General features: G+C 43.5%; 3 protein-coding genes, 1 long non-coding RNA gene and 4 other non-coding genes across 9 annotated transcripts; 2 read left to right on the top strand and 6 right to left on the bottom strand.

Moving 5' to 3' along the window:
• Positions 1 to 91,611: 91,611 nt before the first annotated feature.
• On the bottom strand, positions 91,612 to 92,937 carry LOC123440874. Its single transcript, XR_006630363.1, has 2 exons — positions 92,627 to 92,937; positions 91,612 to 91,884 (listed from the first exon to the last, which is right to left on the bottom strand). It is a non-coding gene; the product is annotated as an uncharacterized LOC123440874 (long non-coding RNA).
• Positions 92,938 to 95,509: 2,572 nt separating this feature from the next.
• Positions 95,510 to 97,480, bottom strand: LOC123440873 (protein LTO1 homolog). The gene is made up of 3 exons (XM_045117418.1): positions 97,313 to 97,480; positions 96,998 to 97,068; positions 95,510 to 96,216 (listed from the first exon to the last, which is right to left on the bottom strand). The coding sequence occupies exon 3, from the start codon at positions 96,163 to 96,165 to the stop codon at positions 95,755 to 95,757; it is 411 nt and encodes a 136-aa protein (XP_044973353.1). The 5' UTR covers positions 96,166 to 96,216; positions 96,998 to 97,068; positions 97,313 to 97,480; the 3' UTR covers positions 95,510 to 95,754.
• A 15,795-nt stretch (positions 97,481 to 113,275) lies between these two features.
• On the bottom strand, positions 113,276 to 113,357 carry TRNAS-GCU. The gene has a single exon. It is a non-coding gene; the product is annotated as a tRNA-Ser (tRNA).
• A 105-nt stretch (positions 113,358 to 113,462) lies between these two features.
• On the top strand, positions 113,463 to 119,698 carry LOC123445413 (transcription initiation factor TFIID subunit 9-like). The gene is made up of 2 exons (XM_045122399.1): positions 113,463 to 113,836; positions 118,995 to 119,698. Exons 1-2 carry the CDS (start codon positions 113,510 to 113,512, stop codon positions 119,343 to 119,345), a joined length of 678 nt encoding a protein of 225 aa, XP_044978334.1. The 5' UTR covers positions 113,463 to 113,509; the 3' UTR covers positions 119,346 to 119,698.
• On the bottom strand, positions 114,575 to 114,656 carry TRNAS-GCU. The gene has a single exon. It is a non-coding gene; the product is annotated as a tRNA-Ser (tRNA).
• Positions 117,536 to 117,617, bottom strand: TRNAS-GCU. Its single transcript has one exon. It is a non-coding gene; the product is annotated as a tRNA-Ser (tRNA).
• A 12,970-nt stretch (positions 119,699 to 132,668) lies between the features above and the next one.
• Positions 132,669 to 132,741, top strand: TRNAK-CUU. The gene has a single exon. It is a non-coding gene; the product is annotated as a tRNA-Lys (tRNA).
• On the bottom strand, positions 132,674 to 134,901 carry LOC123440872 (transcription factor MYB1-like). 2 transcript variants are annotated; one of them, XM_045117417.1, is made up of 3 exons: positions 134,599 to 134,901; positions 134,213 to 134,327; positions 132,674 to 133,404 (listed from the first exon to the last, which is right to left on the bottom strand). In XM_045117417.1, exons 1-3 carry the CDS (start codon positions 134,729 to 134,731, stop codon positions 132,900 to 132,902), a joined length of 753 nt encoding a protein of 250 aa, XP_044973352.1. In that variant the 5' UTR covers positions 134,732 to 134,901; the 3' UTR covers positions 132,674 to 132,899. The 2 variants fall into 2 exon arrangements, with proteins under 2 accessions (XP_044973352.1, XP_044973351.1); XM_045117416.1 differs by having other exon boundaries at positions 134,198 to 134,327; positions 134,599 to 134,897.
• Between the last annotated feature and the right edge of the window lie 9,278 nt (positions 134,902 to 144,179).

The raw sequence follows: 144,179 nt of genomic DNA, 5'->3' as shown, positions 1-144,179 counted from the left end.
TTAGGGCTGAGCCGAATGTTTCCTCCTCAGATGAGGACGAACCTATTATAACTGAGGTAAATGTGGATTTAGTTGCACTATTTGAGTATTTGGTAATTATTTAGCATGGGTTGATCATTACATATTTATTTTCTATGTGTAGGAACAAAACCAGCAAACTGAACGAATAGTGACGCATGAGCAGCAACATTATGAGCCTGAGATCATTACTACATTAACCCAGGAGGTATGGAATTCTATCCATATAGAGTTTGTATATTATGTTTTTTCCAAGTAGAGTAGTTTATATGTTTATATCCTCTTATTGTACAGAGAGTTTCTAGCCAGAGGGAACCAGTTGCACATGGGCCATTACCGGAAAATTCTTTCATCCAGATGCATGCAATGTCTCAACAACCAGTTGTTCCAACTACTGCAACAAATGTGGAGAATGTCCATAGGAAGAGAGAGGTTATTGCACTTGCAAAGCTCAAAGCTGCAGCAGAGAGAAGGGAGGTAGCTGATCAAGCCAAATTTGATGCAGCAATGGCAAAGCTGAAAGAAGAAGAAGAAAAATTGTCACAAGCAGCTGAGAAGAGAAAAGCTGAATTACTAGCTAAAAAAATAGTTGCCGAGGAGAGGAAGAAAGCAACACTAGAAGAAAAGAGAATTGCCGCAGAGGAAAAAAAGAAAAGCTAGTGAGGAGAAAAAGAAAAAGGCCCAAGAAGAGAAACTTGCAATGGCAGAGAAGAGAAGGCAAAGCATGGCTGAAAGAAAAAAGAAATGCGGAAATAGAAAAACAAAGGAAGGCTGAGGAGAAAAAAAGACTTGCTGCTGAGAAGAGAATTATTGCACATACATCATTCCAACTGGAGGAAGCAAATTTTCTTATACATCAAGCAGAGGAGGAGGAGAGGCAGCAGACTTGGCAAAAATATTTGCAAACTAAGGAGGCTGCAAGGCAACAAGCTTGGGAGAATCAGAGTCATTCTCAGGACACACAAAAGATTGCTGATTGGGAGGAGAGAAAGAGAATAGCTGAAAAAGTAAGTCTAGTAAAGCAGCAAACCATGGATGAGAACAATGAGAAAAAGAAGGCTGAAGACGCAGCAAAAGTTAAGGCAATAGATGAGCAGGGCAGCATGAAACATTGGCATATTGAGGCAAAAACATCAAAGAGAGCACCTTCCAATCAGGAAAGGTCAAGTTTTAAAAAACCAAGAAAATTAGCATGTTTGATGAGCTAAGGAGTGTCTGAATGCCATGTGTGAACTTGTGAGGGTTAGATTATTTTGTTAATGAACTAGTAATGTCATCTGCAGAACTTTTAATCAGTGTTTTATGTACTCTTGAGATCATATATCCTCAGTGTTCAGGTCATATATGCTTGGTCTGCTTCTCCTAAATTTAATTGAATCATCTTTATATTTGTTTTCTGTGAGTCATGCCAAATGCAGTTACATCTTGAAGAAAATAAGCTATGGAGATGTTTCATTTGTGTTCTGTGAGTTCTGCAAAATGCGCCTACATCTTGTGATAGATAATGTAGCCCTTGTGGTATGCAAGCTCAGTTGTCTTGAAATTGATGTTATTTTACTTGTAGTAATCAACACTAGCCAGTTTACTCTAAATAGGAGTATAGAGTTCTGTGCGTAGTAAAGAAAATGGTATTCATTCACTCAGTTTGTCTACCTTCATCCACAACATTCAGAGCATAGCTCATTTGCTTCTACCAACTGCGAATAACATTGAACTGAAGCACATGAATGTTGAGGCTTGAGTTTTTTTAATATATTTGTAAACCGATAAATAATTTGATCTTAATGTGTGATGGATGGATAGTTAATGCACCCAGGAGACTCTACCTTGTTCAAGCACATTGCCTCCGACCTTAGCTCAATATATTGGCTCTGTTTAACCACATTGCCTCCGACCTTAACTCAATATGTTGGCCCTGTGCATGTAGCCCGCTTTTCACACATCCTACTTGCTTTAGCACTTGTTACACTATTTCAATCCATATACTAGACTCAAGATAAACATATAGAGAAATCCTAGTTTCAAGGACTTGGTATGGGAGTTGTTGGAATGGGAGTCACCGGGAAATTGTTGAGATTGCTGCGAAGGTGATGTGTGGAAAAAAACAGCCATTGTGGTCGTAGCCTTGTGCGTGGCGGAACACAATTTTTTTTCATGGACGTCGTGTAGTGCGGTCGATTTACATGGAGGTTCGACAAGACTCGCGACATGATTAGAAGAAGTGAAACACTCTCGAGGTGATAGGAATCAATAAATTTGGCTCGTGCAACATGGTTAAGTCATGGCGCGGACATGCACATGGGGCATGTTGAAGCGTTGGAGGCTTCAACATACATGTTTCCCATTAGGTGAACGGAGAGCTACCAGTGTATCTTGTGGCGAAGCATTGGGCATGTGCCAATGCATCGTTTTTTATCATGTTATCATATGAGCATTAATGATTTAAGATAAAACCATGGCAATGCATTGTTTCTTACTCCCTCCGTTAAAGTTTAGAAGACACAGTTAAATTTACGTGCATCTCCACAGTAGACAAGGTTTAAGGCGCATTTCATTTACTCCTAGCAGCAAATTAGTACTTCATTATACTACTTCTATTTGCATGCGTAGTGTGAATGCTATTTTTCATCCAATCTCAGAGTCAACCAATAACTACCTAGGTTCCAGAGAATTTCCAAACACGCCTTCTAAGGCCCTGTTTGGAACCACAATAAATTATGATAATCTCGATTATGAAGATAGATTATATAATCTGGTTTATAAAAATAATCTAGGTGGACATGTTTGGAGGCCAGATTATATAAACTGCAATCCAGGTTTTACATTGCATAATGACCTGTCTGCCCTCTGTTTTTTTAAAGAGGAGGATGGTGGTGGTAGGAATGTAATTATCACCAACTTTACAAGGATAATGGGTCATTAGCAATTCATAATCTGATTTTAGCTGGGGTAGAGTAGATTATGAGTTTTTAATAATCTGTTCATCTAGTTTTTATAATCTACACCATAATCTGTCCTGTTTGGAAACAGAATAGATTATAAAAACTGGATTATATAATCTGAGTGGTTTCCAAACAGGGCCTAAACCGGGACGGAGGGAGTATGAGTTGTATTTTCATTTAATAATTTAGGTTAATGCATGCATATGATTGGGATAGAACCATTTTTTGCATATGGCCACGTGCAACCATTGTATGTTAGCTAAGATATAATCTCACTCTCTTTCTTTATTAACTAGTATGCCACGCGAGCAAAATGCCTAAGAAACACTGCTAAGAAATTAGCATTGGCACAGGCCTTACAGTACACTACACATAGTTGATCCGGTAAGAAGCGTAATTTACTCAACAGGGACCTTAGAAAAATAAATTATGTGAGCTCCCACTTTATTTTTCTGTGTGAGCTATGTTTTTTATTGAATGCACTTATGTAGTTGTTATAGTTGTTTTAGGTTTAGCTAGGGGTTGAGATGTCTCAACTATGTCTACACATCACAACTTTTGTCTCATATCTTCTGTCTGACAATCAAGGTAATATATTAATAGAACAAAAGTCACACTCATTTTCTCTTTTTGCATCAACTTTCTCCAAATGCTTACTCTAAACAGTATATCTTCAAAGCAAAATTCTTTATCATTAACTTAATTATAATATGTTGCATAAACTATCTGATGCTTTTCAACATAAAATTATTTCTTAAATAATTCCTTCAGCAAGGTGTGCGCTGTCATCTAGGATCTACTATATCTAAAAAGGAGCCCAACACTAGAAGAGCTCTCCATCTCTTCCTTCGTCCCTCCCTTGCACCACATGGGCCATGACTGTAGGCGACGAAGCTCTGTGATATAGTCTTTCCCTTGAGATGAAGCACCAGGTGGCCTCCCTTGCCGCCGCCTGGTAGAGACGCCATGCCAAGCGGGTCGAAGTCGCCTTGATACTAACTCGCCCGAGGTCTGCAACGACAACGATGACGACAACACCACTATGGAGACGGGTTCCAATGACACCGCCCCGGCTTTGGCGTCTCCTGTGTGCTCCAGCTACACCATGGCGCAGGCGCAGACGCACTACGAAGCCACCATGGCGGAGGGGCAGCCTGCGCCGGCACCTACGCCGGTGTTAAAGCAGGCACTGGAACAACATCGGCTCACATTGGGTTAGATCGTCTATGGGCGCGTGAGCCAGGAGGACCTAGCGGCCATGGCCGCTACGAACCGAAACTTCGTTGCGGAGCAGCGTGCCATCTACTATCCCATCTACGCTCACTCCTCGGATCGCCAGGAAGCGGTGGTGGCGGAAGCGTAGTCGTAGCCGATCACGGAGGAGAACAACACAAATTGTCCCTCCTACGTGTCGCCGGTGAAGCATCAAGCGGCCTGGTGGGACGAGGACAGCCAAGATGCCACAATTTCCCTCGTGGACCTCACGTCCACCGGCAACGGACAGGGCGCAGACTCCTCTGAGAATCAGTAGGGCATGGGAGGCGGCAGGGTGTGGTTTCCCATGTGGGTTAGTCTGTTTGCCGTGTTCTACTCTTCATCGCCGGAGACCACACCTTTACTTCATCAGTCTTATCGCTGGTGTTCACTGAGACGGCGGATAGAGGACGACATGGGCTTGAACATCAGGCGCCACCGCCGATAGGTTTAGGGACAGGTTTTATTTGTTCTGGATGTTCGAAATGTAATGACATTCACCATATGTATATGAAATCCATCATAGTTACATGAAATCTGGTCGTGGTTACACGAAATTAGTCTGGTTGGTTTAAGTTGTTGTCAACATGTATACGATCAGTATTCGATAACGTCCTCCTGCATTCATATCCATAAATTGGTCCCGCTATCCGCAGATGGACGTAGGAGGAAATTTGCGGGTTGCGGACCCTTATCCGATTCCGTTCCTAGCACAACTGAACTCCAACTCTGAGTGAAAGCATGCACCTAGAAAAAAGTGTTCATACCATTTGAAAATAGTGTCCTTGTCATTTTAAAAATGTTCACACGTATAGAAATATGTTCATTACTTTTTTAGAAATATTCATGGAATGTAAATTTTTGTTAGCGAAATCGGCCCTCTAAAACAGTTTCCCTGTGATTTTTAAAAAATGTTCTTGAACATATATAGTTTTGTTCGCAGCATTAAAAATATATGTATCATCCCAAAATACGTAATCTAGAAAATCTATAGGACATATAAAACACACTTACCATTTAAAGTATAGTTCTTAACACTTAGAAAATGTTCAGATGTTTAAGAAAATGTTCATGAAAATCTAAAGAATGTATTAGTAGGATGTTCAGCTATATTTGAAAAATGTTTAACTTGTATATGCAAAATAGTTTAGCATGTACTTTCTCAAAATAAACATGTACTTGATGAAATTTTGGCGTGAATATAAAACTGTTCATGGGTTTATAACGTTTTGTATATTAAAACTAGACGGATCAAAAACCTCCATGAATTTCAAAATGATAAAAAGAAATAAAAACAGTAAACTAAAAATAAAACAGAAAATAAAAATTGAAGAAACCGAAAACCGATGGAGAAACACAGAGAAAGCAAATCAAAAAATAGAACTCGTACCTTCTCCCACCATCAAAACTTGAATAGGAGGTTCCTGAAACCGGAGCTAATGTGTTGCCCCACATCTCGCTCTGTATAACCGACTCTACCATGTGTCGTATGCTAATTAAATTAGATACTGCACCGGCGGTCGTTCCTTCCTACCATCCATAGAGCGATTTTTCACGAAGCCCCTGAACAATCTCGGGATGAAATGGAAATGGGCTGATGCCTAGCAGTTAATTTTTCTTTATGGATTTTCTCTTATTTTTATCTTCAAGTTTAATTGTTGAAATCCCAACTTTTCACTTTTTTAATTATTGCACTAATAGAAAACTTATAATTCTGAAGATCTACCAATGTTGTGAAAAGGTCATAGTCATAGTAGCTTTTGCCAAAGTTTACTAATCATCCTCAAACTACATAAGTGTACATAATTATGTATCTCATAAGAAAACTGTATATTTATTTACATATAATCCCAACTTTCAAGATAAAAGAAATATCTTTTGTGGCATTTCCAAAAAATAGGACGGAACTTCCACGTGTATATGTTGCAACCCTATTTTCAATGAAACTGGGTGAAATTATACGTCTTTCCGAAAATACTTTCATGGCCCACCTAACATAAGCCCGAACAGTGACCTATCAGGATAAATTTGGGCCATATATAAGAGTGAATGTTTTGGGCTCCCTTTGCCCTAGCCCGCCCAACGTGTACCTTGTAGCAGTGCCATCGTGGATGGTCTTTGGGTAGATAATGCACTTACTAGTTTGTCCTTATTTAAGCACATTGAGTACTGCCTTAGTTCAATATATTTACTCCACATCCCTCTAGTCCGTTTTCCATACATCTCACTTGTCTTACCATTCATTACATTGCATCCATATACTAGACTCGAGATTAACATATGGAGACAGTCGCAGATCCAACTTATCTGGGGCGGAACATTCAAGGTCTAAATTTTTTGTCATACAAATGCAAGCCCTATCAACCAAAACTCATAAAATTCAAATAGGAAGCAAGACACACTCAAAAATTAATAACATAATGAATTGTTTGAAATTCTCAACGACTAGGTAATGTAACAAACAAAAGCACAAAATATAACATAAGCTTGTAAATACGACGGATTTTATACAAACTAGACGACATTCGTGCAAACACGTGCGGAGCTAGTGAGAGGTCGTGTCCGCTCTAAGCCAGCCTCAATGTGGAGCAGCAGCCTCAAGGTGGACGGCTGACACCGCGGAGGGGGGGGGGATGCGCGTGGGCGAGGGAGGATGGTTTTGGATGGGCCAGGGTGGTCAGAAACAGGAGTGGCTGTTGTGTGGACGCCGGCAAAGTCCACTCATGTTTGTCTTTGGCGTGTTTGAGAAATTGTGTCCGGACTTGCATTTGGATCGTTGTTGTGGAAAATCTGTGCACCTGGATCGGCTAAATAATTTTCCTATTTTCGAACCACTCAAAAACTGAAATATAACCTAAAATGTATTATTCAGTTATTTTGTGTGATTGTAAAATTCTTCTAGGGCCGGGGTAGGCTTGTGTTATCCTTTTTAAGACATTTTGGTATCTTTTTAGACACATGTACGGAGCCTTTTTTTGAGTGTTATATGTACGGGGCCTTTCACTGAGTTGCCATCCCGTTTGCCTCGTTATCTGTCCGGGTCTAGCCACGAATGGAGTGTTTCATCTGATCAATGGGCACCCAATCCGAATGGATAGCAATACTGGTCGACATGAGTTCTACCCATGGATAATCCAATTAGTCTCCAACTTCGCTCATGGTGGCGAACTCCAGGCCGTTGATTCCAGCATCACGTCAGGTGCCATGTCCGTCTAGGACTATTACGATCGTTGTGGGTGAACGTGTGAGATGCATATGCATGTGCATAGTCAAGTGCTAGGCTCAATTAATTGATTCCAGGACGTAGTCTGATGCTAGTCAAATGCTTTTGTTTAGGGGGCCGTCAAACAGTTTTTTTTTTTTTTTTTTTTTGAGGATCTGGCTTTCAAGCAGCTACTTTTTATTTTTAGGGATCTCAAGCAGCTAGCTGAGATGCTAGTCACGAAACAAGGAAGGAACAATGGCCCGCCTATCATAGGAGAGGGTACATTTGGGCCATAAGAGTAAAAGTTTTGGGTACCCACACTAGTGGGGACGGGGTCTTTAGCCCCGGCCCATAAGGGGCTTTAGTCCCGGTTCACCAACCGGGACTAAAGGGGCGGGACTAAAGGCCTAACCTTTAGTCCCGGCCCTATTCCAAGCCGGGACTAAAGGTGCTCCACGTGGGCGCCTCGTAGGGCAGGCCCTTTAGTCCCGGTTACACGGACCGGGACTAAAGAGTTTCAGATTTTGTTTATTTTTGGGTTTTTTTGATTGAAATTATTTTTGGGTTTTAGGGTTTTAGGATTTAGGTGTTCGGGAGATTAACGTGATGCCTCGTTTGGTGTTCGGGAATTAGTTTTCATATAATTTAAATAGAAATAATTATGCATATATATATATAAGATTAACTTATCTTACAAGCGAGCATATATATATAATTATATGGAGATCTGAATTATCGGGACTAGAGGCCGTCTATTCGATTACATGGACGAACATCAGTAATGGCCCCTAGCTACACTAAATCGTCATTTGTCATCTATAGCTTCCGTCCTCAGAAAGGTCGCAAGCTCCTCTTCAACAGCAATCACGCGTTGCTCTGGTAGGACCTTCGTCCTCATGGCCGTGTACTATATAAGAAGAGGAGATGAATATGAATATCAATCATGATAACAAAGAATGACGGGTAAAAATAGAGGTGTGAATGTTCATTGCTTACGTCGAATCTGTGATCCTTGTGCTCAGAGGTAAACGTGCGAATGGTCTCGCAAACATAGTATCCGCATAGATGCGTCCCCCGTGGCTGCTGATCGCACTTCACGAGAATAGAATATATATAATCAAAATAATAATCTAGCATCATAAATGTATTGAAATATAAGTATATCATACTACTACTTACCTGAGCCGCTCCAAAGGACAGCTTCTCATGCTCGATACCGGGAGTCACGCACTTGAACCGCTTCCAAACCCTGCCCGACAAGGATAATGATTTGCTAAGTTTTCATTAATTGATATATAGGAAAACCATCGAAAGAGACCGATAGAGCGCAAGAATGATTGAAATTACCCTTGGACCATGTCCTGCAGGCTTTGGAACTGTTCCAAGGGTCTCGATAATGGGTCGAAGGCATCAACTCTTCCCTTATCAATTTGAATGTCCAACAGAATTCAATGGAAGCTGCACATGTATATATATATATATATATATATATATATATATATATGTGTGTGTGTGTGTGTGTGTGTGTGTGTGTGTGTGTGTGTGTGTGTGTGTGTGTGTGTGTGTGTGTGTGTGTGTCAGTAACTTATCAGTTACACTTATAAGTGAATGGACACAACAGAGTAAAAACCCTCACCTGAAGTTGTATGGAAACAGTATGTGGTCACAGAAATTTTGATTTGTTAGAAACCTTAGAAGGGTTTCCTCCGTCTCCTTGGGTTTATCAGTTAGCATCACTATATGTATTTTATCTAGGTCAATAAACCCAATATTTAGGATGTTCCTACTTTTACAATCCAGAATCTTCATTCTGCATAATAGAGTACAAGTTATATATAGACAATGAATTGAAATAACTAAACAAGTTATATGTAGACAACGAATTGAAAAACTTACACACAATAGCAACTCATAAGCGATTTGTCGAGGGCGTCGCCATTGTACATCTGGAAGAGTTCATCAAAGTCGATATGGATTTCTTCGGGGCGGCCGGAGTACTCCCGTGGGACACTCACCATGATCATCGTTCTCCCATTCTTTGATTCACTTAAGTACCATGTATGCATATAACGCATATTTGTTGGGAGATCATCTTTGCTGACCAAAGGCGCTCCCATGACAAACTGTGGCTTAGGGGCTACCACAACCTTGGGTAACCTGTCGTCTTGGGAAGCCAGAATGTCTTCAACCGGGATACCCCATTCAGCCGCCCACTTCTTTGCTAATTCCAAATCTTGCCCCTGCACCGGAGGGGGGACATTCTCGGTTAACACCCTGAGGGGTGGGATCGACTGTTTGGCCTGTTGTCCAAGCTGAGGAACGTCTGATTTTTTATTGCTTGTAGTTGAACTTGATTTTCTCCCACTTGCACTTGCACATGATCTGCTCTTTTTCACTTCCTTCTGCAATGTGCGTGTATAGTCATACTGTGATGGAAGGGTCGTGAAGTATTTTGCAAATGCTATTTGCTTCTCGGTGTATTCCGGGCGGGGCTTGGGTTCCTTCTTTTTCATCTGTGCATCATGATGTTCCTTTGCTATCCTGGCATTTTCCTCGGGGGTACGATCATAATGTCTGATAGGAAGATTAGCATGAGGTACCTTTGGGAGGGGCGACCGTTTGGCTTTGGGGGGCTCCGTCGCTTAGAAATCATCGGCGGAGCATTCTTGCTGGCACGCTTCCGCTTAGTATCCGGAGCGGGCGGCGGCGGAGACGGACGACCCAAGTCCGGCGGCGGTGATCGAGATGGACTCGTGTTGTGCTGGCCGACGTCATGTGGAGGGCTTGGAGGTAATGGAGGTGTAGGTGACCTGCGATGACTCGGAGGCGGTGTTGTCCTTGGGGCCGAGCCTGGAAGCTTGATGTAGTTCTTGTCCCATAGGATGACTCCACCCAGTACTTCTCCGAGTGTCCTCTCATCTTCGGGTCCAGCTATGTCGAGCTCCGTATCATGAAACCCCGCCATGATTTCATCCACCCTGACTTTAGCAAAGCCAACTGGAATCTCACGGCCATGCCAGCGTGCATCAGGGCCAGAAGGTAAAGCTTGTCCGACGGCCACCTTCATGGATATGTTCTTCAATTTCTGATGGAGTTCACATGATGTTGACTCCTTGATTCCATCCACGGGGTAGCCGGGACCGCCCTCTATCATTCTTCGTGCATCGTCGGGCGGGGCCTCAGATTCAGCCATGCTGCTTTTCCGCTTAGATGGGGCGCCGGTAATATCAAGTGCAGGATCTTCCTCGCGCGGTACTCCTCTAAGCTCATCAATCTGCTTCTGTTGCTCGTTAATCCTGTCAAGCAACTGGTTGAACTTGTCATTCTCCTCATCCTGCTGCCGCTTCTTTGCTCTCTCTCGGCTTCTGTAAGTGTCTTGGTCTCTGGCAAACCCAAGCCACCACGGGTAAGAAGGACCGAAGCCTCGCGTTCGTCCTCCATGTTCGTCATTGCCGAGGACCAGTGTGAGCAAATCTTTCTCTCTATCTAGAGTGAACTTTCTTTTTCCCTCCTTAATTTCTTTCACTATCCTTTTCCAATTCTCCCTGGGTATCCTAAGACTGTCACTTCAGATGAGGTCCCCTGTTTCTTCGTCGTACGAACCACCATGCGCAAGGAACCAATTTCTTGCTCTCAATTCCCACTCATCACGGAGTGGTTCAGGTACGATGCCTTTAGCTAGCAGATCTAGCTCTTTCTTATCCCACTTTGGGATGGCAGTCTCATAACCCCCTGGCCCGAGCTTGTGGTGATATTTCTTCTTGTCGGCATTTATCTTGTTCTTTTCTGATAATGCCTGGGCATCTTCTGACTCCTTGTACTCTTGAAATGCCTTACAGTGATTCGCCTGCTTGGCTAGATACCCCTCGAATACTGGCACTTTCTTTGTCTTCAGATAGTTTTTCCATAGATTCTTCTTCCAGCTAAAGAACAGTTCGGCCATCTTCTTTAGAGTCCACTGCTTGACTTTGGCCCTCAGTTTGTCTGCGGCGTCTTCATTCTCACATTCTGGCAGGTTGAAATGTGACATGAGATCATTCCAAAGATTATCTTTGTACCTTTCGGCGACATAGTCACTATCGGCTGCCCCTTTGCGCTTGTTCCACTCCCGAACGCTGATCGGGACGTGATCCCTAACGAGAACTCCGCATTGCTTCTTGAATGTGTCAGCAGCATTCTTAGGAAGCTTGGGTTCGCCCGTAGGCAATATCACCTCAAATGTGTAATGCGTCTGTGCATCCGACTTTCTAGTCGGGCCTCGTTTCGTAGCTTTGCTCGATGTGGAGGCCTAAGAGGGAGAAACATTCGTCAAATGAATGTATATGTATACAATATAGAGCTATCTCCATTATTTTTCACATATTACAAGTGATTGTCGAACTTCATATGTATACCTCGCCGGTCTTTATTATTTCTTCACCAGCTTCTCCACCGGCTTCTCCATCAGTGGAGCTATCACCTTCTCCGTCATTGGACCTATCTCCTGCCCCATCGGCTTCATCTTCGTGTCGCTCGACCTCCATTCCATATCCGGAGGGGTTTAGATATGACGAGGGAGATTCAGCTGGTTCAACGTCGGGGCCGTCTTTGATTATATCTTCGAGAAGTTCTTCCTCTTCGAGGTTCCTGATATGTGGATCCATAGTTCTGCAAAAAACGGACATTTGATTAACTAATAAACTAACAAACTATATAAGAGGGGTTGGAAACTTCGAAGTGTCGTTTTATATAGGAGGACCTTTAGTCCCGGGTCTTGGCTAGAACCTAAACTCTAAAATATGTCTAACGGATTCTCTTAACCTTTAAGGATTTAACAAAATGGCGACATTCTAGATGTGTAGAAATGTTGGGGAACGTCGCATGGGAAACAAAATTTTCCTACGCGCACGAAGACCTATCATGGTGATGTCCATCTACGAGAGGGGATGAGTGATCTACGTACCCTTGTAGATCGTACAGCAGAAGCGTTAGTGAACGCGGTTGATGTAGTGGAACGTCCTCACGTCCCTCGATCCGCCCCGCGAACAATCCCGCGATCAGTCCCACGATCTAGTACCGAACGGACGGCACCTCCGCGTTCAGCACACGTACAGCTCGACGATGATCTCGGCCTTCTTGATCCAGCAAGAGAGACGGAGAGGTGGAAGAGTTCTCCGGCAGCGTGACGGCGCTCCGGAGGTTGGTGATGACCTTGTCTCAGCAGGGCTCCGCCCGAGCTCCGCAGAAACGCGATCTAGAGGAAAAACCGTGGAGGTATGTGGTCGGGCTGCCGTGGAAAAGTCGTCTCAAATCAGCCCCAATACCTCCGTATATATAGGTGGGAGGGAGGGGACCTTGCCTTGGGGCTCAAGGAGCCCCAAGGGGGTCGGCCGAGTCCAACGGGGGAAGGCTCCCCCCCCCCCCAAACCGAGTTGGACTTGGTTTGGTGGGTGGGAGTCCTTCCCTTCCTTCCCACCTCCCCTTTTTTTTCTTTCTCTTTGATTTTCCTTTGTATGGCGCATAGAGCCCTTTTGGGCTGTCCCACCAGCCCACTAAGGGCTGGTGCGCCACCCTCATGGCCTATGGGCTTCCCCGGGGTGGGTTGCCCCCCCCCCCCCGGTGAACTTCCGGAACCCATTCGTCATTCCCGGTACATTCCCGGTAACTCCGAAAACCTTCCGGTAATCAAATGAGGTCATCCTATATATCAATCTTCGTTTCCGGACCATTTAGGAAACCCTCATGACGTCCGTGATCTCATCCGGGACTCCGAACAACATTCGGTAACCAACCATATAACTCAAATACGCATAAAACAACGTCGAACCTTAAGTGTGCAGACCCTGCGGGTTCGAGAACTATGCAGACATGACCCGAGAGACTTCTCGGTCAATATCCAACAGCGGGACCTGGATGCCCATATTGGATCCTACATATTCTACGAAGATCCTATCGTTTGAACCTCAGTGCCAAGGATTCATATAATCCCGTATGTCATTCCCTTTGTCCTTCGGTATGTTACTTGCCCGAGATTCGATCGTCAGTATCCGTATACCTATTTCAATCTCGTTTACCGGCAAGTCTCTTTACTCGTTCCGTAATACAAGATCCCGCAACTTACACTAAGTTACATTGCTTGCAAGGCTTGTGTGTGATGTTGTATTACCGAGTGGGCCCCGAGATACCTCTCCGTCACACGGAGTGACAAATCCGAGTCTTGATTCATACTAACTCAACTAACACCTTCGGAGATACCTGTAGAGCATCTTTATAGTCACCCAGTTACGTTGCGACGTTTGATACACACAAAGCATTCATCCGGTGTCAGTGAGTTATATGATCTCATGGTCATAGGAATAAATACTTGACACGCAGAAAACAGTAGCAACAAAATGACACGATCAACATGCTACGTCTATTAGTTTGGGTCTAGTCCATCACGTGATTCTCCTAATGACGTGATCCAGTTATCAAGCAACAACACCTTGTTCATAATCAGAAGACACTGACTATCTTTGATCAACTGGCTAGCCAACTAGAGGCTTGCTAGGGATGGTGTTTTGTCTATGTATCCACACATGTAAATGAGTCTTCATTCAATACAATTATAGCATGGATAATAAACGATTATCTTGATACAGGAATTGTAATAATAACTATATTTATTATTGCCTCTAGGGCATAATTCCAACAAGAAAATGATCCAATTTTTCCTGATCTCATCTACCCTTCTATATGTCACATTATTCTATCAGGAACTCCGTTCCAAAACAACTTTAGTCCCGGGTCGTGGCTCCACCCGGGACTCCTAGATTTGTGCATAGTATTCAAAGTAGGAGTACTTTTCCAATTTGAGCATTCAATAAGCAAAACCAAATCGTAAAATAAAGTAGTATTCAAATTAGCATGCATTCAATTATAAGCAAATACATAATCTCTTTTTTCCGTACATCGTCGAATATTATCACTAATACTCCTCGAATACTATCATACATATAGCATCACTGATACATCTAGAACCGTAGCGCCCGACGGGTATCGTCGCGGGCGGTGGACACCCAAAGAGAAGGAACCATCACAGGATCATAGCTCCAGTGAGATCCCCGAAGAACCTGCTAGGTATGCTCGAACCTGCCCTCCAACGCAACCATGTAGCGACGGACGTGCTCATCCTCCTCGCTGACACGGTGACGTACCACCTCCGCGGTGTCCGGAAGCCTCGGCACCGTCACTGGCCCACGCGACCGCCACCAAACAAGTATCGGGTCAACGACGGGCTGGCTCCTCACCAACCTACGCCCCCCGGAAGGTAGCACCTCCCAATACCAGCCGGGCGGAGCCCAGTCCCGGACAGGGCCCTCTGATCAAGCAGGTGTCCTCCGCCGAGTCGACGACGAGGATGCGGGATAGGCATCGTAAAATGAACTAAAAAAATAAACTAGTTCTATTAATTTTCTTGCTAAAAATAAACTATTAACACTTAAGCATATACAATAGCAAAATTAAATTATTAAGACTTAAGCATATACAATAGCAAAATTAAGCAATAATCTAAGAAACACTATTAACACTTCTTCTATTTACACTATACAATAGCAAAATTAAATGACAAAAAAATATATTTCTTCTTCTTGTAACCCTAAACTAATTTTTCCTCTTCTTCTATTTCTCCTATTCTTCTACTTCTACTTCTCCTCTTCTTCTACTACTTCTCCCCTTCTCTTCTTCTACTTCTCCTCTCCTCCTCTTCTAATTTTTTCTCTTCTTCTACTTCTCCTCTTCTTCTATTTTTCCTCTTCTTCTTCTCTCCTCCTCTTCTTATTCTCCTTTTTCTTCTTTTCTTCTCCTCCTCTTCTTATTTTCCTTTTTCCTAATCTTATTTTCTTATTTTTGTTCATATTTCTTCTTCTTGTAACCCTAACCTAATTCTAAATATTACTAACCCTAATAATCTAGCACAAACCTAATAACAATAGGAATTAAATGACAAAAAAATCTTTTTCTTTTTCTTATTTTCTTCCCTTTTTCTTCTTTTCTTCTCCTTTTTGTTCTTTTCTTCTCCTTTTTCTTCCTTTCTTCTCCTTTTTCTTCTTTTCTTCTCCTTCCCTTTTTCTTCTTTTCTTCTCCTTTTTCCTATTTTCTTCTCCTTTTTCTTCCTTTTTTCTCCTTTTTCTTTCCTTTCTTCTCCTTTTCTTCCTTTCTTCTCCTTTTTCTTCCTTTCTTCTCCTTTTTCTTCCTTTCTTCCCTTTTTCTTCTTTTCTTTTCCTTTTCTTCTTTTCTTCTACTGGCCGGAGTGTTGGGGAGGATGGGGCGGGGGCTTACCGGCCGGAGGTGTCGACGGCGACGGCGAGGAGGACGGCAGGCGGCGACGAGGAGGACGGCGGGCAGCCTGACGGCGTCGTCGAGGTCGTCGGTGTGCCGCGCCGGGCAGGAGAACGAGAGGAAGAAGAAGAGAAACGAACGATTTGGGTTGGAATTTTAGTCTCGGTTCGTGGCTCGAACCGGGACTAAAGACCCCCTTTAGTCCCGGGTGGAGCCACGGACCGGGACTAAAGGCCTCTTTTCGAGCAAACCAGAAGGCGGGAAGCGGGGGCCTTTAGTCCCGGTGCGGAGCTCCAACCGGGACTAAAGGGGGTCTTTAGTCCCGGTTGGAGCCACGCACCGGGACTAAAGCCCCTCCTCGGCAGGCGGCATGCGAGGGGCTTTAGTCCCGGGTCGTGGCTCCACCCGGGACTAAAGCCCCTCCTCGGCTGCACGATAAGTTTAGTCCCACCTCGCCCAGCGAGGGGGACTAACACTTTTTTATAAGCCACGTCACAGCTACTCCATCGAGCTCCTCTCTAAAGCAGGCTTACGGGCCTAAACTAAAAAATTGAAACTATATTTGAAATTGTGGAGAAACTTAAACCTGAATTCAAAGTGAGATCACTTTGAATTTAGGTTTAAGTTTCTTTACAAATTCTCATATAGTTTCAATTTTTTCTATTTTCAATTAAAAACTATGTTTTATTAAAATTCTTTTTGCATATTTGAGAATTTGACAAAACTATGATAATGAAAAGTGTTTGAAATTGAATAAATAATTCAAAACTATTTTCTATTTTCAAAAGTAATTATTTTGACTATCCAAACTATTAACTATTTTGTTATTTTCAATTAAAAACTACGTTTATTAAAATTCTTTTTGCATATTTGAGAATTTGACAAAACTATGATAATGAAAAGTGTTTGAAATTGAATAAATAATTCTAAACTATTTTCTATTTTCAAAAGTAATTATTTTGACTATCCAAACTATTAACTATTTTGTTATTTTCAATTAAAAACTATGTTTATTAAAATTCTTTTTGCATATTTGAGAATTTGACAAAACTATGATAATGAAAAGTGTTTGAAATTCAATAAATAATTCAAAACTATTTTCTATTTTCAAAAGTAATTATTTTGACTATCCAAACTATTAACTTATTTTTTTTTGAGCTAGTTGACCCTGAAATTGAAAAGCACTACAAATGAACTCTGAAAATGTTGAAAGTTGGCATGCTATCATCATTTCACCCACATAGCATGTGTTGATAAGTTAAGAGGGCTACGACAGAAACTGGATGCACTTCGTGTACAAAATGGACAATCTCTCTCGAAGTATCAGGGTTTCGAACGAGAACTCATCTCTTACAAAGGGATTTCATTTTTTTGAACTTATTTGAACTCCATACTTTTTGTGTGTTCAAAATGCACCATTCAAAGGCACATCACAAAATTTCAACAATTTCTGACTTCATTTGGTATTCTTCGTGCATTTACTTATTTTTTTTTGAGCTAGTTGACCCTGAAATTGAAAAGCACTACAAATGAACTCTGAAAATGTTGAAAGTTGGCATGCTATCATCATTTCACCCACATAGCATGTGTTAAAAAGTTGAGAGGGCTACGACAAAAACTGGATGCACTTCGTGTACAAAAGGACAATCTCTCTCGAAGTATCAGGGTTTCGAACGAGAACTCATCTCTTACAAAGGGATTTCATTTTTTTGAACTTATTTGAACTCCATACTTTTTGTGTGTTCAAAATGCACCATTCAAAGGCACATCACAAAATTTCAACAATTTCTGACTTCATTTGGTATTCTTCGTGCATTTACTTATTTTTTTTGAGCTAGTTGACCCTGAAATTGAAAAGCACTACAAATGAACTCTGAAAATGTTGAAAGTTGTCATGCTATCATCATTTCACCCACATAGCATGTGTTAAAAAGTTGAGAGGGCTACAACAAAAACTGGATGCACTTCGTGTACAAAACGGACAATCTCTCTCGAAGTATGAGTGTTTCGAACGAGAACTCATCTCTTACAAAGGGATTTCATTTTTTTGAAATTATTTGAACTCCATACTTTTTATATGTTCAAAATGCACCATTCAAAGGCACATCACAAAATTTCAACAATTTCTGACTTCATTTGGTATTTTTCGTGCATTTACTTTTTTTTTGAGCTAGTTGACCCTGAAATTGAAAAGCACTACAAATGAACTCTGAAAATGTTGAAAGTTGGCATGCTATCATAATTTCACCCACATAGCATGTGTTAAAAAGTTGAGAGGGCTGAGACAAAAACTGGATGCACTTCGTGTACAAAACGGACAATCTCTCTCGAAGTATCAGGGTTTCGAACGAGAACTCATCTCTTACAAAGGGATTTCATTTTTTTGAACTCCATACCTTTCGTGTGTTCAAAATGCACCATTCAAAGGCACATCACAAAATTTCAACAATTTCTGACTTCATTTGGTATTCTTCGTGCATTTACTAATTTTTTTTGAGCTAGTTGACCCTGAAATTGAAAAGCACTACAAATGAACTCTGAAAATGTTGAAAGTTGGCATGCTATCATCATTTCACCCACATAGCATGTGTTAAAAAGTTGGGAGGGCTACGACAAAAACTGGATGCACTACGTGTACAAAACGGACAATCTCTCTCGAAGTATGAGCGTTTCGAACGAGAACTCATCTCTTACAAAGGGATTTCATTTTTTTTGAACTTATTTGAACTCCATACTTTTTGTGTGTTCAAAATGCACCATTCAAAGGCACATCACAAAATTTCAACAATTTCTGACTTCATTTGGTATTCTTCTGTGCATTTACTTTTTTTTGAGCTACTTGACCCTGAAATTGAAAAGCACTACAAATGAACTCTGAAAATGTTGAAAGTTGGCATGCTATCATCATTTCACCCACATAGCATGTGTTAAAAAGTTGAGAGGGCTACGACAAAAACTGGATGCACTTCGTGTACAAAACGGACAATCTCTCTCGAAGTATCAGCGTTTCGAACGAGAACTCATCTCTTACAAAGGGATTTCATTTTTTTGAACTTATTTGAACTCCATACTTTTTGTGTGTTCAAAATGCACCATTCAACGGCACATCACAAAATTTCAACAATTTCTGACTTCATTTGGTATTCTTCGTGCATTTACTTATTTTTTTTGAGCTAGTTGACCCTGAAATTGAAAAGCACTACAAATGAACTCTGAAAATGTTGAAAGTTGGCATTGCTGGAATTATGCCCTAGAGGCAATAATAAATATAGTTATTATTATAATTCCTGTATCAAGATAATCGTTTATTATCCATGCTATAATTGTATTGAATGAAGACTCATTTACATGTGTGGATACATAGACAAAACACTGTCCCTAGCAAGCCTCTAGTTGGCTAGCCAGTTGATCAAAGATAGTCAGTGTCTTCTGATTATGAACAAGGTGTTGTTGCTTGATAACTGGATCACGTCATTAGGAGAATCACGTGATGGACTAGACCCAAACTAATAGACGTAGCATGTTGATCGTATCATTTTGTTGCTACTGTTTTTCTGCGTGACAAGTATTTGTTCCTATGACCATGAGATCATATAACTCACTAACACCGGAGGAATACTTTGTGTGTATCAAACGTCGCAACGTAACTGGGTGACTGTAAAGATGCTCTACAGGTATCTCCGAAGGTGTTCGTTGAGTTAGTATGGATCAAGACTGGGATTTGTCACTCCGTGTGACGGAGAGGTATCTCGGGGCCCACTCGATAATACAACATCACACACAAGCCTTGCAGGCAATGTAACTTAGTGTAAGTTGCGGGATCTTGTATTACAGAACGAGTAAAGAGACTTGCCGGTAAACGAGATTGAAATAGGTATGCGGATACTGACGATCGAATCTCCGGCAAGTAACATACCGAAGGACAAAGGGAATGACATACGGGATTATATGAATCCTTGGCACTGAGGTTCAAACGATAAGATCTTCGTAGAATATGTAGGATCCAATATGGGCATCCACGTCCCGCTATTGGATATTGACCGAGGAGTCTCTCGGGTCATGTCTACATAGTTCTCGAACCCGCAGGGTCTGCACACTTAAGGTTCGACGTTGTTTAATGCGTATTTGAGTTATATGGTTGGTTACTGAATGTTGTTCGGAGTCCCGGATAAGATCACGGACGTCACGAGGGTTTCCGGAATGGTCCGGAAACGAAGATTGATATATAGGATGACCTCATTTGATTACCGGAAGGTTTTCGGAGTTACCGGGAATGTACCGGGAATGACGAATTGGTTCCGGGAGTTCACCGGGGGGGCAACCCACCCCCGGGAAGCCCATAGGCCTTGGGGGTGGCACACCAGCCCTTAGTGGGCCGGTGGGACATCCCAAGAAGGCCCTATTTGCCATAGGAAGAAAATCAAAGAGAAAAGAAAAAAAAGGAGGAGGTGGGAAAGGAAAGAAGGACTCCACCCACCAAACCAACTAGGACTCGGTTTGGGGGGGGGGGGAGACCTTCCCCCCTTGGCTCGGCCGACCCCCTTGGGGATCCTTGAGCCCCAAGGCAAGGCTCCCCCTCTCCCACCTATATATACGGAAGTTTTAGGGCTGATTTGGGACGACTTTCCACGGCAGCCCGACCACATACCTCCACGGTTTTTCCTCTAGATCGCGTTTCTGCGGAGCTCGGGCGGAGCCCTGCTGAGACAAGATCATCACCAACCTCCGGAGCGCCGTCACGCTGCCGGAGAACTCTTCTACCTCTCCGTCTCTCTTGCTGGATCAAGAAGGCCGAGATCATCGTCGAGCTGTACGTGTGCTGAACGCGGAGGTGCCGTTCGTTCAGCACTAGATCGTGGGACTGATTGCGGGGCGGATCGAGGGACGTGAGGACGTTCCACTACATCAACCGCGTTCACTAACGCTTCTGTTGTACGGTCTACAAGGGTACGTAGATCACACATCCCCTCTCGTAGATGGACATCACCATGATAGGTCTTCGTGCGCGTAGGAAAATTTTGTTTCCCATGCGACGTTCCCCAATAGTGGCATCATGAGCTAGGTTCATGCGTAGATGTCTTCTCGAGTAGAACACAAAAGTTTTTGTGGGCGGTGATGTGCATTTTTCTGCCCTCCTTAGTCTTTTCTTGATTCCGCGGCATTGTTGGATTGAAGCGGCTTGGACCGACATTACTCGTACGCTTACGAGAGACTGGTTTCGTCGCTACGAGTAACCCGGTTGCTCAAAGATGACTGGCAAGTGTCAGTTTCTCCAACTTTAGTTGAATCGGATTTGACCGAGGAGGTCCTTGGATGAGGTTAAATATCAACTCATATATCTCCATTGTGGTGTTTGCGTAAGTAAGATGCGATCCTACTAGATACCCATGGTCACCACGTAAAACATGCAACAACAAAATTAGAGGACGTCTAACTTGTTTTTGCAGGGTATGCTTGTGATGTGATATGCCCAACGATGTGATGTGATATATTGGATGTATGAGATGATCATGTTGTAATAGATAATATTGACTTGCACGTCGATGGTACGGCAACCGGCAGGAGCCATAGGGTTGTATTTATACTAATGTTTGTGCTTGCAGATGCGTTTACTATTTTGCTAGGATGTAGCTTTAGTAGTAATAGCATGAGTAGCACGACAACCCCGATGGCGACTCGTTGATGGAGATCATGGTGTGGCGCCGGTGACAAGAAGATCGTGCCGGTGCTTTGGTGATGGAGATCAAGGAGCACGTGATGATGGCCATATCATGTCACTTATGAATTGCATGTGATGTTAATCCTTTTATGCACCTTATTTTGCTTAGAACGACAGTAGCATTATGAGGTGATCTCTCACTAAAATTTCAAGACGAAATTGTGTTCTCCCCGACTGTGCACCATTGCTACAGTTCGTCGTTTCGAGACACCACGTGATGATCGGGTGTGATAGACTCAACGTTCACATACAACGGGTGCAAAACAGTTGCGCACGCGGAACATTCGGGTTAAGCTTGACGAGCCTAGCATGTGCAGACATGGCCTCGGAACACATGAGACCGAAAGGTCGATCATGAATCATATAGATGATATGATTAGCATAGGGATGCTTACCACTGAAACTATGCTCAACTCACGTGATGATCGGACTTGAGCTAGTGTAAGTGGATCATGAACCACTCAAATGACTAGAGAGATGTACTTTTTGAGTGAGCGTTTAGCGAATAATTTGATTAAGTTAAACTCTAATTATCTTGAACATAGTCTAAGTCCACTTTGAATATATTTGTGTTGTAGATCATGGCTCACGCGACAGTCACCCTGAATTTTAATACGTTCCTAGAGAAAGCTAAGTTGAAAGATGATGGAAGCAACTTTGTAGACTGGGCTCGTAATCTTAAGCTAATCTTACAAGCTGGGAAGAAGGATTATGTCCTTAATGCTGCGCTAGGAGATGAACCACCCGCTACGGCTGATCAGGATGTTAAGAACGCTTGGTTAGCACGTAAGGAGGACTACTCGGTAGTTCAGTGTGCAGTCTTGTATGGCTTAGAACCGGGACTTCAACGTCGCTTTGAGCGTCATGGAGCATTTGAGATGTTCCAGGAGTTGAAGTTTATCTTTTAGAAGAACGCCCGGATCAAGAGGTATGAGACCTCCGATAAATTCTATGCTTGCAAGATGGAGGAGAACTCGTCTGTGAGTGAACATGTGCTCAAAATGTCTGGGTACTCAAACCGTCTAGCTGAGCTGGGGATTGAACTCCCGCAAGAATCTATCACTGACAGAATCCTTCAATCACTGCCGCCAAGCTATAAAGGCTTTGTGTTGAACTACAACATGCAAGGGATGAACAAGTCTCCCGGCGAGTTGTTTGCAATGCTGAAAGTCGCAGAGTCTAAACTCCGTAAAGAGCATCAAGTGTTGATGCTGAATAAGACCACTAGTTTCAAGAGAAATGGCAAAGGCAAGAAGGGTAATTCAAAGAAGAGCGGCAAGCCTGTTGCCAATCCGACGAAGAAACCCAAAGCTGGACCTAAGCCTGAAACAGAGTGTTACTATTGCAAGGGTATGGGTCACTGGAAGCGCAATTGCCCCAAGTATGTGGCAGATAAGAAGGCGGCCAAAGAAAAATCAGGTATATTTGATATACATGTTATTGATGTGTACTTAACCGGCTCTCGTAGTAGTGCCTGGGTATTCGATACCAGTTCTGTTGCTCATATTTGCAACTCGAAACAGGAACTGCGGAATAGACGAAGGCTGGCGAAAGATGAAGTGACGATGCGCGTAGGAAATGGTTCCAAGGTTGATGCAATCGCCGTCGGCACAGTTTCACTCCAGTTACCATCAGGATTAGTTATGAACTTGAATCATTGTTATTTAGTGCCTGCGTTGAGCATGAACATTATATCTGGATCTTGTTTATTGCGAGATGGTTACTCTTTTAAGTCAGAGAATAATGGTTGTTTTATTTCTATGAGTAACATCTTTTATGGTCATGCACCCAATGTGAGAGGATTGTTCATATTGAATCTTGATAGCGATACACACATACATAACATTGAGACCAAAAGAGTTAGAGTTAACAATGATAGCGCCATATTTTTATGGCACTGCCGCTTAGGTCATATTGGTGTAAAGCGCATGAAGAAACTCCATGCCGATGGACTTTTGGAGTCACTTGACTTTGATTCACTTGACACGTGCGAACCATGCCTCATGGGCAAGATGACTAAAACTCCGTTCTCCGGAACAATGGAGCGTGCAAGTGACTTGTTGGAAATCATACATACCGATGTGTGTGGTCCGATGAGCGTAGAGGTACGCGGCGGATATCGTTATTTTCTCACCTTCACTGACGATTTGAGTAGATATGGTTATGTCTACTTAATGAAGCACAAGTCTGAAACATTTGAAAAGTTTAAGCAATTTCAGAGTGAAGTTGAAAATCATCGTAACAAGAAGATCAAGTTCCTACGGTCTGATCGTGGGGGTGAATATCTGAGTTTCGAGTTTGGTGCTCACTTAAGACAATGTGGAATTGTTTCACAGTTGACACCGCCTGGAACACCACAGCGTAATGGTGTGTCCGAACGTCGTAATCGTACTTTATTAGAGATGGTGCGATCTATGATGACTCTTACCGATTTGCCGTTATCGTTTTGGGGTTATGCATTAGAAACAGCTGCATTCACTTTAATTAGGGCACCATCAAAATCCGTTGAGACGACACCATACGAACTGTGGTATGGCAAAAGGCCAAAGTTGTCGTTTCTTAAAGTTTGGGGATGTGATGCTTATGTCAAAAAGCTTCAGCCTGAAAAGCTGGAACCCAAAGCGGAAAAGTGTGTCTTCATAGGTTACCCAAAAGAGACAGTTGGGTACACCTTCTATCTCAAATCCGAGGGCAAAGTGTTTGTTGCTAAAAACGGAGCTTTTCTCGAGAAGGAGTTTCTCTCGAGAGAATTGAGTGGGAGGAAGATAGAACTTGACGAGGTTGTCGAACCTCTCATCCCTCTGGATGGTGGCGTAGGGCAAGGGGAAACCTCTGTCGTTGCGACGCCGGTTGAGGAGGAAGTTAATGATAATGATCATGAAACTCCGGTTCAAGTTTCTGTCGAACCACGCAGGTCGACGAGACCACGTGCTACTCCAGAGTGGTACGGTAATCCCGTCTTATCAATCATGTTGTTGGACAACAATGTACCTGCAAATTATGAAGAAGCAATGGTGGGCCCAGATTCCAACAAATGGCTAGAAGCCATGAATTCCGAGATAGGATCCATGTATGAGAACAAAGTGTGGACTTTGGAGGTACTACCTGAGGGCCGCAAGGCTATTCAGAACAAATGGATCTTTAAGAGGAAGACGGACGCTGACGGCAATGTGACCGTTTATAAAGCTCGACTTGTGGCAAAGGGTTTTTCACAAGTTCAAGGAGTTGACTACGATGAGACATTCTCACCCGTAGCAATGCTTAAGTCCGTCAGAATCACGTTAGCAATAGCTGCATTTTTCGATTATGAAATCTGGCAGATGGATGTCAAAACGGCGTTCCTTAACGGTTTCCTTAAGGAAGAATTGTATATGATGCAACCCGAAGGTTTTGTCGATCCTAAGAATGCTAACAAGGTGTGCAAGATCCAGCGATCCATTTATGGACTGGTGCAAGCATCTCGGAGTTGGAACAAACGCTTTGATGAGGTGATCAAAGCATTTGGGTTTATACAAGTGGTTGGAGAATCTTGTATTTACAAGAAAGTGAGTGGGAGCTCTATGGCGTTTCTGATATTATATGTGGATGACATATTACTGATTGGAAACAACGTAGAGTTTTTGGAGAGCATAAAGGGTTACTTGAATAAAAGTTTCTCTATGAAGAACCTAGGAGAAGCTGCTTACATTCTAGGCATTAAGATCTATAGGGATAGATCAAAACGCCTGATAGGACTTTCACAAAGCACATACCTTGATAAAGTTTTGAAGAGGTTCAAAATGGAACAGTCCAAGAAAGGGTTCTTGCCAGTTTTACAAGGTAGGAGATTGAGTAAGACTCAGTGCCCAGCAACTGATGAAGATAGAGAGCATATGCGCTCCGTCCCCTATGCTTCAGCCATAGGTTCTATCATGTATGCAATGCTGTGCACTAGACCGGATGTTAGCCTGGCCATAAGTATGGCAGGTAGGTTTCAGAGTAATCCAGGAGTGGATCACTGGACAGCGGTCAAGAATATCCTGAAGTACCTGAAAAGGACTAAGGAGATGTTTCTCGTGTATGGAGGTGACGAAGAGCTCGCCGTAAAGGTTTACGTCGATGCAAGCTTTGACACATATCCGGACGACTCTAAGTCGCAAACCGGATACGTATTTATTCTTAATGGGGGTGCGGTAAGCTGGTGCAGTTCCAAGCAAAGCGTCGTAGCAGATTCTACATGTGAAGCGGAGTACATGGCTGCCTGGGAGGCGGCTAAGGAGGGTGTCTGGATGAAGCAGTTCATGACGGATCTTGGAGTGGTGCCAAGCGCACTGAATCCAATAACCTTGTTCTGTGATAACACGGGTGACATTGCCTTAGCAAAGGAACCACGGTTTCACAAGAAGACCAGACACATCAAACGACGCTTCAACCTCATCCACGACTACGTCGAGGGAGAAGACGTAAATACATGCAAAGTGCACACGGATCTGAATGTAGCAGACCCGCTGACTAAACCTCTTCCACGGCCAAAGCATGATCAACACCAGAACTGTATGGGTGTTAGATTTATTACAATGTAATTCACATGATGATGTGAGGGCTAGATTATTGACTCTAGTGCAAGTGGGAGACTGTTGGAATTATGCCCTAGAGGCAATAATAAATATAGTTATTATTATAATTCATGTATCAAGATAATCGTTTATTATCCATGCTATAATTGTATTGAATGAAGACTCATTTACATGTGTGGATACATAGACAAAACACTGTCCCTAGCAAGCCTCTAGTTGGCTAGCCAGTTGATCAAAGATAGTCAGTGTCTTCTGATTATGAACAAGGTGTTGTTGCTTGATAACTGGATCACGTCATTAGGAGAATCACGTGATGGACTAGACCCAAACTAATAGACGTAGCATGTTGATCGTGTCATTTTGTTGCTACTGTTTTTCTGCGTGTCAAGTATTTGTTCCTATGACCATGAGATCATATAACTCACTAACACCGGAGGAATACTTTGTGTATATCAAACGTCGCAACGTAACTGGGTGACTATAAAGATGCTCTATAGGTATCTCCGAAGGTGTTCGTTGAGTTAGTATGGATCAAGACTGGGATTTGTCACTCCGTGTGACGGAGAGGTATCTCGGGGCCCACTCGGTAATACAACATCACACACAAGCCTTGCAAGCAATGTAACTTAGTGTAAGTCGCGGGATCTTGTATTACAGAACGAGTAAAGAGACTTGCCGGTAAAAGAGATTGAAATAGGTATGCGGATACTGACGATCGAATCTCGGGCAAGTAACATACCGAAGGACAAAGGGAATGACATACGGGATTATATGAATCCTTGGCACTGAGGTTCAAACGATAAGATCTTCGTAGAATATGTAGGATCCAATATGGGCATCCAGGTCCCGCTATTGGATATTGACCGAGGAGTCTCTCGGGTCATGTCTACATAGTTCTCGAACCCGCAGGGTCTGCACACTTAAGGTTCGACGTTGTTTTATGCGTATTTGAGTTATATGGTTGGTTACCGAATGTTTTTCGGAGTCCCGGATGAGATCACGGACGTCACGAGGGTTTCCGTAATGGTCCGGAAACGAAGATTGATATATAGGATGACCTCATTTGATTACCGGAAGGTTTTCGGAGTTACCGGGAATGTACCGGGAATGACGAATGGGTTCCGGGAGTTCACCGGGGGGGCAACCCACCCCGGGGAAGCCCATTGGCCTTGGGGGTGGCACACCAGCCTTTAGTGGGCTGGTGGGACAGCCCAAGAAGGCCCTATGCGCCATAGGAAGAAATTCAAAGAGAACAAAAAAAGGAGGAGGTGGGAAAGGAAAGAAGGACTCCACCCACCAAACCAAGTAGGACTCGGTTTGGGGGGGGGAGACCTTCCCCCCTTGGCTCGGCCGACCCCCTTGGGGCTCCTTGAGCCCCAAGGCAAGGCTCCCCTCTCCCACCTATATATACGGAGGTTTTAGGGCTGATTTGAGACGACTTTCCACAGCAGCCCGACCACATACCTCCACGGTTTTTCCTCTGGATCGCGTTTCTGCGGAGCTCGGGCGGAGCCCTGCTGAGACAAGATCATCACCAACCTCTGGAGCGCCGTCACGCTGCCGGAGAACTCTTCTACCTCTCCGTCTCTCTTGCTGGATCAAGAAGGCCGAGATCATCGTCGAGCTGTACGTGTGCTGAACGCGGAGGTGCCGTCTGTTTGGCACTAGATCGTGGGACTGATCGCGGGACGGTTCGTGGGGCGGATCGAGGGACGTGAGGACGTTCCACTATATCAACCGTGTTCACTAACGCTTCTGCTGTACGGTCTACAAGGGTACGTAGATCACACATCCCCTCTCGTAGATGGACATCACCATGATAGGTCTTCGTGCGCGTAGGAAATTTTTTGTTTCCCATGCGATGTTCCCCAACAGGCATGCTATCATCATTTCACCCAAATAGCATGTGTTAAAAAGTTGAGAGGGCTACAACAAAAACTGGATGCACTTCGTGTACAAAACGGACAATCTCTCTCGAAGTATCAGCGTTTCGAACGAGAACTCATCTCTTACAAAGGGATTTCTTTTTTTTGAACTTATTTGAACTCCATAGTTTTTGTGTGTTCAAAATGCACCATTCAAAGGCACATCACAAAATTTCAACAATTTCTGACTTCATTTGGTATTCTTCGTGCATTTACTTATTTCTTTAAGACTCCCATGAACCTCTCGAAGGGGAACATATAGTGTAGAAACACAGGACCGAGAATTCTAATCTCTTCGACTAGGTGAACTAGGAGGTGTGTATTTATATTGAAGAAGGATGGCGGGAACAACAACTCAAAGCTGAGCAGAAATTGGACCACATCAATCTGTAACCCTGATAGACTTTCTCGATCGATTACCTTCCGAGAAATTGCATTGAGGAATGCACATACCTTCACAATTGCCAGGCGAACATTTTCCGGTAGAATTCCCCTCAATGCAACCGGAAGCAATTGCGTCATAAGCACGTGGCAGCCATGAGACTTTAGGTTTCGGAATTTTTTGTCTTTCATATTTACGATTCCCTTTATATTCGACGAGAACCCAGTCAGGACCTTGATACTGAAAAGGACTTCAAAGAAGATTTCCTTCTCTTCCTTAGTAAGAGCGTAGCTGGCACGCCCTTGAAACTGCCCTAGATGCATGCCATCTCTTCCTTTATGACGTTCCTGGTCCTCCCGTGCTTCCGGTGTATCTTTTGACTTCCCATACAAGCCCAGGAAGCCTAGAATATTCACGCAGAGATTCTTCGTCAGGTGCATCACGTCGATTGCCGAGCGGACCTCATGGACTTCCCAGTAGGGTAGCTCCCAAAATATAGATTTCTTCTTCCACATGGGTACGCGCTTATCAGGGCCGTTAGGAACAGGTTGGCTGCCAGGACCCTTTCCAAAGATTACTTTTAAATATTTGACCATATCAAATACTTCAGCACCAGTACGGATGACAGGCTTCCCCCGGGGTTCTGCCTTGCCATTGAAATGCTTGCCTTTTTTCTTTAAGAGATGCTTGGGCGGAATAAAACGACGATTGTACGGGTACACATTCTTCCTACATTTGTCCAGATATATACTTTCTGTCTGATCCAAACAGTGTGTGCATGCATTGTATCCCTTGTTTGACTGTCCTGAAATGTTACTAAGAGCAGGCCAATAATTGATGGTTACGAAAAGCAACGCTCGAAGGTCAAATTCCTCTTGTTTGTGCTCGTCCCACACACGTACACCTGGTTCGACCCACAGCTGTAAAAGTTCATCAACTAATGGCCTTAGGTACACATCAATATCGTTGCCGAGTTGCTTTGGACCTTGGATAAGCACTGGCATCATAATGAACTTCCGTTTCATGCACAACCAAGGAGGAAGGTTGTAGATACATACAGTAACGGGCCAGGTGCCGTGACTGCAACTCTGCTCCCCAAAAGGATTCATGCCATCTGTACTCAGACCTAACCATAAGTTCCTTGCGTCAGCTGCAAATCTCGGGAACTCTCTCTCGATTTTTCTCCACTGCCGACCATCAGCGGTGTGCCTCAACTTATCGTGTTTCATACGATCTTCCATGTGCCATCGCAACAACTTCGCATGATCTTTATTTCTGAACAGACGTTTCAACCGTGGTATTATAGGAGCATACCACATCACCTTGGCAGGAACCCTCTTCCTAGGTGGCTCGCCCTCAATATCACCAGGGTCATCTTTTCTGATCTTATACCGCAATGCAGTGCATACCGGGCATTTATTCATATTCTCGTACTTCTCACCGCGGTAGAGGATGCAGTCATTAGGGCATGCATGTATCTTCTGCAAATCTAATCCTAGAGGGCAGACAAGCTTCTTTGCTTCGTACGTGCTGGCGGGCAATTCGTTCTTTCTTAGAAGCATCTTCTTCATTAGTACCAGCAACTTTTCGAATGACGAGTCAGTCACACCGGTCTCTGCCTTCCACTTCAGCAATTCCAGTGTGCTACCCAACTTCTTCTGGCCATCTTCACAAGTTGGGTACAACAATTTGTTGTGGTCCTGTAACATCTGCTCGAACTGCAACCTCTCCTTTTCTGTGTCGCAACCTCGCCGTGCATCAGAAATGACCCGGCCAAGATCATCAGCGGGCTCATCTGGTTCCCGTTCTTCATCCTGATCTTCTTCTTCATTGTCTTCCATTGCGGTATCAGCATACTCAGGGAACATAGATCGGTAGTTGTCATCATCGTTGTCTTCTTCTTCATCGTCGTCTTCCATCATAACCCCTCTTTCTCCGTGCTTGGTCCAAACATTATAGCCCGACATAAAACCGGACCGAAGCAGGTGGCTCCGAATGACTCTTGAGGAAGTGTAATCCTTCTCATTCCGACATTCAACACATGGACAAAACATATAGCCACCACCATGCTTGTTCGCATCGGCTGCATCTCGAAAAGAATGCACGCCTTCTCTGTAAGCGGTTGTGCGTCGATCACCGTACATCCATGGATGGCTCATCTGTGTTATACGACAGTATATCAAATACAATCACGATCCTAAAATTAGTACCGCACGGTCCAAACGAGGAAATATAGTTGCTAACCTTTTAGAATAAGTAGAAATAAAGAGGAAGAGGTTTAAGCGTGGCTCAGGCATCTCATATCGTAGTTGTGTTCAATGAACTGAAGCGGCATCGCTCTAACACACATTTCAACAAACACCTCTAGTGCATCAAAAAAGTGGAGAGCTAGCACACACCCACAATCCTTCATCCAAGAAAAATGCAAGGAAGAGGGGAGAGGAGGGCTGTGCTATATATAGGCAGAGGACTTTAGTCCCGGTTTGAGAGACAAACCGGAACTAAAGGTGGCGCACATGCGGGCTGCCCACCGCGTAGCCCTTTAGTCTCGGTTTGAGACACGAACCGGGACTAAAGGCTCCTTACGGGCCGGGACTAAAGCCTCGAGGGAGGCATTGAGAATTGGGGCGACGTGGCCGGGCCTTTAGTCCCGGCCCAGAGACAGGCCGGGACTAAAGGGTCCCGGCCAAAGGCCCGTTTTCCACTAGTGCCATTACCTAGGATCGCCCAACGTATACTGGTAGCTCTTTCACCATGGTAATGTCACTCGGTAGCTAATGCACCCACCATTCTGTCCTGTACATTCGTATTACTACCTTAGTTCAATATATTCACTCCGGATGCGTATAGTCTGTTTTCCACACATCCCACTTGTCTTAGCAATAATTATTTGCACTCTTATACTAAAATCGAGATAAACATAGGGAGCAATTCTGGCTACGACTCGGAGACAGGATAAGTCGTTCGGAATGGGATGCAGTAGGAAACACAATAGATGCTACTTGTGGATTGCTTGCAGCTGGAATGGAAGACTTGGGTGGAGAGGTTCTGATCCTAGAGTCACAAATAGAAATAAGGATACAAAGTATAAGATTTTTTTTACCTCTGGTATTATGAGAATTACGCACTAAGGAGGTGCTTGAGCAGAAATATTTTCATTTTTTAATATTTGTAATGTGGAGATATTTTCCGTATGGTCCTGACAATTGCACTAGAAGGAGTATATACCGATTTCCTAGCCGTGAAAGCTTTCGTACCAGTGTGCATCTAGAACACGGATAAAAGGGGCCACATGATATATCTTATTTCTAGTTAAGTCTCCTATATTTTGTGTTTGATTTATTCATAAAGAATATTATCCTTTATTTTTATTTAACATTTCACGGTTGCAATTTTCTTTGCACTGAATTCGCACATAAAATTTCGAGCAATTCAATTTATCTAAAAAGTACAATCCTAGACATTTTTATTTCCATATTTCAAACATGACTCCCCATTATTGCCTGTATTTTTTGGCGATCTAGTATATTCTTCAAGGTTGCAAATTCTTGATATATTGAAGGTAGATATTATTATTTTGTGTTTTTTAGCATATGTAAAATATATAACTTGTTAGATTATTATTTTTGTACACAATGTGAATATGACTAATATCTAATGTACATTTTTTGGACATCTTCCTTTCTTTCATGATTGCACTTTTGATACACTAAAGTTGCACATAATTAGGTTTGTTCAACTATATGCAACTGAATAATATTTAAAATGTGCAACTTATCTGATTAAATAATATGTTTTGCTAAAAAAGATATATATTTTAACTACTGTAAATCAATATTCATGCTCTTCTTGATGCTTATTTGATTTTTAAATTTGCTGTTTTCATATATTGACTTGCACATCTTTTTTTATGCAACCGATTATATATTTGTGCAAGTAGTCCACTAAAGATAAATGATTGGTTTTCTTCACGCATGTGTTTTTTAGTGAAGTCTATTTTAAACCCCGAGGTTGTAGATCGTGACCCAAATGAACCCTCACATCTAAATCCCTGAAGTTGGTACTCCAGAGTCCTCCATCCCGTTCAAATTAAACCTTGAATAACGATCCCGGTCTATATCACTCTCTCAACAACCAACGCTTGCTTCGTGTAGCCATCAACTCATGCCCGTTTGTACTGCCAGGCAAGCTATTTGTATACATGCGTGAGGGGAATTGTTTGAGGCTGTGTACAGGTTACGGATAGAAGTAGGTGGACGAGTTCTTTGACTCGAGGGAGGTCCTTAGATATCGTGTCGCCGGCGTCCATGGCCTTGCCGGCGAAGAGATCAATAGTGATATTTGGAGCACGATGAGCAATAGGGAATTTTATTTTATGGGGTAAAGGGAGTTTATTACTTAGGTAAAGAGTTACAATCAAGAGGCCACAGGTCCTTAATACAAGGTGGCACCGAGCCTAGCCAAACAGCAGTGGCACGCTCGGTACGGCTATACTTGGCCAACTGATCCGCTACTCTATTCAGAAGTCTATTAATTTTTTGAGGAACAAACTCCCTATTACCTAAAAGGAACTTAATCTCCAAGACTATATGTCCATATGCCAAGCGAAGGAGGGTGCCATTAGTCAAGCATGATATCGCATCCGATGAATCCGACTGCACCACCACCGGGAGATGGGAATGTTGAATAGCAAGGGCCATGCCTTGCATTATCGCATGTAGCTCTGCCTCAAGCGGGTCATTGCAATGGGAAATGAATTGATAGGCCGCCATGAGGATCTCACCCTTGTCGTCTCTGAGGACCATCCCGATCGCAGCCGAGCCATCCTCCTTGTGAAAAGAGCCATCCACAGACAGTGCAACACTCCCCTGGTTCGGCGCCGGCCAGGGTACTTCAGGTGGTTTTGGAGCATGGTAGGGTTTAAGAGCAGCAGAAAGAGACATTTTGCCCTTGATGATGTCCTCTGACGAGAAGCACCCCGCAAGCAAGATGGACTTGTAGTAGCTGTCCAGATACTCAACCGTGGCCGGCACTAGTGGAACATCTTTCCCATGAGATAGCTTGTTACGAAGGTGCCAGATCCTCCAAATCAGCATGAGGAGCATATCCCGGACCTGCGCTGTGCATTTCGCCACAAGAGACGCGAGTCATTCCTGCCCATCAAATATTAGAAGCTCGTCACCTGGGATCGGCCACCGACGCCTCATGTTCACCCACAGGATTCTCGCATGGGTACAAACAACCAGAGCATGGAATGAGTCTTCCTCCTCCACCCCACAGAGCTGGCAGGTGGAACTGGTCGGTATGTGTCTGCTGACTTTCCATTTCTGGGTGACCAACGTCCCTGTGATCAATAGTGATATTTGGAGCAGGATGAGCAATAGAGATTAGTATAGGGCAAACTTGAGCTCGTTAAGGAGGAATATGAGCTAGCAAAGAATGGGAGGTATAAGGCATGTGAAGCTCGTAGTCCTACATAATCTGGAGCTATCTTGATTATGTCCAAGCAAGACGCAGATTGAGAAAAATAAATATGACATGTAGGGCCTTGTTTTTTTTTGAACCGGGCAAACCCCTTTCCATTACTTAGCATAACGGAAATACATAATTCGACAAAGTAAAAAATAGAAAGGGGTGCGAGTCTAAAGTATATTTGGGAAACCCACCGTAGGCACTCGTCCTCGAGCAGCCTACCGTAGGGTGAAAACAAAAAAAAACACCCAGCAAACGCAACCAAACAGCCTAGAACCAACAAGTCAAACGACAGGGAATAGAAGTCTGAAAAGAAGCATAGAACATAGCCTGATTCACTCCGAAATCGATTAAATGGCCCACGTAGGGGATGGGATTCTAAACCATGTGACAACAAAAGCTACGACCTGCAGAATCACCAACATCACTGAGCATCTTTTGGATCAGCACAAATCCGCATCATGTTCATCGCATTCATCTTCAGCATCTTAGCACTTCGCTCCATTGCTTCCCGATCGTCCCCTGTTAGTAGACCTGCCTAGTATGTGAGGAGACCACAAGCAGTATAGATTACATAAAAGGGGGATCTCAACTTTTTATTCTCAAAGGTAGCATGATTACGACAACTCCACAATGCCCAACACACAACAGCTAGACCACAGGTATAAAATCTAGCCCCATTAGGAAGATATATAAAACACCACGAATAGAATTGCCATATATTGTTAGGGCCCAGGCTAGTACCAAGCATGCAACCAATAGTTCTCCAGGTCACCCTAGCAACTGAGCAAGTAAAGCATAAGTGTTGTGAAGTTTCCCTCTCCTTACAAAACGAGCACCTAGGATTACCTCCTCATTTCTTTTTCTTCATCACATCACGAGTAAGAATAGCATCCTGGAACAATTGCCACATAAAGATCTGGATCTTAAGAGGAATTCTAGCTCTCCATATCCATCTATAGTCACAACGAGCAATGTTCCTTTCTAGGTACTCATAAACAGATTTAGTAGAGGATTTTTTCCCACTCCCCAGCGTCCAGATAACCTGATCTGAAACCTCAGAAATAGTCCAACTATCAACAGTTCTCTTAAGCTCTTCCCATTGACAAACCAAGGAATGGTTCATCTGTCTCATAAACAAATCATTTTCCACCCCAGCTTTAAATCTCCCCACAGTTATGATCTGATGGTTACAGATGTAAAACAAATCAACATAAGTACTCTTTAGGGGTGGGTTACCACGAATGAGATCATGCCATAGTCTCGTAATGTTACCAGAATTTAGTATCACTTCTCTGCCAGCCATGTATTGAGGTTTCACTTTCATAATGGCTTTCCATATTGGGGAGTCCGCAAATTTTCTTGCCACCGAGGCCACATCATCTTTTGTAAAATACTTGGCTTTTATCACATCTTGCCACAACCCTTTCTGGGTTTCCAACTTCCACCACCATTTAGTGAGGAAACTGGCATTTTGCTTGTGGAGATCTTTCACTCCCAGACCCCCCCCCCCTCTTTTTAGATCTACAGATACGATCTCATCTCACCAAATGGTACCTTTTAATTCCCTCATACACGCGCGAGAAGAATTTTTCCGATGCTTATCCAATTTATATATCACCATCTTAGGAAGCAAGAACATCGACATGTAATAATAAACAATATTGGTAAGGGAGGAATTCAACAGGATCAACCTACCCCCCAGGATGCCGCATTATCAATCCAAGGCTAACAACATTTAAGGAACTTCTCATCCACAAAAGACCAATCCAGATTTCTGAGATTAGTATAGCTAACCGGTACCCCCAGATATTAGGGCTGTGTTTAAGTGTGACAAACAATCGATACCAATCAGGGTTGTCCTTCCAAACATGTATAGGATCAGTCTAGAGTTTAGATTGTCCGGGATCAAAAAGTATAGGGTACCGACTTCAAAGATTTAGACGTTAGGGTTCGTTTGCATCAGGCTCTACAAGGAAAGGTTTCAAAACAGACTTCACTCGTGTTTTTACATGGGTTACGCTTTTCCATGCACTGAAGTTTCAAAAAATTCTTCTATGCAACTGCTATGTCACACACCATTTCACTCAACTGATGTATTGCAAATGTTAACCCGAGAATCACACTCACATGCACTTCAAAATCTTGATATCCTACACACACAATTGAATTACATAAGGGTTTGCAAAGCCTTAATACATTGATAAATACAATGTTAGGACAAATGCTTGACAAATATAGTTTATAGTGGAAACCTAAACTAAGGCTCCAGTCCAATGGCTACACACCACTCCATAGGGAATTGCTGTTTGGACTACGGTTTAACGTCTCTCCTCTCGACTACATGTTGGTTGGATGCTCGTTCCTCTACTAAGATCTTGCCAATACAACTAGTCAGTGAGTACTTTGAAAGTACCTGCAAGAAAAACAAGCGAGCATAAAAGCGAAAACAATGCATCAAAGTGTGACATTACTAATAGCCAACCAACGGGGGTACATGCTGAAACAAAATGACTTAAAGCGTACCTAAGGTAAGTATGCATAGCCCAACAAAGATCATATCTTAGGCATAACTCATGCTTTTCTTATAGTTCATACAAAATATATGATGCATGACAGTTTAAGCATACAAGTAAGGCAGGAAAATCCGTCATCTTTTGACCCCTTGATGAAGTCCGAAACCTCACCCTTAACCCTTGACACAAGCATTCGAGCAAGCATGTGGAGCCTAGGGAACTCACCTCGGATGAGTCAGACTAGATCCAACCAGCGCATTAATGGTTCCCTTCACGAAGATTAGATCCACAAGCACTTAGAGCAAGTACAATAATGTACAGTCAGCAGGCTGTAAGAATTAAAATACTATATTTTTGTTGAGTTGGATAAGAGAGAAGATGAGAGAGAAGGAAAGCGGGCCCTTCGTGAAGAGTTAGATCTAGGACGTGCTCCTAGATGCTTTGTGAGAATGAAATGTGAGCCATATATGAAAAAAGCAGTACTCTTTTATAGCTAACTATTGTACAAGCTAGCTATAAAAAGGGCTATAAGACTGCTTATAGCCAGCAGTTGGCTATACTATTAACCATGCTCTTAGGCTTCACGGCATGAGGCCACGTGCCACTTAGCATTCCCAAGGAGACCAACCGTCGGAGCATCCCCAAGGACAAGATTGTCGGAGAGAAGGAGGCGGCAGAAGTCTGCTAGTGGATGGGGGAGGCGTAATCGCTCGCCAGCGAGGAGGTGGACTGGATGAAGCTAAGGACGTGATGGCTGGGGCCGGCTATAGCGACCCGACATCCTCAAGAGTAGATGGTGGCAGTGGGAGGGGCAGACAAAAGCGCATGTGGCGGCGGAGGGGGAGGTGGAACAGGATCGAGATCCGGGGAGGAGGGGATGAGAAGGTGGTGCGGGGCTTGGGAGTTGGGGTTGGTCGACGATGGAGGGAAGAGATCCTGGTAGGTGGCGCGGCGGGTGAAGAAATCATGGACGGTGGTCAGGCGACTCATGATTTGGAAGATAAGCTCCGGTAGGAAGTAGGCCGATGAGGTTGTTGTCTGCGTATTTGTGGACGAGGAGGAGGAGACCAGGGTGCTGGCCGGGGCAGTATTCTCCTCTGGTGCGTGGACGGCCGGGATCGTCAGTTCACTCATCGATTTCTGGTGTTTTTTTATTTTTCCTGCACGATTGTAAAAACAAACAGATACGACTCTTCTTCGAAGCCAGCGCAAAACAGAAAATGTTTGAAAGAGAACGTATTTTTTTAGACTGAGATGTATTTTCACTACTTTAGAATTGAGCAGTGTTGTTCTATTATTATGCATGGAAAAAGTATGATTGTTTTGAGGTAAGCGATTCCTGCCAGACGGCCAGCTGATAATTCGGCTGGTTGCTTTCCTACATGCCCGTAAGAAGAACAACGGACCCATACTCTGTTGGGGATCAACCAGGATCACGCACGCGAGGTGGAAGGACACAGCGAAACCAAGATTCAGAAAACACAGTGATACGGGCAGTTTTTGCGACGCGCACTTGCTTGCGTCTTTTCTGGGCTTTCCTTTTATTCAGTCTAACCAACTCAGCTGGTCACGATCCGATCACCCCGCGCCATCCCACGGACAGATCGTGGCCTGCTCTACACAACTAACAGCAGAAAGAATTGGTAGAACTAAGACCTATTCAGCCGCAACATGAACGCAGCATGCTTCTGGCCATTATTTGTTCATGCAAAAAAAAAAGAAAACTACTGTGACAGTGCAACATGATTAACATAACATTTCACCCCCTTAATTCTGGTGCACTGTCTTCATGCCAATCCTTTCTTTCATCTCCTGAAACTTGAGCTTGGGTAGAGGCTTTGTGAGTATGTCAGCAAGGTGATCACCAGTTCTGACATGTTCCACTGCAAGTGTTCCTTCCTCAACACAATTCCTCACAAAGTGATATCGAATATCAATGTGTTTGCTTCTCTCATGGAACACCGGGTTTTTACACAGAGCAATTGCAGACTGATTGTCCACCCTGAGAGTCCATCTTGCTTGCTGTTGTCCAAGTAACTCACCTACTAGTCTTCCCAGCCAAATTCCTTGGCTTGCAGCACATGCAGCTGCCACATATTCAGCCTCACAGGAAGATTGAGCCACAACTTTTTGTTTTTGTGAACTCCATGACACCGGGCACCCCCCAAAGTAAAACAACACTCCGGACGTGTTTTTCCGGTCATCAATGTCACCTGCCAGATCACTGTCAGAGTAACCTAGTAGTTGCGGATCACTTTCTCTGAACCTCTTGTAACTGCAACCAAGATTCAGAGTCCCCTTCACGTACCTAAGTATATGTCTGACTGCTGTCATATGCTCCACTGTAGGTTTCTCCATAAATCTGCTGACGAAACCAACAGAGTAGCTGAGATCGGGCCGAGTATGGATCAGGTATCTTAGACTCCCCACAACACTTCTATACTGTGTAGCGTCAACTGCTTCTGCCTTGCTTCCTTTGCTTAGTTTCAGTCTATTTTCCATGGGCGTGTCCATAATATTGCAGTCAGTCATTCCCATTTTCTCAAGGATTTTAGCTGCATAGCTTGTCTGACTCAGAGTAATTTCTTCTGCTGATTGCTTCACCTCAATCCCTAGATAGTAGCTTAGAAGACCGAGATCAGTCATGCTGAACTTTGTCTTCATCTGCTTCTTGAAATCAGAGATGACTCGATCACTTCCCCTGTGATTATCAAATCATCAACATACACTCCAACAATCAGCACTGAATTACCTTCATTTTTCTTGTAGAGCCCAAATTCTGAAGGACATTTCTCAAAACCAAGTTCAGTCAAAGTGGAGTCAAGCTTTGAATTCCAAGCTCTGGGAGCCTGATGGAGACCATAAAGAGCTTTGCTCAGTTTGTATACCTTGCTGTCATATCCAGCTAGCTCAAACCCTGGTGGTTGACACACATAGACCTCCTCTGTCAAGTCTCCATTCAGAAAGGCCGACTTAACGTCCATATGATGCATCTTCCATCCAAATTGAGCAGCAAGGGCGACCAGCAATCTCACTGATTCAATCTGTGCCACAGGTGCAAACACTTCTTCATAGTCTTTTCCCTGTTGTTGCTGTACATATCCTTTAGCAACAAGTCTTGCCTTGTGCTTGATCACAGCTCCACTTGGATCTTTCTTGATTTTATAAACCCACTTTAAACCAATCGGTCTGTGTCCCTTTGGCAAATCACATAATTCCCAAGTCCCATTGGACTCGATTGTGCTGAGCTCCTCCTTCATGGCTCTCAGCCAGCAAGCCTCTTTCTTCGCTTCCAAATGATTTGCGGGTTCTTCTAGTGCAAACAGACACAACCCTGCATCAGCAAGCTTGATAGGCAATGTCTCTTCATATATGTCCTCGAGTGGGCGTTTTCCTTGTGGACCTTGAGAGGGCTCTGTGTGCGGGGTCCCTGGGAAAACAAGAACCTGAGCAGGAGTCGCTGGCGAGCCATCCAAGTCGAACGGAATTGCCACTCCATCATTGATTTTCTTAGTCCTGATAGCCTGACGAGGTGCTGCCACGGTAGAAGAATTCGCTGCTATGGTAGGGGTTTTCGTTCCACCTGCAGCAGCAGATTTTACTGCCATGGCAACACTTTCTGCTGCCTTCTCCGCCTCGTCTGAATCGACCTGATCAGGGTAGTGGACAACAAACTGTTCTTGACCCTCTTGCACCAGAGATCTAGAGGAGTTCCATTCCCAGCACCTATCCTCCTCGAACACAGCATCTCGAGTCACAACTAGCTTCTTAGTCTCTGGATCAAACATGCGATACGCCTTCGAGCCGGCCTCATAGCCAATAAACACCATCTGCCTGCTCCTGTCTGACAGTTTGTTCTGTCCTGGCCCAATAGGCTTCACATGAGCTACACATCCAAATGTGCGCAAGTGCTGGACTACAGGCTTCTTCTCATGCCAAGCCTGGTAAGGTGTCATCCCTTTGACACTTTTCGTGGGCGACCTATTAAGAAGGTAAACTGCAGTCGCTACAGCCTCTCCCCAGAATCTTGCGGGCACTCCCATACTTTTCAACAAGCTTCGAGCCATTCCGACAACGGTTTGATTCCTTCTCTCAACAACACCATTGTGCTGCGGAGTATATGGTGCAGTGAGAAAGTGTTTCATGCCATGCTCATCACAGTGATCAGCAAACTCTTTTGATGTGAACTCTCCGCCTCTATCGGTCCGGATCGCTTTTAGTTTCAGATTTCGCTCTGTCTCAGCTGCCTTCTGAATTTTCTTCACTTGAGCCAGAGCTTCGTCTTTGCTGCGCAACAGGGCAACCCACATGTACCGCGAGTGATCGCCCACCAACAGTAGGAAATACCTCTTCCCGCCGGGTGTTTCCGGGGTTATTGGGCCACACAAATCTCCATGAATGAGCTCAAGCTGCTCTGACGCGCGGTAAGTGGCTTGAGCTGGGAACGGGAGTCACCTTTGCTTGGCAACCATGCATCCATCGCACACTTGGTCGATCTGCTCTAGCCTGGGCATGCCGACGACCATGTTCTCTGCTGCAAGACTGCGGAGTGAGCGAAAATTCACATGCCCATACCTCATATGCCAGAGCCACGCTTCCTCTTTCACGTGAGCCATTAGACAAACAGGTTCAGCCGGCTGAATGTTCAGGACATACATCCGGTTGCGACTGCGCTTTACTTTTGCCAACACCTTTCTCTGCTTGTCCCATACAGTCATGACACCATCTTCACTCGCATACTTGCAACCATTCTCATCCAATTGCCCTAGACTGATTATATTGCTTTTTAGCCGTGGAATGAAATATACATCCGTCAGTACCCGGTGCTCACCTGACAGACACTGCATAAGCACCGAGCCACGCCCACAGATTTCCACAGCCGATCCATCACCAAATCTGACCTTGCCGCTTACTGCTCTGTCCAACTCTGCAAACTTCTCGGCACACCCAGTCATGTGGTTGCTCGCTCCCGTGTCCAAGTACCAGGAGATATCCTGGCTACCACTCAATTTAGGTAGCACTTTCTCTTCATTCAGATACACATGCTCTGTTGGGGTAGACTCAGCTGACATCAATTCACATGCCTCGAGCATTAGCAGTGCTGGTTCATCAACATCCTCTGCTTGCACAAGGTTTGCCCGCTCGCGCTTGGGCTCTGGACAGTCAGACTTGAAATGCCCCATCTCATTGCAGTTAAAACAGCGGACCTTAGAGATATCAAACTTACGGTGCTTCTTTTGCTTGGATCCGTCCTTGCCGTCGCCACTCGCGGCCTGCGCGCGATCTCCGCGTCCACTGCGGCCACCGCCGCGCCCTCGGCCGCCTCCGCGGCCACGGCCACCCCCACTGTTGCCGGCACCTGAAGATCCCCCGTTGCCCTTCATGAGCTGCTCCAGAGCCTTAGTAACAAGCATGAGCTGCTCGCCACCCCCGCCGCCAGATTGACGGCGTCGGCTGCTCTGGTTTTCTTCAAACGCGGCTAGATGCCCGACTGCCTCTGCCACTGTCATGGTAGTCAGATCGCCCCACTGTTCTATCGTGTTCACGATGTCATTGAAACGGCTGGGGACGGTGTTGAAGATGATCTCGATGACCGCCTCATCCTTCACCGTCTCGCCCATTGACCGTATCTCGCCGACGAGCATCATGAGTTTCTGTGCGAAGACGCTGACAGACTCATTGTCCGCCATCTCCATGCGATCCAACTGGCGCTTGAGTTGCTTCACTCGCGCCTTCTGGACGCGATCCTCGCCGACGCGCATGCGCCGGATGGCCTCCCAGGCCGCATGGGCAGTCTCGCAGTTGGCCACTGCCATCATCACCGCGTCCGGGACGGACTGGGAGAGAGCGGCGAACGCCTCATCGTCCTTGCCCTGGTCGAACTCTTCAGTGCCCTCCAACGCCGACCAGACACCGAACGGGCGGAGAAGCACTTTCATCTTCACGGCCCACAGGCCGTAGTTGGAGTCGTTGAGCATCGGATATTGGATCGGGACGCCGCCGGTCCTCGCCGGTGCGCGCTGCACGACCACGGCGCCCTCATCTCCGCGCCTCCTCGCTGGCGGCGTGTACTTTCCGCCGCCGCTGCCTCCGCCGCTGTTCTGATCCCTCTTCGGCGAAGTGTCGCCCATCGCCTATCACCGCCGCCACAACTCCTCCTGGCTCCGCCGCCGTGCGCCGCCTCCCGTGAACCAACGCTCTGAATACCAAATGTTGGGGATCAACCAGGATCACGCACGCGAGGTAGAAGGACACAGCGAAACCAAGATTCAGAAAACACAGTGAGACGGGCAGTTTTTGCGACGCGCACTTGCTTGCGTCTTTTCTGGGCTTTCCTTTTATTCAGTCTAACCAACTCAGCTGGTCACGATCCGATCACCCCGCGCCATCCCACGGACAGATCGTGGCCTGCTCTACACAACTAACAGCAGAAAGAATTGGTAGAACTAAGACCTATTCAGCCGCAACATGAACGCAGCATGCTTCTGGCCATTATTTGTTCATGCAAAAAAAGACAAAACTACTGTGACAGTGCAACATGATTAACATAACATACTCAAACATAAATTTTAAGTAATTCTGTAAATGACTATGCATTCAGCAATTGTGCAGAGGAGAAGTTGAATTCCTGCGAGTGAAAAACAGAACATGAGGCTCTCAAGAGGTTAGGGGCCTTCAAACAAACACGTCCAAGTGTTACTAGTTCCTACTCCACTGCAGAACCAACCGTAGATCATAACCGAAGGGACCAAGGTGTGTGCACGTCATGTGTCATCTTCTGGTGGTTAATCGATCTTTGTCAACAAAATAAAATTTTAGCATTGTTCTCGCTAGTTTCGATTTTCTTTGTCAACAAAAGAAAATATGTTTTTCCTGAGTTCTTGACTGTTGAACCTTATCTTAATTTCCCAACTTCCAAAGCTAACATGGTTTGACGGATAACTCCTCTGACAGGATGCTCTCCTACGATGACAACTGGCCTGAGGCCAAGCAACAGTCTGAGAGATGTATGCATGAGATTCGACGCAGGAAACACTCTCATCCAGAGTTGATAATTAACACGGGTAATGCATTGCATCTTGGGTTACTCTTACTCTGTTAGTAGCAGAACAAAGGGTGTTTAAAAATAAATAACATTCGCCTCCCTTATCTAGATGGCAGCCACCCTTTCGATATTTTCTATACTACTCCCTCCGTCCGAAAATACTTGTCGAAGAAATGGATAAAAATAAATGCATGTAGAACAAAAATATGTCTAGATAGATCTGTTCCTCTAACGAATACTTTCAGACGGAGGGAGTACTATATGGTGTACGAGTCTTGGCTTGCACCTAGAACATCAATCCAAACCACTTGTCTCCTAAATCTAACGGGTGATATTAGAGTGATTCGCGGTGAACAGCGCCCGCAGCTGAATGAACTTGGTTCTGGAACCATCGCTGCACCGCACCATACCTCCCAGAAAAGAAGACCAATGCCTCCTCTAATATGCTGCAATCTTCAGGTTGTGATGATTAAAAAAAGAGTATTGGTTGTGAGCTAACGTGAGATGGTCTGGAGCAGAAACTTAAGTTGAAGTAAACAATTTGTGGGTTCCACCGGCAGTAAACAATTTGTATTCTTGAAACTACACCAATTTAGTGAAACAAGTTGAAGTAAACTTAAGTTGAAGTAAACAATGCTGAAGTAAACCACGTACATCTTTCATTATATTCTTGAAAAATTTCTGGATGACCGCCGGCAGTACTTGTATTTTGTACTACGAGTTAGTAAATTTCTATACTCTATTTCGCGTGCATCAACAATATAATTTTTTTATCGGAATTCACTTTTCAAAATAATTTATTTTTGTTTTTTGTTTTGGCTGAATCACAGGATACTATTAAGATGTGCATTGCACGTACACACACACACACTAGTTTCACTAAAGTTGTGTTTTGCCTCCAGTGCACACATTGGGACCTTTCTTCCTATTTCAGTTGCACATCATAAGTATCTGTCATTTCATTTAGGACATCATGCAATTGCAAACTGACACATGATGGGAAGTGCAAAGCGAAGGAGCTCAACCTTGCAACAAATGGATGTCAGGCCAATGTTGTTGTGAGAGGCTTGATGTTTCCTCTCTTGCCTTCAAGTATTCTAACTAGGCATTGGGACCATAGATTTACAGGGTTCAAAAGATTGAGATGTTGTGTATATGTGTATGTCTCATCATGATATAGTATTTTTTTTACGAAACGTAATGTAGGAAACACCATGTAAAGATGGAGTAAAGAGGATATTTCCATGTCTTGGGACGCATAGTATAGTATTTCAGAGAAAATAAAAAAATAATTAGATAAAAAAAATATATTATTATATCCAAGCATAGTTTGTTGACGTTCTTGTATAGCTACCAACCACTCCTATTTAAAATATTAACACCCAAGTATTTCATTAAGACCAGAAGAACAAATATTAACCCCCAAATATTCATTCAAAGCATTTCTCTCTCGGAATACATATCAAGATGTTCAACGAAACAATCTTACAGGCGGTATCACTAGTATCACACAGATCATTGTTTTCTAGATCACTGCCAATAGATATGCTTACACAACAGACAACTACACATCGAAGATGCTTCGAACCATGCTACATAGAGTGATCTGACAAGAGAGCAACTCGCTAAAAATCTGAACTATTAGTCCTCCATTACATCTTCTTGTTTTGAAGAGAAATACTACACCAATTAACAATAGCATTATAGTAGTGTCACATGTGCAAACCCTCTTAAGTCCAATTAGAAAATGGCACATATGATAGATAAGGTGACATGGAGTCATGTGCAAGATCACAGATGACTCGGTAATGCCGATGCTCCATATTGTATGACGTCAATCTCTTATCCTGCCTCTCCGTGAAGAAGACCGAGTTACAATCCAGGTGAATGGCCACCAATCCAAAGCTCATTTGATGGTCAGATAGCTAGGAAGTCTAAATGTGCTGCCTCAACACCCACTTTTGTCTTCCATAGTCCTCCATGACACTAACCGGTAAGCATGGGACTACATGGTCTTTCTCAAAATTTGTGTAATGCAATCTGCCCTGTCACTAGGGAATGAAACAACCTCCATGTGAATTCCAAACATCGGGTACACGAATGTTCATCCATGTCTTCCCCTCCATGTGCACCAAAGCTATACACTCTCTTATTAAATCTCCTTGCGAACCCATCCTCCGGTTCTAGAGGAATATATTTCTACTCCAATGATAAAACTGCCTCCATACTTTATGGACTTGAACACAAGGATGTGGGCTGGCCACACGTCGAGATCAAACCCCAATCGGGCCTCACACAACTTGCCCCCCCCCCTTCCTGGAGGACTGTAATGCAGTCCACTTGTTGGTGGCAAGATTAGGCATGGTGTACTAAGTATCGGCTGTGGTTTCCAAGCGTCGGTATGCCATTGTAGTTGTATGAGAGCATGCCATTGTAGTTGTATGAGAGCACGATCAGTTGGTCCCTATACAGTTGGAATAAAAAGATAGGAAAGAAAAAATGGTGGTTTTGCCTCTATGATACACTGCTGAAACACATAGATGCCGCTGGGATGATGGAACTGCTGTAGAAGAATCCAGAGAGGGTTTGGGGAAGCTTCTTGCAGTGCTCTGGATAAACATGAGGTTTTTCCAAGTCTTGGAGACACACTTGAAGCGGTAGTACGGCTTCACCTCAACGCGTGACAGTATCTCTACTAGGAGATTGTCGGTGAGACTGGCCGCCCGATACCTCAGTTTCTCACTGATGAGGTGCATCTTCCACTCAGTAGTAGAGGAGGAGGAGGGATCTACGACAGAGTACTATATGCATATAGTTTTATACACATGCCAGCATTAACCAACTCTGATCCTTAGTCAAACTCCAACTCTATCTGGATCTCTATGAGTGAGAAACTTTCGAGACCAAGGAGAGGATGGATGACCTAGCAATACTTGTTCATTTGTAGGCACTAATGTCGTAGGATCACCATTGTCAGTCCTGGAAGAGGAGTCCATTTCCCTAGCATACGAGCCCATCTTCCAGTCAACGACAGAGCAATGAGTGATCTGATTTGCGGCGGGGGCGGCGGCGGTGCGTTGAGGAGGAGTCTATTACCCGTCTCCGATTCCTAGCCGAACATTATTGAAACAAATAGATGGGCCGTCGTTAGACCAACCTTTTGTTTTCTATTTACGTTTGTGGATTTTTTTCCATTTCTATATATATACTTTCCTTTTCTTATTATGTTCATGTTTCCTTTTTGAAAAGATTACTTTTGACCTTATAAATTATTGCACGAATTAGCAAACTTAAAATTTCGAAGAGCCACAAATGTTGTGAACGTGTCAAAGTCCAGTGTACATCTTGTACTAGTATTGACTAACTATAGTCTTGGACCTCAAACTTCATAAGTAAATTCAGTTATCATACTCATATGTAAAAACCGGATAACTTATTTATGTACCAAAGACCACTCCACCACACTTTGGAGATAACAGAAATATCCTTTTGTGCATTTTAAGAAAATCAGACGGAACTTCCACTCATACAACCCTATATTATAAACTGAGTGAAATTATATGTATTTTTGTTAGGTAGGTAATGCACCCACCAGTCTCTCCTTGTTTAAGCACATTTATTACTACCATATATAGTTTAGTATATTCACGCCACATGCCACTACTCTCTTTCCACACACCCCGCTTGCTCTAACGTTCGTTTGGACCATTGCACCCATATACTAAGATTCCTGATAAACAGATAAGACAAATCCTAGCGACTAGGAGCTGGAGACCAGACATGCTGTTTGGAATGGGAAGGACCAGTAAACATAATAGATGATATACGTCTACTGTCGGCAGCTGGAATGGAAGAGTCACGTCGAGTGGTTCGGACACCGGAGTCATGAATAGAAATAGGGATGGATAGTATGAGATTTCTTTGGCCAATGGCAGTATGAGAAACACCAGATGTGCCTTTGATTCAGCTGTAATAATTTCATTTTGAAATAGTTGTGAAATGGGAAGGTGTCTTTTGTATAGGCATGTCAATATGGTGACGACTCTATCATAAACTTCTTAAAAACAATCATATGATGGAAACACACAACAATGGCTGCAATGATGCATGTGTTGGAATTATTAGCAGTATTTTGAATAATTTGATATAGAGAAAAATACATGATGACAATGTTGCCAAACTTAGTAATGTCAATGGATTATTTTTTCAGGTACTGATATTGATACTAGAGGGAGTACATGGAGTCTTAGCAATTGGAACTTCACACCATGTTACCAATGGATCGAGAGCACAAATAACAGGCAGTCATAGGATATATTTGTTTTTTCATTGAATCTTCTAAATCTTGAGTTTTTCTTGTCCATAAAAAATATTTTCGTTTACTCTTATTCAAAATTTTCATGGTTGCACTTACTGATACAATGAATATGGAAATAAAGTTTTCAGCAAGTAAAATAAAAAACACCGCTACCCTGGATTCCAAGTGATTCGAGCCACACTATACATATCCTTAATCCAACGGCACACGGTTAGATTTATACAATGTTAATTGTTTGTTAACCCTCAATTTCATCTCTTGTTAATGTCATGCTTCAATTTCCCTGGAAAATCTCTCCTGTCACCTGCGCACTCCCATATATGGCAAGAACGCAAGCGGTTGCTTCTGCACTCTTGACAGCCGATCGATATATAATGTCCTAGTAGTACATAGTTGGCCATTTTTTAGGGGCTCCAAGTGTCAAGGCCCTTTGAGTTCTAATTGGGGTCTCCATGCAATTCAATGAGATCATTACTTACATGCAGCATCTAGCACATGTATGGATTAACTCGCAGACCCTCTGCAATGATGAACCATGTAGCGCACTGAATTTTCTCTGATGCCTCCAACTCCAAGTAACATTACAAATATCCAACTTCTCATAATTGTTTTTTCTATCTTTATCTAGAGTCTCGTCTATGTTTGCAACCATTCTTACGGGAGGTCAGACAAGTAGCAGGTATGATAAGAAGACTACACGCATGCTGAGCGATTATATTGTGCTAAGACTGGATGGACCAGCTAGGGAAAGTTGGTGGTTGCATTAGTTTTCCACCCACCACATATTAAGATTTGTATTTTTGTTCCTGTTTCGGAACAATTAATTTATTACAATAAATTTGAGGCATATAATCGATCATCCGAGGACCAAACAATCACACGAGCACGACGTCAAGATTTTTTAACGAGGTTCACCAATATGGTAACATCTGTGTGACCTACCTACGGGCGCTCCTTCCCGTGACACCACCGCAATACCGCACCCCGGCCGCCTAGGCACCGGCACACTCGGCCGTCTCCCCAAGCATGCCTATGCTATTATGTTGTTATAGGTTACAGCGTGTGTCTACCCCTCATTATATCAGAGATCTAGGAATACATGTGTCCTAATAGGACACAACTCCTACCTTGTCTACACACAGTCTAAATTCAAGTTCAGCTGTAACTCACCTTGTACAAATATTCGCCATAATGCTAACAAACTTCACCTTCACGAATATTCTTCGCTACCTTAGATTTGTCCATGGGTCGAAACTTCATGTAAATTGGACTTGAGATACGTCATGATCATCACTGCTACTCCCGACTCCATGTGACTCCACCTGCAACTATAGTTCCTTCTCGTCTTCTTCACAGTCAACACTCAAGAAAAATTAAATTTCTCATTATTGTACTTTGTGCTTTCAACTTCCGGAGTATCCGTTAACGCCATCACATACTGCGTGAAACTGAACCACTCACGTATTGGATGCCACATATACGAGTTACCTAAACTCAATATCCTTGCTCTTTCTTGACCGTCTCTTTGAAACTTGAAGGAGTTTACCGTTGCCATTTGTCACCCGGATTCAAATTCAGAGGTGTCTCTTCCTTTGCCCGGATTGTCTCTAACATGTCCCATAGCTATAGCACTCCACCTCCTGTATACTTGTCATCTGCACGTTGCCATGTGCACTGAACACCACAAAATATACAGACATGCACTCTCCCTGCTTTTGACAATTTTAGACTTTCCGTCACTTTCTTAGATTCTCCATAGTCAAGTCCCGTCCATCAACTAGCACCGATAGACCTAGTCACCAACTTGAATCTGGTACTCGTCAACACTACTTCAGCACCCCTGCATATATTGTCTGACCACATGTCTTATCATTAGTGCCTTGGTCTGTCATTGTGTCATGTGCTTACTGCATGCCTCGCTGCTATCACCGTGTCGAGCCTCTGGTGTCATGGTCGAGTCTCTAGGGTTGCAGACCCATACCACTCAAACCCCTAGTGCAGAGAACCACGAATCATATTTGACGGGTGTCGGGAATCACATCTCCGTTAGACCACAGGTACCAAGTCCGATCTACATGTCTCTTGATTTCCCACTGAAATAGGCTACGATTCTCCCAATTCTTACGCCGTAGCACCTCCATCAACATGGAGCAAACTCGTACATCGAACTCTAGTTCCACCTTCAACATGACTCAATAGTGGTTGCACGTGCCACCCCGCGCCCCGTTCAATTCGAGCTCTCTGATGTGCACACTGTCTTGAATCAACCATGTTTCACTTTCTTGTCGAAAACACACAAACCCTTAGGCCCGCACCACGTGTTTCCATGCCCCAGAAGTTAGCCACCATCAGCATGACGCTCGTATGTTGTCATCGCTGAAATCACTGTCATCTTCTGCTTTGACCGACATCCCCAGTCGATCCATCAGACAGTCTATTCTGACCTAGCCGAAAATTTCCAACTACAACCATGCTCCATCCGGTGTCTTGTTTGCCTGCATATCTCCGTGCATTGCTTGACGCCGTGTATATGCATGATCCTGCCAAAGACACACTCCAGACTCCTCGAGCTATAACCAAGATCATTGCCACCCATACACAAACTGTGTACCAATGAAGAAATCCAAAAGTAGTCCCTTGGAGCTTTTCTGTGAGCACGTGCCAAAACTGTGACTCGTCACTTGTAGCTTCCAGTCTCCTATTCCTTTTCTTCACGCTTGATAGTAATCCATGTCATTCTTCAACTCCCTCTAGTCAGGAATTTTTGTATAAAAAGACTACCTTGCGAATGGAGTTGACAAAAAATATCACATCTCAGACGAATTGTCAGAACAGTCCAGTCTAACTATGATGGTAGGCACACCAGCCGACACGTCCGTCATGATGTCAGACGGTCAGTGGCCATTTACAAAAAAACGATCCAAACGGAATGGGAGGTAGGGCAGGTAGGGCCTGCCGTCATGCAGTCAGGCATGCACGGCTGTGAACTACCGTCCCGGGTCAGGCATGCACATATAAGAGGAGAAAGAGGATTGTGCAGTGGCATCGCTAGCTTAGTGCAAATATAAGAGGGTTTTTGATACGTTTTAGTCCCATGACTAAAAGTAATGAGACTAAAACTTGCTAGCCTCATTCATGCTTAGATCCAAATACTAAAGAGACTAAAATCAAGTTAATGAGCATTATTTATTATCCTCCAAACCCTTCAATCCAGAACTTGCATGAGGAGTTAAATGAGGAGAGAAAGGACTAATGCACATTTTGGTAGGGGTACCCCTGACTAAAAGATTTTAGCCTCAAGACTAGTCTTAGCCTCTCTTTAGTTAGGGGTGCTTGAAACTTTAGCCTCTTAAAAAGACTAGTTTTAGTCAGACTAGTTTTAGTCTCTTGGATCCAAGCACCCTCAAAGTAGTCCATGCATGTCGCCTGTCTGCATGGCTTCCGTCCCAGGTCGTTGTTTTCTGTAAATGACCATTGGCCGCCTCACATCGTTGCCGCAGGGGCTGTCGCCTCCGCACGTGGCCACGTATCGGCTGGCGCGCCTGTCATTAAAGTTAGAATGGCCTGTTCTGGCAATTCTTCTCACAGATGATTTTTTTTTTTATCAATTTCATTGGTCAGGTGGTTTGTTTGGACAAAAGTTCTCTAGTCACGTCCTTGTGCCATTTTTGTTAACAACAAATCTCACGAACTAGATCTGCCATGATACGTCGTCGACCTGCAGGCATGCAAGCCTCGTGCTAGCTCGGCATGAGCACCAACGGCACCTTGCCCACCGCCCGTTAGGGCGCCAGCCCACCTTTGTCAGCTGCTTAGCACACCATGGGCGACCACATTGCTTCTGCCTCCGCCCGATAGCACCCGTCTGTAGCGTCACACCACGCACATTGACCGATCGTCCGATCCGCTGCCTGCCTGCTGCTCGCGGTTTGCCCTAGGGGCCACCGTCTCGCTCGATGCCCGCCGCCGCCATCGATCATATACTAGTATCATGCATATCATACTAGTGTATAATACTACATCCGTAATGATAGTATCATGCATATGATACCAGTGTATGATACTACATCCGTAATGCATAGTATCATGTCCTAGTATCATAGAACGGTTCATTTATTGTCATGCATGACACATAGTAGCACAACATTTAATATGATACGGTGTCATAATATGATACTCAACTGTCGCTTTTTTCATTCAATTCCATACCACCTCATCAAATATGCGTGCTAGAGCTGGCTCTTCACGAAGAGCCCGCTTCCCTTCTCTATCCTCTTCTCTCTCATCCAACTCAGCAAAAATATAGTATTTTAATCCTTACAGCCTGCTGACTGTACCTTATTGTACTTGCTCTGATGCATCAAAATTCATCTTGTTTTCCGATCGCTTTTCCATCCATCCACTAGATCAACATGATCCGCCTCAGAGCAAGTACAATAAGATACAGTCAGCAGGCAGTAAGAATTAAAATATTATATTTTTACTGAGTTGGATGAGAGGGAAGAGGAGAGAGAAGGGAAGCGGGATCTTCGTGAAGAGACAGCTCTAGCACGTGCTCCTAGGTGCTTTGTGAGAATGAAAGGTGGACCATATATGATAAAAGTAGTACTCTTTTATAGCTAACTATTATACAAGCTAGCTATAAGATGGGCTATAAGATGGTTTATAGCCAGCAGTTGGTTATACTATTATCCATGCTCTCATCTCCATCTCATTTAAGATTCCGAGGCACATTAATTCGGTGCATGCAGGAATTAAAAGGGGCACAACAATTCATGTAATGTTCTCATCTACTCCCTTTTCCACAACTACAATTATTTAGGTACACAGGAAGTAATGACTAAGCATATGCACTGCAAGTAATCCAAACAAATGCATTAGTGTAATTTGGATAGTATTGTAAAGTATGTGATACCTTTATTCATTCATCATATGGATTGGTTAATGAGATTTTAAATTTGAGCCATGTAAACTGAAAAAGATACTTTAACAACCTCCAGTTTTCTGCGTTAGGCAAAAGTAGAAGAGATGTATTTCATATGACACGGATATGTGTTAACGTGTAAGGCTACTCAAATGACCAAGTGAATGCTTAGATTTGACTTTATACATTATAATATTTCTACAGAAAAGTGCAAAAATATTAACGTCCAGACATTGGTGTTCATGTATATAGCAAATTAACAATACAAGCGAATGTGGGTGTTCAATGCAGGTTGGAACACTGTGATGTTCAATGCAAATTCTCCATTTGCATTTGGATTGTTGTGGTGTTCAATGCAGGTTCTTCATTCACATTTGGAACACAGTGCTGTTCAATGCAGGTTTTCCATTCGCATTTGGAACGCTGTCAAGTCCTGAATCAGGGCGGCGCAGATTGACACCCATGCTTTGCAGACATTTCCTTCAGTCCACACTTGGTGGGTGGCAACGACGCTCATGGGCGGTCATAGAAGACACGCAATGGCAGCACTCCTAATGTTGGTTGCTAGGGAGATAGGGAAGGAACAAAACACAAGGGTCTTCAGCAACAAATCCACAATGCCTTTTGTTAACATTGGTCGAATTAAGAATGAGGCAAACGATTGGATCACAGCAGGGGTGAAGCATTTAGTTCGATCATGCCACGGGAGTAGTTTTTTTTCATCTCTCAACACGTGATGGTCCTCGGTTAAGAACTCAGTTAACCCTTTTATTTATTAAGGAGATGCGACAAACATGTGCCCCCTTTTGAAAAAACAATGTGGGTGTTCATGACCGTGCACATCCCCGTTGGCCTCTCCACCCGCAACATGTTGTGAATGAACATCTTTGGGTGCGCATTGGCATCCTGGTGCATCGGCCATCGAAGCCATTTGATCATCACCACACTAGTGGTTCGTTCCGTCACAGAAATTCGCTACGTCTTAAAATATGATAAGTCGCTCAATTTTTCCTTCCCTTGTGGCATCTCGGGCCACACGACTAGATATTTTTTGAAGCGTTCCCAAAGAAATACGAAAAGCAGCCTTCTCCATCAACATTTTGGCATTTTCATCATATGAAATGGATAAGAGATCTAGAGCATCGAGTGTGGTACTGGACCTGGTGCGCTCCTCGCTTAACTTCGAGCGGATGGTTTCTCCATCAGATATCGGCATTGTTAAGAAGAACGACAACAAGTAGTCGGTCGTCATATTTTTTTTTCTGAAATGAAGGCAAAATATTTGTGTCGTTGATTAATCAAGAACATAGTTCCCAATTAGTTGAAGGAGAAATATACAAAAAAATGTGGCAATCCGCTGAGCAGTACACAATGATACTTTACACACAACACTTAAAGAATGCCGAACAGAGGAAGAACAAAGGAGTCACAGTCATCACTTCTCCACGATCAAGCATCATCGCTATACCCTCTCCGTGAGCAAGTGACTATGAATTCTCCATAGACGACCATTCACTGAGGCCACGGTATAGAGGTGAACCCGCATAATATCCCGAACAAACACCCAGCCAACCGCGATGTAAACAGCGTAAATCCGATTCTCAAGGAGGGCAAGAAAGGAGATCTATGCAAGGCTGACAGCACGGAATATCACCAAACATACCACATGTGGCACGTCATCATTGCAACCCGGACCTTGCCCCAACAACAAACAACCCAAGACGAACTCATGAACACGTCGGAGCCGAGTCGACTATCGCGACCATGCCGCATCGTCATCTCTCACCCCACTGTCATAGCCAAAAATGCCATCAACACCGTCTTCCACTATCGTCAAGCACACCATTTGCTCCATCCGATGACTACTCCATGAATGACGCTCAAAAGGCGGTGCATGACACATTTTTGATCCCAAAGGGATCTCAGGCTTTCTCGAAGTGGTCTGAGTAGAAAGCAAGCACCATGCTACGACAACGACTCCAATGAGAAAGTAGCACCTCCGGGCAGCCAAATGCCATGCTTGCACACGGCGATGTTGCACCTTCTGCCCGGGTGATGACTCACGGGGCCGACTGGCCGCCGAGCTGCCTTGCACCAACGTCTAAGCATCTGTAGATCCATGGCACCACCGCATCCATTATGTTGCATCCATCTACTGGAGCACCAACAACAAGCAGCCATTGCGGAACACAATCTCATCGTATCCAAAGGTCTAGCACAGATCCACGCCTTGCCGCAAAGCAACCGCCATGGACGATTCGTGGCAACATTCTTGCTTTCCACACATAGCACACCCGAAGCCACCACGCGCACCTGAATCTACTCCGCCCTGAACACCGTCCACAGCTCTCTATGCAACACCCTCCGCGGTGGAGTCACCATCACCATAGCAGTTTACAACACCTGCAGCACAGCGAGTCGCGTCAGCGATCCTAGAAATAGAGCCTGGCCCTCCTTACAGACACCCTACCATGCCCTTGCGCTGACGCCGCGCGCCCCGAAGCTCCTGCATTGACTTTATTCATGTGACCCTACACTCAAATGATCCGCCCAGCGCCACGTGCCTCGAAGCTACTTGTGCCGACTTCGTGCCTACCCACCTCCACGCCGCTTGGCTGGCTCGCCGGAGGAAGATAGACAGTCCACCGCTAGGGCCCTCTGGGAACGGAGAGGAGAGTGGGCGTAGGGTATATGGGGTGGCCGGCGTTTTGGTATTGGAATAAAACTAAGCCTATACGTACCCTATACGGCGACTATTTCCTGCCCTAGCTGGACACGAACATGGTGGTTTATAACAATAATCACCCATCTAAACACGGTTTGCCCATTTTGCATCATCATCACTTTTGACAACCAAACACCCCGGTTTAGATTGATCCAAATTGAGGATATAGAACATGTTCCGCCTATTCACATACGCTAACACCTTGTTGAAGATCGTCATCACTCCATCTTTGGTATCCACCCTGTATCATTTTTGTCAAGTTTACCGACAGAAATGATACTATTGCGAAGCCGCGGGATGTAGTATAATCTGGTGAGTATGCGATGTACTCATGTGAGATGCTCGAAGAGGACATATCATTGTACGTAAATCTCCACAATTTAGCTATCAACAAACTTCAGCGAGCCTTCAACATCATATTCCAGCTCAAGGATTCTTCCTTGCACCCCGTCATGTGGTATTGGCACCCGTACACAAATATGAGGACACGTTTTGGTTCCTGTATAACTTTTGTATTGCATTCTTTTCATGAAGTAGCACCTTTCGGGTTGGTTTCGCAACCACTCTTTGGGCAAAATCACAAACTTTGGTCATCAGAAGCCGTGGACGTCCGTGTTCTTCCCCAAATTTGTCTTGATCTCTTGCTTGTTTGGCTATGGAAAATTCTTCGCAAAGTGACCCATCACATTGATGTTATAGCACTTTTCCTCGGAAATATTCATGTTTCGTGGCTTCCGCTCTTCGGATTGGTCCACCATACCATGACATTGTAGCTTGACTTTTTTTATTGTGTTCGTCGTGCTTTGGTGTTTCTTGGTCCTTCTCCATCGTCGCACCGTACTTTGCTACCTGGGGACTTTTAATCTTATTCCAAGTACATGAGTTGGTCATCACCTCCCCCTTTGCCTTTCCGACAGCCACACACATTCTTTTCCCATTGCCACGGGCATCTTATCGCCTCTGTTATTGTCATGTCCTCGATGTCGTAAAGCTTCTCGAGCGTGTCAATGATGTATGTGAATTTATCAGTCACCGATAGAAAATTTCTCCACGACCTCGATATCTTAGAGTTTTGCACCAAGTGCACGGATCTCTCCCACATAAGTAGTGAGATGATACAACTTGTGAAATTGGTGCTTGAGTACTTGTGTTCGAGCCTTCGTGACACGGTCTTCTTCGAACATCGTCGAGTGTGTTTCATGCCTCTCTTGCCCCAACACCTCTTGGTAGCAGGAAGGCCCCGCATGTGGCCACGGGAGAAATATACTTTAATGGCTTCATTAGATCATCTCTGATAATGCCTCAGTAAACACTATAAATTATTCCCCTGAAACACCTGCGACCGAGACGGTAGTATAGACCGATGAAGCTTAATAAATGCAATGATTTAAAAAAGAGTTGAGAACCGCCGAGCTTAATGAAATGATCTAGCCGAGAAAACAAGAGCGACCGAGACGGGAAGAATAGAATGATGAAGCTTAATGCAATGATTCAAAAAAAGAGCGGAGCATGATCCCACTGATAAAACAACAGCGACCGAGACGGACAGTGTACGTAGATCGACAATGCTCAATGCAATGCACTAGTAGAAAACATACCTTTCATCTGCAGCTATAGTCCCGGTTGGGTTTCGAACCGGGACAAATGTGACCATTAGTCCCAGTTCCAATGGCTAGGAGCGACCGGGGGCACGACCATGATTACTCCCGGTTGGTGACACCAACCGAGACTAAAGGGTTATGATAGGGTTGTGTCAGGCTGGGGGCCCTACGAGTCCCTTTAGTCCCGGCTGGTATCACCAATTGGGACTAAATATACTTTAGTCCTGGGGTTGTGGCCAACCGAGACTGAAAGGCCTTCGCAACCGGGACTAAACGCCCGTTCTTCACTAGTGATGATTCAAAAAAGAGTCGATCACCTTAGAGCTTAATGAAATGATCCGTCCCATAAAATAAGAGCGACCGAGATGGGCAATATAGAAGAAGAGCCAAGCGATCAGCAGTGCTCACTTTGGGAGGACAGAAAGTGTCACTATGAAACTTATCTGCCTGTCATAAGCCGATCAGATCATCTTATGTTAAGCAAAGAAGCTTCATAGTGACTGTCATATCTTCCACAAAGGGTGCAATGATGAACGTAGCTTACTGCTTCTGGACGAGGAGGCAATTTAACCTGGTACAGTCGCTCCTCAAGTAGTGAGGTGGGACTAAACACAATACCAGGGTCATAAGTTTACCAAGTTCTTTCTATGGAGAACATGGCAAATGTATGACCCCCGTCATTCCAATTAACAAAATGAAAATAAGAAACCGAGTTGCCGTCGGTATAAACCAGGCAACGGGACTAGTCTGCCGAGTTGTTTTTTCATTAGAACTTGGTAAAATCAATGCTCTGTCGAGTTGCTTACTTCTTCCAAGTAAAATTGAATCAAACTCAGTAAACAGAAAGTTTGTCGGGTGCCCGATAAAATGCACTCGGCAAAGAATTGGAACTCGGGACAAAAGGCGATTGTAGTATTGAAAGTTGTAGCTTCTTGCTCTCAACTTTGATTGTCGCTTGTGCTCTGAGCGAAATAACATAAAAAGCATGTTGCCTCAGCATAAATATATATGGTTTAGACCATTCTGTTTAATTGTTGCCATTTTACTCCTTGGTTAAAACAGAAATCTTAAGGACCTCCATGAGAGTGCATTGCTTGATGCAAGCACGACGAGACGCTTAAGGACCTCCATGATCAAGATGAACAACATGTGGGCAAGGTGGCCACCCAGTGTTTGCCCACGACAATTGTGAATCTGAACGTTAGCCACACTGTTTATCGAAATCCTTGTCGCTGAGGTTGCTAACAAGCCACAAATCCAACCAATCCACCTGTCACTGAATCCCATTGTCCTGATCACCTCAATCAAGAAAGGCCATTGAACCGAGTCGAAGGCCTTCAAAATATCCGTCTTAAGCATGACCACGGGTTGCTTGAGCGCATGCATACAAGGGGGAAGGGGCGGTGCACTGCGCATAAATTATCATGGATGGAACTTCCCCGGACGAAGGGGCTCTAGTGTATGCGCACCAGATTTGGTGATTCCGCAGCAAGTCGTCCGGAGAGCATGTTGTCAAACATCTTAGTGACCTAGTGCAGTAGGCTAACTGATCGAAAATCACACAGCATGACGGCTCCATCGTCCTTCATACGAAGCAAGGAGACAATTACTTTGTTGGTAGAAGGCAGGCCCCGCATGTTGCCACGAGAGAAATTTACTTTAATGCTTTCATTAGATCGTCTCTGATAATGTCCCAGTAAACCCTATAAATTCTTCCCGTGAAACTGTCCGGTCCTTGGGATTTATCCACCAGCATGGCCTTGATAATTTTCTCAACTTCCTTGCGAAAAAATAGCACTTCGAGATGTGATAGATCCAAGTAACAAAATTCTAGTTGTACGTCATTAGTGTTCAACTTATCAATAAAAATTTATTAGCTGCGTCATGATAGCCCATGGTCCAGATCAAGGAGGTGTTGTGTCTCCTCTAGTTTTGTTCTTTTTTTGTGGTCGATCAGAAGCTTCTCGTATGATCTTGTGAACTGCTGCTGAACATGTCGTGACTTTTTTGCTGCTGAACACGGCGTGGCTGGCAGTAGCCAGAAGAACTTCTTTTTTTTGTTAGACGCAAGGTGTTGCGGAAGAGGGTTGTCGTCCCGTCCCATCACTGTTTATCAAGTGAAAAGCAGAAGTTCCAGCTAGCTCGACCATCGAGAGAGAGAACTGCCCATGCAAAGCTTTTTGAGGAGGTTTTTAAGAGGTGTTCCACAAGCTACATGCACGTCAAGAGAGAGAGAGAGAGTGCAAAATTCAGTGAAGAGAGAGAAACATCTAGTTATTTGAGTTGACGGGTGAGGGGTCTATAACACATGGTCTGACCAACTTATTTGGAACAGTGCCCTAGATAAGCATACAACTACTGCAAATGACCTGCGGTTCAACATAGCACTGCACGAATCTCAGCAAGGCCAAACGTACGGATAAGCGGGGGTCGGAACCCCCGGGAGCTACCACGCCTTTTCGTTGCATGATTCATAAGTCTATACACGTATGACTGCGTGCACCAAGAGGAAATTGCTTCAAACTGCGTAATTGCTATCCTATAGTTTGCTACTCCTTCCGTTTCTAAATATAAGTCTTTTAAAAGATTTCACTAAATGACTACATACGGAGTAAAATTAGTTAATATATATTCGAAAGTATGTCTATATACATCCGTATATGATCCACTGGTAAAACATTTAAAAAAACTTATATTTAGGAACGGAGGAAGTATATGCCTTGCGCATCCTGCAAGTAGAGAACACATAAATAGACATTAGAAACATTGCTTAGTGGTTGTACTGAAGAAATATATTGTCAGGTGTGTGTGCCTACCTTGGGGACCAAACCAATGCGTTCCGCTACTTTTTTTTTTTTGGCGTAATCAAGTATAACTTTTGTTCAGGAAACTGAAAGAAAATTTATGGTTCATTTCAGCAGTATAAAATACAGCTCGTGCAAAAAGACAATTTCTGAAATAAAGACACGTTTCCTAACTAGGAAATGGAACAAGGTCGACTAACCGTTCTTTTCATTTCCGCTTTGATCAACGAATAACACTCCTCTTCCGAAATCTATTCAAAGGCAGAACATGTTGCATTGGTAAAGACTCTGGTTGACTTTGAGGAGCATGTACAAAATATTTCTTCAGTACCCATGTGGAAAAAGGTCCTGGCGGTCAATCTATTCCTAAATACGTTGTTACCGGACACGTACCCATGTGGAAAAAAAATCTTTATTTTAAGAGCTACCCTATTGGGAATACCTAGAGGTCCGGTCTTCAATCGACGTGATGCACGTGACGAAGAATCTTTGCGTGAACCTGCTAGACTTCCTAAGCGTGTATGGGAAGACAAAAAAATACACCAGAAACACCAGAGGTCTCGTCTAATATAAAGGAATAATAAATATGACAGAGAAAAAATTTCAGAACCTAAAATCTCATGATTGTCACGTGATTATGACACAGTTGCTTTTGATTGCATTAAGGGAGCTTTTACCGAAAAATATTCGATTACCCATTATGAAGCTATGTGCATTCCTATATCTAATGGAATCGCTGGACTTAGCTGGATGTGTGTGTGACTGATGGATGAGAAGAGCGGTAAGAGGGATTTGGTTTTGTGTGTATTGGGCGTTTGTTGGGTGGGGAAGCGGGCGGGAAGAGCAAACGAGTTATTCATCGGCACACCACACCTTTTGAAATGAAAATAAAACCACTAATTTTCTATACGTGTGAATACCTAAATGGTTTGCCAGCCCAGCAAGAACTAGACGCCCGACTAATCCGTTATTATCCTAAAACATTTCGACATGTTGAAGCTGATTGTTTCTGGGTGCCTCCCATTCCAAGTAGCATTGCACGTATCAATCTTCTCATAAAACATGATTTCTCTCATCATCTAGATACTCGTCCATGGATGCAACTATTCAGACGAACTATGACAAGTAGAAGGAATGATCACCCGGGAAAAAAAGTAGAAGGAATGATAATAGGGCTGCAAGTATGCTGACCGAATATATTGAACCATGCCAAAAGTACAATGCTCTTATAATAAGTCTTAAACAATGGACGGATGGTGGTTGCATTAGCTATACTCCCTCCGTCCTAAAATAAATAACTCAAAAATAACTAAACTTTATACTAAAATTATGGTAAAACTGAGTCATTTATTTTGAAACGGAGGAAGTATTTTTTTAAAGAATATCGTGAATCCCACCGTCCTTGTGATTCAATTCAACAGTAGATGGCTCTGTGCATCTTGGTGGCAGCGCTACAATTGTATTTTGAATGACATTGATACCTGATAACGTAAAGCTTATGAGGGAAAAAAATCTGGGCGGAGGTGGACAACACTCGACATCAGCATTTTTTTTAGAAAAGGAGAATTACTCCGGCCTCTGCATATGTGCGATGCATGTAGTCATTTTATTAATTATTCTTAAAGACCTTACAAAGCATTACATCAATAAGTCTGAAGACACCATCATGATGGCACATGCTGCTACTCCTAACCCTTTTGATGTAGGAGTACCGAATGTCCGAGCCTAATACCAAACAGACATCGCACCAAAACCTACATCTATTGCCGGATGCCCCATCCTAGCCACATACCGGGAATAGGTCACACACCGGACCTGCGCACTTACCGAGGCTACTGCCGCCGTCATCCACCTAACCATCATAAGAGCAGGTACCGACAGAAAGATCTTGCCAGGACAGCTGCCAACGCCACCATGGCGCAAGACAGCGCCACCGCCCTGCGCTCGTCCATCTAGCCGCATCTGTCATCGATATCTAGTTGCACCATGCCGCCAATACTCGTCATCGTCGACGCGATAAAAACAACGTCGTACCTCCTGGCAAACTCCACACCGTCGCCGTTGTTGTATCTACACGGAGTCCATCACCCACAACATCTCTCCGCTCAACAACGGAACCTCCAGAGACGACGCCTCCATGGAGGGTACGACGCGAAGGACGTCACCACCGCCCAATCCAGACTAAATTTTGTACTTTCGTCCTAGAGGTGTTTCGAGGTGGATTGGAGAGACCTCGACGTTGCTGCCGCGGAGGGTAACGGCGTCGAGAGACGTCGCCGATGTTGGACTGAACATGCCGATCAAAGTTTCCTCCGGTCCCCATTCTATACCACCAAACCTCCGACGGCTCCGGATTCGGCAACCCACGGACCGAAACCTACAGAGATGAGACAGCCATTGGGATCAACCCACCATGAAGGAGGATCGAGAAGAATCCAACATAGATCTCCAGGCGCCGAATTCAGCGATCCGGCGTGGTCAGCGAAGACCACCACCATTCCGCAGCGGCCAATGGCGTTCAAGCCCAAGACCCAGAATTGGATCCGATCTGAACCCGACACAGCCCGCGACCACCGATCTTGCCCACGACGCAGCCGTCACCCCGCCACGAGCAGGCCGTCGCCAACGCCGCGCCGCGCACAACATCGCCAAGAAACCCGCTCGCCGCGCCGCCCGACCCCATGCTAGCCCGACGCCCCGCCCGATCTGGCTGCCCCCGCTCCAGCCGCGACGGACAAGGGGGAGATGCTCCACCGCCGCCCAGTCGGCCAAGCTTTGCCGGCGGCGCTGTGGATGGCAGCGAGGAGAGGTGGGCCGAGAGGACGGCAACTAGGGTTCCCTGCGGGTCGCCCGGAGGGGCGACACGAGGGGGACAAGGGGTTACCTTTCTTAATCTGTTGAGTGATCTTATAAAATGGGAGAGTTTTTCACTTCCCGGCCTCTGTACCAACTAGGGCTGCATACGGCGATTTTAGTATAAGTATCAAGATAAACATTGTCCTCAGATTTTTTTTTTAATGAGCATAAATATATTTTTTAATGAATGATTTCACCACACATCAATCTTGATCCTTATTAAATGGATGAAAATCCGGCTGCACAACTGCATGGCCAAACCACTGAACCAACATTATCGGCCCTTAGAACACAACAGTTTTAGCCTCCACTTGTGTTGAGATCCCGATACCCATAGTTGTCAATCGTCAGAGTCGCTCCACTGAAGGTGCAATCACTGTTGTTTCATGATTGATCAATCAATGTATCATCTATTGCACTTGTATGGAGCTGTCTGCAAAACAAAGTGCCGCCCCACTCCCTCACGTGACCAAGTCCAAATTTCAAAATAAAGTACATTTTATTACTTTAAAGGTTTAAGGATTACATCCAATCTATGCATAACTAAGATTCACACAATCATAACCAAATCCAAATTTCAAAATAAATAAATTGAAAATGACGGAATCTATACTTATACTAATTAGGCACTCTCTAAAAATTCTCACGTTAATCAGTAATTATGAACCGTTAATCTGATGAGATCAAATCTTTACGGTGTAGATCAACTCAGATAAAAAAAAAAAGCACGCATATCTATCTTCCATGACTCAACTCTCTCAAATCTACCACGTCTCACATATCTCTACAACAAGAAAAAAACTCACGTATCTCCCTCCCATTACCTAACTCCTTAAACCTGTCACGTAATCTCTTACAACTCATGTAATCCTTGGAAAAAAACTTAACTCCATGGTCCTTCCACGTTAATTCTAGCGTGGCAAAAAAAAGAACTAACTTTACGATCTCTTCCACGTTAATTTTAGTTTGGCAACATAAAACTGAAGCACATGGTCCGTTCCACGTTTTTTTGACTTGCACACTCTCTTCCACATTAATTATACTGGAACGTAGATTGTTAACTATCGAATCTGTTTAATATATATTCCTAATCATTTTTGTCATGTCACGTTCTCCCACAAGTATGTCTCCCTTCTTGGCACGCTTGCATACATCCTATGGATGAGACTCCTCAGGTTGAAACTTTAAAAAACTTATCCGCATGCTGCCACAAAGAGCCTTCTTCAGATCGCAGCTCCTACTAGCCTCCTCGCTAAACTCGATATCAATAGTAGGATACCTTCTTCTATATACACATATATGAGATGACATGCCTATGGAGGACACACTTAAGGACGAGTCGCGCTCAAGCAGTTTCCCAAGCTTCATACACAACATCTACAGGGATGAGTTCATGTTGACGTACACCATGAAGGAGACCGAGCACACTGCAGCCATGATCCTCAACAACTTCAGGGACCTCCTCGAAGTGGAGGTGGCGGCAGAGGCCAGGGAAGTGCTCCAGAGGTCTAAACGGTGTGTCGCACTTACTTTATTCATGCCATGCTCGACGAGTACTACCAGCAGGGAGGCAAGGAGTGCCTGTAGTGGCTCCACGAAAAGGCTCCCGCCTCTATCGTTACTTTAGAAGCACTGTCGTCATGACTAGCGAGCATATCGTAGAGTACGTGCTGAGGCTAGCCAACCTGAAGGAAATTCATGAGGCCCCGCTTGGCATCGGTGTATTTTTCTGTATATATTTTACAGGGGTATTACACCGGTCATAGTTGATTTTCGTTTGTGAAAGAAAACGACGGATGCAGGTCTGTATAATTTACAGGTGTATGGCACTGTGAAACGCCAATCCAATCAGGGCCTGAATAAGCTGACTACGCCTTCCTAAATCTCCTCTGTGTATTCTTAGCTCTTTTATCTTTTCACATGTTTTTTATAAGAGTGTGTCATGCATCTGGAAATCTTTTAGCATGTATATTCAGAAACAGACACCAGCAACTCCTGAAGTACATGTTGGGCTGAGCAACAGCAGTAGCCAGTTCATGAATAATCTGATTACGTCGTTCTAAATATCCTCTGTTTTTTTAGTTTCCTCTGTTTGGTTTATGTGTGGATTCCTTTGACACCCCAAGCATGTTGTACAACTCCATGTTGCAGGTACTGTACGAGTACAATGAATTTTCTGAGCTCTCATTTCAAATATTGTTTTATAATAGTGTATCATCTGAAGATGTATTAGCATCTGTATTGAGAAACGGACACCGTCAAAAATTGTGGCCCTGACTCAAGTGTAATAGCAAAAGACCAAAGTGTGTATATGATGATCCCATGAACTGTTCGTTCATCATTCTATACAGTAATTGTACTCTTTGACATAAATGTTAGATTGGTATTCAAAAGAAACTATAACCCACATGCTCAACAACTTTTTAGGGAAACTCGCATGCACAAATAGATCATGTATATGGAAAAATAATGAGACACATTGGTTCGTTTTAAAGTTAGCCAACAACATCAATCAGAAAAGAAATTCCATGCATGAATGCGTAAAACTGAATCCATCATTGTGCATTTAGACCACTTAATTACTTGATGACAAAAATTTCATGTGCGAATGTGTAAAACTGATTTCATTATTGTGTATTTAGACACTTACTAGATGACATGAATTCCATGCGCGAATGTGTAAAACTGATTTCATTGTGCATTTAGAACACTTACTGAATGACATATTGATGTTCGAGTTGATGAGGTGACTAGAGGATAATGAACTAGGAACATATGCAGTAAGCAAAGATGCATGCACGGTTTCTAGCCTTGCCACATTATTTAGGACAACTTGACAGGTAAGCACTAGCGCATGTATATGCCTCTTTGCTGTGTATCAATTAGTTTCTCTTATCACTAACACTAATGGTCACAATATCTATCGTAGTTACGTATCTAAGATGTGAACATATATATATATATTTCCTGGTAGCAAACCATCATGCTCTGATGAGTTAGATTAGATATATTTCTAAATGTGGCGAACCTCTAGCTAATAATGTTTATAAGAATAGCCCAACTCCGTCGAAATAGTTCAAAAACTTTACTCTTATAAACAATATATTTTTTAGTATTGGATAGTTGCCCGCATCAAATATTCACATACATATGGAGTAAGTTGTGCACATCTAAACCACACATGAAGGTAAAAATAACTAGCTATTATATCTTGACTAGCATAAGATTATCATTACTAGCAAAGCTGGTTACGCCAAACATAAGAGATGTTGACAATGATGAATGCCGAGTTCAAACTGCTACCACCATTCAATAATGTAGTGCGTATATTTTTTGAAGAAGTCAAATTTAGCAAATTTTGACTAAGTTTATTGAGAAAATCATGTAAATCAACAATACCAAATATACCATGTGAAAAAATATCTAATGATGTATCTAACATTATGTGATTGGTATTCTTAATATGCATATTTTTCTTTGTATACTTGGAAGAAGTTACAAAAATACTTTTAAGATAAAATCTATAGGCACTACATTGTGAAATGGAGGGAGTATGTTTAGTAACATCTCCTAAAGTTAAGGACCATGCCCTCACATGTTACAAAAGGTATGTCTTTATGTTTATATTATAAGTAAAAAATAACCAAAATCACATAAATGTTTTTTAATTACCTACTTTTTGTAACCCTTACAATAAAATATAGGAAAATTAACCTCCAGACTATACTTGATTTGGATTAATCTTTTGAACATATATGCCATCAAATTTTGATAACTACTTAACCATGGCAACTTACACAACACAACACATTATGGGCACTATGAAATAAGCCCTTTGAGTAGGAAATCTATTTGAGAAAACAAAATATAAACAAATATTAGCTGACTAGCCCGTGCGGTTGCACGGGTTGACGACTAGTACAAGTAATCATATGGAGACTGTATAAAGCCTAAGACATATGAGGGACATTCCAAAGACCATGCTGACATCTATGTTGCATAAAAGTATCCCTTGTCGTTGCCTTCAACCGTATACACAGATCCATAAATAGGTATTAATTATCCACACAATGTAGAGACGATTACAAACAGAGCATACCAGTACATTTGTAGATAAGCTGTAGCAAAGAAGAACTTCTATCACCACATACGCGCGTGCTAGACGTCATCCCTATGTATTATTGTGTACATTTGTAGATGGGGGTGTAGATAAGGGCCAAGTTGGTGGACTTATTCCACATCTTGTAGATGGGGGTGTGTCTATATTACAATATGCGGATGATACAATTCTTTTTCTGGAATACGATATGGCTAAAGCAAGGAACATGAAATTATTATTGTGTCTATTTGAACAACTATCAGGGCTCAAAATTAACTTTAACAAAAGCGAAATCTTATGCTTTGGAAAGGCAAAAGAAGAGCAACACACGTATAGACAACTATTTGGCTATGAACTAGGATCACTTCCGTTTAGCTACCTCGGAATCCCTATTCATCATAGGCGTCTCACAAATAAAGAATGGAAATGTATCGAAGAAACATTTGAGAAAATATTAAGTTGCTGGAAGGGCAAACTAATGTCATATGGAGGGAGGTTTGTCTTAATTAACTCGGTGTTAACAAGCTTACCTATGTTTCTATTGTCTTTCTTTGAAATACCAGTAGGGTCGGGTACCAAAAAGATTAGACTTTTACAGATCTCGGTTTTTCTGGCAAAGTGATGAAGCTAGGAAGAAATGCAGATTAGCTCGGTGGGATATTATATGCTCTCCTAAAGATCAGGGGGGTTTGGGCATTGAGAATCTAGAAGTGAAAAACAAATGTTTGCTTAGCAAATGGCTATATAGATTATCTACAAAATCTGAAGGAATGTGGATTCAGATAATTCAAAACAAATACCTAAATTCTAAAACTTTAGCTCAGGTTACAGCTAGACCAAATGATTCCCCATTTTGGAAAGGGCTAATGAAGATAAAGATGAATTTTTACCAGAGGATAAAATTTATAGTTGGTAATGGTGCCTCAACAAGGTTTTGGGAAGACACTTGGCTTGGGGACACACCACTTGCACTTCAATACCCAATGTTATATAATATAGTACAACTTAAAGAGGATTATGTATCCACGGTACTACAATCTACACCGCTTAATATACAGTTCAGGCGGGCTTTAGTAGGAGCTCGCTGGGATGCATGGTTGCATTTGGTCGAAAGAATCATGCAGGTGCATTTATCTGAACAATCAGATAGTATTAGGTGGATTTTAACTAAGAATGTAGTATTCTCAGTCAAGTCAGGAATTTTACCAACATTTGTACCTATTTGGAGGATTAAGGTGCCCCTCAGAATTAAAATATTTATGTGGTTTCTACACAAAGGGGTCATACTAACCAAAGATAACTTACTTAAGCGCAGTTGGACAGGAAGGCCTAACTGTTGCTATTGTGAGCAAAATGAAACAATTAAACACCTTTTCATAGAATGCCCTCTTGCAAAATTGCTATGGAGAACTATTCAAATAGCTTTTCATATCAGCCCACCTACATGTGTTGGTTCAATATTTACAACGTGGCTCAATGGAGTTCACGTTAAAATATCGAAACTTATCGGTGTTGGGATATGTGCTTTGTTTTGGGCAATATGGAATACCAGGAATGCCATGATCTTTAATAGCAAGAACTTCAACAATTTTTTGCAGGATATATACAGAGCAACGTCTTGGATCCGTACGTGGTCGTTACTCAGTCATGCGGAGTATAGGGATCTTATGGATATTGGGTGCAATCGATGGAAGATGGCCGCACGGATTATCTTCAACCGATTTCGATGACGTGCTAATAATAGACCAGATGTATAGGTATCGTAATCTAAGTTTAGATACGCCGGATGTGGCATCTTTTTACTATTTCATTCATGCTTTCTTTTACACTTTGGGCTTTTTGAGCTCTTTGGATCTAAGATACTATTTTATTTATCTTTAATAATATGGCTGCATGCATCGATTGATGCAGAGGCTGGGGGCTCGCTTCCTCCTTATCAAAAAAAAGTGAGGACTGATAGCACCCAAATAATGTGTATAAAAATGACAAGTGGAGTTAACTTTTCGACCAAGTGTCATCCAGTGTAGGCCTGGTCCTGTAAAAAAATATAGTGAAATTATCTTTTCTATCTTTTTTCCTTGATCCTGCTAAGAAGAAAGATGCATCTATTTTTTCAAATATCCCATATATGTAGACGAAGTTGGAACCGCAGCCCTCTAGCTACCTCTCCTGTCACTCGAACTGAGGTGGAAGAAGAAGAACCGTGGACACAAAAAAAATTGGCCGGCGACGAACGCCGCCACGGGCGCTCAAACGCCCCAATCTTTTCTTCTTTACAATGGCTACATAGCTTACACCCGGCCCCGCCCCTAACATGATGTTTACAGTGCCTTATATAAGCCCACACACGCACACGACCAGGAGCCACTAACTCCACGCACGCACACATAGCCGGCCGCTGCTCTCGGCCACTAACAACACGAACTTTCTTGACCTCTTCCAATGCATGCACTAACAGACGCACACACACGCCACGGTGCCCGGCACAACCAGCGCGCACAATAATCACCACAGCCACCGAGTGGCTTATTCATAACATTCTCCCCTTAAGCCACGACCTCGCCGCCCATCCTGTCAGGACTCCGGCCTCTCGTTGACTGCCATGGAGAACGCCCTTCTTCACCTCCGGCGACACACGCCGCAGCTTCTCTTCCTGGCGCACTGCCGCCGCCGGCCGCAACTACGGCCGATTTCCTCAAGCACAAACTCGAGCCACACCTGTTACAACGCATACGGGGGGTTCTTATACCCTGGGGAGCGCCAGGGCACGTACCCCACGCCCTAGTCCACGCCGAGCGCCTGGTCCAGCCCGCTCCGCCCACTCCCGCGACATGCACACACACGTTCGGGTCGTGCGAGCCCGCCTAGGACCAACTCGGCGCTCCCCCCGATCTCGCCAACAGAACGCACACAAGCTGCACTCGTGCACGGACACGCCCGTGCACATCACACGCACGACCCGCCATGGACCCGACGCGCCCAGCACGCTCGACACGCGCCCATACACGCGTCCGACACGACAAACTCGTCGCCATGGTTGCTGCGGCCCGACGCCACCGTGTGCTTCCAGCACGAGCCGCCGCAGATGCCGTGCAATGCGGCCACCTCGCCGACCGCTGTCGCGCACCGCCGACGATGCAGCTACCGCCGCGCTGCACCCCGTCGAACGCCACTCGTTGCCGACGTTCCCCGGCCGCCGCGCTATGGCCGTCGCAGCCTCCATGCCGCCGTGCCGTGCTGCGCCTCCGTGGCCTCTGCGCCACCAAGTAGGACCTCCGTGGCCTTCTAGCCATGCCGCCGGGGCCTCCGCACTCGTCGCTCGAACGGCGTCACAGCGCGCCGCCTCCGCATTCGCCGCAGACTCACCGCTCGCCACCTCCGCATTCGCCGCAAACTCACCGCTCGCCGCCTCCGCATCCACCATGACGGCCGCAGCGCCGCGCATCTTCTCAGGCCGACACACGGCCCCGAGCTCCATCGCGCAGCCGCCGACGAACGCCGCCACCGACGGCACGCCTCCGGCAAGGGCGAACCACGCCCAAGATAACGAAGCTCATGATACCAAGTGTTGGAACCGCAGCCCTCTAGCTACCTCTCCTGTAACTCGAACTGAGGTGGAAGAAGAAGAACCGTGGACACAAGATTTTTTGGCCGGCGACGAACGCCTCCACGGGCGCTCAAACGCCCCAATCTTTTCTTCTTTACAATGGCTACATAGCTTACACCCGGCCCCGCCCCTACCATGATGTTTACAGTGCCTTATATAAGCCCACACACGTACACGACCAGGAGCCACTAACTCCACGCATGCACACATAGCCGGCCGCTGCTCTCGGCCACTAACAACACGAACTGTCTTGACCTCTTCCAATGCATGCACTAAGAGACACGCACACACGCCACGGTGCCCGGCACAACCAGCGCGCACAGTAATCACCACAGCCACCGAGTGGCTTATTCCTAACAGACGAAACCAAGGAAGAGGAGATATCTGCCCTGATGGTAGCAAGAGATACTCTTAACGGTAACGTTAACCCCAACCTTACAAGAACAATCAACCCCCTGCTTGGCCAATGGAGCTGTCTTCCTATACTCATACGCTCGACACTCACCACTGAACATAGCCATCGATGAGATCCACTCACCAAATGCCATCCACGTCATTGATTATTCTCCATGCAGTCCCCTTCGAACGGCATTCCACTTGTGCATACAACAATTAATGCTTATAAGCATCACGAAAAATAGTAGCCGAAGAGGTCCATCACAAGGCTGCAGGATTTGGACGTGCGGCAGCTGATTATTCCCGGATGCCTCTTAGTCCAAGCAGCATTACACCTATCAAACTTATTGTATATGGAATTTGTCTCGTTATTTAGAGTCTCGTGTCTTGGTGGAACTATGTTGGCATGCTACACTAAATAGGTGAAATGATAGGGCATACTACAAGCACATGTGGAGCAAATATATTGAGCTAAGGAATGATCCAGTGCTCTTAGACAAGGAAAGGATGGTGGTTGCATTCGCTATCCATCCACCACATATCTAGATGGTACCCTTTTCAAAACAAAGGATTTAAGCCCACATCCATGTGCTTCAATTCAATAGTCTCTCGCTCTATGCGACTGGTGGAAGCAGAAGAGCTGCATATAATGACATGTGATACGTTAAAGTGTGGATCGGAAGCCACTCAAATGAGTAAATGAATAATCTCAAGAATTGAAGCTCCCTAAATGACCTCGAAAGTGGAATGCATGTGGGCCTGCATCATCAGTACCTCGCAAGCCACTCGCTAGAAAGGTATCAAGGCTTATACAGGTCACGCCACATTTCAACAATTTTAGCAGTCTCCAGGTGACACTACACACAAGACATACTATTATACTAAAAAAGGCTTTCGCCCCACTTCATAAATAAAGAAACCACCGAGCCACATCATCCGACACCAGTCACAACAACAAACACACACACGTTGCACTGGAGCTAGCACAACACCACACGGTATCAAGGTTATGCTGTGGGCACAACACAACAAGCCAAGACAAATAGAAATAACATGGCAACACGGCATAAAACAGAGGGGACACTAATCCGGCTCCGGAGGTCGAGGAGGGAGGGGCGGCGCCAAGCGAAGAGCCATCGCACGAAGGCGAGAGATGATGGAGTTGATGGCGTCTAGGTTCCGCGAGCGGCTAAGCGGCTGCCAGAGCTGCAGATATCCATACAATTTGAACACCGCGTCAGTAGCACAACGAAAAGGAACACGTTGAATAACAAGCTTATTCTGAAAAGTCCACAACGTCCAAGCCAGAACCCCCACCGTCAGCCACCTAGTGTGGCAGACAGATGGGGGTGTATCCTGGAGTTTGGCGAGAAGGTCGTGTAAGTTTGTGTGGCAGCGGGTTCCACCGACCACTTCACAAAAACAACTCCAAAGGAATTGCGCGAACACGCAAGAGAAAAAGATGTGATTAGAGTCCTCTTCGGTTGCACAAAGCGGGCATATGCCATTCCCTGGTCTGTTCCGCTTAAGGACCTCGACACCAGAGGGGAGGCATCCATGAAGCCACCGCCAGAGGAATATCCGGATCTTCAAGGGGAGACGAATCTTCCAGAGCGTCGTGAGAGACTCGATGGCAGCCCTAGCCTTAAGTTCCAGGAAGAAAAGACCAGGTTTGCGTTGGAGTACAATAAAACTACTTGTCCATATGATCTCACGGCATGCTAGATATGTGATGAGACGAGATGTTAATGGTTTTGCCCGATTTGATCTTGCGATGTGATAGAGAGCATAGTCAAGGCCGGTCCTGAGATTTTTGGGGTCCGGGGCAAAACAAAAAATTAGGGGTCCGAATATAAGGGTCATATACAATAGTACGCAATGTATTTCTTTATTACAAAAAACACTTTAATGCACCCAATTTTGATATTTACATCTAATACTTTTTAGATATTATCTTAAAGTTTATTCTAACACCTTGTCGCCCACGACTTGCGCCACGACTTACGAGGTCGAGGATTGGGATGAGATGAGGGAAATAGATAGGTGTGCAAGCGAGAGACATAAGCGGAGAAAACGATTCGGCTGTGCGTGCATCAGCTGGCTGCCTATGTCTGCCAGATTTTCGCGGCCGGGTGTTCTCAGCCATGTCTTGGGAGCATATCTTCTATTCTTAAATAGTTGTAATCCATTAACTATTTTTTCTAAGCATACAGAGCTTTCACATCAACCAACCATGCATGTGCGGTCAGCTCATTAATCTACCATCCCACTAACTATTTTATCCATGCATGCAACCCTTTGACATCAACAAATTATGCATGGCTGTCATTTCCATCACATCTTAAGTAATTCTCATTACTATTCATGTCATCAACCTAATTATCCATATTTTCATCCTACCATCCCGCTGCAACGCGCGGGTTATCTTCTAGTTCTACGAATATTTGCTGCACATATCCACATTTGTCTTTCAGCCAAACGGCCGAAACTCCCGATGTTAGACATTTGCCGATCCTAGAAAACATGCAAAATCCCGACTATGGAAAATACCAAGCAAAGGCAACATCACAATAAATAGATACATAAGTTTGATTCTCTTAAAATAATTATTATCGATGCAAATTCACGTCTGATGGGATAGACGTCGAAGGGTTTCTTATAGATGCATAATATTGTCAAATCATTTAACAGTCCAAGATATGCCTCATATACATATATATGCGAAGGCAAATTACTTAATTAATTAGCAACGTACATATAAGGATTGGGAATAGGTAATGGTACGATGATATACGTCAGACCAATTTGCATCAGTTTCCGTGATTAGACGCTTGGCAACGAGGCACTCAGCGATGTACGTGTTCCAGTCTGCAATCCACATTGCACGCCCAGCGCCTGGAAACTGGATGTCGGCCGGAGGCGCTCGGCACTGTCAATTGCCATGGCCTGGCGATGCGCGTGAGTCCTGGGTGTCTGCAGCCAGCTACTGGAGAATACTATCTGCCGGCGGACTTCGAATTTTGTGATCGAGAGTTCATGACGGGAGAATAGAGAATGAGTGGGTAGTGAATTAGGGATGCGATTTCACGTCTCACGAGTCACGATCCTACTAATTGGACCACGTGATTGAATGGGTATGGTGTACTTTCCTATGTTGCATTACCTATCTATCCACATAGTAAGTTAGCTTCCTTGCCATCAAATTCTCCAATTCGCCAATTTTCAGAGTTTCTGCTCTACTCATCTCACCTTGAGCCGTCATCTTAGTTACCCAAGAACTTCACATTATTTGACGATAGCTAGCAGGAAGCAGACCATCTCCTCGGCAAAGCGACTGCCCAAGGGCGCCTCTCCATCCTCTGTGTGGTACAGCTCCAACCGTTAGACGCTTATGATACTGTCATCTTTGTCAAACCAATTAAGGAGGATGTCCAATTCTTGACCGCCACCCTCGTTTTATTTGAAGAACTGACCGGTCTTGTCAACAACTACGCCAGAAATCTTGTTGCCCCTATTGGATGTGATGGTATCGATCTAGACAATGTTCTTCACGCTTTTCTGCTGGTTCGTTCATCTTTTCCAATGCGTTATCTCGGCCTTCCTCTGTCTGTTAAGCGTCTCAAGAGAATCCATTTCCAACATCTTGAAGATAAGATCGCGGGCAAGCTCCCACCTTGGCAAGGAAGACATGTGGCTGCTGCAGGTCGTACGGTTCTTGTCAAGGCTTTCTTAATGGACATCGCAATATATCATCTCACTCCTCTAGACATCCCGGCCGAGGTCCTTTAGAAAATTAATAGCATCCGTCGAGCATTTCTTGTTGAGTAAATAGGCAATTTTCCGAGCATATTAATCCACGAGATAATAACTAGCATGACATTGACTAGACTAATGACATACTGATCTTGAGCTAACCTAGCACATACTACGCATATAGTGGATACATCTATGCAGACAAGCAGTACTGCTAGGATAAATACGAACATGAGGATAAACGAGCCATACCCTTCAATCGGCCAGTTGGCCGTAGCAGCAGCGGCGGCGGCGGCAGTATCCTCTGCCGTCTTCTTCTCAGCTTCCTCGCGGAGACGGTCAGCTTCGCTTGGTGAAGACATGGCGATGACGAGGGCGACGCGGACGTAGACGAAGCAGACGGACGGAGGCGAGCAGTCGCGTGATCGCTCCCCAAAAACCTAATCGCCCCTCTCCCGTACAGGAACCGGAGAGGCGAGGTTTCGGAGGCCTGCTCTCCCGTCGACCGTGTACGCGGTAAACGGGACGGAGTCACCGGCGGCAGCAGCAGTCAAGGAAGGAACGCGTGAGGCAGATGTGATCTGATTCTCGTGACGGCTAGGGTAGGCGATCGCGTGCTTATAAAGGCGGTTGGGTGGAGAGACGTGGGCCAAGCCCACGTCCGAGTCGGTAACAGCCACGATCCGACGTCTCGGATTGTGCCTTGTCCGTTACGTATTCTCCGTTCCTGACCGGCAAAAATAAGCACGTAGGTATGAGCTCGGCTCGCGGCGCGGCGCGGCGGGCGGCGGAGGAGGAGTGCGCGAGGGCACCTTCTCTTCTCACTCTCCAATAGCATGTGGAAGAGAGACCCTTATAAAGCGGTCCAAACTCTCCTCCACTAGCGGGGTGGGACTAAACTCCCACCACCTTGTCATGCCACCACCTACATGGGCCCTTGGAGATTTTTCTAAAATTCTCTAATGGGCCTAAAGCCCACCTCCAAATTTCAACAATCCCCCACCAGATCTCAAGGGTACATCGTGTTCCCTCGTTCCAATCACTGTTTTAATATACCAGCATTTCAGTGAAGACCTATTAAGGTTGAGCTTCACCTAGAACAAGTAGCTACACCCCTTTACAACTGAACAATGGACTATGCCTTGAATTGTCAGTTTGGCGTAAAGGAGCTTCACCACAAGTCTTACTAGTACTAGACTGCCGAAGGTGACCCCTCGGGTGGAGCATATTAGTCACACTCCTGGCCTATTCATGAGTTTACTAGAGATCACCCAAATCTCATAGACTGTGACCAGCAGTCAAGCTCATATAGGTGTGTTCCTCCAAAGATCGCTCTGTAGGAAAGCATCTTGCTTACATATAAGCTTTAGAACACATTAAGACAGTAGTCATCCTACCACACAGTATCCGAGAGTATTGCATCTCCAACGGAGTGGGTTAGTAAAGTTACTCTCCTCAGTTCACCACTGGCTTGTTTTCCCAGGTCCTACTTCACAGGATCTCCGATCATATAGGTTGGGTTACTACCATGGCAACTCATGTGGGTCTCATACCCATCTCCCTCGATGCACTATCTATCACAACACGTGATAGCCCTTTAGTAAAGGGATCTGCCAGATTCTTAGCCGTTTGGATATAATCCAACGCTATCACTCCGGAGTTTCTCAAACGTCTGACAGACTTCAATCTCATTCTTATATGTTTGTTGGACTTCATATTGTCCTTTGAACTCTTCACTTTAACAATAACCGTCTGATTATCGCAGTTCATAAGGATAGCCGGAACCGGCTTCTCAACCACAGGTAAGTCCATCAAAAGATCTCGAAGAAATTCTGCTTCGACACCAGATGTGTCTAATGTTGTTAACTCTGCTTCCATCGTCGATCTTGTTAAGATCATTTGCTTGCAAGACTTCCAGGAAACAGCACCACCCCCAAGAGTAAACATATACCCAGTAGTGGCCTTCATCTCATCAGCATCAGAGATCCAATTTGCATCACTATACCCTTCAAGTACCGATGGGAATCCCGTATAGTGAAGCCCGTGGTTGACAGTACCTTTCAAGTAGCGCATAATTCTTTCAACAGCACGCCAATGAACATCGCCCGCGTTTGCAACAAACCGGCTAAGTTTGCTCACAGCAAACGCGATGTCAGGCCTCGTTGCGCTAGCTAGGTACATAAGTGAACCGATAATTTGAGAGAATCTCAATTGATCTATAGCTGTGCCTTTAAACTTTCTAATAAGCACACTAGGATCATATGGTGTTTGAGAAATTTTGCAGTCTGAATATCCAAAGCGAATCAAAATCTTATCAACATAGTGGGATTGCAGAAGTGTAATCCCACCCTCATCATCTCTCAACAGCTTGATGTTCAAGATAACATCAGCCACCCCAAGGTCCTTCATCTCAAAGTTTTGAGACAGAAAAGACTTAACCTCCTCAATTACTTTGAGGTTGGTTCCAAATATCAGTATGTCATCAACATACAAGCACAATATAACTCCTTCGCCCCCACCATGGCGATAGTATACACATTTGTCAGCTTCATTAACAACGAAGCCAACAGATGTCAGAGTTGTATTAAACTTCTCATGCCATTGCTTAGGTGATTGTCTCAGACCATATAAAGATTTCAGCAACTTACACACCTTTCCTTCCTGACCTTCTATCACAAAGCCATCTGGCTGTTGCATATAGATTTCCTCATTTAACTCTGCATTCAGGAAAGCCGTCTTAACGTCCATTTGATGAACGAGAAGACCATGAGAGGCCGCCAATGAGAGTAGTACTCGAATGGTGGTCAGTCTAGCCACAGGTGAATAAGTATCGAAGAAATATTCTTCTTCTTTCTGGGCATAGCCCTTGGCCACAAGCCTAGCCTTGTACTTTTCAATCGTACCATCGGGCCTAAGCTTCTTTTTGAACACCCACTTGCATCCCAATGGTTTGCAACCATAGGGACGATCAGTGATTTCCCATGTCCCGTTAGCCATGATGGAATCCATCTCGCTACGGACCGCAGCTTTCCAGTAATCAGCATCTGGAGAAGCATACGCTTCTGAAATAGAAGAGGGATTATCATCCACGAGGTATACGAAGAAATCATCACCAAAGGTCTTTGCAGTCCTCTGTCTCTTGCCCCTACCACGGGCTTCCTCGTCATCCTCCTCAGGATTTTCATCATGTGTTTTTCATAGTATTCCATAGGAATGGCAGGCTCAGGAGTTATCTCAGATTCCTGTCTAGAAGTGCTTTGCATATCTCTCATGGGAAATATATCCTCAAAGAATGTAGCATCCCTCGACTCCATTATTGTACCGACCTTCACGTCAGGTACCTCAGATTTCACTACTAGAAATCTATAGCCTACGCTATTCTTAGCGTATCCCAAATTAACGCAATCCACAGTCTTTGGTCCAAGCTTACGCTTCTTGGGGATCGGTACATTGACTTTCGCCAAGCAGCCCCAAGTACGTAAGTACGAGAGCGTCGTCCTTCTCTTCGACCACTCCTCGTAGGGAGTGACCTCATTATCTTTTGTAGGAACTTTATTCAGGACATGACACGCGGTCAATATAGCCTCCCCCCACCATGCCTTGGATAAACCCGATGTATCTAACATGGCGTTCACCAAATCAGTTAGAGTACAGTTTTTCCGCTCGGCAACCCCGTTTGACTGGGGTGAATAGGGAGGCGTCCTCTCATGAATAATGCCGTGTTCCACACAAAATGAATCAAATTCGTTTGAGAAGTACTCTCCACCACGATCAGACCGGACTCGTTTAATCTTCTTTTCAAGTTGATTCTCAACTTCTGCCTTATAGATTTTAAAGTAGTGTAGAGCCTCATCTTTAGTATTTAACAGATACACATAGCAAAATCTAGTGGAATCATCTATCAATGTCATGAAGTATTTCTTTCCACCCTTAGTCAACACACCATTCATCTCACAAAGATCAGAATGTATGAGTTCTAATGGTGCCAAGTGTCTCTCCTCTGCAGCCTTGTGAGGCTTGCGAGGTTGCTTTGCTTGCACACACGAATGGCACTTAGAACCTTTGGCTAAAGTGAAAGTTGGGATTAAATTCAGTTTTGCTAGCCGCGACATAACACCGAAACTTATGTGACAAAGACGTGAATGCCAAACTTCAGATTCATTAACACTCGAATGAATATTGTTCATGACTTTATTACAAAAATCTGCTAGAGAAAGGCGGAACAGACCTCCGCATTCATAACCTTTTCCAACGAAAAGTCCATATTTCGTAACTACTACTTTATTAGACTCGAATACCAACTTAAACCCTTCTCTACACAGAAGGGAGCCACTAACGAGATTCTTCTTGATGGCGGGGGCATGCTGCACGTTCTTCAGCTGCACGATCCTTCCCGAAGTAAACTTCAGATCGACCGTGCCAACACCAAGAACAGAAGCACTCGCGCCATTCCCCATCAATACGGACCCGTGACCGGTGGCCTGATAAGAAGAGAACAATGATAAGTCAGCACACACATGAATATTTGCACCCGTGTCCACCCACCAATCGGTACCGTACCCAGATGCACCACTTTCATTGTTGCCCACGATCATATTGGCAGACTTGGAGTCCTGTGCCGGCTTCTTGTACTTGTTTGGGCATTTGTTCGCCCAATGTTCCTCTGAACCACAAGTATAGCAGCCATCTCCCTTCTTATTCTTCTTGAAGGGCTTCTTTCCCTTTTTCTTGAAGTCGGTATTCTATTGGACAGAATTCTTTCCCTTGAGCTTGTGAGAATTGAAGTTCCTCTGATGTACCATATTGGCAGCAGAAGAGCTTTCCACCGCTTTTCCATTGGAGTCCTTTGCTCTCGAGTTCTGCTCAACACTCAGATGGCCGATGATGTCCTCTACTGAGAACTCACGCCTCTGATGTTTCAGAGTAGTAGCAAAGTTCCTTCAGGAATTAAGGAGCTTAGCAATTATACAGCCCGCGACAAACTTGCCCGGCAAATTGCACTTAAGAACCTCAAGTTCCTTAGCTATGCATATTATCTCATGAGCTTGTTCCAATACAGAACGGTTGTCAACCATCTTGTAATCGTGGAACTGCTCCATAACATACATCTCACTCCCAGCATCGGTGGCCCCGAATTTAGATTCGAGCGCCTCCCACAAGTCCTTGGCAACATGCATATGTAGATATGCATCAACCAGCTTATCTCCGATCACGCTAATGACTGCTCCAAGGAATAGGACGGTGGCCTCCTTAAACATCTTCTCCTGTTCAGGAGTGATAGTTTCCGTAGGAGTGACACCGGCTACCCAGAACACGTTCATAGCTGTGAGCCATAAGGTGGTTCTCGTTTGCCAACGCTTGAAAAAAGTATCGGTGAACTTATCCGGTTTCAGTGCAGCAGCAAAACCATTACTAAAAAAATTCCTACAGAAATTAGGTTTTTGGATTGTTGAGTAAATAGGCAATTTTCCGAGCATATTAATCCACGAGATAATAACTAGCATGGCATTGACTAGACTAATGACATACTGATCTTGAGCTAACCTAGCACATACTACGCATATAGTGGATACATCTATGCAGACAAGCAGTACTGCTAGGATAAATACGAACATGAGGATAAACGAGTCATACCCTCCAATCGGCCAGTTGGCCGTAGCAGCAGCGGCGGCGGCGGCAGTATCCTCTGTCGTCTTCTTCTCAGCTTCCTCGCGGAGACGGTCAGCTTCGCTTGGTGAAGACATGGCGATGACGAGGGCGACGCGGACGTAGACGAAGCAGACGGACGGAGGCGAGCAGTCGCGTGATCGCTCCCCAAAAACCTAATTGCCCCTCTCCCCTACAGGAACCGGAGAGGCGAGGTTTCGGAGGCCTGCTCTCCCGTCGACCGTGTACGCGGTAAACGGGACGGAGTCGCCGGCGGCAGCAGCAGTCAAGGAAGGAACGCGTGAGGCAGATGTGATCTGATTCTCGTGACGGCTAGGGTAGGCGATCGCGTGCTTATAAAGGCGGCTGGGTGGAGAGACGTGGGCCAAGCCCACGTCCGAGTTGGTAACAGCCACGATCCGACGTCTCGGATCGTGCCTTGTCCGTTATGTATTCTCCGTTCCTGACCGGCAAAAATAAGCGCGTAGGTATGAGCTCGGCTCGGCTCATTCCCGCGTCGTGGCGAGGCGTGGCGTGGCGAGGCAGGCGGCGGAGGAGGAGTACGCGAGGGCACCTTCTCTTCTCACTCTCCAATAGCATGTGGAAGAGAGACCCTTATAAAGGGGTCCAAACTCTCCTCCACTAGCGGGGTGGGACTAAACTCCCACCACCTTGTCATGCCACCACCTACATGGGCCCTTGGAGATTTTTTTGAAATTCTCTAATGGGCCTAAGGCCCACCTCCAAATTTCTTTGGGCGGGCACAAACAAGATTTTCAGAGGGAAATGCAAGGTAAACTGGGACCTCGTTTGCAAATCAAAGAACTCGCGTCCTCTCATGGGCGTGGCGGCGGCTACCGGCGTCGTGGTCATTTGGGCTGCGTCATCAGGCGTGGCATCCCAGATCCGACCGGGATCCAGGGACGCCCCGTGGTAGTTGGCCCTACCCCGACTAGTTGCTGCCATGGGTGGCCTCGCCCCGACTCCTGGGACGCCGTCCCCGTCCACCCCGATTGGATCTGGGGCCTCCCCAGCCGGTTGTGGTGCCCCCTTCTTCCGCCCGGCTGTTGCGTCCTCTGTGTAGCCTAATGGATCCCTTCGAGCGGGGGATTCGGCTCCCTAGCGGCGTAGTGGAGGTCTGGCAGCGAGGCGGCGACGCTAGCCCATGCGTGGCGTCTGTCGACGCGTCGAAGGGAGGCGTGGATGGTTTGACAGGGACGGACGGGCAGTCATGGCTGAAGGTAATGCAAACCTATGGCAATGGTGGGGCCTGCTGGCGTGCTTGAATAAAGGCGACAGTCCTAGTGTTCCTTTTGCGCCAAGACGAAGATCTGCCTGATACACGAACTTTCTGATCTGGTGGGAGTGGCGGGTTCCAGAAGGCTCCGCCGGCGAACTCCCATGGGCGTGTTATGCCTGGAGATTGCTGGATCGGGTGGAATTCGGTCATGCCCATTGGTTCCCCATTAAGGAGGGGGCGACACGAAGCTCTGCTATCTGGTTCCATCAGGGGATATCTTACTCTATGGTAAAGTCAGAGGCGGAGAATGTCTTGAAAGCCAAGATTGGAGGACTAGTACTGGTGATTATAGCCTACGACGCTGAGGAATTTTCTTGGAGTTTCGGGATTCGTAGCAGTGGTATGTAAGTGGGGGTGACATCACAAGTGAAGTTCAAGGTCCTATCTTTCAGGATGAAAATCCAATGTGTGCCTTAATTGGTTGTGTCTGGCAATGGTCTTATTGAAGACATTGCTTTGAGAGCGGGCACTATCTCCAGGGTGAAAATCCAAGATTTACGATCAGGCGACGACGGTGCTCGTGCACTGTTTCCTTCTTGGAGGCGTCGTTTTTGGTGTACTTGAACATCAGGTGTTGTCTTGGTGAAGGTTGTGTTGCTGTTGCAAGTACTGAAACTCTGTATAGGGACTTTTCTTTTTTAGTTTCTTCTTCGTTTTTTGGTTGTGTGCATCCGCCATGCCATTAGGGCATTGCGTTATTGCAGAGGCTGGATGTAATTGGTATCTCCTCGATATTAATATATACTCTTTGTCGAAAAAACGAAATATGAAATGTGGTATTAAAGGCAAATTAATGCAGAATTTCATAGCAATTTACTAGATCACAGTTTCTTCACCCATACAACGACACCTATAATAATAAATAAAGGGGACATCCTACCAAGGCAAATTAAGAAATAGATATTCTTAGTCGTCATGTAATTTTTATAGAAAACTTCCTAACTATTTATACAATCAACCTCTAGTATGCTTCTGAAAAACAGTTTCGCTGAGGCAGACGATTCACTTTGACGTAATTCGGGCTTAATAACGCACGGGCTGGGGGCAAACGATTAACGCACGGACTGGGATGACCCTCCAAGAAAGACACGCGAACACTTGTGAATCAGTAGGTTCGAACTCAACACCTATTGATCAGCATAGGATTCCAGATGCCAAAAAAGCTAGCACGGGCTGCTATAACACAGGGTTGCTCACGTTATAATCCCACCTCGATTCTCTATACCAAAACCTACCAATTTATATAGATTTGCAAGTTATCTCAAATATCAGCAAGCAATCTAAACAGAGGAAACAAACACGGGGACAAGACTCCATAAATGTGGGGACACGCAACAACGCATGCATGCTAGATTTGCTCTCTAATTAACACTAAGATTTGTGGTCTGATGGGGTCTAATTAAACGAGAAGAGGACCTCATAAAGGGAGTATTATCTTGATATTGTCTTCTTCTCATGAGTATGGTCTGTTTTCTCATCATGTACATGTCTTCATAATTTCTTTTTCAAGAGCATATATGGTCTGTTCGTACCAATCATAATTGCTTTTGCGATTTTCACTATTTCTAGGATCAAAGCGTGTCTTTAGGATATCGGTAGTCCATTAGCATAAATGGCCCATATGCAGCACCGCGGATAATATAATACCCCCTCCATTTCTTTTTACTCTATGTATTAGATTTGTCATAAGTCAAACTTTTCATAATTTGACCAAGTTTATAGAAAAAATATCAACCCTGACAATTACCAAACCAATGTCATTATATTCATGGGTAGTGATAGCACTTATTGGCGGGCGAATGGACGTGTGCGTCAATGCAAGGGAGCACCGGAGGCGGTCAATGCTGGTGTGGTACCCGCGGTTGTCCAACGAAAAATTGTTCCCATACTAGCTTGGTACAAGACTGGTTGTGATACCTCCATGATTTTTAGAATAAAATCTTTATTAAGAAGAGCAATCTTTAAAATTCAAGAAAATAATTATTTCAGGTGTACAATAAGTCATTCTAACTTCCTGAGAAGATTGTTCAAAGTCCATCAGAAAAATCTCCTAGGTTTAGGAAAAAAGCAATTATTGCTGATTTAGGTTATTGGTTAACTAATCTATCACAATATTTAACCGATAAATTCGCTTTTCTTCCGTTTCTTCGGCTAAGCATGCCTCACATTAACGAAAAATAATTAGTGCATCATTATTGATGAATAGCACAGTGGAGGTTGGAGACAAACTAGGAAACATGCAAACCAAATAGTGCATATATTTCTTAGCCGTTTTACAAGGATGGTCATGCTGGAAGCACATAATTCTTATGGGCAGTAAAAAGACAAAAATGCTTTTATTCAGGGGATTTCGGCTTTGGAGTTTGCCTTATATCATCATAAGCGAAAAGCCAAAACCAAAAGCACTTTTTTAGGAGATTTTCTCGCTTATAAGGCAAACTGTAAAAGATGAAGCATGAACCCGAAACAAACACACTTATTCATGTTAGGATGAATTGATTTGGATCATAAACCAACTACCGTCATTGTTGCACACTAACGTCGTACTTGAGAAAGCATAAATGCACAAAACAAATCGGGCCGTGTTAAATTGGGTCACCGTAGTTCATGAACTGAACATTTGCACCCTAGTTTAGGATTAATAACAATTGATATGTAAGCTGATAATATAGTTAAGTTAAAAGTTCTGTTTGGACAATTGAGTCAATTAAATCCATGAGCAGACTATATTGCATTGACTCTGGAGCATGTGCTGCTTTGATGGGTGTTTTGGTTGACGAGGCAACTAACCTTTTTCTTCATACTGATAACTCAATTTCTCCCCCGTTGCAACGCACGGGCATTTGTGCTAGTCCTACCAAGGAACGCAAAGATAATACAATAGTAATGGGATAGTCGGTCTGGAATTGGCAAAAAAATTGTGTTCGTATACGGAAAAGCGGATACATGTGTGGCAAGTCATGGAATGAATATTTTTTGTGAAGGGTGCGCTAGAGCTTAAACCAATAAGGTATCGGTACCAACTCACATGGTTCTGGCACGTGGATACCTATCTTCCATGCACTCATGTCTATGACTAGTTCCTAGATGATATTCTAGTCCTTTGGATCTCTCTTAGCAGACTACTCCATGTTAAGTTTGGTCTACACCAACTTCTCTTGATCTTTTCAGAACACTTTACATGCTTAAATTTTTATGGTAAAACCGGTCGGTTTTCTGAAAACAAGTGGAAAAACCGGGTCATCGAACCGGGAAAAACCAGGAAAATATTACTCAACAAAATTATTTTATGGTAAAAAACTGGACAATCGAACCGGTGAACCGGCGGTTGAACGGTAAACCTGAACCGAGAGCCACACCGGTTCGATTATCGGTCCTGTTTTCTAAACTATGGGTCGGACGATATTACACGCATAATCTATCATGGCCAAGGAAAAAAACATAACGCGCTATACAAAATAGCATCGTCCCTGAAAATGTGCTATTAGTAATGCTATAGCGTGCTATTAATGAGACATTGTACACTGATTAATTTAGCGAAACAGCGCGTTATTTTTTCAGTGATCATGACACCTTTTTTTTCACAGTACTGCTGTCTGCTGATTGACTTGAGCTAGATATTTCCCCCTTTTGTTTCGGGCCCTGTTTTATGGCAACGTGTGCTTCGTAGTGAAGCTCGGTAGTTGTGCTAGTTTAGTTTAAGTGGCTTGTTTTGCATGATGAGAGTGCTATACTGTTAGCTAGCACCTGACACATGTGTACATTATTGCATTGCTTGCAACAATGGTCAGTTTAAATGGATGGCGTACCTTGCAATGTTGCATGGCCAAGCTCACATGCACCCATCGATAGAGGTATACAATCTCTTCCATGCACAAGATATATAATAGATTTCCTCAAAAAAAAAGGCAGTGGATGATAATCGTTATATTTGTAGCAATAGACAATATGAAGAAAAAGTGGCAGCATTACAAGCATATAATTATTCTGATTTGCATAGCTTGGGCAGAGAATCGCCAACAAGTTTTATATTTCATAGCAGCAACACTCCGGAAGAGAGGCCCGCCTACAGGTGTTCAAGTAGAAACGCATGCCATTACGCTCGCACATAGCTTTGCATCCATTGTCATCGAAACATGGATCCGGCGTCTTGCACACCACATGCACTGGTTTATTAGATTCTGTAAAATACAACATGTACACATTTATTAAACAATATGCATTTCATATACGTTAATTGAGGTTTGCTTCTGTGCGCCACCTTAGAAGAGGTTACGAATTTCAGGGAAGGTCAAAGGCAGAGATTAATAGTTATCCCTTCGATATAAACGGCTAGTATAGGCTTTTATATCCAAATCAATCGTTTCATTTGTTTGATCTGCGGGATGGTACGGCAATAGACATGGGGTATCTCTGTGTGCTGAAGCCTGAAGGGAGGAGTCTTCAACGAAATTACCCTTTTTAACTTTTGATGAATGGGGGACTGTAATGAAGCGGGTCTCATCAAGACTCCAATATGTTTACATGTAATCGCCGAGGGCCTGATATTCGTCCTTGTGGGAAATATTGGCAGGTCATGAAGCAGCGGGTGCCATATAGATGGCTAGCTATTGTTAATTTTAGTTTCTTTATCGCGGATCAGGTTCCACTGTTGGTTATGGTCTCTTGATTGAGCCATGGCTGAGATAGTTGTTAGAATTTGTTAATCGTGAATGCATGAGAATATTCTGTTTAATCAATTTTAACATCCATGTAAACTTTTCAAAACGGTTGAACCAAAGCATTAACAAGCAGTTTAAGAATTTGGAAAGTGCATATCGAAATAAGGAGATGTCTTACATACCAGTGAGTGCATGGCAGGATGGCAATGTAGAACATATAGTTGCAAGCACCACGAGAGAAACAAACACAGAGCACACGACCGTCGATCGTGTAGTACTGATATTGATGAGTGCCATGAAAACAAACAGATTACTTCTATTCTATTCCTCCGTCCTTCTTATGTTCTTTTGTGTGTTTTGGTCATACCAATAAACTCCTTTGTTGGCTGCTATTTATATTAGAGACGCCCAACAGCATCTTATGTAATGATCTTGCATCCAAGTATTTGTCCTAAATTATTGTTGTCATATCTTTCTGATTCTACCAAATATCAGGAAAATATTATTCAGTGATCTTCTATTTATTGCTCATGCAAAGGTATTAATATCACAATAATATAGAAAATAGAGTATATATATATATATCTTGCTCAAATAAATGCCAAATATTAGGCAACGATGTTCCGTTTATTTCTACAATAGTATTATAGAAAATAGCATATAAATCTTGGTTTGTCAAATAAATGTTGCCCTTTTTTAGGTAATGATCTTGCATCCATGTATTCTCCTAAATTAGTGTTTCCACATCTTGCTGGTTCCATATAAACATTGTAAGCTCCTTTATAAAAATGATATTTATTTAAATACAATACAAGTTTTTGTATAGATTCACAATCAAATATTAGCTGAATGATCTTTTGCTTATTTCCCGCTAGATATGGTATTAATGTTGAAATATTATAGAAAATATTATTTATCTTATTTGATCAAATAAATGTCGCAGATCTACTTCTATTATACTCTTTATTTGATTATTTTATTGTTGCTCGTGCTAGCACAGAAAAGGAACATTAAACATCGGTTGAATTTTGCATTTATAGAATACATTAGTAGAGAAATGGCTAGTCACAACTTTAATTGGTGGCACATCATTTCCATCCAACGACATCAATGGTGATGTCATTGGCATATTTTCTAGGACACCACAAATTTTTGGGCACATCTATCCTGACCAAGCAGAAGGTAATGTTGGCGTTGTATTTCTATCAACCTCATAGATAATTTGTTTAGTGTTAACATCGTAATTTCTGACACGCCACAAGTTTCAGTATTTTATAAAATTTTATTTTTTGTTAATTTGGGTCTTTTCAATGTTTTAAGTCTTATTATTTTGAGTATTTTGTAATTTTGAGTTTCATTTTATTAAATTGAGTCTTTTTTAATATTTTTTTAATTTAAGTCTCTGATAATTTTAAGCTTTTTATTACTTGGACTCTTTTTGTTGTTTATAATTCTTTTATAATTTTTAGTGTTTTATTGTTTTGAGGCTTTTTATAGTTTTTAAATCTTTATTATTTCGAATATTTTTAATTTATTTTTGTTTTTTAGTACTTTTAGTTTTAATAAAAATTAAGTCTTCTATATTTTGATTCTTTAATCATTTTTATTTTTCTTCATTATTTTGAGCATTTTATTGTTTTTATGTCATTTTTACTGTTAGTCTTTTGTTGTTTTAAGTCTTAGGTTATTTTGAGTCTTTTATAAGTTTGTTTTTTATTATTTTGAGTCTGTTATTATTTTGAATCTGTTATAATTTTGAGTTTTGTTATTATTTTTGTATTTTTATTGTTTTTAAGTATTTTATTATTTTTGTGTCGTTTATTGGTTTTAGTCTTTTTATTATTTAGTCTTTATAATTTTCAACGTTTTATATTTTAAGTTTTTATTTTTTTCTCTTTTTATTATATTTCCGACACCAGCCTATTGGCCCTAGCCCAACATTTTTGACACTACTAGGTCAAAACCTAGGGGGCACTGGCCGCTCGCCCCACTCGGCACTACTCTAACTCCTGACCCCCTTCTACACACAACGATCCGGCCATTTTTCGGTGTTGAGGTTTTATTGTAGACCTCCCCCTCTGATTGTCATACATCTAAACTTTCCTCTCACTGCCGTTGTCGGCCATTTTTCGTGTGTATTTTAATTTCCCCGAAAATGTTAAGGCTTCGATGACGACAGCACGCGGTGACGACGCAGACACTGGCGTCGAAGACGCGCCGTGGCTCTAATCTTCGGTAAGCATGTCCATATCCATTTGTTTGCTTCACTCTTGGCGCTCGAGGAGATTAGCTAGGGTTCATGCTAGTTTTAATTAATAGACTTTGACGATGCAAAAAAAAAATAGAGAAAGGCTTTGACAGGGCCAAAATTTAGGAGAGTAGTCTATCCAAAATTTTATCAACTATGTGGATGATTGCCCATGTGTGCCAATCAGTGCCAAACTAGTGTACCAAACAAGCACAAATTTTAATCAAATGTGAGAAGTGCAAAAACACATCGACAAAATTTTACCATGGCTTTAACCAAGCACAAAATGTAAGCAGTATCAAAACACTGCCAAAATTTTACCAAATAAATGACAAAAATATTGCCATAACTAGTGTTAATATTTTGCTTGGTTAAAGCCATGAACTAGTGTTAATTTTTTTTTTTTGTGAAATCTTTGACACTGCCAAAATAGTGCCAAAACTAGTATTAAAACAGTGCTAGAATACACACATGTTCTACCCCCTTTCAACGCCGATCAAAGGGCTAGACAGTGCAGTGCCCACGCATCAGGGTTGCGCCTGAATGTTTGGGCATCGAAGATACTCTACTGCCCTATGTGCCTGCAAAATTTCATGGTGAATGGACATTCAACGAGCTCTCAGCAAAAATATTCAGGTCTCAAAAAAACATTGAAAAACAGCTGATATTGTCTTTATTTTGTGAGCGTTCCTTGTATGCAAATTCACCATGAAATTTCACAAGCACCTAGTGCACTAGAGTGTCTTCAATGCTAAAAACACTTTTTTTTTATTTGTTGACTATCTGTTTTTGAATTTACTGCCCATCAGGTGCATGTGAAGACGAGCCTACGCTCAGACGTGGATTATCGGATTGTTTGTTTTTTGAGAAAAAGCCAAAGGGGTGTGGATTTATGGATCGAAGCAACTGGAGTGACCATTTCGGTGGGTGGGAATTGCACGAGTCAATTTGGGGACGGTAAGTGCAGTGTTTCGTCCGGGATTTCAAACTAGGAGTTTCTAGTGGAGGATTTGACCTTAATAAGATTTAATTCGCTATATATCCTCCTATTTGAATCGGTGGCGGAATTTTGCCCATATTTGCATCTTCCCGGTCAGTCGTTTGTTCTGTATATTCAAACTTGGCTTTTCGCTAGGAGTGAGAATGGGGTGGCTGAGCTGGGTGGCCTGGCCATATTCGAAGAAGAAGAGATTTGGAGCGTCGAAGTTGGTGACGGTCCCGGTGCGACGCTCTTAACTTTGAGGGGATGGGCCGGTCCTGAGATTTCAGGGGCCCGGGGCAAGACAACATAAAAGGGCCCTAAAACCATATAAAATTTGGAGTATTTGTTTTACATTTTGATTGCAAATAAATACTCAGGGCACTAATCTTATGTTGCATTGTCATCTCAACTATCAAAATAACCAGGGTCATAAATATTCACAGTAAAAGTTGTCAATCGATACCTATATTTTTGTATTATTTGGTGAATCAGTAGCACTATCGTGATTACTCAATATATTCTCATCATATATATTTGTGCTAGATTGTTGTTCAACAGTAACTAAAGCTAATTCCTTTGAATTCCGAGTTGTAGAAGTACTAATTTATGTTCTGAAAAATATCTCCTTCAGGGACATAAACAAAACAATCCTTTCTTTTCTCGAATACAACACAATGCTTGTTTTTGTCCTTACCATATGGATACTGGCAATCTTGCTAATTAGCACACAGACGTATAAAACAAGAAATTAAGAAGACTGCTAAAAGAATAATAATGCTAAGAATTGTAGGGAACAAGGTACCTGGATGGCTATAAAAATAGAAATTGCAAGACTTTGCTGCTGCCTAGGAGTCGTGAACAAACATCCGATTTTCTCTTTTCTAATCCCAATCAACACAAGAAACCGGAGTGTGGGAAAGAGATATGTAAGAGGATGATTTTGACAGACGAATGCAAGATCTGACAATAGTATAAAAACTAGATGATTTGCGTTGAATAGGAGGTTAATGGGAATCTGAAAAATCGCAATACCTTCTTCCATTATCGTGTCCAACAAAAGAAATCGCAATTAGACGACACAGGCGGGGTGCCGTCGACCTTGGCATGGCTGATTTGTTGCCTGTTGGGAAAGAGAAGGAGTAGAAGCCGAGAAAACTTCGTCATGCGCGTGCGGGAAGCACGGAAGTAATCAATATTTTCCATACGATCCCACAATGGATGAGAAGTAATCGATCTGTAACAACCATTCCTTCTTTTTTTTTTTTGAGAAATTTATGGATCTGTTACAAGGGCTGTTATCCACCTATAGGAAACCAGTCCATCGGGGGCCCCTTGATACTCGGGGGCTCGGGGCGGCCGCCCCCTCTGCCCCCCCCCCCCCCCCCCCTCAGGGCCGGCCCTGGGTGGCTCCCTCGAACATCGACACTGCAGAGGGGGGCGGCGCTAAGGTGTCGAATGTCTTCATTACGGCGGTGACCACAACCATCAAAAACATGATAGCACCTGCTCCCCCTGTGCTTCATGTTATTTGTGGTAATAGTCCACGCATTTAATGGATGCATGTTGAACTGAGGGGAAGGACCGAGGGAGTCAGATTTGTTTATATTGTTTCTTTAAGCAGATATTTGCTTATATTGTTCCGTTGTCTCAGATGCACATTCCTTGCATTGTTACGTTCTCTCATATATACACATTTTTTGCTTGAGGTTCATGCTTCTACTTTTTTTTGCTGAGCCCGGTACCTTCTTGCTACAGAGGCACACACTGAGTGTGCTTCTTTCTACAGAGGCAGCTGGTACACATGGAGTTCAAAACACGGTCAGAGGAGGATATCAGCCGCATAATCCATACTGCCGTCTGAATTCCCTTGCCTAATCACAGTACTGCTGATTGACCTAGCTATTTTTCCCTTTTATTCTGGGTCTTCGTTTCATGGCAACCAGGTTTGCTTCGTAGTGAAGCTCGGTCGTTGTGCCAGTCTAGTTTAAGTGGTTTGATTTTGCATGAGTGCGCTATATATACTGTTTAGCTAGCACCTGACACCTGGGTACATTATTCAATTGCATGCAGCAATGGTCGGCTTAGTCTAAATGGCTGGTGTAATTAGCATTGTTGCATGGTCAAACTCACATATGTACACCCATGGATTGAGATATACAATCTCTTCCATGCACAAGCACAAGACAGATAATAGACTTCTCCAAAAAAGAAAAGGACAAGAGAGTAGACGATAATCACTACTTCCTCCGTCCCAAAATAAATGTCTTAAGCTTAGTACAATTTTATACAAAGTTAAGACAGTTATTTTGGGACGGAGGGAGTATATTTGTGTGCATAAGACAAACAATAGGCAAGATGGAAAAATAAGTAGCAGCATTACAAGCATATAATTATTCAGAATTGCTTAGCTCGGGCGGAGAACCGCGAATAACTTTTATATTGATATATGCAGCAACACGGCGGAAGAGCGCTCCGATCCCTTAGATAGGTATGCAGCAACACACCGGAAAATCGCCACCCCCACAGGTGTTAAAGAAGAAGCGCATGCCACTACCCTCGCAGATAGCTTTGCATCCAGCGTCAGCGACACATGGATGCAGCACCTCGCATACCACCTTTTTAGTAGATTCTGCAAAATATGATATATACACATTTATCAAACAATATGCGTTTTATATTTGGTTAATTGAGGTTTGCTTCTGTACAGCACCTAAGAAAAAGGTTACATACAAAGGTGGAGATAAAGAGTTATCCCTTAAAAAAAGTTGGGTATAGTCTTTTATGTCCAAATGAATTGTTTCGATGTTTGATTTATAGGCTGGTGCGGCAATAGACATGGGTCGCCTGCCGTTAGCGATCTGATTTGATATGAAAACTTTGATCTTTCAAGTCTCCTACCTGTACTATTCTAGGTTGTATAAAGCCCTTGGATTGAAAATTCACGCCCAAGTTCTGTTCTACCTACCGTACTAGGACTCAAAAAACTACAACACCTACCATCGAACATGATCAAAATTCAGGGCTATCTATAATCAAGAAGACTCCAATATTTATATGTGTAATCACCGTGTGGGCCTGATATACATCCTTCTTGTAGGAAATATTGGTAGGTCACGGAGTGGCGGGTGTCACAGAAAAGAGCCATTGTTGGTTCTAGTTTCTTTATCGCGGAGTAGGTGCCACGGTTATAGTCGCTTGATTGAGCCATCGGGAAGACAATGGTATGAATCTATTAAAAGTGAATGTACGATAATATCCTTTTTTAAGCAATTTTAACATCCGTGTAAAATTTTCAAAGGGGCTGTACAAAAGCATTAACAAGTTTAAGAATTTGGAAAATGCATATCAAAGTAAGGAGATGTCTTACGTACCAGTGCGAGCATGGCAACAAGGTAGGGTAAAACATATGGTAGCAATCACCACTAAAACAACAACCATTGGGCACACGATCATCGATTGTGTTGCAGTGCTCCTGTTGAGTGCCATGGAACAAAAAGATTACTTCTATTCTATTCCTCCTTCCTTCTTATGTTCGTCTGTGTTTGGTGCTGCCAGTAAACTCCTTCAGGTGCTGCTGCTTATATTAGAGAGGCCCAATAGCATCTTATGCAATGATCTCGCATCCAAGTATTTCTCCTAAATAATTATTGCCATATCATGCTGGTTCTACATAAATGACATATACTCTTTTACATAAATGGTATACATTTTATGTTATCTATATTTTGTACTAGTTTCTATATAGAGTCATAATCAAATATTAGGCAATGATCTTCCATTTATGTCTCATGCAATGGCATTGATATCACTACATATTGTTTGGTCAAATAAATGCCACATATCTTAGGTAATGATCTTGCATCAACGTATTTATTCTAAATTGTTTTTGCCACATCTTGTTGGTTCTACATAAATATTGTACATTCTTTTATGTAAAAAAATTTATTTAATATTTATTTAAATGTAGTGTAAGGTTTTATATAGACACAATCAAATATTAGCCGATGATCCTGCATTTATTTCGCTTAGTCGATGTTATTAATACCACAATGCTATCAAAAATAGCGTATATCTTTTTGCCAAATAAATTTCGCACATCTACTTTTGCTAGTAATTATGTACATGCAATGCGTGTTAATATTAGGAAAGATATTAATTGTATTAGACGTTAATATTATGCAAGATATAAATCACATGTTAATATTAGGTAGGATATAATTATTTGGTTAATGTTGACATTGATACTAGGCATGATTTTAATTAGTTAGTGGAGGGTGATAAACGTGTTTAGTGCTAAACATGTTTAACACTAAACACCCGAGCGTACCATCGGATATATGCGGTTGAACTGGTGAGATTTATTGGATCTCCATAGCTTGTTTTTTATATTGGTGTGTGCGCGCACGTGCTCGTGCATGTGTGTATTATTCTCTATATTTTATTATTTTATTGTTGCTAGTGTGGTAGCATAGAAAATAAACCTTAGAACTTGGTTTAATTTGCAATTATCCAAGAGGCAAATAAATCTTAGATACGTATCAAGAATTGATATCTCTCCTACATTAATGTTGACATGTATCTTTTCTATATTCCTTTTCAAAAATATATCTCTTTTCTATATTTTCTTTGCAATAATGCTAAAGATACGGACAACTTCTAACGAACTTGTACGGAATGGCAACGTGGCCTAATCTAATTGCCCCTCTGATTTCACTGGTGGGCACGTCCCCCTTAATCAAATTTTCAACCAGTCACTCCCAACGAGCATCTAAATCCTCCGTAGAACGTTCGTACATGTAGCATTACTCTTTTCTTTGTGTCATATTTCTGAAAACTATACCATCGAATTTGTATCTGAAATTGTTTCCATTGGTAGGATTTATAGCATACATCTCATATATCGTTGATCCTATTATAGTCAAAATAAATATCAAAATACGTATTAGGCCTTATAAACCCGAACAAGGGCATAGTATGGCATGTTGTTGTAAATATCAAGAACCCCAAAGTTAAATGTGTTTATTGCATATTGCATTTATATTCTCTTACACTTTAAGATAGCATAATGATATTGTAAGATTTTTTTTTTATCTTGTCTGTTCAGATAAATAAATTTCACTTATCATATTTGTTTAGATAAACAATTCCACGTATCATATCTTATATTTAGTGATTGGGGGCATCATACGAGGCACCACATTGATGCTAGACGTTAAGAAATGTTGTATCCTGATTATATCAATAACTTTTGGACATTTCCTGCAGAGGACAATTGGTGTTGCCTTTTTGGTGGTGGCAACCTCCACGAGGACTGACGAACCGAGAGACAACTTCATTATATGACAAGTGGGTCTAAGGGCATTTTAGAAAATCATGAACTCAATGGATGTCAGATTAGATGGTAATCTTTTAAAGTGGTATTTTTTATGACGTATATAACGGAACAATGGAGTGACTAGTGTGTTTTAACCCATAGCCAAACAATCTAGGAGCTCTTTTTGAGTCCCGATCTCGACAATCACCCGTCGACAGCCTGCTAGCACTAGCAGGTATTGCGATTGTGTTCGACTATACATGCAAAACCTAGCCTAGCCACCTATGTGCGTGTATGCTTGTTAACGTCGTGTTGAAAATTGCAAGGCATACCATTGTTAGAGGGTTTGTTAACCTCTCCCATCAAGGTTGAATAATAGATGTTTTCACCGAGTTTGCTTTCAATCCAAACAAGAAAAAAAAGGCAGTTAATTATTTTTCTAAGGTTCAACAACCACTTGTTTGGGTGAATAATACACACGTTTGAGTGGCACTGCAAAGCAAACAAATCGTGGGTGAGAATCATATTACAACACATGAAATCCCGAATAACACCGACGTCCAGTTAAATATTCACCCAGAAAAAAAGGTTGCCCAATATCCTGACATCATGTACAAATTAGAAACATCTTGTCAAGTAAGTATATACTTCCTCCGTTCCTAAATATAAGACCTTTTAGAAATTGCACTATGAACTACATACGGATATATGTAGTCATATTTTAGGGTGTAGATTCACTCATTTTGCTCCGTATCTAGTCCATAGTGTAATCTATAAAAGGCCTTATATTTAGGAACGGAGGGAGTAGCACCTAAAGTACTACTATGATATAAAAGGCAAGAAAAAACTGATCATTGCTATGTGTTCCGTACAGCAAAGCGTATCATCTCATCTTGAAAAGATAAGAGTAGAGTTTTTTTTTTTTTTTTGGAAAAGGAGGAACGAAACAACATGACTCCAATTTTTTCTCAAGTTGAAGACTTGAAGTGGTTGTTAGATACACTGCTTCAGGTATCCTCTGCTATCCCAGTGGCAGCACATTTCCTTGCAGCTCTTTAGCAGCAAACGTAAAACTGAACATCATAAGTCCAAATCAAAAGCAAACATATAGACACCAAATAACAGTTTCAAAGTGGTGCTGAGATTTGATAATCCATAAGAAGCTTATCAATAATGCTAAACAAGCTAAATGTCCTCAAAGTCTTGCTCAGATGATGTGGGACGACCTTCATACCCCAATTTTGCTCGTAAGCTTCCCATGATAACCCTGAATTTCAGCCTTATATCCTTCATCATGTCTTGAAGCTGATTATTCTCTGGATCAGACAAAGGATAGTTGCTTAGAAGTGCAGCTAATTGCTCCATGTGTTTCCTGACCCGAGCTGAGAATGCATCTTGATCAAGGCAAATTATTGACATCCACACATCCAAGCAGCCCTGATAGAATCCTAGCTCTTCACCTACCTGGAAACCCATCTTTAAACCGACCTGCCTTCCTTCTTCCTTCCCAGATACCAAGCCATCATCATAACCATCTTTGTAACCATCTTGATAATGTGTCTCGTCTAAGGCTACCATTGGTTCAAGAAAATCCATGGTAACATCCAACGATTATTCAGTTTGCAAAAATATGTAATTCCAAGAAACCTGCTCCATCATCAACAAAATAAAGGAAGTAACTACATGACACATGTTCAATGAAAACAAAACAAGCTCCTGACTGAAAGGAACATATAGCTCAAAGGAAACAAGAAATTAAGCTTTTTGCTCAAATAACCTAAATGATGTTGCACATCGAATATGAAGAAAATGCAAATGATTGATTGAAGATAGAACTTGTACGATATTCGAAAACATCACATATGAAAGGTGAAAGCGGCCCTAAATTCCACCACCCCCATTCTTCCTTCGCCCCGGGAGACAAAAGTAGAGGGATGTTATCCTTCCTCTCTTCAACCCTTTGCTAGCCAACCAGACATTATGAAATAGTATGACTTCGACACAAAGAGATATATTAAAATTTTGTTCTAAATAACCAAGGCTCTAAATTCTGCAGGGCATATGGTACCCTATACTCTGCCACCAATAAAAAATATGGAGTGGATGTATTCTTCCATGCCCAAAGTCCATACAATACACACAACTTGAAATAGCACACCCAAATATATGCTCATTGTCCATATATATACACACAATAAAAAGCATGGGCCGCTGTCCATGACACATAGAAATACTTCCTCGGTTCCTAATATAAGTCTTTTAAGAGATTCAACTACGGACTACATACGAAGCAAAATGAGTGAATCTACGCTCTATGTATGTAGTTCGTAGGGAGTATATGCTCTCGTGCTGACGATCAAATACATTCTCACCCTACAAGCAACGGAACCATAGAAGAACACGGCCAAAATCGGTTGCATGGCTATACCTTTGGATTTTTTATGAGTGGGGAAGAGACGGCCTTGCTGCTTCTATTCGCCGGCTCCGTAGTCCTCCGTGCTAACAGCAGAGAAAAGGAGAGATGCGTCAGATCTGGCATAAACAGGAGCAGAGAGAGATGTCGGATCGAGCCTCCCCGTGCTTGCTGCTGAGGAACGAGAAAGTGGGGAGCGGCCGCCGGCGCCTCCGTACGGCGCCGCCACAGCGCCCCCGTTCCCCGCCGCCGGCACAGCGGCCACGCCCACAGCAGCCGGCGGGAAGTAGAGTGGGGGGAAAGGGGGGAGAGGGGAGGGGATGCACCTACCTCGAGCGCCGCCGGCTTTGCTCAACCGCTCCGAGCCTCCAATCGGGAATCGCAGGCGGCGCCGCCGCCTTTGCTCAACCGCTCCGATCGGGAAACGCAGACGCCGCTGCTGCTTTTCCTCCGTGTTTCGTTTGGTGGCTGTCCACACGAGATGGAGAGGGATATCCAACTTTCTGTGTTCTTCCTTTTGTTAAAGAAAAACTTATCTTCTTTTATAAACTGAAATTATTTGATTCTTTTTTAACACAGATGCAGGCGCTCTTATAAATACGCATACACTCTCCTCTATGAAGGTATACACATACACACTAATCCTATGAGCATCTCCGAGAGACTGAACCGGCATATCATCTAGAGATGTATGAAGTCACCGTAGACGCTCATTGTCGACGGGAACATCTCCTCCCACTGAACGTGCATCGCCGGAAATCCTAAAATAAATCTAGAAAAAACTTCAAGCGTATTGCATAGAGCGCATTGCATAGATCGACGACATCGACAACATGCAACTTCAATTTCATCTTCTCTTGTTTAACTCTTTTTATTATTTTTTCAAATAATTGTTTTATTTCTTAACTAGATTTAACCTCTCGACAAGAGGGTCGGTTGAAATTTCCGGTTCACATGCCTCCTAGATAAAAATATCTATGTTAAGTTGGTCGACATAATTGTTATAAACACTAAATGGAACAAATAGTTATAAAAGATAATATACCACATCTGAATCATAGACCGAACGGGAGCCGACAGGGAAGGATAGCAAAACCATGGCACTATATAATAACAAACAATAATAAAATTACAAATCATAGAAGTCAGATTTTTTTCTCTAAAAAAAGATAATTAAGAACAAGAAACTCATCACGGTGGTGCCGGCGACGAGATCAGCACAGGCGATTGACAGGGGTGAGGATGACGGACACGGGGACGGGACGACACCCTACACGTGTGCAAACTAAAAAGTTAATTTGAGCTTGAATTGTGCATCTAAATCAAATAAACTTACACATACACTCCTCCACTAAAACCCACAAACCACACTACTTCTAGAGCATTTGAAATGAGCTAAACTAGTAGTGAGAGATGAGGATGAAGTTCCTAACCTTTTTAGAACACTTGGATAGTTGGTGAACCGCCAAACCTAGACAAATCTTGGGGGAAATGGAGCTTGGAGGTCGAGCTTGGAGAGGAGAGAAAACTTAAGCAGGGCTCGGACATTTCATCGAACACCTCATCTGCATAGGAGGTAAGAACATAGTAGCACACACCTCCCACATTCTGGCTGGCCAAAAAACAGAGGAGTGATCGGGTAGGGATGAGCATATATATAGGCATTATTTTAGTCCCGATTGGTGTCTAGAACCGGGACTGAAGATAGACTTTAGTCCCGGTTCCATACACGAACCAGGACTAAAGGGGTTGCGCCAAGAGCCAGGCCCTTTAGTCCCAGTTCGTGGCTGGAACCGGGACTAAAGGTCCCATACGAACCGGGACTGGTGCCCTCCGAGGCCCAGCCGGCGTCTTGGCCGCTCGAACCGGGACTGATGCATGCATTAGTTTCGGTTCGTAAGTCGACCGGAACTGCTGCTCTGATCAGGCAAAAAAAGCTTTATTTTCTACTAGTGTTATGTAACATGAGTTATGTTGGAAAGAGACTTCTGCAACAAGAGTCTTGTTGTAGAAAGTCTTTCCTTGTAAGGGGAAGATGAACACGACCATGGATGGGGAGCTGAGTGCGGCCATGGGCGAGGGAGGAGAGCACAGTTCCGGGCCATCGTTGAGCAAGATCATCGATTGTCGACGCAGTTTGCAACACCATTGTTGTTGCATATAGCCACAACACACGTCTTGGCTCGGCCGTCATGGCCAATGGCCATGGACATGCCCAAGCTCGGGACGGCCCCTTCCTACCTCGCATGTGCACCCCAGCCACAGTCGCTCCCTTGCAGCGTGTGCATGCCAAGAGCTCCACCCGGCCCTCGACCCTATTCACATTTTTGTTGCAATTAGATGGGCCGCAACACTGTGGCTTCTCTAACGATCTACGTGTGTAGCGTTGCCTCCCGCAGTGACAACCCCTCATGGTGATGGCACGCGCCGGCGAAGCAATCTAGTGGTGTGGCCTTCTGTGCATGGAGTTTAGAGAGAGAGGTCGCTCGATCTTATCCATGGATGGATCAGGTAGTAGAGAGAAGAAGACAGAGAGGGAGTGGTTGGCACGAGAAATCAGAGGAAGAAGGGGAAAGTGGTTTGATGTGGTGAGCGAGGCACATATTGACGAAGCACAACACCGGTTGCATGTGCAGCACCACTAGACTCAGACACCTGGCTACAGAAGAGCCCGTGACACCATCCAAGCCAATATTGAGCCTACACGGCATGTGGGGCAGCACGTTGAAGTTATGCATTGGCCATGCCCTTACAGATTAGATATGCATACGACATGCTTACATCACTACATAGATGCACTTAAACAACATCTACTGAGTATCGGGTTAGAGTTACAGAGTTTCAAGTTTGACGAAGTGACCACAATTGTCTCGCTATCGACAAAAATGTTGCCTCGCACTGAAATAATAATATGCATTAATGACACTTCAAAGCATGAAACTAGGGGTTGATCATAGTGGGTTATGATACAACCACCCTCCTATCATGGAACCACCAGTTAATCCTCGTGATGTCCACCTTTTAATGGGATTTGATGGGATACCACACGTTTGGAAGAGGAGATGGCAATCATGTTTTTTGAATATTGCCTTGATATGTTGGTTGATGATTGCCACAGATAATTGCTCAACGAGGGCAACTACCTTGCTTGTGCGCATGATTGTATCACCCACTAAAAATTCTCCAATACATCATCTCTGTTTTACCACTTCTCCCTCCTAACCTTATCCATCCTGATGTCGTGTTTCTCACCCTACTGGCGATAACAGTGGTGACTCCAACGTATAACACTCAATGGAAATACTAGATCAGTTCATCTCTCTCTCTCTCTCTCTCTCTCTCACACACACACACACATAGAGACACATACACACACACATACAAAAGAGATTTCCTCAAAATTCATCTAGACTATCCTCCATCCAGATTGATCATGGCCCAGAAATCTCTCTCCTTCTCTTATCATTAGTCGTAATGGCGAGAAGTGCTCCAACTAGGATACAACCTAAAGCGAATGGTGGCGGAGGGTTGGCTCCATGATGGCTCCTGCCCTATCCTATTGCCCTTCTATCGCCTAATAATAATGGCGTACCAACAACTAATTATGCGGCTCTACCCCAAGTCGATGAGCTCCCCATTAATACCTCTTTATTTGCCAAGTCCGCCATGTCCGACGCACTAATGGAAAACGGGTCTTTGGCCTGGACCCTTTAGTCCCGGCCTGCCTCTGGGCCGGGACTAAAGGCCCGACCACGTCGCCCCAATTCTCAATGCCTCCCTCGAGGCTTTAGTCCCGGCCCGTAAGGAGCCTTTAGTCCCGGTTCATGTCCCAAACCGGGACTAAAGGGCTACGCGGCAGGCAGTGGTGGTGGCAACCGTTCGTATCCCCCTTTAGTCCCGGTTGGTGGCTCAACCCGGGACTAAAGGACTAACACGTGGCCTGCCGTAGTGGTGGCGACGGTTGGTATACCTCTTTAGTCCCGGTTGGTGGCCCAACCCGGGACTAAAGGCCTAACACGTGGCATGCCGTAGTTGTGGCAACCGTTTGGTATACCTCTTCAGTCCCGGTTGGCGGCTCAATCCGGGACTAAAGACCCAAACGGTTTGCATCCCGCGTCGTTTCGGGCGATGAAAAGCACGAACCGAAGCGTACAATCGCCATTTCTCTATTCTTCTTCTCTCTCGCGTCGCCCTCTCTGTTCTTCTCCTGTCTTCTTCCCTTCTCTTCTTCCACCATGCCAACTAGCTTTCGTAAGGAGCTCGCACATGGCACGACGATGCTCGATGTCGTGTACACGAACCTGAGCAACGAGGTGTCGTTTTTTCTTCAACAGTTGAAGGAAAAATGGTTTGACCACGCAGCGGATCATGAGAAGTTCTTGGGGCTTGATCTGGAGTACACGGCCGATCAACGCGGTGTTGCCGTCATCCAACTATGCTTCGCACGCCATGTCTTGATCTTCCAATGGGCGAGGTAAGTTTTGAGGCTTTCTTTGATCCAAGATAATGACATTGTAAGTTTATTTGTTTCAATCATAGTTGGTTCCCTTCAAATAGTTGTAGTGAAACAATTTTGATTAGTTGAAGGGGAGCACAGTCTAATTGGAATAGTGTTTCATAATCTGAAAAATCGTATTAGAATCAACTAGTGTTTAATATGTTCCATTGGAATCATAGTTGGTTCCCTTCAAATAGTTGTAGTGAAACAATTTTGATTAGTTGAAGGGGAGCACAATCTCATTGGAATAGTGTTCCATAATCTGAAAAATCGTATTAGAATCAACTAGTGTTTAATATGTTCCATTGGAATCATAGTTGGTTCGCTTCAAATAGTTGTAGTGAAATAATTTTGATTAGTTGAAGGAAACACAATCTGATTGGAATAGTGTTCCATAATCTGAAAAATCTGATTGGTTCTATATGTTCCATTGAAATCATAGTTGTAGTGATACAATTTTATGCGGTGTTCTTTGATCCAAGGTTATGAAAATTGAATATAGCTAGTGATCTCTCTAGGTTCCATTGGATAGCAATATGATATGTCATAGTCATGAAAATTGCATATAGCTAGTGATCTCTCTAGGTCCCATTGGATAGCTATAGTGATCTCTCTAGGTTCCATTGCATATGTTCTATTTGAATCCTAAAGATAAGTTTCTATTTAGTTGTAGTGAAACATGTTTCCTTATTGCAGCAGTATGTAACATTTGTTCCATTTTAATTTGTTTCTGTTGCAGGAGTGACAAGCATTGTCTAGAACTCATGGACTTCCTTCGCAGCGGCATCACTTTTGCTTCCGTTGACATAAGGAACGACAAGCTGAAGATGAGGCACAGCTTCGGTATTGAGATACCAGCTGGTTGCCTCGTTGATCTCCAAACGATATTCAGGCTTCGACATGACAGGACTTTGATGGCTCATATGGCAGTTGCCTTGATCGATGAGTCATATGGTGATATGAAGACCAGTTTCCCAAAGTCTCAGCACAGACTTTGGGAGAAGGGCCCACTTGATGATATCAACATTGAGTATGCAGCAAAAGATGCATACGTTTCATACGAGTTGTACCGCAAGATTCGAGTCGTCAACTATGGCCAGCGTAACCTCGAGGAACGTGGACATTCTGATTTAGATGATTCAGACGAGTAGTGTTCTTAACGTCGAACACTTGTATATATATCTATGGTAGCTATTATTATGTACTGTTTGGACTAGTATCATGTACTTCTTGGACCAATTTATATATGTCTAGTTTCAGTTTGTGCCATTATTAGTTTCCAAATTTGAATGGTTTAGCCCTTTCTAACTTCATTTGCTACTTTTGAATGGTTTAGCCCTTTCTAACTTCATGGTATCATGCATTTCGACCACATATATATACAAAAAGTCTTCAGTTCAAATAAGTTCAAAAAATGAAATCCCTTTTGTAACAGATCTATTTTTGATTAAAACAATCATTTAAAAATGAAAGACCATTAGTCCCACATGGCGTGCAGCGGAACCACGTGGCGTGCAGCGGAACCACGTGGCGTGCCGCGGAACCACTTTTGTTGTGGGGGTCGCTTCTCCTTGTGCTAGATATTGGTTATGCACTAGGGGAAGTAGGAGTAGCGACCATCATCGACGGTTGAAAAATCAGGTGAGCTAGTGTCCACCATATATGAGAGAAGAAGAATGTCGTCTCTTATTGTGGGGGTCGCTTCTACTTCGAGAGAGATTGTCCATTTTGTGATGTGCCTTTGAATGGTGCATTTTGAACACACAAAAAGTATGGAGTTCAAATAAGTTCAAAAAAATGAAATCCATTTGTAAGAGATGAGTTCTCGTTCGAAACCCTGCTACTTCGAGAGAGATTGTCAGTTTTGTACATGAACTGCATCCAGTTTTTGTCGTAGCCCTCTCAACTTTTTAACACATGCTATGTGGGTGAAATGATGATAGCATGCCAACTTTCAACATTTTCAGAGTTCATTTGTAGTGCTTTTCAATTTCAAGGTCAACTAGCTCAAAAAAATAAGTAAATGCACGAAATATACCAAATGAAGTCAGAAATTGTTGAAATTTTGTGATGTGCCTTTGAATGGTGCATTTTGAACACACAAAAAGTAAGGAGTTCAAATAATTTAAAAAAAAATGAAATCCATTTGTAAGAGATGAGTTCTCGTTCGAAACTGTGCTACTTCCAAAGAGATTGTCAGTTTTGTACACGAACAGCATCCAGTTTTTGTCGTAGCTCTCTCAACTTTTTAACACATGCTATGTGGGTGAAATGATGATAGCATGCCAACTTTCAACATTTTTAGAGTTTATTTCTAGTGCTTTTCAATTTCAGGGTCAACTAGCTCAAAAAAAAAAGTAAATGCACGAAATATACCAAATGAAGTCAGAAATTGTCGAAATTTTGTGATGTGCCTTTCAATGGTGCATTTTGAACACACAAAAAGTATGGAGTTCAAATAAGTTAAAAAAAAGAAATCCATTTGTAAGAGATGAGTTCTCGTTCGAAACCCCGCTACTACGAGAGATAATAGTTTGGATAGTCAAAATTATTAATTATGAAAATAAAAAATAGTTTTGCATTATTTATTCAATTTGAAACACTTTTCATTATCATAGTTTTGTCAAATTCTCAAATATGGAAAAATAATTTTTAATAAACATAGTTTTTAATTGAAAATAACAAAATAGATAATAGTTCGGATAGTCAAAATTATTAATTATGAAAATAAAAAATAGTTTTGCATTATTTATTCAATTTGAAACACTTTTCATTATCATAGTTTTGTCAAATTCTCAAATACGCAAAAATAATTTTTAATAAACATAGTTTCTAATTGAAAATAACAAAATAGACAATAGTTTGGATAGTCAAAATTATTAATTATGAAAATAAAAAATAGTTTTGCATTATTTATTCAATTTGAAACACTTTTCATTATCATAGTTTTGTCAAATTCTCAAATATGCAAAAAGAATTTTTATTAAACATAGTTTTTAATTGAAAATAACAAAATAGATAATAGTTTGGATAGTCAAAATTATTAATTATGAAAATAAAAAATAGTTTTGCATTATTTATTCAATTTGAAACACTTTTCATTATCATAGTTTTGTCAAATTCTCAAATACGCAAAAAGAATTTTTAATAAACATAGTTTTTAATTGAAAATAACAAAATAGATAATAGTTTGGATAGTCAAAATTATTAATTATGAAAATAAAAAATATTTTTGCATTATTTATTCAATTTGAAACACTTTTCATTATCATAGTTTTGTCAAATTCTCAAATATGCAAAAAGAATTTTTATTAAACATAGTTTTAAATTGAAAATAACAAAATAGATAATGGTTTGGATAGTCAAAATTATTAATTATGAAAATAATAAATAGTTTTGCATTATTTATTCAATTTGAAACACTTTTCATTATCATAGTTTTGTCAAATTCTCAAATACGCAAAAAGAATTTTTAATAAACATAGTTTTTAATTGAAAATAACAAAATAGATAATAGTTTGGATAGTCAAAATTATTAATTATGAAAATAAAAAATATTTTTGCATTATTTATTCAATTTGAAACACTTTTCATTATCATAGTTTTGTCAAATTCTCAAATATGCAAAAAGAATTTTTATTAAACATAGTTTTAAATTGAAAATAACAAAATAGATAATGGTTTGGATAGTCAAAATTATTAATTATGAAAATAATAAATAGTTTTGCATTATTTATTCAATTTGAAACACTTTTCATTATCATAGTTTTGTCAAATTCTCAAATATGCAAAAAGAATTTTTAATAAACATAGTTTTTAATTGAAAATAACAAAATAGATAATAGTTTGGATAGTCAAAATTATTAATTATGAAAATAGAAAATATTTTTGCATTATTTATTCAATTTGAAACACTTTTCATTATCATAGTTTTGTCAAATTCTCAAATATGCAAAAATAATTCTCAAATTTCATTATCATAGAAAAAAATTGAAACTATATGAGAAATCATGGACAAAATTCAACCTGAATTCACTTTGAATTCAGATTGAATTTTCTCTACAATTTCGAATATAGTTTCAATTTTCAATAAGTTTAGGCCCGTAAGCCTGCTTTAGAGAGGAGCTCGATGGACAAGCTGCGACGGGGCTTATAAACAAGTGTTAGTCCCCTCGCTGGGCGAGGTGGGACTAAACTTATCGTGCAGCCGAGGAGGGGCTTTAGTCCCGGGTGGAGCCACGCCCCGGGACTAAAGACACCCTTTAGTCCCGGCTGGAGCCACGTACCGGGACTAAAGACCCCCTGCTTCCCGCCTCTTGGTCTGCCCGAAAAGAGGCCTTTAGTCACGGGTCGTGGCTCCACCCGGGACTAAAGGGGGTCTTTAATCCCGGCCCGAGCCACGCACCGGGACTATAGATCCACCTATATAAGCGGGACTTCGAAAATTTCCAACCCAATTCGTCCATTTCTCTTCTTCTTCCTCTCGTTCTCCTGCCCGGCGCGGCACAGCGACGAACTAACCGACGCCGTCAGGCTGCCCGCCGTCCTCCTCGCCGCCGCCTGCCGTCGGCCGTCCTCCTCGCCGCCGCGCCGTCCTCCTCGCCGCGCGCCGTCGACACCTCCAGCCGGTAAGCCCCCCGCCCCCTCCTCCCCAACACTTCGGCCAGTATAGAAGAAAAGAAGAAAAAGGAGAAGAAAGGAAGAAAAAGGAGAAGAAAAGAAGAAAAAGGAGAAGAAAAGAAGAAAAAGAAAAAGATTTTTTTTGTCATTTAATTCCTATTGTTATTAGGTTTGTGCTAGATTATAGGGTTAGTAATATTTAGAATTAGGTTAGGGTTAGAAGAAGAAGAAATATGAACAAAAATAAGAAAATAAGATTAGGAAAAATGAAAATAAGAAGAGGAGGAGAAGAAAAGAAGAAAAAGTGTATATTGTATAGTGTATATGCTTAAGTGTATAGTGTATATAGTGTATAGTGTATAAGGAGAGGGGGAATTTTGCTATAGTGTATATAGTGTATAGTGTATAAGAAAAGAAGAAAAGAAGAGGAGGAGAAGAGAAGAAAAGAAGAGGAGGAGAAGAAAAATGAAAATAAGAAGAGGAGGAATTTTGCTATTGTATAGTGTATATGCTTAAGTGTTAATAGTGTTTCTTAAATTATTGCTTAATTTTGCTATTGTATATGCTTAAGTGTTAATAGTTTAATTTTCTATTGTATATGCTTAACTGTTAATAGTTTATTTTTAGCAAGAAAATTAATAGAACTAGTTTATCTTTTTAGTTCATTTTACGATGCCTATCCCGCATCCTCGTCGTCGACTCAGCGGAGGACACCTGCTTGATCAGAGGGGCCCTGTCCGGGATTGGGCTCCGCCCGGCTGGTATTGGGAGGTGCTACCTTCCGAGGGGCGTAGGTTGGTGAGGAGCCAGCCCGTCGTTGACTCGATCCTTGTTTGGTGGCGGTCGCGTGGGCCAGTGAGGGTGCCGAGGCTTCCGGACACCGCGGAGGTGGTACGTCACCGTGTCAGCGAGGAGGATGAGCACGTCCGTCGCTACATGGTTGCGTTGGAGGGCAGGTTCGAGCATACCTGGAAGGTTCTTTGGGGATCTCAGTGGAGCTATGATCCTGTGATGGTTCCTTCTCTTTGGGTGTCCACCGCCCGCGCCGATACCCGTCGGGCGCTACATTTCTAGATGTATTAGTGATGCTATATGTATGATAGTATTCGAGGAGTATTAGTGATAATATTCGACGATGTACGGACAAAAGTGATGATGTATTAGCTTATAATTGAATGCATGCTAATTTGAATACTACTTTATTTTACGATTTGGTTTTGCTTATTGAATGCTCAAATTGGAAAAGTACTCCTACTTTGAATACTATGCAGAAATCTAGGAGTCCCGGGTGGAGCCACGACCCGGGACTTAAGTTGTTTTGGAACGGAGTTCCTCATAGAATAATTCTTTTTTGGTACAAAGGTTAAGAGAATCCGTTTTTTGCAGAACTATGGATCCACACATCAGGAACCTCGAAAGGAAGAACTTCTCGAACATATAATCAAAGACGGCCCCGACGTTGAACCAGCTGAATCTCCGTCGTCATATCTAAACCAGGACGTTGGAATGGAGGTTGAGCGACACGAAGATGAAGCCGATGGGGCAGGAGATAGGTCCAATGACGGAGAAGGTGATAGCTCCACTGATGGAGAAGCCGGTGAAGAGGAGAAGTCCGGCGAGGTATACATATGAAGTTCGACAATCACTTGTAATATGTGAAAAATATTGGAGATAACTCTATATTGTATACATATACATTCATTTGACGAATGTTTCTCCCTCTTAGGCCTCCACATCGAGCAAAACTACGAAACGAGGCCCGACTAGAAAGTTGGATGCACGGACGCATTACACATTCGAGGTGATATTTCCTACGGGCGAACCCAAGCTTCCTAAGAATGCTGCTGACACATTCAAGAAGCAATGCGGAGTTCTCGTTAGGGATCACGTCCCGATCAGCGTTCGGGAGTGGAACAAGCGCAAAGGGGCAGCCGATAGTGACTATGTCGCCGAAAGGTACAAAGATAATCTTTGGAATGATCTCATGTCACATTTCAACCTGCCAGAATGTGAGAATGAAGACGCCGCAGACAAACTGAGGGCCAAAGTCAAGCAGTGGACTCTGAATAAGATGGCCGAACTGTTCCGTAGCTGGAAGAAGAAGATATGGAAAAACTATCTGAAGACATAAAAAGTGCCAGTATTCGAGGGGTATCTAGCCAAGCAGGCGAATCACTGGAAGGCATTTCAAGAGTACAAGGAGTCAGAAGATGCCCAGGCATTATCAGAAAAGAACAAGATAAATGCCGACAAGAAGAAATATCACCACAAGCTGGGGCCAGGGGGCTATGAGACTGCCATCCCAAAGTGGGATAAGTAAGAGCAAGATCTGATAGATAAAGGCATCGTACCTGAACCACTCTGTGATGAGTGGGAATTGAGAGCAAGAAATTGGTTCCTTGCGCATGGTGGGTCGTACGACGAAACAACAGGGGACCTCATCTGCAATGACGAGCTTAGGATAACCAGGGAGAATTGGAAAAGGATAGTGAAAGAAATTAAGGAGGGACAAAGAAAGTTCACTTCAGATAGAGATAAAGATTTGCTCACACTGGTCCTCGGCAATGACGAACATGGAGGACGAACGCGAGGCTTTGGTCCTTCTTACCCGTGGTGGCTTGGGTTTGCCAGAGACCAAGACACTTACAGAAGCCGAGAGAGAGCAAAGAAGCGGCAGCAGGATGATGAGAATGACAAGTTCAACCAGTTGCTTGCCAGGATTAACGAGCAACAGAAGCAAATTGATGAGCTTAGAGGAGTACCACGCCAGGAAGATCCTGCACTTGATATTACCGGCGCTCCATCTAAGCGGAAAAGCAGCGTGGCTGAATCTGAGGCCCCGCCCGACGATGAACGAAGAATGATAGAGGGCGGTCCCGGCTACCCCGTGGATGGTATCAAGGAGTCAACATCATGTGAACTCCATCAGAAATTCAAGAACATATCCATGAAGGTGGCCGTCGGACAAGCTTTACCTTCTGGCCCTGATGCACGCTGGCATGGCCGTGAGATTCCAGCTGCCTTTGCTAAAGTCGGGGTGGATGAAATCATGACGGGGTTTAATGATATGGAGCTCGACATAGCTGGACCCGAAGATGAGAGGACACTCGGAGAAGTACTGGGTGGAGTCATCCTATGGGACAAGAACTACATCAAGCTTCCAGGCTCGGCCCCAAGGACAACACCGCCTCCGAGTCGTCGCAGGTCACCTACACCTCCATTACCTCCAAGCCCTCCACATGACGTCGGCCAGCACAACACGAGTCCATCTCGATCACCGCCGCCGGACTTGGGTCGTCCGTCTCCGCCGCCGCCCACACATGATACTAAGCGGAAGCGTGCCAGCAAGAACGCTCCGTCGAAGATTTCTAAGCGACGGAGCTCCCCAAAGCGCAAACTGTCGCCCCTCCCAAAGGTACCTCATGCTAATCTTCCTATCAGACCTTATGATCGTACCCCCGAGGAAAACGCCAGGATAGCAAAGGAACAGCATGATGCGCAGATGAAAAGGAAGGAACCCGAGCCCCGCCCGGAATACACCGAGAAGCACATAACATGGGCAAAAGACTTCATAACCACTCCATCACAGTATGACTTACACTATAAGCCTGATGACTATACACGCACATTGCAGAAGGAAGTGAAAAAGAGCAGCTCACGTGCAAGTGCAAGTGGGAGCAAATCAAGTTCAACTACAAGCAAGAAAAAATCAGACGTTCCTCGGCTTGGACAACAGGCCAAACAGTCGATCCCACCCCTCAAGGTGTTAACCGAGAATGTTCCCCCTCCGGTGCAGGGGCAAGCTTTTGAAAGAGCAAAGGAGTTGGCGGATGAATGTGGTATCTCGGTTGAAGATTTGCTGGCTTCCCAAGACGACGGGATACCCAAGGCTGTGGTAGCCCCTAAGCCACAGTTTGTCATGGGAGAGCCTTTGGTCAGCAAAGATGATCTCCCAACAAATATGCGTTACTTGCATAAATGGTACTTAAGTGAATCAAAGAATGGGAGAACGATGATCGTGCTAAGTGTCCCACGGGAGTACTACGGCCGCTCCGAAGAAATCCATATCGACTTTGATGAACTCTTCCAGATGTACAATGGCGACACCCTTGACAAATCGCTTATGAGTTGCTATTGTCTATAAGTTTTTTAATTCGTTGTCTACATATAACTTGTTTAGTTATTTCAATTCATTGTCTATATATAACTTGTACTCTATTATGCAGAATGAAGATTCTGGAGTGTAAAAGTAAGAGCATCCTAAATATTGGGTTTATTGACCCAGATAAAATACATATAGCGACGCTAAGTGACAAACCCAAGGAGACGGAGGAAAACCTTCTAAGGTTTCTAACAGATCAAAATTTCTGTGACCACATACTGTTTCCATACAACTTCAGGTGAGGGTCTTTACTCTGTCGTGTCCATTCACTTATAAGTGTAATTGATAAGTTACTGACACACACACACACACACACACACACATACACACACACACACATATATATATATATATATATATATACATGTGCAGCTTTCATTGGATTCTGTTGGACATTCAAATTGATAAGGGAAGAGTTGATGCCTTCGACCCATTATCGAGACCCTTGGAACAGTTCCAAAGCCTGCAGGACATGCTCCAAGGGTAATTTTAATCATTCTTGCGCTCTATCGGTCTCTTTCGATGATTTTCTGATATATCAATTAATGAAAAACTTAGCAAATCATTATCCTTGTCGGGCAGGGTTTGGAAGCGGTTCAAGTGCGTGACTACAGGTAACTTTCCTGAGAAGCTGACCTTTAGAGCGGCTCAGGTAAGTAGTAGTATGATATACTTCTATTAATTTTCAATACATTTATGATGCTAGATTATTATTTTGATTATATATATTCTATTCTCGTAAAGTGCGACCAGCATCCACGGGGAACGCATCTATGCGGATACTATGTTTGCGAGACCATTCACACGTTTATCTCTGAGTTCAAGGATCACAGATTCGACGTAAGCAATGAACATTCACACCTCTATTTTTACCCGTCATTCTTTGTTATCATGATTGATATTCATATTCATCTCCTCTTCTTATATAGCACACGGCCATGAGGACGAAGGTCCTACCACAGCAACGCGCGATTGCTGTTGCAGAGGAGCTTGCGGGATTTCTGAGGACGGAAGCTATAGAAGACAAAGGACGATTTAGTGTAGCTAGGGGCCATTACTGATGTTCGTCCATGTAATCGAATAGACGGGCTCTAGTCCCGATAATTCAGATCTCCATATAATTGTATATATAAGATCGCTTGTAAGATAAGTTAATCTTATATATATATATATATATATATATATATATATATATATATATATATATATATATGCATAATTATTTCTATTTAAATTATATGAAAACTAATTCCCGAACACCAAACGAGGCATCACGTTAATCTCCGGAACACCTAAACCCTAAAACCCTAAAACCCCAAAATAATTTCATTCAAAAAAAACCCAAAAACCAGCAAAATCTGAAATTCTTTAGTCCCGGTCCGTGTAACGAACCGGGACTAAAGGGCCTGCCCCTGGGGCGCTACGAGGCGCCCACGTGGAGCACCTTTAGTCCCGACGTGTAACAGGGCCGGGACGAAAAGGTTAGGCCTTTAGTCCCGTCCCTTTAGTCCCGGTTGGTGAACCGGGACTAAAGCCCCTTACGGGCCGGGGCTATAGGCCCTGTCCCCACTAGTGATGGGCCCCACCAATTAGTATTGCCCTGAAAATGTGACCATGCCTCAATTAATGCCATGTGTGATGTCTGGACCTAGAAGTGGTATTGATTAGCAAAAAATATATGAGAAGTGATACTAATCTATTAACCTAGCCTCAAATTTGTGATGGTTTTATGCAACTAACTCCAACTCTTTTGCATATACTATTCATGTCTTGCTATAGAATGCAATGTACCTATCCCTGCCCTTGTTGGGGGACATATCTAGGTCGACAATAGGAATTCTATGAAATGTTTCCAAGACGAGTAATGAACATTGTGCGTTTATAGGGTCAGACCCATGAAGCTCTAGTACCAAAAACACATGACTCTAGCTTCCTGGAGCTGATATTGAGTGATAATTGTATTAATGAGAGCCAACAATAGAATTGTATAAAGTGGTGTTTGTTCTGTCATCTCTCAACATGGATGAACCCTGTAGTTTCCTTATAACACTCCTGAGCTTCTATCTAAGAAGTCCTTCTGTTCAAACCACAACAGTTCAACCATGTATTAGAACCACCTTACGATCCCTGACTAACTCAGACAACGTATTCCCAGCCTCAACCATGTATTAGAACCACCTTACGATCCCTGAGATCTACAACATTGTAAACACCAAACCATACTTCTCATACAAGACTAGAACAAAAAATCTAGGCAAGCAAGAAGCAGGATGTTACCTGGATCCAAGGCCATGTAGCTCGGTAAAGCTCTTCTCATGTGTGTTGATTGCCAAGTATATAGCCTAACAATGAGTGGGGCTCCCAAATGCAGGAGTTTGTAGCAAACGGTAATTTTCCCTCAGTGAGAAACCAAGATATCAATCCATGAAGACAATAATGTTTTGCAAATAGGGGCAGTGGACATTACCAATAAGGGTGTGCATGTATTTGTACCATATAATTGATAGGGTACCGAACCTGATGGAGATGACAACTCTAGCTCGACGAGCGTGCTTGCAATAGTGGAGAAAATTGAGGAAGGGCATCTTGTTTCAGGAGTTACCGTGGAGGTAAAGAATGGGGAGGTCAATACCCCACAAAAACAGACAATAAGAAAAAGTTGATGACGAGTAATAGCAGAACAGAGTCGGACCCAATAAATCATATATCGACGGCCTCTAAGGAGGCTGATTGGATGAAATGAACTTCTATGTTTGAACTATTGCATTTTGGGTAATGCCGCGACAATATGACCATTGTAGCATATGCATGACCAAATAATCCAGATATGCAACGACAAGTTAACCCCCAAGTGATTTTTTTGCCGTAAACTCACCTAGATTCTTACCGGATTGATTGTCTAAGGAAGAGATTGAAGATGGTGTTGATGATTGTGAACCCAAGTGATGGTTGCTATGTTTTGGAAGAGAAAAAGGTAAAGTAAGCCAACTTGAAAAAGGCAAAAAAAAGGAAGCGACGCCTGAGAGATTCGAACTCTCGCGGGGAAACCCCATGTACTTAGCAGGCACACGCCTTAACCACTCGGCCAAAGCGTCACTAGGTGCTCCCAAAGCCTTTCCCACTAACTAAACCACAAGTGCAGTGAGTAAGCCCGGTACGGTATCTAAACCCTACTCGCCTCAATCCCGAACCCCCACACGCCAGCCAGAGACAGAGACACGACACAGCCACCAGACCAGACCAGACCATGGACGGCGGCGGCGGCGGCGGCGGCGTGCGGCCAGCGCCCATCCAGCCCGCGGCGGCCGGAGGAGGGGCGGCGGGACCGGACGAGCCCCGCGACGCGCGCGTGGTGCGGGAGCTGCTCCGCTCCATGGGGCTCGGCGAGGGCGAGTACGAGCCGCGCGTCGTCCACCAGTTCCTCGACCTCGCCTACCGCTACGCCGGGGACGTGCTCGGCGACGCCCAGGTCTACGCCGACCACGCCGGCAAGCCCCAGCTCGACGCCGACGACGTCCGCCTCGCCATCCAGGCCAAGGTCAACTTCTCCTTCTCCCAGCCGCCGCCCCGCGAGGTACCACCGCCACCTATCTCCCCCCACAACACAAACCCTAGCTTCTACTGTAGTACTCGTATATATCTTCGTCAGATTCCGACGGATTACAGCAGATCTCGCCAACCGATGCACAGCGCGCAGTTAATTAGCTCTGTTGCTACTTATCTTCGATTCAATTCGTGGATGGCGAGGAGAAGGGGCCACTTTAAACCCTAGATCAGGGGGAGTTGTGCTGTGGACTCCAATTTGGGGAAAACAGAGGATGTGTCGGGGAAGAAACAAAAACTGATGTGTGCTGTTGAGATTTCGGTTAATTGCTGGGTCTTGGCCGAGAGATATGTTTTGGGGGAAATTTTATTTTCAGATGAGGGTGGATGCTAGATTTAATGAATGCGTTCCGCAATGAGAACACATGAAAGCTTCAGGCATGGTGGTTGGTCAGAAGCTGCCATCCGCGACGCACGCAGAGATTGCGGTTTCGAGTCCTCGACCTCACGACAAAATGTATTATTTTGTCAACACTTGTAGCTGTCCAAGGGACCAACATATCAGTCAGTGCTGTACTGAAATTATTATAAGGAAAACCATAGGAGGGAATCGTGTGGGATTTGAACCCAGATTCATCTCAAGTAGTACTCTTATCACTCTATCCTTTAGGCAGCTGGAATTGAGTTTGGTGGGGTAACCAGGGAGTGCCGAGATTTAAATCCCTGGGTGCAGCTAACCACTTCGCCTGAGAAAGAAATTTAAAAAATTCGACGCCCGAGAGATTCGATCTCTCGCGGGGGAACCCCACGTACTTAGCAGGGACACGCCTTAACCACTCGGCCAAAGCGTCTCTTGTTTCTAAAATATGTTTAACATTTACTTTCAGCATTAAACCTGATTCGTTCCATTCGGGCGACAACACCTTTCCTATTAACCTGCCATTAGGGCCAAGATGACTCATTTATCCTTTAGGAAGTTAGAATCAAACGAACTTTGGCCAGTTTGGTGAGTAACCTGGGAGTGTCAGATTTAAATCCCCTGCTGCAGCTTGTAGCAAATGATGCAAGGAGAATTCAGTTGGGGCAGAAAATTGACGACTTAGAAACTTAGAATTCAATTTACCCCATGTCTTGTTCGGAATGTTTAGCTGAGCCCATGTCGTATTTGGAAAACATACACGATGTAACCTTTGAGAATCAAGCAAGAAATAAATGCCCTCTTCTGTTAGTGCAGTGATGCTGCTTGTACTGTAGGAGCGGTCTTACCGTTGGAAGTGGAAACAAGATACTCAGTTTCTTTATTAGTTGGCTTTACTCTTTAGATATATTATATGTGTTATTGATACCTTTTATTAGATTTGGACCCTCTTTATGGGTCAGCTCAAATAATCGCATAGAAGAGAGAGCATCTGTTAGAGCCTCTAGACCAGAGGAGATGCCTGTGGCCAGGAGGCACTAGAGGGCTGGCGAGGAGGCACCGTAGTCAACACAGATAAGAAAGGTAACGGGGTAGCAGGGAATATAGATGAAGGCGATCTAGCACTACTACTTACAAAACTACTAGTACAAATGCCCGTGCGTTGCACCGGGCAAGAAAAAAATATATAATCTGCTTGTTGTGTTATTATGCGATATTAATTAAAAAAATATGTATAATAATGTTAAATGTTTTCTTTTAAAATATTGTAAATATGCCCGTGCGTTGCAACGGAAAAAGACATAAAATAAAACTTATGAAATCACGTATAAAACGCTAATGGACAAAGGTGGAAGATTAATTTTTGCCTACTTAAAATCCTGCAATTTTTCTGCTTTTTTTTATTGAATTTATTCGAGATTACAACAAAGGAAATGGGCTCATTACACCTGAATTTTTGCTATTACGATCCACAACCCTCGTGCATCCCACAAATACATCAATATGACATATGCGTCGGTTTTGTGGGTTAAACACCCAAGCTAATCTCGCTAACCCATTAATTATGGAGATCTGGTAGAGGAAACATAACGCTACCGAAACAACGGCCGTAAACCCTGCTGAACTCGCAAGGTTTATTCTAACAAAAACATGCTTAGCGTGCCATTACACGCCACTCATAAAGAAACATAGAGTGTAATTCATTTAAATGACTTTTATAGAATTATCAAAACGTTCAAATCCAATGATTTTGATTCTGTAGATATTCTTTAGCCTAATTTTTGTAGATTTTTTATTTGTAATATTATATTTCATTTCTAATGGTTCTTTCACTATTTGGGCTCGTTTTTTTTTCTCATGCGTCTCTTCCATACGTTCATTTGCTCAAAAAAATGCATTGTGCATGTCCTATTTTGTGTGGGATTAAAAAAAATCAATCAGCTAATAGAAATAATGTTGGTTAGTTCAAGCCGACACATACACCTCCCGTCACGTGTATGCCTCGCTCTAGAGAGATCACGCATGAAAGCTTATCCATCCATCTCTCACATCCCCAGCAACCCCATCTCCAGCTCTGACCACCAACAACCCCATCTCCAACTCCTCCTCGTTGCCGCCTAAGGCCATCACCAGCAACCCCATCTCCCCCCTCGACGCCGCCTAAGGCCACCACCAGGCGAGGCCCACGAGCTATACGATACCAGACCCATGAAGTTCTTTGGCTCCACGACGTCTTTCTTGGGGGTGGAGCAGTCAGGGTGCCTGCAGAACGGGCTAAGGGGTGGATTCAGCAATGTCTCAGCGGGGTAGCCACCTGCTATGAAGCCTGCCGCGTCGAGTTCGACGACGCTGGTGTACAGATTGGCCATGCCGCCGGTGCCGAGAGGAGAGGCGAGGTCAGTGTCATGCTTGTTCTTGATCACACAGCCCAGCGGGTAGGTCAAGAAGCCAAGGAGCAGATCCTCGGTGGCAGATTCGGGGCGGCTGTGCTCCCCTGGCCAAACCCGTGACTCCCGCTCGGCGCCTCGCCCCTCCACTTCCTCCGAAGGACGCCCGGTGCGGCGCATCCTCGATCTGCATTATTATCCGGCTCACCCCGACGCCCCCACCCCCATCTGCGCGTCGCCGGCGCCCCTTTCTCTCATCGCCCCGAGCCCCCACCTGCGCGTCGCCGGTGCCCCTTTCTCTCATCGCCCCGAGCCCCCACCTGCGCGTCGCCGGCGCCCCTTTGTCTCATCGCCCCGAGCCCCCACCTGCGCGTCGTCGGCGCCCCTTTCTCTCATCGCCCCGAGCCCCCACCTGCGCGTCGTCGGCGCCCCTTTCCCTTCCTCTCGAATTCATTCCTCAGTTGATTTCCATCAGACGAAAAGCTGTTCGCTCAAATCAGGAGTGCGGGTTGAATACCTAATACAACAGGGGCTTTTTTGTAAAATGACCACGACGGACCGCGCGACGGACGACAGAAGCACTCCGTGCTTTATTATTAGGGAAAGAATACTGCACAAAAGAACTGTCATGGTTACGGCGTAGAAATAGAGCAAACTAGCACTGAAAGAAATAGATGCTGCAGATGAATGAAGGTGTTTAAGAAGAAAAGAGGCATGCTAAATTCCAAGCAAAGAGAGGAACATGGCACAAGAAGCTTACCACCAAAGTGAGGACCAATGGTTGCTGCTGTATAGCAGGAAGCCAGGAATGCAGACAATCTCAAGCGAGCGACCATGCAAGTCTTTACTTATAGAAAGGGATCATTATGAGTCCACTTCGGAGTAGAAAGAAATAATCTACCAAGAAAAATAAAATAAAGAAATGCGACGCCTGAGAGATTCGAACTCTCGCGCGGAAACCTCATGTACTTAGCAGGCACACGCCTTAACCACTCGGCCAATGCGTCTCTTGTTTCTAAAATATGTTTAACATTTACTTTCAGAGTTAAACCTGATTCACTCCATTCGGGCGACGACACCTTTCCTAGTAAACTGCCATTAGGGCCAAGACGACTCATTTATCCTTTAGGATGTTGTAATGGGCTGAACTTTTGCCAGTTTGGTGGGTAACCTGGGAGTGTCGAGATTTAAATCCCCGGGTGCAGCTTGTAGCAGATGATGCAAGGAGAGTCCAGTCGGGCAGAAGATTGAGAGTTAGAATTCAGTTAACCCCATGTCTTGTTAGGAACGTTCAGCTGAGCCCATGTCTTATTTGGAAAACATTCACAATGTAACCTTTGAAAATCAAGCAAGAAATAAATACCCTTTTCTGTTAGTGTGTTGATGCTGCTGAGGTACTGTAGCGGCAGTCTTCTGTTGAAAGTGGAAAAAAAGAATACTCAATTTCTTTATTAGGTGGCTTTACTCTTTAGATATATTATGTGTATTATAGAGTACTTTCGTTAGATTTGGACACTCCGGTCAACTCATATAATTGCATAGAAGGGAGAGCAGAGCATCTGTTAGAGCCTCTAGACTGGAGGGTATGCCTGTGGTCAGGACGCACTAGAGGGCTAACGAGGTATCAGCGACAAGGCACCAAAGCCAGTGCAGATCAGAAAAGGTGACGGGCTAGTGGTGAATATTGATTAGGGGAAAACATCTTTGTTGATAAGTTTCATCAGTCGCTGCAGCTCGGTGACCTTTGTATAGCTGACTCAAGACAAGTGTCCTGGACGGATGCACTGCAGAATGCAACTGGTTCTGGTTCTGTTGAAACAACTCTTGACTAAGGGAACAAAAGATTATTTCCTTAGTATAGAACTCTTAGCATAGTCCAACTCAGGTGTGTCCTCTGGTACGGAATTCCCCATATATAACATCCCATAATGATGGTTACCTTTCAATTCACTGATACACTGGTGACCCCACGCACACCCCCTCCAGTTCCTTGGGAACAGACTATGCGTAGTAGAAAACGATTATTTGGAATGCATGGCTAGACTTTTAGGAAAACACGAAACAGACAGGGTTTGATTCTTAATGTGTATGAGGCTGGCATCTCAAGATATACCTAAAATGTTGATAAATCATGCCAGGTAGTACAAAGATATTAGAGATTGATGGTGGTGCACAAGGGTACTCACTTGTGTGTTAGCTGCTAAGATACACCTAAAGAAAATCTTGTGTATGTGGATAAAGGCTAAGAACAACTCTTTTGCTTATGCTTTGAAGTCACTAAGTGCCTGTTTTATGTTTATTATCATATCCCTGCAGATTCTAATTTGACACAAAGTACTCTATACGCATAGGTGGGCTGACAAGTCATTTTTCTGATGTCGCAGGTTCTACTCGAGCTGGCACGCAGCCGGAACAAAATCCCGCTGCCCAAGTCCATCGCGCCGCCCGGCTCGATTCCTCTGCCACCTGAGCAGGACACCTTGCTGAGCCAGAACTACCAGCTCCTACCCGCATTGAAGCCGCCAACTCAGACCGAGGAAGCAGAAGACGAGGAAGAAGGCGCCAACGCAGACGCTGCCAATCCTAACCCGAACTCCTCGCAGGATCAGAGGGGCAACGAGCAGCAGCACCAGCCTCAGAGCCAGGGCCAGAGGGTTTCTTTCCAGCTGAACGCCGTGGCCGCTGCAGCCGCAAAGCGTCCTCGAATGACGATTGATCAGTTGAACATGGGCTGACTGGCTGTTGTAGAGATCGTTGGCGTTGGCTGGTTCCTGTTACTTGTTCCCGCAAGGCTGCCTGCTGAATGCTGATGCGTGTGTAGTGTAGCTTGCTGGGATCGCCCTTTTTGGTCCTCCTATTTCACCATGAGATTGTTCATAAGTTAATAATTCACCATGAGAAACGCTGATGCTTCAGCAAAGGGAGCAGCCTTGCAAATAATGTATGTTGTAGCTGTGCAACTCAGGTTGATTAGTTTCTGTCCATTGTTGTCAACTTGGTTTGTTTTGTAGATTGTATTTACTTGTCGTCGAACTTGAACTGTTCCGATGTTGTTTTTCCGAATGTTAATAAGTGTTCCTGCTGACTATTGTGATTGTGTTTCTATTATGTTTTTTTTGGCATGTCACATATTCGGTTGATTAAAATCTGTATGAAATATGTATTCTTGGTCAGTCATGCTATTTTATAGAAAACCTTTGATATTTTTTTGGCATTAAACCCTCAGATATTAAATGTGTTTTAAAATACTCATATCTTCGAAACTGCTACTTCAAATTTAACATGTTGTATATGAAATTTGATTAGAAAAATATGTAGAATCTAAATATGATGTTATTTTACCTATTAACCATTTAAAAAAAAAATACTATGTAGGATGTAATCTTTCCCTAATAATAAAGGAGCTAATGTTTCTGTCCCCCTGCGTTTACTGATAATCAACCCGTAGTTCGTTTTAAGTGAAGAAAACGTCGCCAGCTGCACGGGCTCGTTGGAGGCCGCCCCGCCCTCCCTGCCGGACGTCGCCAGCTGCACGGGCTCGTCGGAGGCCGCCCAGCCCTCCCTGCCGGACGACGCGGATGCGGACGCGGAGATGCACCACACTCCCGACTACGCCCGGTGGGGCGCCGCAGGCCGCCTGAGGATCGCGCCGCTCGAGCTCTTCTCCGCCGCGGCCCCGTCGCCTCCGGCGGTGCCCCGCCCTCCCGCCAAACCCTCCTTCCCCGAATCCGCCACTGCCGACGGTGCAGCCGCGCCGGAGGCCAGCGCGGGCGGAGGGGCGCAGGAGGAGGCCGGTGAGGGCCGTCAGATCGCGCAGGGGGCAGCGCCGCACGTCGTTGCCAAGGTAATAACACCAGCGTCAGGCCTCGCTTCAGACATCCTCTGCCGCCGCTGCTGGTGTCCATTGCAAAATCAAATCGCTTCAGACATACTCAGCGCGTCCGCGCCCCGGACGTGTTCGAGGAAATTCCGCGCCCTGGGCGTGTTCGAGGAAATGCCCCGCCGGAGATTCTGCGTCGGGTCCACGCGCGGGTGGGGTGGTGGCCTTGGCGCAGCCATCAACGTCGTCGATCTCCATCGCAGCATCCCGTCGAGTGGTGGAGGACTCATGTCGTGGCCTCATCCTGCCCACGGGGCTCCCCTGGCCTTGGTGCGGCTCACCCTCTCGTTGGTACACAGCACGCGGGGGTAAGAAAAGTCTCTGTGATTCTATACCATATGAATATGTTGCTTCCTTGGCCAGCTTCCACGAAAATACTTTCTAAGTAGTACGATACTTGTCATGTAACACCATAAGCTCGTCATATTCATCGGTAAAGAGGAGTTTTTTGCAGCTGTGGACCAAATACTTGACGCAAGGGCTTCCATGTAGTTCCACAGCTGTGCGGACCCGTCTCGAGCTGCCATGAGGGGCCTGTGCATCACTTGAAGGGATCCTAGCAATGCTACTTGGTAAAGTTAGCTGCTTTTTGGTGCATTGTTCAACTCTTTTCATTTGCCGAAAAGCCTGCCTTTTAGTTCGCTATACCACTCCTTTCCTCTTGAATGCATCTATTTGGTTTCTCCGCTGTGCAAAGCCTACCCTTGCTGTGCTGCCTTAGGTGTGCTGGAAAGAGATGTCGGGGTTGCTTGACACGGTTGTTGATGCAGCAATAGGATGTCTGCTGCAAAGCATCTTTGGGAGCCTCTTCACTCAACAGATGGTAGCCTGGACTCGGGAAATCGGGCTTGCTGAAGATGTGGAGAAACTCAAACTTGAGATGAAGTACGTGGAGATGGTTCTTGCTGCTTCCGAGGGTAGGAGGATCGACAACAAGCCTCTGGCCCAGTCACTGGATGATCTCAGAGAGCTGCTTTATGACTCAGAGGATGTGATGGACGAGCTCGACTACTACCGACTCCAGCAGCAGATGGAAGAAGGTGCTTCATTTCTCTCTACTGTTCCATTTTGGTTGCTTTTAGCTTCTTTTATATCGGTGTAATATGTAACCAAGAGCAACTGCATATCGTATAGGCACCGCCCCTCAGATTATCTCTTGCTTAATTATATATATTTTTGAATGATTTAGATTCCTCTACCTTATGGAACTTAGTCGTCCGTCGCGTCGTTGTCACTTTTACAGAAAAGTTCCTCAACTTCTGAGTATTCAACCCGCAGTCCTTTCTTCTATCTTATCCACACGCTTCCTTTCGAGCGGAGCGGCCATGGTGGAGCGAGGCAGCGCGCGGACGGCAAAGGGCGGCGACGGACGGCGCCCGACCCGTCCTGCCACCCGGCCTACGACTTTGTGCCCGTCTCCGACGGCTTGCCCGCGGGCACCCCAGAGACGGTGACGGCCACCATGGAGCACATCTTCGCCGTCAACAGCTCTTGCGAGGCGCCGTTCCGGGAGCGCCTGGCCGCCCTGCTGGAGGCTCCCGGCGCCAGGGACCAGGTCGCGTGCTTGGTCGCCGACGCGCACCTGCTGGCCCTCGTGCGCGTGGCGCGGCGGCTGGATGTGCCGACGCTGGTGCCCCCGCACCGGCAGCGCCGCGTGCTTCCGCAACTTCGTGGCCAGCCGGTGCTCTATCACAAGGGCTACCTCCCGGTGAGGGCTGAGTCGCAGCTGGACGCGCCGGTGAGGGAGCTACCGCCGTACCGCGTCCGGGACCTGATGGGCGCCAGCAGCAACAGCCGTCACGAGCACGAGCTAATGTGCAAGCTGCTGTCCCGGGCGGTCGAGGCGATGCGAAGCTCTGCGAGGTTCGTCTTCAACCCCTTCGACGCGCTGGAGGCCGACGACCTGGCGGCCACCCAACGCGACCTCGCTGGCGTGCCCGTGATTGCCGTTGGTCCGCTCCACAAGCTCTCCCCGGCGTCGTCCAACAGCCTCCTTCAGCAGGACCGCTCCTGCCTCGACTGGCTAGACGCGCAGGCCCCGACGTCCGTGCTCTACATCAGCTTCGGCAGCCTGGCGAGCATGAGCGGCGCCGACCTGGACTCATGTTATGCAGCTTTGTGGTGTCGGCAAGTGAGTGCTGCCCTCTCAATTCTTTTGTTGGATATATGGAGTATTTTTACAATGTTATTTCTTTTTCAGTCTGATTAGTAACTAGAAGTTATTCTTACTGCAGGCTGATGCTTTTGCAATATTTTGTGCGGGTAGGGCGAGGGAGGTGGTACCTGATGATCACAAGTTAGTTGATTACTCGAATTATGTTTGCTTTAAGTTGCCCATAGCACATGTAGTATTCTCGACACATAAATTTTAACAAATTGCTCTGAGCTTTATAGTTTCATGGCTTTGTGAGATGCTAATCATGAGCTGAAAATGCTCATGAGCTTCTCTGAACTTCTCCATACACGTACTAGCACAACGACTTTGGGTACTGTAATTTTTGCACCACCTGGAACCCAGCTTCCATTGCAGTGCCACTCAGTAAGTCATACCGGTTGGATTTCTTTTTCTTACCGAGCGTAGCCGGCTCTTCCCCTGAATCGAACTCTCACATGAAGAGTCTGCCCTCCGCCCCTCCTCATGAAGGCCCATTCCCACTCGACGGTAGCTCCCTCCCTCTCATGCCATGCTTCGGTTATGTCTGTTTTGTCTTTAACTTTCTTTTGATAACATGTTTTTTTTGAATTCATGACCAAAGCTCCCGATTTCATTCCATTCAACAGATCCCTCGGTAACAAAAGGTTTAGCAAAAATTAACATACATAAACCGGCGCCCAACGGTTACCCCCATACGTTTGAGATTGTTAGTTTGAATTGTACATCAATGCTATATTTTCGTGTTGAATAGTACAACATGGTTATTTGACATACATTACTGAATCCTATTTCTCATTTCCTAGCAGATGGATTAGTTCATTCCAGTACATGATTAGTGAAGTGCAAGGGGAAACAGATGTGGGTGACACCATGCAGTCCTAGATGGGATAATTTTACATTCCAACTAGGTTTGGTTTTGTGTGGTTCATGTACCTTGGATACTTTTCTCCCTTAGATTAGTGTGAAGCTTGAGATGATATTACCTGACAAGCACTCTTGATGGATGCAACGAGTTATGTTTGCAGTTGTCGTTCATATTTTTTGTTTTGGTATATATACTCGTTGCCATCTGTTCAAAGTTTTTTTTTGAACTTGGAACACCGTGGTTCCTTTGTTCTTGAATGTACCTATTTATATTTTTCCTTTTAGTCAAACTGTTATAGGTATGTCTATAGAAACAATACTTTCACATTGTTGCTAGCTATAATGTTTGTCAAAGTCGAACAGGAGCAAAATATGTTTAAAATGCTATTTTTAAAGAAATGTTCCAGTTTCTTAAAAAATGAACTATACTTAGAAAGTGGTCCAATCTTTATGAAAATATTAACTTTTATTAAAAATAAGAAAATCTGCACGTTTAACTTTATCATAGACGTTTAGTAAAATCGGATATAAAAAAATGATGCAGAATGACATGAATCCGGTTATGTTTATTTTTTCCGGTGCAACGCATGGGCATTTGTACTAGTCTTAATAAACAATGCATTATTTGTCTTTCTTTCGTACCAGTACTGATCTGGATTGGGGATGAACACTTTAACAAAATCAATATTGGAGACGAAATTCAAGGTCACTTGCCTGTTACTTTGTACGTATTAAATCTACATGCAAGCCGTGGAATCTTGAACTGCGCATTTGTAGGCTAAGATCATCTTAGTTTGGATCATTTAAAAAAAAATTAAGAACGTGTGATTATTTTTTCTTCCGTTGCAGTGCATGGGCTCTTTTGCTAAGGAGGACCTAAAAATATACGCATGTGGTGTAGACCCAGATACAGGGCCGTCTCCAGGAATTTTGACGAAATTCAAATTGCAGCCCCAATTTAAAAAAAAAAATCATATAACTAAATGACTATCTTCAAAAGGTCCCATACCAACCCAAGAAATTCCTTAGGGCAAAGCATTCGAATATGGGAAATGTTATAAATCATCCAGCGGATTGCAAACTGACGTCCACCCTATTCTCTACACGCGCACGTGCCTCATGATCATCACTATAAGTTTTTGCAACTAGCATATTATTGCAATCTCTCATCACAATAACGGCTCTATTACAAGGATCTGGATCTTTGAAATATGATAGTACGATGATGCGACACTTCTGCAACATAATCTCAGTTGCAGATTTTTTTTTACAACGGGACCTCAATTGCAAAAGAAAAATCTGCAACAAGATTGGAGTTGCAGAAAAACAGCAACAAAACCTAAGTTACAAAAGTGAAGGAAGCAGCTCGGTCGCTCGAGCGATGCGCCAGATCTGACGACTCACGCGCCGGTGGTTATTTAAAAAAAAGATTCATCGGCCGCCGCATAGCACGCTCCTTTAAATATTTGTTCGAATACACAATATGAGTAGAACTGAAACGCGATGTAGAATGATCGGACAAAATAGATAAAACTAATTGGAACATACAAAAGAGTACCCGATGCCCCGAGCAACTGGTTGCTTCGTCCATGCCTCCTATATGTGTAGACACTCCTGTTGCGGGCTTCGATAAAAAAGTATCGTCATCTTGTTTTTCTACAACATGAAGTGATATTGAAATTAAAATGGGGGCAATTTGACTTTAATGGATAAATGATTCTTTCTCACTTCAATTTTAGTTCAGTTTTCAAGTGCATCAATTTATAAATCAACACATACAACATCAATTCAGAAATCAACACATACACCATGTCAGTTCAACCGCATCTACTATTGTTAACTAGTTAATTGCCCGTGCATTGCCACGGGAAAATACTTAGCATCATAGTATTTGTTTTATTTTCAATAATGTGCTAGCAAATATGCCCATGTCCTTTAGATATATATGGATCATGAAGGCCAACATACTACAATGACAACACTTGTCCGTTTGTTATACTACCAGAGATGCAAAGGTGTACAATGATACTAAACCGTATGTAACAGGACATATACGAAATCATTAGGTTGCTTCTACAAGAAATAAATATTGAAATAACACAAGCCCATCTTTCACACTTCAATCAGAATCATTGACCTAATATTATACATCACATTTCAGTTAGTCTGATAGAGATGGCAGATTCGGAACTGAACCAAGAAGCATATAAAATATGATTTAAAACATTATGCAGATACTGGCTTTCACTCCAAAGGATGCTAAAAATCACTATAGTTTCTTCCTACTTCTGGTAAAGTTTAGGTTCTCAAGCTTCATGAAAAAGAAAAAAAAAAACAAATGGACCATCCCTTCACGTAGTGACCTCTTGTAATTAAGTAGAGATTTATTTCTGAAACAAAAGGTCAGATGTTTAATCTATACTTTATCTTGCAAAAAAAATTCAATAACTTGCAATAGAAAACGGTGTCAAGAAAGAGCCAACTTAATGAAATAGCCTTGCCACATATAATCGATAACCTTAAAGGTATTTGAATTCTAGAATAAAGTTCTTTATTTGCATCTCTAGTCACAACGCAACTGAAATTTAAACTCTGAGGTGAAAAACATATAAAATATAACGGACAAAATAACAACATAGCACATTCCATGGGTAATCATCGAGGCTTTAAGGTCGACTAATCATGAAGCAACACTTGTACAATAGTCCTACTCGGTAAACAAAATCAAAATTCAGAGGCATGCTAATTAACAACTCAGGAAGCATCTTGAAGTAGAGGAAATATCATGAGAGCTTGATTAACATGGTTCTCCACAAGTCGAATGTTCTACTTTTTTCAACGTTGACATCCAATATGAAATACTTATACAACATAGCAAGTTAGTAAATATGAAATACACGCTGGGCAACTAAAAGAATTACTACTCAAGCTAAAAAAACAAACAATAATTGGAATAGGAGATTTCAGGATCCACCCCATTCGTTAATAAGACTGTACCAATAAGTATGTAGTATCTATGTTAGATAGTAGATCAGAATTTTTTCAATTAGTACGTTATTAGCTAGCGTACTATCCGGCAGCTTAACTTTGCACACCAGATGTTTTTTTCTGTTTTCTGTTCCATTATAATTGATAGTGGAACCTGACCCTTTTCAAGGATTGTATGGACGAAAAAAATCACTATGAATCTGGATAAAATAGTGAAATCACCGGGTAGCTAGTCTCCTCTTTGGATACTATCTTTTGGTTTCCTAAAGATCTCACTGTTTGTTAGAGCCTAGTAGTGATTGCTTGTTTGAGTAGTATAAAAATCCTAATTTTGCGTACTCAGCTGCTATCAGCTTATCCAAATGCATGTAGATCAAAGGTTGTAATCACTATGAGTTGAAGAAATATTGATTAAAGGAATCCTCTGAGTATCTAGAAAGTTATTAATCCAACAATATTCCCAATGAAAAGTGTTTATCATGGTTTTAAACAACCTTCTGCCATCAAACCCACTGCATATATCCTTGTCGAACAACAATATGCTAAAGATTCATTTCTTCTCCACTTGATCTAAGAAATCATTTGAACTCCTTTGAAATTGCAATGTACACTAAAGTAACCTCACAACACAATTAGTAAGTCATGATGCTGAATGAATCACGGCCGTTAAAGAAGTTTTCAAGACTAGGTAGGCAAAATCTGAGAAAGAAAGAACCACACAACCTACTAAAACTTCTAGGATGCGAGAGCAGGGCATTTGGCAGCGAATGAGGGGATCAAAATCGACCCACCTGTGCGTACACCCTTTGCTCCCTGCACGTGCCCGTTCCATTGCCTGATCATCATCTAAGAACTGCAAATAGATGATGACCAGAATTTCTTTACGCCCCCTTAATTTGGGCCTATTACTATCAGAATAGCAATTGTGCGCACTGCGCAGTACTATACAAAAAATGAGAGAGGGGGGGGGGGGGTTAAGCTATAACTAACATTACTTATTGAGGATTCTTACATCTTGCCCTGGAGACCCCCGACTAACACCAAATCAATTTGTCTCTGGCTCTGCTTCACCACTTCTATAGCAGTCTATAACCAGGACCACAGGTTGAGGAGCATGATCCCCTTCTTCACCATCACTACGAACTCCCCGTCATTGATTCAATCATCCTAATCAAATGTATGATATATGTAGGACACATGGTCAATTTGGATTTCAGATTTGTAATCATTAATGAAATTGTACAGACTAATGAATGGAATTAACTGAAATCAATTAATTATTTTGAGGCAGAGACTGCAGTGAATAAACCTACGCATGTTGTTATTGTTGACCTCCCTGGTGATGTGTTGATACCGATGACAACTTGTATGTTGTTCTTCCGACATGCCTGTTCCACCTCCTCAACGGTGACGTATCCGCTGTCGTCTTTATCGAAGTAGGCTAAGGCAGCAAACATGCGCTCCTCTGATAATAAGCCCTGCTTGACCTGAAAATGAAAGTTGACCATGTAGCACATAATTGAGTCACAGATAGCAGCCAATATGTGTCCTTTCTCCATGCGATGGAATCTGGAAGTGTCACCATATACACCCAGATCAAGCAAGGACAATGACACCCCAGTTATCTCCATCAGCATGTCCTCCGAGAGCATGACAACCATTAGTAAAATTGGGAAAAAAACTGAAACTTCTTACCCACCAACATTGGTCTGATTTCTCATAATACAAGAGTCTATAGAAGCTGGAAACAATTCTAGACATCCCTACCTAAATATATTGATCAAATAGAGGCATGCCCAAGATGTTTACAATATGGAGGAGTTGAGAGAGAGAAGAAAGTGAGTGGGACAATCTGGATCAGTCACAAATTCTAGACAAGCAATCATCAACTTCCTGGCCCATGCTATGATTCAACGTCCAAAATATATAAATAAATAACTCAAGTCTAGATCGGGATTCAGTAATATGTTTAAGTAGACATAAATAGTCATTCTAACTTAATGCAGAAGTTTATCTAATGGGGTACTATTAATCCTCTTTAATTAATACCATCCAAGCATATTTCAATGATAACAAGTAAAACAATTCTGAAATTGCAATGTAAGAATATTAGTATCTCACAGTACCAGCTGAGACCGGCGCATTGCGTGCAGCTGGTTGGCTGATCACTGGCCACATAGACAACGACCGACTCATATGTGTTGAGCGTTGATGATCTTCTTGTGGGACTCAAGCTTAGGTGCACCTCTATTTTCACTGGCTCAAAGGGCAGCACCAATTGCTTGGATTTGAATAAGAACCCGACCACTCCAGACAAGATATAATTATCATTGGAGAATATATCTCGGCAACAAGGTAAAACCTTGAGATGCACCAAAACACCAAATGCCGAGATGTGGAAATAACAAAAGGATAAATGGAGAAAAAAAACCTATGACCTTTCACTCACTCCGTTCCTAAATATAGGCCTTTGTAGAGATTCCACTACAGACTAAATATGGAGCAAAATGAGTGAATCTACACTCTAAAATATGTCTATATACATCCGTATGTACCTCGCAGTCAAAACTCTAGAAAGACTTATATTTAGGAATGGAGAGAGTACTTAGTCTAAATGATGGTAATGTTAGTTAGGCTGCGTTAGAGCCTCAACATTTAGGGTACACTTAATATTTATATATAGACAACAACATGATTTTAAAATTAAAAGGTTGCCATTTTCAACAACACAAATAGGGGGGCTCGATTTACACATCATAGATTGAGCAATGAGATACATTCCAAAAGTCATATCACATTTGAAAAGTCATATCTTCGCAAGTAGTAATTCATTTTTGAAACCTGATGCTACGACGATGCGGTACAAAATGTCAACAAACAGTACTCACCGAACGAAGAAAAGAGTCTCTTATTGAAAAGGGGAGAGTGTGGCAAATTGTCAAAAGCAGATGCATCTAACTTGATTCTACAAGTACAAAAGCAACAGATCTGACTGCTGAATCAAATGGTTGGTATCCACCCAAACAAGAAAAATGATGTGTCGTCTTTAACCCGTTGATTATGACAACTTTAATCACCATAAGAATCAATCCTGATTAGAAATTCTTTAGGATTTCTAATAAACCCCATGATGTAGCAGATTGGTATTATGAATCAAAATGTTTAGACACCATGTAATTCTACTGCAACAAATTTAATATGAAAATGTGAACATATCAAGGAGAAGTGGTCTTAAAAAATAGAATCAAGATTTCAAGATGAGAATCTCACCTACCAATGGAACCTAATCCAATAAATATAGGTAAAGATAAATAAGAACTTCCCATGATGAAGTGTTCCAAGCCATTATCCTAACTTAAGTTTCACAAATAATCCATTGAATATAATGCTTTTAGACAAAAGCATCAATGCAAATCTCATTGAAATAAAAAAATGTGAAGGCATCATTTGATATATGCCACTATGAATTGACAAGATCAATATTAATCTTCAAAAAGTGATATATTGCAAACTTTAGCAATAATGGCCACTCTGCACGCACACTCCACAATGATTTGATGTTGAATCCTGCATATACACGTAAAGTTGACCTCGGTAATGTTCCTCGGAGGGCTTGTGCATGTGGATGCAAGTTTGCAGATGCTGATCATCTCCGAATAGAGGTACATCTTGGCTCGATGGCCATCAGCACATGATCTCATCCCCAAGTTATGGGGGAAATTAGTTGCCCCAACAATCAAAATAGCAGATGCTCATCATCTCTGAATAGAGGTGCATCTTGGCTTGAAGGCCGTCAGTACATGATCTAAATAGAGGTACATTTGTGGCTCGATGGCCGTCAGAACATGATATCATCTGCAGGTTATGGGGAAAATTAGTTGCCCAAGCAATCAGAATAGTAGATGTTGATCATCTCTGAATAGAGGTGCATCTTGGCTCTAAGGCCGTTAGCACATGATCTCATCTGCAGGTTATGGGGAAAAAATACTTGCCCAAGCAATCGGAATACTAGATGTTGATCATCTCTGAATGGAGTTGCATCTTGGCTCGAAGGCCGTCTGCACATGATCTCATCTGCAGGTTATGGGAAAAAATAGTTGCCCGAGCAATCAGAATAGTAGAGGGGAGCAATCTCATCTGCAGGTTATGGGAAAAAATAGTTTCCCGAGCAATCAGAATAGTAGAGGGGAGCGATCTCATCTGCAGGTTATGGGAAAAAATAGTTGCCCGAGCAATCAGAATAGTAGAGGGGAGCGAGGGCGAGTGTAAGACTGTACGTGCACCCGAGGAGGTGGAGGGCATGAGCGCGAGGGCGAGTTGTTGAAGTCGAGATGCCGGCCAGGCCTATGGTCACGTCGAGGTGCGGGAGGCCGCAGCCAGCACCACCCTCACCGTGGTTGGGACCAAAGATTGCTTCGTCTCTTGGCGATGAGCCACTTACAATCTGGAAGGTGAACTGCACACCGCTTGCCGAGAACGACGCGGGGCAAGGCATCATTGGATCAGATCGCGGGAAGCTGTGTGACAGGGACCGCGCATCTCACAATCTGGCACCGGTTACTACCCACCACCACCAGCAGTCCAGCGTCGGCAGGAAACCAACACCTGCGCGTGTAGTTCCTTGTGCCCTCGCGGGCAAAAGCACGAGCAGATTCGGAGCGTGGAAAGGCTCACGAGCAAATCGCGGCGGAGAAAGGTACTTTATGGGTTGGGTGGCGAGGAGGAGACGGAGGGGGGAGAAAGGTACTTACGCGGCGACGGCGACGGAGACCCACTGCGTGGTGGGCGGGCTGAGGTACGCCGACGCGCTACACACGATGCCGCTCCCCCGGCTCCGGCACGGCCGGACCGCGCCCAGGAGCCGCGGCCTCAGCGGCAGAGCGACGCATCCCCTGCGTACACGGACACATGGATCAGCCGACGGCACGGTGGGTAGATACGGAAGGCGGGCGAGCAGCCTCACCTGAGCGCAGCGGGGGAGAAGCCCGCATTCCCGGCGGGCCGGGCTGTCCGCGGCGGCAGCATGGGGCAGGGCGCCGCGGCGGGGATCGCGAGGCGCAGCGAGATGGACATGGCGTCGGTCCCGAGCGGGAGGACGGGCGGTGAGGGCGGGCATGCGGCGGGGTAAGGCAGCATAGAATCACATCGGAGCCCTCCTACTGCATCACGATGGGTAAGGAATCATTGGATCAGATCGGAATCCTCCTGCTGCATGAGAGAATAGAGCGGATGTGGAGACCACATAAAGGAAAATGCTCGCAACTGGTTTTCCTCCCGATTGAGCGGCGGTTGGCGATGGGAACGGGTCGCGACTTTCCTATAACCTTTTCCTCTTTCTTTTTAATCGAAGGTGGGAGGAAAAGGTTGACTGAACCGCCTCTGGTTTTCAGAGGGTTAAAGAAAAACGATGGGAGGACGTGGTGGGAGGATGTATCGATAGGTAGCTGTAGGAGGGGATCTGTCAGTGGTCGAACTATCACGACGACGGCAGATCCCCCTTTAATAGTAGAGATATGCGTGTCTCTGTCAAAGAAATTACCCAACATTGTCCTCTTGAATTCCGAGGCGCATCCAATCCTATGCGAGGGGGAAGCAGAGGAAGGCGCCCAACAGCAGCAATACAGGGGCTGGACGGGTCGGGCATGCTCTAGGGAGCACTTGTGGGAACGACAGCTAGCAGGCCGATCTAGATTAACAGAGAGCAACGGCTGGCAGCAGAGTGAAATAGACCATCAGCGAGATGAGAGGCGACGCGAGCATGCAAGGGAGACGACCGAAGGTGGGGGTTGGGAACTAGGGGAGCGCTGCGGCGCTAGGTCTCACAACAGACTTTGTGCGAAGATTGAGGGAGCGATTGCATCAGACTCGGGCGGTTTCACAACACGGACCTACGCGACAGTTTCTCCCCCGACCGGGGGCCCGAAGATATCTTGGGGGCCCTGTGCCATCGGCCAATTTGGCCCCCCTCATCGACGGGCCTGCCCAGATAGAGGGCCTGCAATATAGAGAGAAGAATGTCAGATGCATATGCATTAATCTACTCCTTCCGTTTCTAAATATAAGCCTTTTAAGAAATTTGGACTACATACGAAGTAAAATTAGCGAATCTACATGGCTATGTGCGCGCACTTGAGCAGGGACTCATGGCCAATCAAAATGGTAAATAACACAGCCCGTCTAGCTCAGTTGGTAGAGCGCAAGGCTCTTAACCTTGTGGTCGTGGGTTCGAGCCCCACGGTGGGCGATCCTTTTTTTATCGCATTCCATTACTTTATTTACAGCGCCAGCCGCTTGTAATTTGTACACACAAGATGAACCGAGCCATGCAAGTCGCAATAATTTACTGCATGTAACTATTATTCACGTCAAACACATTTGACATCTTCACCGTTCTCCCGGCTATCAAAGCCAAGGCAACTCCAGGTCCCCGAGCCCACCATGGCCATGGCCGTCGCCGTCTCCTCCGGGCACGCCCAGTCCGAGCAGCTCCTCAAGACCGCCAGCCTCAGCCCCGGGAGCACCGAAACACTGACCGCCCACGCCATCGACGTTCCACGGGCTCATCATGAAGCCCAGCTCGACGCCCTCCAGATCGAGGTCGATGGACCCGATCGACAGGCAGTCCCCCAGCAGATCCTCCTCCGGCGCCGCCCGGCCGTGCTCGCCAAAACCCTCTGCTTCTGCCGCCACCACCGCGGTGGTGCACCGCAGCGCCTTGGTCCGTATCGGGCTGCTGCCCGCGCCCTCCGGCGGCGGCGACGGCGGCGGCTTGGCCTGCGGGTGGCTCGAGCAGCCGGCGCCGTGGGGGTGGGGCTGCTGCTGGTTCCTCTTGCTCAGGGTGGTGTTCCAGTAGTTCTTGATCTCATTGTCTGTTCGCCCCGGCAGCCGCCCCGCGATCAGCGACCACCTGCCACAGCCCACGCCAACTGTTGTTAGTAGTTATATATTACTACAATGCTGACCCTGTATTAGTTAGCCAACACCTGCAATTGATTAGCAGAAGCGAATTCTACAATGCTGGCCAAAATATTTACTTGCGCCTGACAAGGTTTGCTGCAGCTTTTGCATGCAGTGCCACATCTGGGAGGGTGAGTGGCCTTTCGTTCTAGACCTCAATGGAAGCTTTTCAGGTTATGATGTAAGATTAGAGTGGTTGTGCATGCATGCATGTCATCATCAACTTTGCTGACCGAATAACTCTGTAACCTCTTGGGGCTAGGGGACACGCACTCGGGCTGTCAGCAAGAGTTTGTTCTTTTCTTCAGGCACGGCTGAATTGGGAAACATGCATGCTGATTGCTGACTGTTATGGATATATAGTAGGTGTGTACATGTGATCATGATAGCTGGACCCTAGATTCATTTAGGCGTTGGCCTGCTTTGTGTGATCATACATCTCTGTCTTCCATGTAGGGAAAATGAAAGGGAAACTCCAACGGAAGGGTTAGCAAAGCATACCATTAATATTGGTGTTTATTAATCATTTTTGTCAAACAACTGTTACTAATTGATACTAATGCTCCTCCACAACTGAAGGTAAACTTGTTTGTCACTGCTGTGTATCCATCTTTCTTCATTTTATTATATTATAGGAATATGCATGCATGTAGATGCAAGTTTAGGTGTAAGCAAACGGCAATACAATGCTTGATCATTTACACAACACGATGCAAATGGAAGGAAACAACATGAATGTGCACCTGTTGCCTAGCAACCTGTGGAGCCTGACGATGAGCTCCTCCTCGTCGTCGGAGATGTTGCCTCTCTTGATCCCCGGCCGGAGGTAGTTGAGCCACCGCAGCCGGCAGCTCTTCCCGCACCTATTCAGCCCTGCACACAACATCTCACACGCCGTCAACATGACCATCTGGAGCTATGCTAAACTACTGATCTCTCTCTCTCTCTCTCTCTTGCCGCATTCCTTGTTTAATCTCACACATACACTCTGTTTCAGTTGCAAGTTGCAACGGCTACTTGGCTAGAAAGAGTTTGGGGGAGAGATCGTACCAACTTGGAGCAAATCGCAGGCGTAATCCACAAATGTGTTGATGTAATGTCGGGGTATGAGCAAAGATTGGAGACGATGGTGTGGGTAACTTACCAGCTCGTTTAGGGAGGCTGCCCCACTTGCCCTCGCCATGCTCGTTGATGTAGGAGACCAGGATGTCGTCCTCCATTGCCGTCCACGCTCCTCTGTTCAGGCCCTCCTTGGAGCAGCATGGCTTCCTCCCCATGTCCTCTGCCTTTCTCTCTCGGTGTGAGTGTGCGCATGTGTCTGACAGGGAAGCTATCAGCTAGCTGTTCATGTGTATATGTAGGACGTTCCTAAATGGGGTGCTATTTGAAGGTTAGATGAGGTTGTGTGAACGAAACCGTAGTAATTAGGTGTTAAGAGAATGGTAATCAAAAGTGATCAGTGATAGATCTCAGTGTCTAACTGATTGGGACATGCGTGCAGGCAGCTCATATCTGTGTGGATCCTTTTTCGGTGGCGCACTTTCATTGCCGTCTAGTCTCCCCTCCCATTCGTTGCATTGTAGGAAAATCTAGGGCTCCTTTGATTCAAAGGAATTCTATAGGATTTTTGGAGGATTGAAATCCTTAGAAAATTTTTCTACATTGGTCCTTTGATTCATAGGATTGGATCCAATAGGAATTTTTCCTATGGAATCTTTTGTACTACATTTCATAGGAAATCAAACATCCACTCCAACCTCTTTTTACAATTCCTTTGTTTTTTCCTGTGACATCAAACACTCCTTCCTAATCCTATAGGGTTCAAATAGACATGCCATCCAACCCTCTATTTTTCCTGTTTTCCTGCGTTTTCAAAATCCTTCAAATCAAAGAGGCCCTAATGTTTGGTTTAGCACATCCTAGAGAGATCATCTGCATTCTGTTTTTGAGGGAAATTCTTTTTTACTCTGCATAGATTGTGTTAATGTTGGGTTTAGCGCCTAAAGAAATTGCGGGTCGGTGGGGAACGACCTTTTTGGCCTTCTAGTGGCCCAAACACACAAACTGGCACACAACGGAAAACATTCACATCTCCCCTAGTGGTTCAAAATTAAGGATGCCGATAACCATCACACATATGATGGGAGTAACATCCGATCACATGTTCCATGGTCATAAATTGTGTCATGTCGGCCCGCTGTGGAGGCGGGCGGCAGTGGCTTGGCGGCGCTAGATGCGGGCGCGTGCTATGGCGTGCATGGCGGATCTGGCGCCCTCTGCGGCGCGGCCGTGTTCGGCGGTGGTGCATGGGGCTCGGGAGGTGTGGCGGCAGAGGGGAGGTGATGTGCTGCCGGCGCGGCAAGGGGAGGAGCTGGGGCACAGCGGTAGCGTTGAGCTGGCGCAGGAGGATGCGGCGGCCGCAGGAGGCGCCACGGGCTTGGTGCAGGCGCGGGGTCTGGCGGACCGCTTGCGCGCGCGGATCTGGCGCGGTCTGTTGGGGCCGTGGCGGCGGCGGGCATGGGCAACTTCGATGGTGGTCGTGTTTGGAGGGCTTACTGACGTCAATGCAGGATGATGTGTGGTTTAGGTTGTGTGGAGCTTGGTGAAAACCATGTCTTGGCCTCGTGCCCTGACCAGCGATGGCGACGGCTGTGGCCGTCGTTGACCTTCTTGGAGGCATCGTTGCTTGTTCTCTCATCCCTCATGCGCGGATCTGGCCATTTCGGTCTCTCCGGGGGAAACCTTGATCTGTGACCGAACGATGATGACGCATTGGTGTCGTATTCCCTCTTGAGGGCTTCGTTTTGGGAGCTTGGCGTCGGTGAGCGGGACCGGTGGACGGCGGTTGGTGGCGGGTGCGGCTTCCAGACTTCTGTGGCAACGATGAGGGTGGGAGCAATGTCGGCAACGCGGCAATGGTTGCGGTAGTCGGCTCTTCTTCGGCGTGTCCATGGTTTTGCCTCGGTTTGTTTGTTGCTATGGAGTCGAAGCTGCGGCGGAGGGGCCTGCGGTATACGATGACTGGCTGCAGATAGCCCGTTCGGCGATCCTTCGTGGCGCCAGCCGTGCCTGGTTTGGTCCTACAAAGTTCTTCGTCAGAGTCGGAGCTGCGTTGTTTGGCTGTAGGTCGACGTGTCGTCGATAAGGGTGGGCTTTGACCTGAGTGTGTCAGTCTATGGGAGTGGGCTAGACCCTTGTTGTATCGGTTTTTGCCCAGTTTTCCGTGATTAACTGGGCAATTCTCTTTTGCTTATTAAATAGATGAGGCAATCTTTGCCTCCGTTTCAAAAAAATAAAATAAATTGTGTCATGTCATCATATGCATGCACGAGTGTTGAAACTGATGATGTTAGCATGCATCTTTCATTTTTTTCAATTTTTAAAATGTCTTATCTTTTAAATAAAAATTTCGTTAAAAAACTGTTTTCATCATTAAATCCGTCGTGACGAGACCTTAAAAACTAGATCTCATATTGATATGTTTCACAACTTTTTTGGGTAAAAAGTTGCCATGTTTATTGCACATAGTTTGCCATCATGATTACAGTAAAGTTACCATGGTATATTTTAACTACTTTTTTATGTTTAAATTAAATTTTAACATTTTATAAAAGGAATAAAGAAACTAAAGTTGCCATGATGAATCACTAACATTTTCCATGATCCACGAAATAATTTTGACATGGTTCATAACTAAAAACAAATATGTCCTCAATTACTTTAAAGATGCATGGTTAATGGCTCAAATTTTCATGAACTAAATTGCCATCGCGAATTACTTAAATTTGCCATCATACATGCACTAAAATTTATCATGGTTCATACAAAAAATATTTTCCATGTATAAAATACTAGAATTTTCATGGTCAAAATACTAAAATTGCCATGATCTATACACTCAATTTGCCATGATGAATTACTAAAAATTACATGTCATGACAACTTTATTGTAAACACCATAGCAACTTTAGTGTGAATATCATGGCAACTTTTGGCCTAAAAAAAGATCGTCGAGACATATCAATATGGGATCTAGTTTTGAAAATCTCATCGAGACAGATTTAATTATGAAAACGGATTTTTAGTTGGATTTTTTATTTAAAATATAAAACATTTTTAAGTCCAAAAAACCAAAATGATTTTGCTGATATCATATATTTGATGTGGCAAGATGGATGGTTATGAAGACATGTGGACCATGTTGCCTCGTGCCACACGTGTAGACGTTATCATTTAGGTTCTTTAAGTTAGTACTTTTTTTAAATAAAAAATGGATTTTATTAACTTAAAATGAAGCATCAAGAGGATACAAACACAATGAACACACCCAACCTTTGCATAGCTAGGATGCACGCAATTGACATCAACACATGCATAGAAAACACATCAGCAAATAACAAAGTGATATAAGACCAAAGCTATGCCTAAGGGAGAAAAAAAAGTCGAAGTGATCATATCAACGATTGACAAACTACAACTATGATCATATCCGCACCAACCATCTCATGACACCACAAAGACAACAAAATTATTGGACAACAACACCTTCAAAAAGGAAGCAACACTCAAGCACCGTCGTCACTGGATCCAACCACCAAAGGCCAAAATCTAGTAGCCAAATTAAAATTGGTATGCCCCCCAATATAAACTTTTAAGTCAGTATGTGGTATAACATCATGTGAGTGAGCTAGTTGCAAGTGAATGATCCATGTGCAATCGTTTTAGTACTGATCATGATTGCATTTATAATCTTGGACGAGTACCATTGAATGTACAAAAACCAACAAACAAATGAGGAATCTCAAATATATCAAGGAAAATAGCTAAAGCAGGCGTGTGAAATGGAAATGTTCAGGAACTGATAAAGAAAATCAATGAGCTAGAAAAATTGAGCATGCGGTGAAACAGTCAAAATACCAACCTTCCCTCAACAGGTTATTGCGGACTCAACATGATGCATAACTATAGGTACAAAAGAGAAGACAAATAATGAAATAACATTTGGACATGTAACAAAGAAAAGAAATAAATCGTACCTTACCAAAACTCCATGGTTCATTCATACAAGTAACTTTTATGAGCAAAGTTTCTTCAATGTGCCTTTTGTCCTGCCCTACAAACAGGCTCAGAGGCAAGAACTTTGATGAACAACCTTAAAGTTAAGGCAGAAATTGGATATATATAGTTTCCAAATATTGTGTAGAATACTAATTTAGTCATTAGGATTTAAACTACATGAGAAAATTCGGCGTAAGTGAAGAAAACTTAATTCCTCCGAGTCATATTACTTGTCACTCAAACGGATGTATCTAGCACTGAAATACGTCTGAGCGACAAGTAATATGGATCAGAGGGAGCAGCATAAAAAGTTGTGCACGTCAAAATTAAATGTAATGTGATTTGAAACACATTTAGAGCAAGTACAATAAGCTTATGTAAGCAGATTATAAGATCTAAAATATTATTTTTATGCTAAGATGGAGGGGAGAGAAGAGGAGCCTGCTACAGAATAAGAGTGAGTTGCAACACGTGCTCCTAGGCACTATGTGAAAGTGAAAGATGGATCATGTATTAATAAAGTAGCACATCTTTATATTTAAGTATTATATATATATATATACGGAAATGGCGTTTGGTGGCCGAGCTACCTGGTGGCCGGTATCTGTGCCGTAGCTCATTTTATTGATCAACGCCACACATGCATGTATATGATGTATTTAAGCGACAAGCATTTTCCAATCTACCGTATTGCTATTAAATCAACAGTGACAGCTCATGTAGAGGGCTCTGTACAGTGTAGCTCGCACGAGTCGCCATCAAACGGTCAGACATGTTCATAGCGTAGTAGGCACAGTGGTTTGACTAAGTTCATCAACATGTTGCACACGCATTTAGTAAGTTCTGTCAGAGAGTAGAGCATTTTCTGGTTGCACACTCTAAAAAATAATAGATATTCAATCCTCATCCAAGTACTCTGACCATTTTGGATGGATGGCTAAATGTTTCCAAAACAAGCTATTATCTACGAGCCAGAAAAATACATTACTAAGAGAACTTATCAACGTGATTACCTTCTAGTCCAGCAGGAACCTTTTGAGTTGGATACGAACATGCCTTCTGCATCTCCATCATTTCTGACGGTTGCATCGCTCATACCCTTAGGAGGCATATCGTTTGAATCAACAACAGCCTCACTAGCATCGTTGTATGAGCCAATCTCGTCTCCATGTAGCGCAACACCTTCAAGGTGATGCCACTCGTGTGAGTGCTCTTCACCCATGACGCCAGACGCCAGTTGTGGGTTCTGAAGAAATGATATTTTCGCGGTCCAGGCGAGCCTCAAGGATTGAAACAACGACCGTTTCTACAACAGCGATATCTCCACCAGACACAACTTTCCCTAGCTCTAGCACAAAAATATGCCTGAAGTGAAAGATCAGGTTGAGATCAGCTTACCCTAATTTGACTTCCTCCAGACCATCCATGCAGACCCGTTGCACATATAGCTTAGCGACATAGAAAAGTTGCTCACCGTCAAAGTTTTGTTTTGTTTTGAGGGAACCTCAAAATCAAATTATAAAATAAATAAATAAAATGGGAAGCTATATACAGGTTCACGTGGGCCCACCAAAACATTATTAATCACCCACCAGCCCACCTACTCACGCGACACTAAAACCGGCCCAGTAGGTACATAACACGTGTAACATCTCTGCGCCACTATTATGCCTTCATAATTTTTGAGTTATTTTTTGTCTGTGCGAACTTGAACATCTCCCCATTGTTTACGCATGCTGAATTTTTCCCATTTTACTTAATGGATAAGATACCCTTATGGTGATGTTTGCTTGTATAACGATCGTGTAAGAGTCGCTCACCATTTGCCAAAAAAAACATTCGGAAAATCACATGAATCAAATGCACGTCATACTAATAAAATTTTATGTCGATGGTATTAGAAATGTTCTATATTCAGCACACGATTCATTTTTCCGAAAAGGTCATTCTCAAAAACACATTAGTTAGCAAACATATGTGTGTTTTGATCTTAATACCTTCTTGGCAACCTCTTTTCTACAAAGGAATTATGGCTTTGATTTGTGATAAAGTTTTAAAAGATCCTATATACACGCACTCAACATTGTTAACCAATGATACTCCGTCAAACCCGGGGCACATTCGCCATTGAGCCAAAATTATCGCTTCCATGTGCTACTACCATGTCATGTTTCATGCGTGGAGCATCCTTTCCCTCCTTATCACCAACACCCCCACCCTCCCGCTGGCTTTAGTTCCAACACTTGATAGATGCAAGAATAGAAAGAACAAATCTCAAACCACCTACATATCATATTTTGATTTTTTTTCTCAATTATATTTAAATTGCATAAAAGCAAAACACCCGCTTAATATCACGATAACCATATTAAAATAGTGGCACCATCTAATTGGGTATTCTAAATACCAATGCGCGCGGCTTTCAATGCATAATGCCATAATGGTGATGCAAATGTGGTACTAGCATACACACAAAATTATTTGACCTCGGCAACACGCCAACCAAAATTTTCTCCGGCCAACTTATCGTGCATAAATAATTATCATATTATTTGACTTATTTCAGTTTTCTCGACATTGACACCTTGTTGTGCTAGAATACATTGCAAATCCATTGCCCATTTCCTCCCTCCGAGCATCCAATAATTAGGGGATTTAATCCATTTCCTCATTGTACCATGACAGTACATCATATCAAGTATGCGGTACATTTTCAAACCCGCTGCCATTTCCTTCTTCCGATCTATAGCATGTCAGTACATCATATCGAGTATGCAATCATACTTTCAAAATTTAAGAAAATAATAACTCGTCAAGTGTCACAACATTTTCATATCTTTAAATTAACATGCTTGTTTTAGAATTTTCTGTACTTGATTTAATTTTCCATTCTTAGATTTTCATAAAATTAACAATGTCTATTTTCTAATAATTTTCCAAAAAAATATTACGTGGCCGGTAGCATAATACTAGCCGTCTTAGGGGATCACAAAGTGTCTAGCATCTGCATGCGTTGTCTCACTTTGACAAACCATTTATTTCCTGTCACACTTAGCAATTAACCCAAGCACCTGCTCTGACGCACCGCAGCCATTAGCACAGCTCGCCCACTTGTTCGTGCAAACATCAGAGAGAACGAGCGTCCATGTACAAAGCAAGCACATTAACTCATGGCACCGCTGTATTTCCTCCAGACAACCAGCGTATAGTACTGCAAAATGCAGGGTGCACAAATCCCAATGTAACAATGACTGAAGCAGATAACGGGAGTCGTGTAGCTCGGCCTCCAAAACGCTCCATAGAACAAATTTTATCTACCACCGGTGGTAGTTACCACCACTTGCGTTTTGTATGTTGTATGGAGTATGTATCAAATTGAAGAGTATGTATGTGTAGTATGTAGTATATAATCATGTTTAGGTAGTATATATACTGTTTTTTTTTGGTAGTATGTATCATATTTTGTGTATGCTCTTTTTTACATACAAATATATATGTATTTCACAAATATAATAAAAACTATGGGTCAACTTGTAATTTTTTCATGTAACTCACTTTAAAAAATCTTGTATATAGTATATGAACATAATTAAAAAGATAAATTAGTATATATACTACCGCATGGTAGTATATATATACCTATATATAGGAAAAATACATCCTATAGGGTGTATTCATATAGGGTGCAGTATGACCATATATATATATATATATATATATATATATATATATATATATATATATATATATATATATATATATATATATATATATATATATATATATATATATATATATATATATATATATATATATATATATATATATATATATATATATATATACCAGCTATAAGATTGGTTGTAGGTGACATGATAACATCATATTGCCATCAACTGGCTATACTATTAACCATGCTCTTAGAATGCACTAATGGGTGTTGCAGGGTAGATGATTCTCATGCATAGATCTAACATATGGATAAGCTAGTAAATCTAACAGTTAAAACAATTTTGATGATGTGCAAACACACATGTTGAAATAATTAGTAGTGGGATTACTTTGATAGGTATATATGATTAGACCATAGGGCATTCAAATACCTCATATATGACACATGTGAATGAATGTAGTCTAACATTTATAATTGACTACCTAATTACCGTGCATTGCAAGGAGGGCATACACACATTCATTCATGTCTAACATATACCTTAAGAATGACCATGTACATTAGGCGGTATTGTCAATATTCTTTACTGTTAAATAACCCCCCTCCTCCACCAACCCCTTTCTCTTTCTCTAAAAATAAAAAATCTTGATTAACATCGAAGAAATATACCTAGTGTATGAAGATAATATAGTTGGGAGTATGGACGTGTGTGTGTCGGTTGCATGGGGCCAATCTCTCCCCCCACCCCTCCTGGGTTTTGTTGGTGCGCTAAGCATGGGATGGACAGAGGTTGAGAAAAATTGGAATGTTATGTCTTTTTAGATAGTGTAAATAGATATATTTTCCGAGTATGATAGTGCCTTGGTTAGGGCTGCTAGAGAAAAAATTTAGTGATGGTTGATTTTTTATGGTAGTGGATATGCTGGGGAGACACGTGAGCGCATCATAAGAAAGGAAAAAGATCTTATTGTATCGTCACTTATCAAACTAGGGGGGGATTGTAGTCAGTAAAAGGAAATGGATCATTGTGGGAAGATCCTTCGGTCACTGGACCCAGAGGAGGATGTACCAATGTACCATCACCAAATCCTCGTTAATAATAGAGATAAAGAATAAAGCCAAAATAGAAGTACTAAGGTTTTCAGACATGGAAAATTCTTGTTAATTCTTGCATTAAAAAAGTACGAAATTGCAGAGGGACAATATGTGTTGTGTTCCTTACCCATTATGAAAAATCAGGTCAAAGCTAGTATGGATCTAGAGTGTCACATGCCACCAGACCTGGGGGCAAGGTAATCACGTAGGGCTATCTGTCACAGCTCCACCTTTCACGAAGTCGGCAGGGAATCGTGTACTAGTAGCGGGGCTCGACCAGGACAACGACACATGGATATCGGTTCCTATCTTTGGCTTGAGAGTCGCCTAACCCTATCGTAAGTCATTGGGACCTAACTGGTGGGCTTGGTGATGATCAAGAAGGCACCAACGTGGATGTAGAATGACATCGGCCGGCTCGAAGCTCGAACGGTAGGGCTATCGGAGCGGTGTGATGACCCGGAGGACATTACTAACTCGCCGGAAGGCTGGCAGGGCATGACGACAAGGTGGCCCATCAGAGGAAGAGAGGGGAGTCATAGACGGGGTGGGGTTAAAAAATGGGGAATGAATGGGGATAAGGGAAGGAGCCCGGTGGCCCGAAATGGGCTCAAGAGGGTCATGTCCTAGTTTTTCTGAGTCTTTATATCCATCGCGGGAGGGTCTAACCCATCAATCCTAGGTCAAATTAAAGCATAGGACGACCAAACAAATTTGCGACCATGTCGATAATGTGCATGCGCTTCATATCACGTCGCTTTCTCTTAGGGAATGTCTTTTCATGTGTTCGAGTATCTTCTTCAACTATGATTTGTACATACCTTTTTCATGTTTTTGTGCTCATGAATATACATAATTAATTATGCACTGAGGCAATTACTATAATGTGACAAACTTAA

This window comes from Hordeum vulgare, chromosome 3H (genome assembly GCF_904849725.1).
Source record: "Hordeum vulgare subsp. vulgare chromosome 3H, MorexV3_pseudomolecules_assembly, whole genome shotgun sequence".
Classification (NCBI taxonomy): domain Eukaryota; kingdom Viridiplantae; phylum Streptophyta; class Magnoliopsida; order Poales; family Poaceae; genus Hordeum; species Hordeum vulgare.
The sequence above is the reverse complement of the archived record's forward strand: the minus strand, read 5'-3'. Positions and strand labels throughout refer to the sequence as shown.

Coding starts and splice junctions, on each gene's coding strand:
- LOC123440873 (XM_045117418.1), bottom strand. CDS start 96,165: ATGGATTTTCTTGAACCAATGGTAGCCTTAGACGAGACACATTATCAA.
- LOC123445413 (XM_045122399.1), top strand. CDS start 113,510: ATGGACGGCGGCGGCGGCGGCGGCGGCGTGCGGCCAGCGCCCATCCAG. Junction 113,837..118,994: donor CCCAGCCGCCGCCCCGCGAG/GTACCACCGCCA, acceptor CTGATGTCGCAG/GTTCTACTCGAGCTGGCACG.
- LOC123440872 (XM_045117416.1), bottom strand. CDS start 134,731: ATGGGGAGGAAGCCATGCTGCTCCAAGGAGGGCCTGAACAGAGGAGCG. Junction 134,328..134,598: donor CAGCCTCCCTAAACGAGCTG/GTAAGTTACCCA, acceptor TGTTGTGTGCAG/GGCTGAATAGGTGCGGGAAG. Junction 133,405..134,197: donor CACAGGTTGCTAGGCAACAG/GTGCACATTCAT, acceptor GGGCTGTGGCAG/GTGGTCGCTGATCGCGGGGC.